This window comes from Atractosteus spatula, chromosome 12 (genome assembly GCF_055471065.1).
Source record: "Atractosteus spatula isolate fAtrSpa1 chromosome 12, fAtrSpa1.hap1, whole genome shotgun sequence".
Classification (NCBI taxonomy): Eukaryota; Metazoa; Chordata; class Actinopteri; order Semionotiformes; family Lepisosteidae; genus Atractosteus; species Atractosteus spatula.
In genome coordinates, this window is record NC_142717.1 from 44,467,377 (window position 1) to 44,610,687 (window position 143,311).

General features: G+C 37.7%; 1 protein-coding gene across 1 annotated transcript; it reads right to left on the reverse strand.

The window, feature by feature from the left end:
* Nucleotides 1–5,056: 5,056 nt before the first annotated feature.
* dgkb (diacylglycerol kinase, beta) lies at nt 5,057–105,061 on the reverse strand. The gene is made up of 24 exons (XM_088929133.1): nt 104,992–105,061; nt 98,193–98,269; nt 96,975–96,995; nt 96,443–96,596; nt 94,717–94,860; nt 89,223–89,272; nt 87,598–87,672; nt 86,704–86,823; nt 81,271–81,388; nt 79,570–79,658; nt 79,234–79,350; nt 76,606–76,704; nt 73,485–73,598; nt 70,360–70,433; nt 68,358–68,432; nt 64,625–64,710; nt 63,051–63,140; nt 61,264–61,424; nt 52,647–52,711; nt 31,041–31,131; nt 27,214–27,409; nt 17,039–17,159; nt 15,745–15,805; nt 5,057–8,896 (listed from the first exon to the last, which is right to left on the reverse strand). Exons 1-24 carry the CDS (start codon nt 105,059–105,061, stop codon nt 8,783–8,785), a joined length of 2,382 nt encoding a protein of 793 aa, XP_088785259.1. The 3' UTR covers nt 5,057–8,782.
* Between the last annotated feature and the right edge of the window lie 38,250 nt (nt 105,062–143,311).

Here is a 143,311-nt window from a genome sequence, read left to right on the forward strand (position 1 = left end):
CAAATTCTATGTTTACATTAACAGCTCCATAATATCACTTTGCAAACTGCTTTTTAGCATCCCTGTTTTGTATCCTTGTTATTTTTTGCTTGTGTATTTTTTTTATTTCTAGTGTAAACACCTTTTTGTGTTTTCGTGTAACAGGCAAAGCTTTTGAACATACGCGACTTTTAAAACAAAACACGAAGAACTGGATAGCTACAATGACTTTTCTTTAAATAGACAGGACAAAGCGAACAAAGTCCTAGTGTTGGAACTACAGTACCATAAAGTCATTGCAACATAATAATCATGTTTACGAAATAAATCAACCAAGCAGTGCAGTTCGCCCTGCAGAAACTGGATAAATAACTTTGACGCAGAGATGATTCTTATATTTTTTCACACCAAGTTGACTATAATGTAATCGGTGCAACAGTTTGCAAAGTTAGACACCCTGATCCAAACTGGAAAAGTCTGCAACCATAGTAACAGGGGTGTGTTTTGGGGCTGATCCAGTCAGAGTTGCGGGACACCATGTACTTCAGCCAATGGACTGTATGGGTTTCATCGTGATTGATGTACATAGACACAACAGGCTCGATTTGCCTGCAATTTGGACGAGGACCAACCATTTTCATTTAAAAAAAAAGAGAGGAAAAGTCAGGGATGGTCACACGGGATGCCACGAACGGGAAAAGAGTGAAAGCAAAAATGTGTGACTGAATGGCAAGGTGTTGCACAACAGCGCATTTCACTGAATTCTGTAAATTCATGTACGATGTGTCTTTGCCCTTTTGACAGACTCCATTGCCCAAGAGCCAACAAAGCCCGGTTTGACAAAATAGCAAAGCGCGGTTTATCTGGTAAAAACACTATGAGGCAGTAGCGAAATAACGTTGATACACAAGTTTCTCGGGGCTATGTACTGTATTACTGTATACTGTATACTGTATACTGCAGACATTTTCAATGACTATTGTGAATGATGTAATTTTGTGTTTGTGTAGCGTACAAAATAGTTTCTTTTTTCTTTGGATTATATTACAAACTTCGGAAATTGAGTGTGTTGTAGATACTGGTCTTCAAGTTTATTCACTTCGCAAGATTAAGCTGAGTGTTATGCTTTCCTGGAATCTGTGTGGGACCCAAAACTGAGAATTAAACGTATCCAACTCTCTAACTTGCTTTTCTCTGCAGCAGTTTGATTTCTTGTATGTAGGGGAGTGAAGAGGCTTCAATTTTAATACCCGTTAGACTTGGAATATTATCATTTTTTTCTAGCTAAACGATGCTAAAATCAGGACCACCCTGCGTCTTTCTTAATTATTTTAAAGATGACAAAAATCAAGGAATCATTTTGCCTATCAAAAATAAAATACTGAGATTTAAAAGAAGTGCTTTCGCTTTCACACAAATGACGCGACGTGTCACTGCCTTCAGGATTTCTTTATACATTCCTTACATGAATGTGTGTATGGGTATATCCATATGAGCTCATAAATTAAATTTATCTTCACGGCATTTCTAACGGACAAAATCAAATTCAAGACGTGTTATACAACAATAATTCTGAGTTAACCCCATACCCATCAACAGACGAAAAAAAACGGAACAATGAGATAATTTAGTGCTTCAGTATTACAATTAAGGGCTGTTAAAATTCTGTTAGACTGGTAAACTACAATTCATACCGTACATGGACTGGTATTCAAGAGTAATCTAGAGTTATTATATATATTATGTTTACTTTACTGTATGTCTATGTATATTTACCTGAATATTTACCAAATTAACTTACCAATTGCTAATTATTTACATTAAATAATTTATTTCCATAAATGAAAGATTAAATTACCACTGTAAACACTGCAGAAATGATTTCACAGCTATGTGAAAACAGTAGTACGTTGGTAACAGTATATTGTGGGCTTGTGGTATTTGTTATCTAAGGTGATCAGTGAAGTGTTTGTCAAGGATTAAGTTAATAAATATTCATATGGTCAGACAGGAGAGACTGTAATAAAAAAAAAACAACTATCTTGCTGTTGTTGAATTTATGACACTGGAGCACAAAGGAAATTTACAAGTGCATGTTAAACATGCTTGATAAAAATGTTTCATTATGATGACATGAGTTAGGCTGTAGGCAGTCCCTGTGGAAGAAAGGCAGAATGAGTCTTGAAGGTGACCTCAGAGCAGAGTGGCCTACAACTGTGGTGAAAGAGGAAAGCACCAGGGCACTTCTAGGCATCACTTTTGGAAAAACGCCATGATATTATTACACTGTGACAGCAATCCTGTGTGATCATATTGGGAACACATAAGGTGACTGAATGCTTTGTTCACAGAACGCTTTTCAGACAACGTGTAATTACACATGAAGAATCTCAGCGAAGGGAAGAGATGAGCTTAAGACTTGATTCATTAGTGCTGATATTAGACTGCAATTTACTATACAGTAACATCCCCCCAAATCAAGGCAGTTTTATTTGTGCAGTGGGAACATTTAAATTCACCAGCAACAGAAATTCAAATCAGACTTTTTTAACAGGAAAGATCATGTGCAGCATTTGGATCTGGATGTTAAATGTTTAGAGCACACCTTGCGCCACACAGAGAGGTAATCACTGGCCGGAGATATGCACTTTCTCCTTTGCTTGCAAATCAAAGAGGGAGACAGTTCAAAAAATGTTTTTTTTTGGTATTTATATAAAAATTACATTCTGAAGATTTACAGTCATAAATTCACAAAATAAATAAATAAATTCACTTAACACACTTTAACCATCACCTTTGCACTTATTATAGTGAATAAGGGCCAATCCTTTTTTTCTGCTAAGCTGTCTTTTTGATTCAGCCAAGCAAAGTACTGTATGCCCCTATATGCACACTGTGAATTTTGTAGAGCCTAATTTTATACTCACTTTTACAAATTGTTTTTTGTTCATTTGAGAAAAGAAAGAGAAATCTTTCAATACATTTCTTGAAAAAAATTCCTTTTATCTTTAAGACAGATTGAAAAACGCGATTCACTTTAAGGAGAAAAAGTCAAATCCTTTTATCTACTGTCCACAGCACTTCAGCCAGAGTTAAGAGATGAGCCGAGCTTATTCTAGCAGACAGGGGGCACAAGGTGCGACTATGCACCAGACAGTAGGGGGTGCTCACGTACAGATCCCAATTAATCTAGCCAGTGTGTCCAGAGCACATAGAGAAAACTGACACAAACACAGTGAGAGCACATAGACACAAAACAAAAGGTGCCCCAGTCCAGAATCATAAGAAAATAAGAACATAAGAAAGTTTACAAGTGAGAGCAGCCACTCAGCCCTTGGAACCCATTAGGTAGTTAGCAGGCAATTGATCCCAAGATCTCATGTCATCCATCCAAGGTATCAGCTTCAACAACATTGTTGGGTAACTTATTCCCTACTCCAGCAGCCTCTTGTTCTCGGTTCTAAATTCTCTTCTTCTGGTTTGTGCTCTGTCAGTTATGAAGAAATACAGTATTCCCGGGTTTATTTTGTCCATACCTTTGAGGATTTCTTCTTTGTTGAAGACTAAAAAGGTTCAGTTTCTCCAGCCTGTCAAAGTTGGAATGAAACCCAGGACCCAAGAGCTTGACAGCATTTCAGTATCCTTTCTGGTTATTTAAAAATGATTTGAGTTCATGGAAGAGCCTTTCTTATCTGAATTAAACAGTACAGTATGTGTAAAGAAAATCATTTTGTAGAAAATCTGTAGCTAGAATATTTAGAAGACGAAGTGCACTTAACCAGTAAAGTGAGAAGTACTTCCCTTATTTTGGATGAAGTAACTCCTCTCGGATGGGGAATTTAGGGCCTGCAAATGCCCTTGAAGAGGGATTGTGTGTCAGTGACCAGATAAGGATGCATTTTATCCAAATGTTTTTTCTAGCAGCAGTATGGGGTTGAAGGAAGTGCATAGCCCTGCTGAAACTGTGTTGTTTTATAGGCACAACCCACATTCTTTTGTGCATTCTATAATGCTATCTACTAAAATATGGAGGTCTAAATTATGTGTAGTGTCCTCTTTGTCTGCAAGTGAAAAAAAAACATTTACTCATTTAATAGATAGACACACCACAAGTCAAATCACATGCAAACAAGGTATTTTATTTAAAAGTCCTCAACAGCAAGTGAGATTATATCCTAGCAGAATGTGACAGGGCTACCTTATTTAGAAACAAATTATTTAGTGGAAAAGAAGGCTTGCTAACACAAGGATGATGGATGGGGGAGGGCAAGCTGTAGCATGAGGCATTACAAGTGCTAATCACATCCTTTAACTCCTTCCATTGGCCTAGCAATTTCCATACTGTACTGTCATCCTAAAAAGAGCTTTTATCTATACAATAATAATAATGGTAATAATAATAATAATAATGAAGATGGTGATGATGTACTTGAACATAAAGGTCTGGACAGAAGTCATGTATGGTCTTGTGCATGCCCGTTTACATCAGCATACAGACAGAACAATCTCCACTCTAGATGTTTATTAGGATGGTGTTTTTCTATTCTTGTTCAAAGCACGCGTCCCACTTTTTCGAGAGTCTGGAACAAGCTGCCCAGCCGTATCATTAAAACTGGCACCCAGGCTTCTCTCAAGGAACAGCTGGATGGGAATCTTGCATAAATAAACTACTAACTACCTAATGGGCAAGATGGCCCAAACTGTTTCTCTTGCTTGTTTCTTTTGTTCTAAACTTTAAAAGGTGGAGAAACAGCAGCCACTTCTTCAATATTACAACTGCTTGCTGTAGCACTGCAGTATGTGACACACCATACCAGCTCCACAATGTTGCAGCTGCAGTACAACAACATCAACCAGTCTTATGTACAATAACAGTGTCCTGTATGGATTAAGAATTAACCAATTGCATGTATTATGTCAACATTCTGCGTCCATTGGCTCATAAAATATCAACATTTACTGTATAACTCTATTTCAATCATTCAAACTTAGCATTTGTTGTTAATGTTAGAGCTCTGAGGTTGATCTTGCTCTTTCTGTTTATAATAATAGGTTGAACAGGTATCAAAAGAAGCTCTTTTCTCTTTTTTCAGTACCATACTTTATTAAAGTTGGCAAGCTTACCCAAACAGCCATAGCATTGCAACAATTTGCACAACAATGTGACGCCTCATACAGAATATCAGTGTCATTTACAAAAATACAGTTACATGTTAACACAAAAGCAATTTTCAGGTTTCTGACTGTGAAAGTTGAAACTCCAGTATCTCCATCCACAACAGTTTGTTTCTTTATTGAAAAAAGGCATATTTCTTAAAAGACAATTAAAATCAATGTGCAAGAACAACATTCACTTTTTTGTCCCAAAAGTTGCCTTGTCATTAACAAAAACATATAAATATATTTCTTTTAGAAAATTTAATAAAACTCAAATTTTATTGGAAAATAAAGGGATGATTCCCATGAGTCAAGTTCAAAACCGTGGCTCAAAATATATTACTCTGTAGTCAGTTTTGCCCCTGTTGATCTATGTTGTTTCATATATACAGGGATTTTTGTTTAATTTAGCTATTAGGGAATTTAAAACTAATTAAGTTATGCAGTATAAGTAACTGAATCCCTTTTATTCAATTAGAAATTATGAACTTACTGACTTTTATTGGGGCTATTTTGTGAAAAGAGAGGCCGAGACTTTATGAAACCGATAGCTTTATGAGCAAGACAGTGCATCTGAGACTTTACACATGATGTATTATAATAATTTTATTCAGTAGTAACCTATAAATTAATCTACTGTAGTTATCAAAAGAAGCTTTGAAATATCAAAAAATAAAAATAAAGATTATTTTGTTTCCTTACTGGAAAAAGACACAAACGTTCCCAACTCCATTAATATCTAACAAAGTAAAGAAATACTGTAAATACTTGAATTTTTGTTATATTTCAAACTACATTCTTAAGTATGACATCAAACAAATTATAACCTACAGTATTGTATTTCCATCAAAAGGAAAACGTGCAATATGTTATCCCCATAGAAGGTTGGATGTCAAAATAGGGTTTCCTATAATAAATCAAGTTTACAAAAAACAGTTTTCCATCTAATAATTGTATTCTACCATAAGAAAGCAAAAAATGTAGTATCAATCATGCATATTGGATATGGTAGTTTAAAAAATAAACATGCTAGTTCAGTGTAAATTAACTATATTAAGATAATGCATAGTTTCAGATCTTAGAACTAACAAAAATGTGCAGAAAACACCATTCATTGTAAGATTTCACAGTAACCCGCTTTAGAATATAATGCAGATAGGGGAAGTGTAAATAATTAGGTCAATTTCTTTGATAATGTTAACAACTGTTATTTTATTAAATACAATTAATTCTTAATAACTCAGAGCTTTGAAGCATTTTAAAACAAACTGGGGATATTACATCATTATTGTCTAAAGCTATTTCTGAGGCATCAACAAGTCAAGCTATGATCAGAAGTTTCTTATAAGCTCAATCCAAAATATACATGCAAGTGCATAAATACAAGTAAAAAATACACAAGTATATTTATAGATATAAATCTTTAAATGGTTAAAAATGTAGAAAGCCTGAATGTGAAGTTAGTAGTTTAATTAAATAATAAAATAAAGGCTCATAATGCAGCAGAAATTCGTGATCTTAATATCTCAGAGGACTAAGAAACATAGCGTAACAATTTGGCACGTGCTTTTCTGTGGCACAAACAAATGTGTTTCTTTGTGTCGCCTTCTGCTGTTCATAGGAATACATATGACAGTGTATGATTCCACAGTTAAGGAGATGGAAAATAGGGCTTCTAAATGAAGCTGTCTGTTTGTGACAGCTTCAAAGGGAAATCCACAGAACGAGAAGAGTGCTCCTGTGAGCAGACGCCAAAGCAGATGCTGTAAAACAACAGGGGACAGGCCTGGTACTTCGAGGGAGCGAAAGGTAGCTTGATAAACAGCCGGTCATGTGCCTGGAAAGCCCCATCCATCAGAACTTATCAGGACAAATTAATGGTGACATGCCCTGATTAAACTTGCTGTGCTCTGTAATGTTAGGCATTTTATACAGAGCTACTCGCTCACAAGAGGAAACAAATCACGGGATTTGTAAAAACTTGTGTTTGGGCTTTTTTTTTGGAATGACACGCTGGCATGTTTTTTTCTATGACATTTTCATTTTGTCATCCGTGTTTTGTGTTCTTCAAAAGAAGAGAAAATGAATTATTACATCATGTAAAACACAATGTTTTGGTCTTTTGACAATCTGACTATAAATATAAATATATAAAGGTGATACAAATATACATATCTATACTTTATCTTTTGAGCTGGAAGTATTGAAATCACAATTAAGTTAGGCCCTTCCTTAGCTAAGATGAGTATTAAATACTCACTAGCAACACTTTTAATTCAGGTTATTTTTTATCATATGCAAAATAAACTGCTTGCATTTTTTTTCCCGTTAAAGCATCATTAACATTCTCACTCAGGTGTGGCAAAAGCCAGACAGGCTTTTCTCTCTTTTTTTCTCTCATTCTGGCAACTCAAACGCTGTAGCTGGAAACATGGGGTAAAGAGGAAATCGCAATAATAATGCTGACAGCAACATGCTGTTTTAACAAACAGGGAGCCAAGCATTTGTGAAATAATATCTCGGAATTACACGGGAATACACTTTGATTTTTTTCTTACAAAATGTGATAATAAAATGTTATCACTTATTATTAATTCTGAACAGCACTAACACCTTGTAACTGTATTTGACCAGACAATATACAACATGTGTTAATGGGTAAGAGAAGAGTTCCATTTATTTGTCTCCCTTTTTGTATTCTTCAGTATTTTGTATGATCTCTTCGAGAAACCATACTTCTTTCTTTGATACTAACATTAATCTGGGATCAATTATAAACGAGCATATAAACTTAGTCCACAAATGCTGAATTTAATTGGATAGACCTGCCTCTACTGTTCAGGACTGTGCTAGCAGATCCAAAGTAACTGTATGAAAATAAACCAACCAGTGCTGGAGAAATGCAACATACTTAACCGGAAGTGCAGTACAACCGGTACTGTGCGCCAGGAGCTACACGCAAGAGAGCACGTGACATTACTCACTGGCCCATGAATGACCATAGTGTGTGAGTGGATTTGTTGACCTCTATTATTTCACGTAAAGCAGTGCCTGCAATTTAGATGTGCAACACGTTAGTGAAGTTGCAATTAAAAAACATAATTTTTGCACTTTTACTCACTGGTAAAGAAGGCGTGTGGTTTCAAAGGCTGAAAGTACTTACTGTATGTCCTGCACAAAGCCCTGCCTGAACAAATGTTTTGAAGTCAAAGCAATATTTTCACAAAGGATCATTTTGCTAAAGTAGAAGCAGAGCACTTTAGCTAGCATTGCTTAATTCACTATGATTAACCACCGGTGGCACTGTCCCAAGAACGCTAACATAGAAATCGTTTCCTCTCCACTCCCATGGTTTGGAACAGTTCACTCCATGACACAGACGTTTTTCCCCTGTCCTTCATGTTGTGAAAGAATGCAAACAGCAGTTTTAAGCACAAATAAATACATAAATAAACAGATAAATACATACACAGATTGATTCTGTGATGTGAATATTTTTAATTGGACAAAAACATTTAAAATATCACACACGCTCACTGACATTCCACGCGGAAATCAAAAACGGAGAAGTAGAAAAGACAGGACACGGGCGGAGTGCACAGATGCCTGCGCTGCCGGCTGTTAGGTACTGTAGGATCGAACGGATCTACTCCTTGCTCTGGCTCCGGCTCCGCGTTTTCCGCATGATGGAGGAAAAGAACCCAGTCCCTGGGGGAGGGCCCATCAGCACTGGAGCTTGGTTCTTGTGTGTTATTTTAATCTAGGAGGAGAAGAAAACATGGTCAGAAAAGTTATTCTTGTTTATAGTGCACAATAAATAAACACTTAAAATAATTTGTATAACATGACATTTTTACCTTCTCTATTTTGAAGCTGGCAGCAGTGCAAATTGTCTGGCAATTTATTATCATTCATAAACAGCCTGTCTACAGGCTGAAAGTGGTTTGCTGACCAACAAAAACACATTCTGTGTGCAGCGCAACTCATAAATAAAACTATAAATAGTATTGCAAAAATTAAAGGCTTCAGTTGCGTTCTGAGGCATGAGGCTCCAGGCCTTCCACCATCATTGAACCTGTTTCTAACAGCAAATCATAACAGGAGCATGATGTTGCCCAAAGAATGTTGTAACCCCAATCAGAATTACTAAGTTTTACATTAACAGTGTCTGCTGTGGTGCAGTCAATTGAAAAATTTCCATAGCATACAAAGATTCTAGATTAACATCTAGTCCCTGCGGTTCTCAAAATGCCCTACACTTTATATCAGATGATGAACTGCTAGTTTACAGTATGATAAAAATGATAGTTAATGTTCGAATGTGCAAAAAAAGAACAAAATAAAGACTCCTTACAAAGTTAGTCTATGGAAGAGCACAAAAAAAGGCTATAAGCATATTTGTTTAATAGTCTGCATATAGTCTGCATAACTACAGTATGTTATATGTAACAGGTCCTAGTAAAGATCCTTGTGGTACTCCACTAATTATATCACCCCAATCTGACCATTCACCCTTTATCTGTACTCTCTTTTTATCATCCATTAACTAGTTCTCAATACAAACACACACATTTCACTTAATGCCTTCCACCTGCAATTAATCTTTTAGGAGAATTTATCAAAAGCCTTCTGGAAATCTAAACACGCCAGGTCAGATACTGTGCGTACCCATTATGGTTGCTGCTTGCTCAAAGAACTCTTACAACTTTGTTAGGCAAGAACTACCTTTTCTAGATCCATATTGACTACTTAATAATTGTATAATTTGGATATTATTTCCAAAAATAGATAAACAGATGGTGATCCTCTAGTTTAGTTCTTATTATTTAGTTCCATCGTATTAAACATAACAGAAATCAGATGTATTGCTCTCCAGGTCCCTGGGTACTACCCCTGTCTTAAATGACTGTTGGAAGAGTTGCGTCAATGCCTTCTGTAAAACATCTCTTGTTTCCTTCTTTACAATTATAGGATATTATGAGATAGGGCTTTGTAGATTTTCTAATCTTCAGTGCTTTTTGTACCTGGAACAATTCTGCCTCTTCTAAGCTATTACTATATAATACTTAAAAATAACCTTGTTCTTCTGCTGTTTGGGCCATGTCTGTGTGGTGAGCACGAGTCAATGTGCACCATGCATACTGTTAACAGGGCTCAGGCCGTGAAGGAGCTCCTATGGGTATTTTTTACTTTGGTGCTGCACCATTGGCATCAATACAAGTGGAAAATTACATTATTAAAAATGTGTCACTAATATACTGTAAAAACCACAGTTATACTGTGCATATGCTATGTTTTTCATTTTCATGAAGTCACGAGGAAAGGTCACAAATGAAAGGCCATCTAGCTCATCATGCCGACAGGGTTGGTTGTAGGCTGCTCTTCTAATTATTTCATCCAAACGTTTTTGAAGGATCTCAAGCAATAAGTACAGTATACCCTCTCTTTACCTGACTAATGGAGGGGTAGGAGTGTCCGGTAAAGAGAGGGCATACTGTTAAATTACAGAGCCTAAAAACACACTCATAAATGAGAATTATGCTTTCTGAATATGTATATCCATGACTGTGCTATATATAAAAACAATATATTATTGTGAATTACATTTGTAATTCTAAAAATAATACATTGTATTGATGAGAGACCAGTCTCGTCTGTATTGTACATTTGGGATAATATGATGCCTTCAGCTTGTATTAATTAATTAATTTTCTTAAGGAACAGTTCTATCTCTTCAGTGGTGCCCTCAAAGCTTCACTATAAGTTTTGTTCTTTTTTTATTTTGGGATAATTTAAATACAGACGGATGTCTGATGATGAATTGCTCAAATAAGATTTTGTCCATTAAATCTAAAGTCCATTAAAGTGCAGTCTATTAAAGATACAGTAGGGTTTACTGTATCATTGTTGCTGATACTGTATCATTGACTGGGGAGCTTATAAATTGTATTAATTTAATCAAAATATGTTGGGTTTATAATTCTTTAATTCTCTGTTTCTCACTTTTATAGTTAGATTATCTGGAGTATTCAAAATACTGAGTTAATTGTTTTAAATACTGGACTAATTTATATACAGTACTGTACATATAATGTTTTATGCATGTGTGATTGAGAGGTCAACAAAGTATTGGGCATATGGTATATGCATAAGAAATATTCATTATCTTATAAAAGTACATAATAGTTAAATATGTTAAAATTAAATGACCATATTCTGGAAGAGTTAAAATGTCAGAAATGGTGAGATTAAATTGCCATATCTCCTAATAGTAACATTCCTAAGACGAACACATCTAGAATATTCTGTAAAATTAAACAAGACATTTAATGAGAGCTTTGTCAGCTCCCAGCTAATTGAAACCAATTATCAAGGTGGCATTTTGATGCCAACTTTAAGATACATTGTAAGATAATAAATGATACTCATTATGTAATAAAAAGGTCAAATCATGCCTTAGGGGCCAGTGACGTTAACATTTTGCACAGAACACTTTGAGACATTTTCATTAGTGAAAGTAAATCCAAAGAGAGATCAATCAGCTATTAAATATCAGTTGTCGGCTACTTTCAAACTATTGTTGACTAGAAAAAAGGTATTTAGTTTATAAAACATCCTTTGCATTTTACAGACATTTTTAACATGATCAAAAACATCTAATCTAACATCCAATAACCTTTAAGATCAACATCTAAGAAACAATTAAGGAAACATAATAAATTGAAAATAACATGAAGGGTACTATATGTTTAATAACAGTGTTATATTTAAAACATAGCAGTTAAGATTACTACAGTATATGCACATCGTTGATATGCCTCTGTCAAATTGCTTGATATTCCTGTCCTCTGCTGTCCACATCCATCTCCCTGCAGGAATCCCCTGTTTAATTTAAATGCAAGCCATGTTGGGTCTCGGACATGGGGTACCACAAGTATGAGCCTTATCAGTGACTTCTGATCCCTGTTTTATTGTCTTCCCGGTACTGTCGTTTGTGATGACACAGTAATTCGAAGTCTGTGACTCCACAAGAAAAAGTGTGCAATTCACTGTGGCCAAAAGCACACCTTTTCCACATGCCGCTCCCTCTGTGCTTTACAGTGGGAACAGCATGGGTGTGTTTGTGTAGTTCTCCCTTCTGCTGCCACAGGGCAGTTTTCCCATTTCAGTCTCAGCAGACTGCAGCACACAATCTCATCGGGTGTTCTTGGTGGTTCTGTTGTAACAAGAGATGTTTGCTGACAGAGTTGTTCAGAATGCAAGAAGGCCTATTGCATTAATGACAATTTAGCCAGGTAATAATAGTTACCTAAAAAGACCTCATTAGGTTTCACATAAAAACACTTCACATTACCATGACTCTATTAGTGTCCGAAGTTTTGTTTTTTAAGACGAGAACTGCTCCCAACACAATTTGCTCATACAAATGAGAGGACATGACAAGAGGAAGTGTGGTACAAAGCAAGTTTTGTAATATGGTTGGAAATGAGCAAACATTTATATAGCGACAGTAGTTTCAGAAAAAAATACAATGTGAAGTCGGTTAATTACATGACATGATTACAACTTCTTGAATTTCTTACATCGCCAATCATTCTAGAATTTGCCAGCTACTTTTTTCTTTTATATCTACTGCATCACTTAGCTAACTTCCTGGAGCACAAATCTTTCATTTCTAAACCTTAAATACTGAGTATAACAACAGGACTGGTCTCCTTGTTCTGTACCCCCTTGTTGAGATACTCATATCAACCACTGACAATGAGTGATAATTGGAATAGGGACAAGTGTCCACATCTCTAGGTTTGGACTTATTTGAAGCTGGCCTCTAGCATCCCTGACCATCAGTGTATCCACTTCAGTTTTACTCACAAGACATAATTGACTACTCTGAGATGGGCCCTAATAGGTCTCACTGACAGCCCGAAGTCTGCTCTGTGTCCTCAGGGAGTGACAGCGAAGTGGGAATGTTTCTTTGTGGCTGTGTTTCGGGCGCAGGTCTCTTCAAGTTCTGTCTGCTGAGATGAAAGACAATATCCTTTGTTCTCCACTGTTTCAGCCGTTGAATGACAACTCATCGTAAGACTTATCTGTGTAGCAGAGGCCTGTTGGCTGATGCACAGAGGATGGCAGCCTAGAGTTTCACACCTGGCATCAGTAGGTCCTTTGCCCTCTTGCTGGTGTACAGGCGGAGCTTCTCCACTGCTTGGTTCCATGGATACAGGGTGGATACTGTGTGAGGCTGGGGTGAGGCAGTGGACACCACTAAAGGCCGCGACTAAATCCTGCGGTCTGATGGGGATTCTTTGGCTCCTCTGTGGCTGGGAAGCAAGAGGGTGCCCACCCAGGCAGAGAAGATGGGATTGGGGTATTGGGCATGGTTTACCACTGGGTGAGGTTTTTGGGGATGGGGGGGAGATAAATAGGATTGTCCTTTTGCTTCTTTTTTTTTCAGGCTGTATTGTACACCCTCCCTTGAAAAAAAAAAGATCTGATTCCACGAGAAATTGTTTGGCCAATGATCTGTAAAAATGGTAGGTATTATTTAACTTTCTTTAGTTTGCTCACAGTGCACTCATACTGCTAAGGTAAATATACAGGGACGTGACTGGAAGCCTTTAATACTGCTTGATGTATTCTGGTACTGGATATTGTTACTGCAGCCACTGCCATTTTTATATTTCTTTCTGGGTCAAACACTGCCTGGGAGATAATTTTCTGCTGGAAAACTTTGAAACATTCTTTAGCTGAGTAACCTTTAATTATTTTATTTCCATTTTATTTTTTCATATAGTAAATAAGTAATTAATAAGTAAATATAGTAACAGCCAAATATGCCAATTAAATACTGAATATTTGTCACCATGGGGAACTTCAAGATCCTTCGACAGTCTGATTTAATCTATTTTTGAAAAACCACAGTATGTATTTACTAGTCTTATAACACAGTACTTCAATATGGTGTTTCTGTAAACTGTTAAACACAGGTAAAATCTGTGGGGTATTGTCATTACATGTGAACCCACTGTGAAAGTGATGCATATACAGTTTTAAAATATTGTAAATGATTGATTGTTTACCAAGTTTTCACTAATAGGTCTAACAGAGTCTTTAAATTAATAGAGCTGTCATGCTTTATATTGTTAGAGAACCAGTGAATAACCAAAATGGAAATTGTACTGCTTTTCAAATGTGATGCTTTCAGAAAATTTACATTTAATTGGCATTAACAAAAAACTTTTAATGATCACAAATTAAATGCAAATTTATCAAAAGTTATAGCACAGTGAAACAGAAAAAATGTTGTTTTGCATGTTAATACACTCTTCTGAAGTGTGTAAAAGCACACAAGCAGTAAATTAAATGTCAGTTTTTCTCCAGATTTTGAACTAAAAGTGACGGTAGATTATGTATTGGTAAACAAACATAATTAACCAGATTAAGACATGTGAGAATAGAATGATAAAGAGAGAACATTACTGGCTGTTTCTAAGCAGACATAACCAAGCAAACCTGTTATACACAGACCACACAACACAAAATACCAATGAATGAATAGCATAATAGGAAAAATATGTATTATACTGTATATGTATAAAGATAGAGCATATTTTACATAAATACTGGTAAATTCATTTAATTTCATGGTTTAAAAATCCTGATATAAGACATGAATAGTTATAGAGAACTGTATTTTACAAATAATGCCAGTTTTCTAAAACAATTCTGTGTGTTTTTTTCTTCTAGAAAAGCCTCTGTAATACTATGTTCTGTAAGTAATCATTTTGTTTGATTTTACTGTGTATCACTTTTGGTGAAGGTGCGTTTCTGCCAAGCCAAGTCACACACCATTTAAAGCAATTTAGAAAGAAGATGTTGGTATCTGGTGACAGCAGGACCATTCCTCACATTACATCCCCCTGTCCCACACAGAGAAAGCTCTTTCTAACGCCTGGAAAGAAATGCACCAAAGAGTACAAAATCTGGGATCCCCTTGTGACCGACTCAATCAAAGACTTCATATGTCTTCTTCACTGGCTAACAGAACAGTAATATCATTGCAATTAATATTTCTCCTGACAATGATCAAATTATCCAATACAGTAAGTCTCAGTCATTTTGCTTCAGGAATTCAAGACAAATCGAGTGGTACCTTAAACAGATGAATGGTACATGAAGAAACAAGAAGAAACAAGTAGAATGGTACATGAAGAAACAAGAAGAAACAACTCTTTCTCGGAAAGAGTAGGGGTGAGCAAGATCAAGAACTGAATGTTTTCTGAGCACGTCTGCAGGCAGGTGGCTCAGCAGGAGGTGAAAAGTGGGAGACCAGGAGAGATGTTTGTAAGACAGAGCTAAGTGACTGGCTGCCAAAATGGTATCACCCATCATACACTGATTAGCATGCACAGCAATCTGGAAAGTAATTATTAAATGTGTTAGTTTTATTTGCTTATCGCTTCTGATTTTTTTACCGATGATTAACCTATCTTTCAGAGCTGCTGCCTCTGGCCTAAAATTCAACAGCCGTCACAATAAATGAAGTTCTGGTTAAAAGAATCAGAATGTATATTCATGATAACTGAATATGATTGAATTTTTACTTACAGTGCAAGGGGTCTGCATCCAGGGTTCTCCATCAATTTGCATTGGAAGAAATTTGCTGGTCCTACAATAAAGGAAGGAAATCATATACCTTTTGCAAAGCACTGTGAGATAAATCACCCTGCAACTCACAACTGGCAGCCTACCGAGGCTCAGCAGGTGTGAGTCTGACCAGTACCTGGATGGGAGACTTCCTGGGAAGGCAAAGCGTGCTGCTGAAAGAGGTGTTAGTGGGGCCAGTAGGGGGCGCTCACCCTGCAGTCCGTGTGGTCCTAATGCCCAGGTATAGTGATGGGGATGCTATACTAAGGTGCCATTTTTTAGATAACATGTAAAACCAATGTTCCGTTTCTCCATGGTCATTAAAAATCTCAGGGCGTTTCTCGGAAAGAGTAGGGGTGCTAAGTCCCATGTCCTGGTCAAACGTGCCCCTGTCCTTTACCAATCATGGCCTCCAAGTAATCCCATCTATGAACTGGCTTCATTACTCTGTTCTCTTCCCCACAGAGAGCTGGTGTGTAGTGAGCGTACTGGAGCCCTTTTGCTGCTGCCAAAGCAGGGTGGGTACTACATCATCCAGGTGGGGCTGCACATCGGTGGTGGTGGAGGGGATCCCCATTACCTGTAAAGCGCTTTGAGTGGTGTGTCCAGAAAAGTGCTATATAATTGTAAGGTTTATGATTATTATTGTTGTTATTTTCAATAGTATATTGAAGTCTTGAGAGTAAGAATGACGGAAGAAAATCTGAAATCTGTGTTCCCATTAAAACAGCTTATTCAGTTAAGAATCAAGCCTCCATTTGTGTAGCAGAATGGATACTTAGTGCACCATGTATAACATACAGTAGCAGCCTACAGTCAATTTAAATGGTTAAATGATAAATGTGTGAAGAATTTCAAGTGACTGGTGTTTCATAGATGAAAGTGCTGTCACTGCTGTGCTGTTGGCAATCTGAGTTGCCAGTACTGGGACAGGAGAACTCTAAGGAAAAACAGATTATTTTCACAAGTGAACCAGTAAGAGGGGCTCTTTCCACCTGGACCAGAAGGAACACTGCGTCATAAGATGAGCCGTTCTTTGGAAAGAACGTTAAATGGAGGTCCTAACTTCTTGGTCATTAAAATTCCCAGCACTCTTTGTCAAGAGCAGGAATGAAGCAATTTCTGATGTGTTGTGGGGCACTTCAATGGGTGGTGTATAACGTTTTTCCCTTTCTATATTTCTAAAGCTTTGAGATCCTTCAAGATCAAGGGCTTTTATTGATTATTATTATGTAGGAACACCTGTATATCTCACCTTATGGTAGCAGAAGAACACTGGGCAAGTCTTCTCCCTGCACTTTTCAAACCTGTGTATATCTGCCCCATCTCCATAGCTCCTTCTAGTCCAACTACTTCGAAAAGCTGATCAGATGGATCTATAAACAGAAGGGAAGAAGACTCTAACATTTAATTTGAAATGAAAATAATTCAAATTGAACTTGTATTATTTGTTTATAACTAAATTTAAAAATGTGCTCAAAGCAAAACCATAAGATCATGTTGGTATTAATGCATGTTTTGGTTTTGGACTAACTAGTGAAAAATAAATACCAAATAATTAGACAGGGGATTCTCTGAGCATAATAACAGTGTGAAGTGAAAGGTTGGTGCTGTTTGTGTTTTTTTAGTGTTTTTGAAGTTATGAACATTGATTTTTCCTCTGTTGGAAGCACAGTGTCTTACTGAGGCCATCTGTTCCTCAGTGCTTCAGTGTTAGGGGTACTTCTTCTCATTGTGTGCATCTGAATGTACTGCTCATAGTCACTGTAATTAACTGAACTATGTTACATGCTGTAAATAAAACCACTGGAGCTCAAGAAAGGATGTCTGGTTTGATGTTTCACCATTAGAAAACTAAAGGTTTTCAGTAACACAGAGTAGAGGTGATGTTTTCTCAGAAAAAGAAAAGCATAGTGATTATTCTTTTATTTTAATGTAGTTGTAAATATTCTTTCACATGACACATGGTGAACATGAGTGGTGAGAGAGAACAGGGCAAACATACTGCTCATTACTAGTCCTATTCCCACAGTGAGCTTTAAAATGCTAACATGGCAGTACAGTTTACAGAGAATTTCTAAAAACTGGTGCCTGAACATTGCTGATTTTTCTAAGAACTTCTAATACAAGGAAGCAAGAATTATTTATCATGAAATTCAAAGCCTTGATGGCACCTTTATTCTCTCAAAAGATGCACTTTCATATGTTTTTCATGTTCTCTTTAACACCACTACCTATATAGTAGGTAAGTCTTTTCAAAACAAGCATTGATTCAGTGAACAGGAGCAATCCTGTAGCTTTCAAAACTTACAGTAGATTAACATAAGCATTCACTCTGAAGATGCTGTATTTATGTACAGTACAATAAAACCCTGGATTAAATTTATTTGGTGTAATCCAGATATAAATGCATGGTCATAAATGTATTAATAATTTCAGTAACATATTGATCAGTACAGATCACATGTTTCTTTAAGCTTTTAGTCATCTTTTGTTGTAGATACAGTAGGTTCTGGGTGGATTTTGACAAACATAAAGAATCAATACTACTGATGAATTGACTTTCTTTTTCACACTTTTAGAATATTATAGACATGTCTGAAACAGATATGAATGGTAGAACTAAAATTTTAATTATGGATCAAATCTGATGAAAATTTTGGTATTCAGAGGAAAAATAAAAACACTCATACTGTAAATGTCGAACAGGCTAAACTGAATATTTTGCAACATGTCTGCCCTCACAACTGTGGATTGGTAATTAACGTAAAACATACAGTACTATTATTAATAATATATGTGATCTCACTTTGTTCATTATTTTCTTCATAAATGCTAAGTGTCATTTTGTAAAAAGGATTATCACATTATCTTGGCTGATGCGATTGGTCTTTGTGGTTTGGCGTAAATAGAAAGGCATTGAAAATTAATTTGTATGAGCCATAGACAGGCTTGCTGAAACATGGACAATGTAATAATTTAATTAAAACCCATTCATTTATATCGAGTGTTTTTTGCAGTCAATGCACTCAAGCACAGAACAAAAGTTATTCTAGAAATATGGGTGAAAAGCCTTCGGAGTACCGGCACGTTCAAATTTAGACAATTTTTCTAGTGTGCTTATTTTGGGTGATATTTTCATAATGTTAAGTGATGTACTGTATCCTAGTTTTGTGCAACACAGTAGCAGTTGCATCGAATAACCGTGAGCCTGGTAAGTCTTCAGTGATAATGCCTGATCCCTGTCAATGAGAAACAGATCTCTCTCATTCTAGAAATCCATGAAGCCCTAGAATAACTCCACTCTCTCTTTTAAAGCAGGGATAAAAGTACTATACTTCTCTGCTGTAAAACGGTTTGAGCATAAACCCAATAATGCTGAAATCCTCAACCAGTGCTGATAAAAAGTGTGCTCTAACTTTGAACATTTTGATGCTTTCAGTAGTAATTTTCCCAAATTAATTGGATTATAAAATTAATTGGATTATTTTTAACACCAGATTTACTGTACTTAGACTGATATCTATGTTGCCAAACCACATTATTAGAAATTTTCAAAACTTATTTTGTCTGAAACATTAAGCCAGCAGACATTATTTTTTATTGTCATAATTACATAAGAACAGAAGAATGACAGGAGACCATTTGGCCTGTCTGGCTTGTTCATTTTTTTATTAGCTAATTGATCTGGGGATCTCATCCAGCTGTTTCTTGAAAGATGCCAAGGTGCAGTATAAACATTAACAACTTAGCTGAGTAGGTTCTTTCAGGTTCCCACAACAATATGTGTAAAGAAGTGACTTGTATTCTCAATTTTATATATTTTTACATGGTTTGGTAAAAAAAGTATGAATAACATCTTTTTGAGGTTTATAATGCTGCTGCTATTTTATATGTAAAAGCTCCCTTTACCTTCATTTTCTAGAAAATTCTAGAAAAAAATACAACAATATTTTCTTATGTACAGTATGTTGTAATATTTGTGTAAAAAAAACTCACAAACCTGTTGGGGTGCTGGTTTAACAAGATATAAAGACAGACTAAAAGTGTACGAGCAGTTCACCTTTACGTATTAAAAACTACTGCAGTAACATTGTTTCACTTTTTCAGAATTTAAGGAAAAAAAACAAACAAACATTAAACAAACGTGCTGGCTGCTCACCCTACGGAAGTGTTTATACTGGTTAATCCCTAAGCATCATGGAATTGTGTTGAAAACTGAGAACAGGAAGCACTCCTTTACCCGAGTGGTTGTGGGAGGGCGGCACAAGCTGTACGGTCGTGCTGTTGAACCCGATACCTGGGTTTCTTTCAGGACATGGGTCCTGGATCAGTTAGCTACTACCAAACGGGTCTGGTGGGCCGAACGGCTTCCTCTTAAAACCGCCTACAACCTGTTTGTAACATTGTCAAAGGTTTACTATGCTTGTTTGAGAACAATAACAGTCTGACGGTAATTCCTCAGGTAAAACAATTTGTCCCGCGCAGGATCCGTACATGGATATTTCTAAGGAGGAAATGCTTCGGTTATGTACAGAGAGCCTCCCCTTGTTATTCTGTCTGTGAATGAGCTGCTGCTAGCCTGTGTGGGAACGTATGCACAGCTCTCTGACTCCCATGCCCTTTTTTATAAACCCAGCTGCTTCACGTGTCTCCTCACATTAGCACTGTCAGTAAACAACGGCCAGGATGATGAACGGTTGCTGATGTCAGCTCTTTGTGAATGGTATGCAGCAAAAGGCTGACCTTTCACACATACATGTTGTGGTGACATCCTCGGTCAACAGCTTCTCTCGTTACAAAACTTATATAACAAGCTTATACAATATATAAGCTTAATGATATAATAAGCTTATATATAAGAGTAATGTTATCCAGTTATGGATATATTCAGGTAGGGGCCCATAGAATCTTAAAAGAGCCCCATTAATCAGAAGTTAAGAAATCACTTATCAATTATAAGGGGAACACGACACACATCTTCTCTCTTTTTACTACATAACAGTATGCTGTATGTTCTTATTTTTATCAGGGGAAATTTAAGCAACTGCTGTGCAAATTAAAAAAACTTTTTGAATATAGATTTTGCAAATCAAGAATGATAATAAAAATGAAATAAGAATGAACTGGATTTAGGGTACACAGCACTTTCATTCCAAAGGATCCCAAAGTGCTTTGCACACAGGAGTGGACCCACTTCATGCACCACTGAAGAGCAGCAGCCATTCTGCACCCAGGTAGTGAAGGGCAAAATCACTTCACCAGTTGACTTAAGAGAGGCCTTCCAGTAGGCTAGATTGCAAAAGACCAGAGGAAAATTGAACTGAGACCAGTGTACACCCCTTCTTTTACAAACTGTGCCATGGGGTCTTTTAAGACCCAAAGGACACCACCTGCTACAGCACAGTGTCCCTTCGGTTACCATACCGGAGCAATGGATTGGAGATCCTGGTCTAAAGTGAAGACTGCCACCTACTGGTCCCCACTATAATGTTCAAAATAAACTCAAAGCACGAGTATTCTGCGGACAAGAATCATAAATTGAATTTCAGATTGATACAGACCTTGGTGGTTAAGCCGTAACTTATTTTTTAAAAATACAGTTCATTATTAATAAACCCTTCTTTGAAAAATCATTAATTTGTGTTAATGTCTGTGGGGAACAGGACTTCATAATTCCGCAACCATACATATTAATCTGGCTTTGAAAGCAAGAGATCTCAGTTGATTTATGAACAAAATGTCCTACATTATATCTTACAGTTGAAATGTAATCTTTTTTTCCCCATATAATACCTTCTACTGTACTTCTAACGAAATCAATGCTCTGTATTCTTCTGTAAAATAAGTTCAAATTTACTCACATCAATTAATGGGAAAGTTAAAATTAAGCAATGGGGAGAGAATAACTAGATGAGTTGAATTAATTTTCAACTTTCTGAAATGCCACAGTCTTTCATTTAGTAATTCTTGTATTGACTATAAAAATGGAAATAAATATAAAATATAGAATTGTGCTTCTAGTATACAGTAAAACAACATTTAATACATGTTTCTGAAGGCCTTGCATGTACAGTAAAATAGTCAAATGACATGCTCATTCTGAGCCCTCTTTTCCTTTTAAGGGAATGCGAAATCATCCACATGCTTTTGAATATGTGTTGCATTTAACCGCAAAATTAAATCCATATCTACATGTGACATTTCTGGGCCTCTAATATTTGGTAATAATTTATCAAAAGCCACATGTTGTATATACTGTAAATAGTGCTAGCATGACAAGTCAAAACAGAAAAAAGGAATTTGCCTCTCTGTCACAACAACAATAATAATAATAAACCATTTGCTCTCTGAAGCTCTATTGGCAGTCTAAAGCTTCCTTCACTGGGTCATATCTTTGTGCTCCACAGAAATCACTCTTTATCGCAGCAGCTGCATCCTGCCTCATCTTTCCTCTCTTTTAGACAGTGTCTGGCCTTGTGCCAGGACTCCATTAGAACTTGTCTTTACCAATTCTGTTCCCACAAGCACTCAGAGAAACACAAAACTGTTATCAGGTAATTGAATGTAATTCCTGATAATCAAAAAACTTCAGGTCAATGCAAGCATGTTGCCAGTTACAACACAAGGAGCTCCGCACACGATTTTGTTAGATTTTGACCGTCGTATTTAAATTAATTGCCTATGCATAATATTTTTATTGGTGTAAAATTGTTTGTTGCCACCAACAATAGACCATAATAGAGGAGTAAATACAAATTATAAAAATAAATTATACTATATTGTTATTCTAAGGCATGAATTATACTAAAAATAAATATTCCAAAAAATAAGAACCAATGCAATAGTTATAGTTATCTGTACTATATAAATCATATGATAAACTACAAAAGGTCATTAACTGAAGTGAAACAGAAGGTGAAAATAGAAAACCCAGAAATTTATGCTTAAAAGTCTTGAAATTCCCAATAGCCAATCATAAAATAAAATTGCACTTCACCATTTGAAAGGATCCCAGTGCTTAGATTTGCATGGGGGTTGTCTTGCACTACTACAATAGTAAATTAATAATTTACTCTGACGTGCTGTTCACGCCAGGATTCCCAGAGTGCTTTGCAATGAAAACAGTTAGAGAAGCCATTAGCTCAACACACAATCCAAGTGCAGAACAAGCTGAAGCATAATGTAAACATGTTGTGATTTAAAAGATTGTTTTTGTCTTAATTAAGGCCAGGGGTTTTAATTTAGAGTGGAATGGAAGTCCAAGGCAAAGCTAACAGTTCCCCCTGATATTAATCAAGGTTTATGAGCCAGTGTTCATTGTCTACTCATCTCACAGGCAAGGGAATATGGAGCCTGTACTGTACATCCTGCCAGTATAGATCCAGTCTATGCAGGACCTGGTTTAAATCAATTTTCCCTTATGTGTTTTAATATGCATTATTTTCTTTGCAGTTTCTGTTTACGATTTTTTAAGATTTGGCACATAAACAGAAACTGTATTGAGATACAACGCTCTTCTACTGATGAAACTGATTTGCAAAGCCATGATCCCCATCAACCAAATTGACTGAGCAGTATTCTGAACATGTGCTTTTCTGTTAAGTGATCCCTTGTTTTTTTATGTATGTAAAAAAGCGCTTGTGAAATAAATGTCCATATAAGGGTCTATTTTTGTAAGCAAAGCACAGAATGGAACGAAGAGATCAGGAACTCTGCAGCTGTGGCATTTGTAACGGATAAAACAGTTCGGTGTTTCTAAACAATAAACAAGATTCTCGTGCCAAGGAATGAGAACAAGGTAAATTTTCTTGTCAGTCCCATGACACATGAGAACAAAGTAGGGAAACAGAGCAGTTTTATCTTGGCCAAATGGCAGAACATTGCCAAGAAAGGCATTCTTGCACTCCAGCCCCTAAGAGCCAGATCTGGCCTGTAGGGTAGATGCTGGAGTTTCTAGAAGCCACATTTACGACTAAAGTCCTGCTTTACAACAATCATTTTGAACCAGGCAACTGCCACCTCTCTGCCAATATAACTTCGGAAACTCTGCACAGTGTTATTGGCAAAACACAATCGTCGTAAATTCGCTTTTCAATGCATTCTGTAGCTTGAGAGAATCATTTTAACTTTCTCATGCTTTAAATTAGTTTCAATTTCTAATTTATTCGTAACAAGTTACTGTATCCAGTATCATAAATTACAGCAATACTGTATAAAATTACTGTAAATGCGATATCAGAACAACCATGCATCTGCTCTTCTTCATACGTAGTTTACATGTGTGTCCCCCAACAGTGAAACACGAACCAGAGGGCACAAGAGGAAGCTACGTGTTAGAGCATTTAAAACTGCAAACAAGAAACTAGTACACAGACATACGTGAAGGACATTGAATAAAAGATGTCTATCTAAGATACGTTTGGAACTGGAAATTTTTGAAAAACATCTATTTATCAAGTACGTGCTGTGGCCCCTGGATACACTAAGAAAGAGTGATATTGCTATTGTTCAAATATACCATTGCTATTATTATTGCACTGCAAATACCACTACTGCTCCCACTAATATGACTACCATTACAGCCAATTCTACCACTGCTACTATAGCTGCTACTAATACTTCTACTGTTGTCCACAAGACATTTCCTTTAATATTGGTGCTTCACTTGGTCCACTTGCATTGGGGTGTAAATTATATTTAATATGATATCATTCCCATTTTAGAAATGTAGCGACAAGAAATCACTATTCAGTTTGCATGTTGCACCTATTACCCTTTCCAGAGGTCTTCTCTTGGTGCATTTCTTCTTTCATTTCCAGAGTGTTTTTGAGTTTCGTGGCCAATGCCTTTCACCAGGTATGCCCTTTAAACTTTGTTCATATACAGTAAGCTGACAAACTCTGCTGCATTAGAATGGGACATGCACTGAACATTCACTTGGCATGGTTCCTAGGCAGATGTCACAGAACATTACTTCTTCTCACACCATACAAGTACTTAATAATTTACTTTCAACAAACTCTATCGGGAATATTTTTATTCTACCTGAAGTGTTTGTCTCCTAGTGTCACCTGGAAAAAAATGTAACAGCTTTGGAAAGGTGGCAGATGTTATAAGGTTGTTCCATGCTCTGTTCTTGGACTAGAGGGCTAATGCACTTTTTCGTTTATGCACTCTTTATTTCAGTTCCTACCTTCTAACGTGACATAGGCTATAACCTTGAGACAGGATCTGTGCAACAACAAGGACAGGATTCTCTAAGTGCCTTTTTCGGTTCAGTAAGAGAATTTTGCACAAACCAATTGATTTTCTTAGATTTATGGATGAGGCAGGAGAAACACTACTTCAGCTATAAATTAATTGATCACCCACCCTCTGTTCTTATAATATACAATCTTTAAAGCAACTGCAGTCTCTCCTCCTTTTTGAGTTATTTGGCGTCTCCAGATCTAGGTAGAACAGATGCTAAAATGGATGATTTTGGGGGATATAAAAGAGGACATGCATGCTACAAATAGCTGCATTTATCAGTGCTGTACAAGTATTGACTAAAATTAAAGACCAAGAAATCTTCCGCAATCCTCAGTTATAAGTACACAAAATAAGATAATGGAAATTCTTGTTTTGATCAAAGAGGCTATATCAAATAAGTAATTATAGACTATAATAACGTACATTAGATACAGTAATAATAATCAAGTAATAAATAAAAAGTAACAGGTGAAGTCACAGAATATTAAAATGCTATAATTTCCAACACATCATTTGTTATATGTACAATACACCCTTTGAAATTACTGGAACAATTTATGTTGCAGCCTGGAATTAAACATGTTTTACACAAAAGATGCACTTTGAACAGACTGAAGTGTAGCTGGTTGGGTGGGAGGTTTTTTAAACAGGAAAAAAAAGAATGTCCAAAAAGCATTTAAAAGAACCCTTTTAAAAAATGTCTGTAGCTCGATGACTGAATAGTCTAAAGAACACAATACCAAATAGCCATTATTTCTCTGAGAAGAATCATAGGAGAGTTAAGATATGCTTCAATCTAAAACTCATTCCTGGCATCGCCTCAAAAGCATAGTGAAAAAAAGCAAGTGTTTCTACCATGATTTCCCACCAGAACTGTGAAACCTCATCAGGGATCCATCATTTGTAGATCTCCCTTTGACTTGTCATGTTCAAAACCCGTCAGATGCTTGTGAAAATTAAGGCTCTGGAGTCTATTTGATTTTCTTTGCCTCTTTTTTGGACATTGCTGCTGTATTTTAAGGAATCCTTCAGTTATCTTGGAGAAGTCCTAGTGGTTACCACTTGAGATTCTGCTTGAAACAAGAGCACTGAAAGAGAGTGACCGCTGATTGTTGCCGTTAAAACAAAAGGAATTCTTGTTTACATTGTGACTGATTACTTACTGAACCTACTAATACTTGACAAGAAATAGTTACATCTGGAGCAAAATCCATTTGCGTTTAGGCACTGGATAAGTATTAATTCAAAGAAACAGAGGTTTCACTATCAATAAAAAGTGCATTGAAAAGTTATAATACATTAGCTTTAACTTTTTCAGTTTTATCTTACCAACTTTCATCTTACCAAGGTGGATGCTGCACATTGGTGGTGGTGGAGAGGAGTCCCCATTACTTGTAAAGCGCTTTGAGTGGGGTGTTCAGAAAAACGCTATATACAGTAAGTGTAAGCAATTATTATTATTAATTATTATAATTATTATTAACTACACCAGTGTTAAAAATAATTTATCTAATAAATGAATTTAAAATAGCGCACATGATGAAAAAGCCTAATAAGAACATTTTAAGATACTTCAGAGTATTTGTAATGTACTGTAAATGTATTCAGGATTCCTTCTTTGCCATATAACAGCTAACCAAATTTGATCTGCTCAATCTGTTCCTATTAGAGAGTCCTGTCCACTGGCACTTACAGAAACCATTAGCAGTAGTATGACATTGTGAAACACTGACAGAAAACAGGGTTACAGTGTGCCCCAATACAATCTTCTGCTAGTGATTAAACCTGGCATTAGTGAATTATTAAAACTTGACCACAGAGTATGAGAAAAGTTTTCTTCCATCCACCTTCTTAATTAAATAAAAAAACAACGTTTCTCAATATTAGGTGTAGGCAAGATCTAATGTTATGAATTAAATGCAAATTCCTCTGGAAAATAGCTGTGCAAATAACTTATAAAGGGTGACATCGGCTTACGTTTTGCCATGATATTGAAAAGTCACCAACATTAGGTCCATAATCGTGGGAGGTATCTTTATTGTCTTTAGTTTTTACAACATGAGAAGGCTCGGCCTTGCTCTTTAGCGGTTAGAGCTTACCTGCCTATCTCAGTGATGATTCTAAAACATTCTGAAACCAGGCGATGACGGACCCGGCCGCCTCTTTGTACTGTACCTTGAACTGCGAACATGAGCTCTTTCGGATCCACTATGGGGACGCGCTTTTCGGGGCTCCTCTTGCCAGCTCGCCTGTGGCTGCGCCTCTTCTTCGACTCCCCCCAGAGGTTTGAGCCCCCATGCATGCTTGGGATGTTGAGAACTGCGATCCCTTCCAGAGAGATGTTGCTGAAATCGAGCTGGATCCCATCACACTGCGATGCGGATTCAGGGAAATAACAAAGAGTAGAAAAACACACTGGACAGTTTAGATGGCACTCGGAAGGAGTTTATCCATCATTACTGCATAGTAATTGTATGAGACACACTACTGTTTGAAGACACTGCCTTTTTGAAGCTTTACAAATTTAGAATGCAGAAACCACGTCTGGTGTGGCATTTTCGTTCAGCGCTTCATTCGCCCAACCGTCAACGTTTCTCTTTTCTTTCTCTCTATTTGCACAGTATATATAATTTGTAAGCTATAGTTTAGCATTATCCTGAGAAGAGTTGTTATTTCATTGCTTTTGATGCACCTCTCAGAGTGAAAAAGATGAGGGCCTCCACACGCCAAGCAACTAAATGACTTCAGACAGTAATTGTGACACACTGAGCCAATATGTGGCAGATCTTTGTGGAAGAACCGGCATGTCTATTGACACTTTTTGACTAACTTTGTGTCTTCTCTAATGGAAGCATTCACATTTGCCAGGTCATTTATATTACCGCAGTGTTATTTGTGAGTTTCAACATATGTTCTGAGAACGCGTCAAACAAAAAAAGAAAATTAATTTCATAATTAAAAATAATCTTATGTAAATAACACTGCAGGTCTCAATGAATCAAACACTCCCTGGATGTCAGGGCCCCCCGCTGTCCTCAAGTGGAATCTATTGTTTGTGTAATTAGCCGATACATATTTTTAAACTTATTTGCATATGCATTATATCTCTTGTAGACTGACAAGCAGCAGTCACAAAAAAAGTCAAATCCCCTCAGGGAATTCCTACAAAGAAGCATTTACTCCATATAATTTGCAGCCTAAATTAAAATAATTTGATCTTTGACAAGCTAGAAATGTCAAACAGAAGGGGGTCTTCTGCAAGCCATGACCTGTAGCTTCTGAAATATGCCTCATTTAAGTCAGCCACATCTTGATTCATATTTAAGCATGTTACTGTTTAAATAAATGATACGCATTCAATCTAATACCTTTGGTATACCCCTGCTGTTAATTAATGGGGGCCTCAGTCCTTGACACTAACTGGAGTTCCTTAAACAGGGGTGTATTGTGAAGAGAGATTGGACGGGACTGGGTTCCATTATCACCCAATATTAAACACAGCAGGTAGTTCAATGAGCTAATTATCTGAATCTCCTTTCATACCCGAGGTAAACTACAGGGTCTAAAATACTGCAGAAGCTGGGCCCTCTGTATTTAATTGTATAAGACATCGTCCTATGTTATCACTGAATTACCATGAAAAGGCTAGCAGTGAAAATTAAGCATTCAGCTACAGTATGATCACACATCATGTGAACATTAAAATAATCAACCACATGTTGAACGACAAATTTCTGCCAAAATCATACGAAAACAAAATGCAATGGAGGGTGGATACATTTGGCTGGCAATATACTGCTATCTTTTGTTGCCTGTACCATTCAGACCTACTAGTCTCTCACAGATAACTAGATTAATAGATGATTTAATACATGATTAATAGATAAGAACAGATGAAAAACAGTCCCAATATCCTTTTTTTCTCTTTGCAGATGAGTTCTTTCAAATGTGTTACAAAGAGGTTAATCTTATTGATTTTAAAATTCCTGATTTAGGTTTAGTCCAGTTGCACGCTTTGTGTTGCAATATTTCCGAAAAACAAACCCTTCACCTACTGATGCCCCTGTTGAGGATATTTAATGTTGAAGAACAACATTACACTTTGCACCAACAAGAGTAAATTCAGATGACTCATACCTTGAGATCCTCTCTGCCCTGTTTCTCTACTCACATATAATTTTCTTCTTGGATATGACAAGTTCAAATGTAACTCCACAGTGAATGATGAAGAAGGATAAATGGGCCACAATTTGATAATAAAGTAATTGAGGCATTTAATATACTGCATGTCGGAGTTCATACTGAAAGTCTGTAGGAGGATGTAGTTTAAGAGTCAGCAGACATATCACCCTGCAACTCACAACTGGCAACCCACTGAAGCTCAGCAGGTGTGACCCTGGTCAGCACCTGGATTGGAGACTCCAGGGAAAAACTAAGGTTGCTGCTGGAAGCGGTATTTAAGGGGCCAGTAGGGGGCACTCACACTGTAGTCTGAGTGGGTCCTAATGCCCCAGTATAGTGACAGGGACATTTTATTGTAAAAAGGCGCCGTCATTCGGATGAGACGTAAAAGTTAGGTCCTGACTCTCTGTGGTCATTAAAGAAATCCCAGGGCGTTTCTCGAAAAGAGTAGGGGTGTTACCCCGGCATCCAGGCCAAATCTCCCATTAGCCTTTCCCAATCATGGCCTCCTAATAATCCCCGTCTTTGAATGGTCTGCGGTCTGTGTGGGTCTTAATGGAACAGTATAGTGATGGGGATGCTGTACAAAATGTGCCGATGATTTACCAATCATGGTCTCCCAATAATCTGTATCTTTTTACTGCCTTCATTGCCTTCACTCTTTTCTCCTCCCCACTGAGAGCTGATGTGTGGTGAGCACACTGGGGCGCTTTGGCTGCCGTCGCATCATCCAGGTAGGGCTGCACATTGCTGGTGGTGGAGGGGAGTCCCCATCACCTTTAAAGGGCTTTGAGCGGAGTGTCCAGAAAAGCAGTCTATACTTCAAGTGTAGGGAATTAGTATTAAGGATACTTAACCAATTCAAGCCAAACCAACACCAGATGTTTGCCTGTTGAATAATGACTCCCAGAGCTAACAAGACTATTGGACTTACCCTTCATTCTGAGTACTGTCTGGACTATTGAGCTGCCTTATCTTTGCTGTGTGGACTATAGGGCTCTCCTGGCATCCTGAGCACTGTCTACACTATGTCTGCATTCTAGATAATGTCTAGACTATAGAGATCCCCATGCATTCTCTGTGCTGTCCGGACTAGCGCTCAGGTTGTATTCGGAGTGCTGTCTAGACTACAGGACTCACACAGCACTCTGAGTGCTGTCTGGACGATTAGGGATCTCCTTGCTTTCTTGTTGCTGTATAGACTATAGGCCTCACCCTGTATTCAGAGTGCTGTCTGGACTATAGAGTTCAATTTATATTCTGTCCTGTCTGGACTATAGGGCTCACCTTTCATTTGAAGTGCTTTCTGCCCACGTAGACTGCCTATAATATCTATGCTATCTGTACTATAGGACTCTCACTGCATTCTGAGTTTTATCTGGACTATAGGCCACTTCCTGCTTTGTTGGTGTAGTCTGGACTATAGGGCTCACTGTGAATTCTGATTGCTATGTGCACTGTACTGTAGGACTCACACTTCATTCTGAGTGCTGTAGGTAATATAGGACTCTCCCAGCATTCTATGTGCTCTCCAGACTATAGGACTTTCCCTGCATTCAGAGTGCTGTCTGGCCTATAGGACTCACCCTGTATTTTGAGTGCTGTCTGGACTATAGTATACTTACTGTATTATCTGTACTGACTGGACCTTAGAGATCACCCTGTAATTTGAGTTTTTAAACCAGCCATTTAAACTTGTAATACCTGTGTTTTAGTGCCCATCCACGGGACCTATAATGTCTCATTATTTGCATTTTTACTTTTTGCAGCAGACAAAATCTATGTTGTTGCCCCATATATAGTACAACTTTTGCACTTACTTCAACTTCCAAAAATTCATGAAGCTTCTTACAGGTGGCAGAAAAGGTTTCAGAAGTGCCAAATTCAAAGTACCAAAACTTGTTCTTCATTCTGAAATAAAAGAAAATGCGATTAGAAAGAGAATATAAATGCTCCACTCCCAAACTTTTCTAGAAGGATCAGACAAGTATGAAAAAAGCATCGTATTGAATTGGTAACCAGATGCAAATATGTTAATTAATTAAACAAATGTAGTGTCCTGTGAATGTTTCCATCTATCTTTTTAATGCTATAGTACCGTTGTTGTTTTTGTGCAATTTTCTGTTAAATATTAGGGATACCATGACATATAGTACAGTAGCTACATAAATCACTCATTCCAGTATGTATTGAGGCCACCTTAATATCAGGATAAAAATATTTTAATACAATAATGTGATAAGAAAGATTTAATTCCACATTTATTTTGAAAGGGGAATCGTACTATAGTACAGTATGTTTAGTATGAGTAGTCTCTTTCGTTACATATTTCCAGTGCCTACTAAAAGGAGGATTAAAATTATTGAAAGTTAAAAATGTTTTATGACTCATAAATTGCCTAAAAACATAAAACATGAATGTGCATCTTATTTTTGTAACATTTGAATTTAATCCAGATAATTACAATAAAAGAAGAAGTGAAGCACTGTTTGAATAATTGTTGTAGACAGTGGAGATCAGAAATTACTGTGTCATTTCACAGCATCCTCTGTGTAATCTTGTTTATATATAGCTCACAATTATATATTTGAAAATAGCCCACAAAATAGTAAAAAGTGGCATTGAAAAAAGTCAATTTACAGTGAATTGTTGTATGTGGAGCTCAAACACAAATGCTCAAAAATATGGAAAAACCAGTTTGTTTCACGAAACGTCGATTGTGAGAGGGAGAGAGAGGTTTAAAAGAGCACTTCAGCTTTTCTCTGCCATTAAGGCCTAAATGGCCTAGAAAGTAAATCAATATTTCCAGGCAGCTTTCTGGCTACTATTTAGGCAGCGAAGATGACTTCTCTTTGACTTACTGCACTCCTCTGGGAGTTAGTCAGCCTTGAAGAGTTAATAATAAGTTACTTACTCTGGTGATCTCTTTCAAGTGTAAACAGACAATATACAGTGTGTCACACTCTGTCAGGGCTCCAGGGCTGTTTTACCCTAACGAGTATTTATGGGTGTTGCATGGGCATACAAATTATCCAAAGGTAACACAAGTGCAGCGTAGGGGCAAATGCATTTTGACAAACTGTTTAATACAATACAGAATGCACTGTACAACGAAGGCTTCCACAGATCTTTTTGGCGACCTCCAAGGGGTTTTAAGAATGGAAATCATTGGTAAAAACAACTGGTAAGAGTTGCCTGTTTTCCTTTCCCAGAAGAATGTTTTTTCTAAGACAGCTTTCATTAAAATATTTTAAAGCATAAAGTATTTCACAGCCTTTGGAAATACTGAATATGATTATGTTCTTTTGACTTTGCTAAGACTCATACTGTACCTCAACTGTTTATTTCCCAACCACAATAAAATACAAAACAAAATACAATTATATTCTCCACCCCATACAAATCCTCCAAAAAAGCTCCAGTAAGAGAAGCCTGCAGATCAGATGCTTAAGCAAAACACATTCATAAACCTACAGTATAGTATATGGTGGATACCAAATTCATAAAGTTTCTAACTCAGTGCTCAAACTCAGTCCTTGATTACTTGTTACTCAATTAACCATTTGATTCTAATTATTCCCTTAATTGTGTTAATACAAGAGGGGTCTGCAAACTATATCACGTACACTGATTACTCATTGTTTTTTTCTACTTCATACCCCATTGCATCTCAAAAAAGTGAATTGATAAATATAAACCATTTTGGTTATTTCAGAAAAGACCAGTTTCAATTTAACAAGGGTGTCGTGGTAAAAAAAAACTGTACATCGCATGATTATATCGGGGATTTCCAAACATTTTCTCAGGAATAATCTCACAACCATCAAAAACTGGTCTGAGATCTCTAGCTGCACTGCCCTGATGCATAGAAGACAATAAATAGTCTTAATAAGACAATAGTCTTATTGTCACATAACAGTGAAACCTTTGCTGAGTGCTGTTTTGAATAACTGTAGGACATGTATTTAACATAGAAACATATAAAAATAAAAATCAGTTTTAGCATACAAATACATTTGCATGTCATCAGCCCAGCAGTGATAGCAAATGTCATGATGAATAATTATTTGACCCAGAGGTGGCATTAGATCTAAAATAGGATAAGTGCCGAAACAGATCCCTGAGGAATGCCTGGGATAACACCGCTGACTTCAGAACTAATCCCGCCCAAGGTAACAAATTGTTTTCTGTTAGACAACTAAGAAGCAAACCACTTTAGAAAAGCACCACCAGAGACCTGCAAAAGTTCTGTAATCGATGTCGCAGCATATCACTGCCGCCAGTGTCAACGGCAGCACTAACGTCCAACAGAATGAGCAGAAATGGTGAGTGTGAGTCAGCGGTCATCACTAGAGCTCTCACCACCCGAATCAAGGTGGTGCAGATCTGAGACCGGAGGGAAAGTTCCAAAGAGACCAACAGTCCCCGAAAAGGACCGGAGCCGAGATGCAATGATTCATTTTATTGTTTTAGCCCAAACTCTTTTACAATTCCCTCAAAGCAGGAGGAGTTTGCCTTTGGCTAGAAACTGGTGCTCTATGGGCCTGAACCGAGCAACTGTGATCCAACCCCGGAAGGGAAGGGCAGAGCGCAACTGCACCTGTTACCCAAGCCACAGCCACCACACTAAAGTCTGTAAACTGCCCTTTTGCACTAGGATACAGGCCTCTTCTAGGACCCACACAACAAACGAACCTTAAGAAAGCAAGAGATCCTCTCTCTGAACAATTTCATGGACTAAAACACAGAGCTGTGGGGACAGATATTCTGGCCTTGTTACCCAACAGGCACTCTGAATCCAGAGACCAGAGCGATGTTATATATGTACTATACAGTATGTCTGACCAGAAAAAAACAGCAAAGAAAAGAACAGCCTAAAACTGATAAGCACCTGCTTTTAAAAGATAAAACTCAAAACACATCCCAGCCTTTCTGTGTTTATGACTTGTGGAATTTTTATGTAGTATCCCTGTGAATGTCAAAAGTTACACTGATGTGCAAAAGGCTCAGAGATTTCAATTACGTACTGTAACCAACACCATTATATCAGCCTGCAACTCACCACTGGCAGCCCACGGAAGCTCAGCAGGTGTAAGTCTGGTCAGTACCTGGATGGGAGACTCCTGGGAAAGCTGTTGCTGCTGGAAGAGGTGTTAGTGGGGCCAGTAAGGGGTGCTCACCCTGTGGCCCCTGTATAGTGGTGGGGTATACTATGCTGTAAAAAAAGGCACCGTTTTTCAGATAAGACAAAACACCAAGGTCCCGACTCTTCGTGGTCATTAAAAATCCTAGGGTGTTTCTCAAAAAAGAAAGTAGGGGTGTTAACCCCAGTGTCCTGACAAAATTTGCCCCTGGCCTTACCAATCATGGCCTCCTAATAATCCCCATCTATGAACTGGCTTCATCACTCTGTCCTCCTCCCCACTGAGAGCTGGAGTGTGGTGAACATACTGGCACACTATGGCTGCACACTGGTAGTGGAGGAGGTGATCCCCATTTCCTGTAGAGTACTTTAATTTATTATTGTTTCAATTATTCTGCTCTTCACTTAGTGCTTTTCATTCATTGTGCAAGAGGAAACATAGTTCTATGGCTATCTTGTACTGATGATTTAACCATTTTGTTTTAAACTACCAGTTAATCCTGATATAATGGATTTTTTGTGTTTCTGCCTTTTCTGCATTTCTTGCAAAATACTTCCCTTTAAAAAGCAATTAACAATGTGGCTTCACTGGATACCCATTTAGCAAAACATTTTCAATGCTTTCTATATATAGGATGGCACTTTTATCTTAGTTGAACAATTCATTGAAATATTTAAAATATTTTGTGATTATATGTTATCCCTCCACCCTGCTCGTCTTGTTCAACAACCTGCTTATAATAACACAAAAATCCCTCAGTAAAGTACAGTACATCCCTGTAGTTCAAGGGGCTATGGGATTAGTGATCAGTGTTACCTGTGCTCTGCTTTGCAGGATTGATGAGGCAGTAACACACAGTGGCCGAGATGTATCTGAAAAGCACCTCATCTTGTTCTATAATTAGCAGTTTATTAGCATTCTTAACTCAAAAAGGAACTGACCAAAGGCCACTTAACGGGACATCATAAGCCAAAAAATAAAATTGTGAGCACGTGCAATTGTGAACTTTGTAGAACCACCTTAACCTTTGAGCTTCACGAGGAACAAATTATTTTAATGATGAAGAAAGTCTGACAATGAGTCCATTAGATTTGATTAGTAAAGTTGATGGATTAGCTACTACGTCTCTTCATATTGACTGCTCATGAACAGTTTACTTTGAGTTGTTAAGCTCACGTCTTTGAAGGCTGTAATCAATGTGAATTAAAGATTGCTGAATGACAAGCTTGATTTCTTCTCTCTCAGTCTAAAATGTAAGATCAACAATCAAAGTTCTTATTATAGAAGAAAACAGTGTTGGAGGCTTTGAGGAAATTATTGATACTCAAATTTTTTTAACTCTTGTTTGTATCTAAATTGTCAAATAATTTTGCATAGAAGTGTGTATAAACTTTAATATATAGAGCTGTTTACACGATGTGAAATAAAAATATTTTCATATTTCATTATATACTGTACAGTGTATAGTTTTATAGTATTCATAATACAGTACTGTATATGAATGTAAAATGTGCCTTGGGGAATTAGGAATATAATTGTGTTAAGTATGTTATGCATTAAGATCTGTGGTTGGATGGACAGAGTGAAATAATAAAAGTGGACTTGCATTCTCCCATAACACAGAAGCCTCCAAAAATCTGTTCCTCGTGCATATAGAATTTGCATACACTTTGCTGTTTAATTTTATTGCAAAAAAACCAAAACAAAACTGATATAAAAGTCAACTGTGATTATTTTTTATCTTGTGCAAATAAAGAAGAAACAAACAAAAATTGTTCCATTTAAATATGCTGACTGGACATGTAAAGCAAAGCAAGGCTGGAGCGGTATCAAAAGAAATGACCTTTCCTGCTCTTGAATTAAAATGAACTACAAGGATATATTAGTATAACCAGACCAACAATCACTGGATTATTGATTTGCTCATTATACTTTTGTCAGGACCATTTAGTGATTTTAAAAATGAGCTTTCATTAGCCACTTACAGCAGAAAAATAGTCTGTTTGATTTATAACGTGCAACGTGGTCAATAGATACAAAGTGTAGAGCTTAGAGGGGAGAAAAGGGAACCATTGGTTGACGAGGCTACTCACTATGATACTCTCCCACATGAACCAAAATCTCAGCTCTGATTAGTGCAACTGGGATTTAGTTCACAAAAGCATCTGAAAAACTTTTACTCATTTTCCAGATGACTGCTATATACGCAAAGCCTGGCCTTTGTTTTTTAACATAAAAAAAATGTCTGGGCTCCTGTCATACCCAGGATTCCAACAGGCTTTTACAGACATGGTTACTTGAAGTGTTCCTATTCAGTTTATTTATTTATTTGCTGAGCAACAAGGAACCCAGGCCACTAGTGAAGAGCATTGGCTGTTGTAATAGATAAGATACACAAACAATTGAGAGTGTGTTAACATTCTCCAGCCTTTATCCCAGCACTACACTCCACACATGAGCTGAGGAGACAGAATCTAGATGACTACAGTGTATTCCAGAATTCCACTGTAGATTCCTGAATGACACGAAGTCAGAGAAGAGCAGCTGACCTACTGTAGCTGAGACTGGTTCTCATTCGTGCCTCGATTTTAATCTTCACCATGCTTTAATCTTTATCTCTACACAGTCGATAAATCATGAATCATAAAACATACTTCCATAACTAAATAAATATTGAACGTGTAATAATCCAGTTACAGCGTTCTTTATTAAACCTCTCTCCTCCACATTTGCAGATATAGAAAAACTATCGTACTGTACGTTGTCGCCTTAAGTTCACAATGTTAAATAAAACAGAAACTTGTTCATGGTTAACCTTTAGGTTAACATTGATAGCTGATGCTCACAAATCAGAAAGCTGCAATGAAAATTCACAATTGGTTATCTTGCCTTGCTTCACTCAAACATAAACTCTCTGATGACATTATAAAAAGAAAAATGTGCATTTTTGTAATTAAAGTAATTTCTCAAAGGTAATTTCTAGCCTTCAAAATACCGTGCAGGCTAGAACTTTCTTGCTGCTTTGCTTGCGTGGTCTCCTGGGGTTTCTGATCATGTTGCTAACTGGAAAATCTTCCCAAAGAGACACCATTTAGATGACAGTGATGATGTCAACAGTGTGTTCAGGCACGTTTCCGTAGCAATGCTCGTTATTAATGAAGGTCTGTCTTTGCATTACAAGGAGTCACTCCACAGGGGCTCTGGTACATTAGTCCCACTAGTAATGTAATTGTCACTAGAGATTCCTTTTGTTATTTCATTCTCAAATTTTAACAAGGCAATATATACTACAGTACATCCATTTTAAAACGGATAAAAGTGTAAAAAAATACAAGAGTGAGTTATTTGAATGAGAGATCTTATTTCAAGTAACCGTACAGGAAGTAGACAATAAAAGAATATACGGCAGTTTATAGCTCTTTGTAATGATTTTGAACTATTTGCTTCATTAGTTTACAATTTGTGCTCCACTGTGAGATTCTGAGTTTTTATCATTGCTTGCTAAAAGCAATGGGAGCATGGAAGTAATTGAAAGATAAACAGTACAGTAGATGTAGATATTGTTTATACCATACTACTATGCTATACTGTACAATTCCTCATCATCACTAAATAATTAGATATACAGTACTCCAATGCCCTACATGGAAATAATAGTAAAGCATTTATAAAGCAAAATGTAAAACCTCTAAACATTTGTCACAGGCTGTAACTAATTCACCCTCTCATACCTCAGACTTGATGACCATACAGAGATCATATCGAACTATTATATCAAACTGGCAGCAATGATTGCGTTGATCTCTCACTCGTTGTTGCCAGCTGTTCCACACCATACAGGGTGACAGAGAGAGTAATACAATACAAGCAGAAATAACACTAATAAACAGAAATAACAGAAATAAACTGTTCAAAGTGACCAAGATAACTTTAAGCCAGTCTAATACATTGTCATGATTGAAATCCAGTTGTCTTGGTTTCCTCTCTAAGGCTGTCTGTGTTCCTCGCATGAATTACTGGTAACTGCTTCTTGAATTTGAAGACATCCTGCATGTGTGACAGGGAAGCCCTTACAACTCAGAAAGACATATTCTTTGCTGTTTTTATGTTTACAGTCAATAACTCACAGCTGCTCGATGATGACAGCTTTGTGCCATTTCAGCTCTACTTTGCCATTAACACGCATCCTAAGCAATTTGAATCTGCCACATTAAACTATTTGAATATGTCCTGTGTTAGTAAAATTAAAGGTAAAAATGAATGAACAATGTTGGATTGATGTACGGCAATGCTTTTTCTCCAAGTGATCTCAAGATGGCTTGCCAAGACGTCCCACTGCCAAAGACAGCAGCCTTGAAATGTGGCTTCTGTTGGGGCGTTCTGCACCCACACACCCACCCTAATGAAGAACAGGGGCTGTCTAACAAGGGGATTGACGGAAATGCCAAGATAAGGGCAGCTTCAGCCAAACGCTAATGACCTGCATTGAATTTTGGGCACAATCACGGGGCCAACGCAGCCTCCTGGGTGCATATGGGCCGTGAAATTACAGCGTGTGAAGACAAACCCGAGACTCCCAACACTGGAGCTCAGCTTGGGTCCATGCATTCTCCAGTGCGGCATTTTCTTCAAAGAACTTGTACCCCCAATTGGTGCAATATTTTCGGGTTACCAAGTCTGGCGTTCTAAATTCTGGCTAATTTAATATTCCCTTCACTCTGTCCGTACCCCTAGCTAAAGTACATCTCTCACACACCACACAGCAGGAAGTCCCCGGTCTGAGGGTGCTGTAGATCAAAATTTGCCTTTACTATGCCTCTGTTTTTTAAACCCCAACCCATAACGCTCTTACTACAATGTATTACACAAAAGTTTGACAACTTCTTTATCAAGAGAGCTTTTTGGGGTCAGTTTTCATGGTTTAGTGTCCATTCTGGGATTTTTGTCCTGTATTTAATTTTAATCTCCTATCATGTCATATTCTAAACAAGATGTTGCTATTCACTCTTATGTGTACAGAGTTCATGGAAAATTGAAATCAACAGTGAGTGCCCATTAGGAAAACAATGAATTTTCGACTTTCATATAATCAGTTTGTCTTCCCTTTAGTTTGTTTTCCATTTACATCCTCAGCAACTTTTGTTGCTGTAGCTACCGGTAATCTCATACCTGATGACTGAAGGTTTTATTCAGCAAATCATTGACGTTTCTTGTAATTTCCCTCACAGAACACCCTTGTTTGTGGAGAGTAGTTAGAGATATAGTACATGATTATCATATTCTGTCACCTTCCTTGGAGCTATGGTAACCCAACTCCTAAACACTCCCGGGAAGTGTCTGCAGATGATAAAACGTAGAGGTGGTAAATGAAGGTTTGGAGTTGTTTTGTCAGTACACAAAAAAAGAGATGCAGGTGAAAATACAAAGTGTAAGTGGGGCTGTCTGCTGGCTCCTAATCAATGACTTTGATTCACAAAAGTTATTTCATTGTGCCCATATATTTAAAGATTCTAGCCTGTTAAAACAGGCAGAGTAAAATACTTTGTCAATCAAAGCTTCCACCAATTACTGTAGATGGTCTGAACAGCCTTACTAACTTCCTGTGAATGACCGCTCAGTCCAATACAGGTTATCAGTATTATCAGTCATCAGTATTCCAGATCTCAGCAGCCAGTGGGCTTATGACTGGATACAGTCTGGGCTGAATGCCCTTTGATTGCTGGGTACACACATGTACATGTACAGTACACACAGGCAGCAATAATAAACATCATGGCACATAAAAATAATAAATTAAATAACAAAATAAACTTTACTGTAGTAATAATTAAGTCACCCATTCCTTCAACAAACAATGAATCAGATTACACATGAAATTGTTTCCATTTGGAGCAGGTAAAAAGACGATCATGTCTTCTGTCTGGTAGTATTCCAGGGACAGTTTTATGCTGATTTTTAGCAAACTAAAATCTCCAAAGACCTCACAAGGAAAATCTTGCTCACTTCCACAAACTGTGAACTTTAATAAAAGAGACAACTTAAATTTCAATTCTACTGACAGACCTTCCAGACTGCACCTGCCTAATGCACTGTAATATAATTAATCCACCCTCTCCCTCTGAATTTACCAAGACATGTTTCTGTATTCTGCATTTCAACAAATTCTGATCCATGATCACTTCAAATAAAACCTTTCTGAGGCACATAAAAGGCACATTTTGTAGCTCATAAACCAGACGTTTTCCAAAGGCAAGATAAATCGAACTGCTTGCTGTATAAAACAGTCAATGCCTTTGCAGTTAGAACAGTGTCGGATCATCATATAATACAGTGTTAAGAGGGCAGGTTACACTCAAGTGCTGTTATCCTGAGGCTAGAGTATTTCTGCACTCTCATACACAGCCGTGAAAAAAAGGTGTTCTACCATTGATTTTTCCCTTGACACTTAATATAACCTGGTATGATCTATGACCTTATTTTCACACTAATTTCTTCTTTATCTAAGGTGATAAATAGCACATTGACATTACTAGTTTTTGTGCATTTCATCAACGTAAGTTGTTGTGTATAACATGACATCTCCCAGCTCTGTAGAAAAAGACTGCCTTGTATTCACAGTTTTAAAGAGACAGAAAGTTGATTCGTTTTCTAGAACATGAGAACGTAGGAGATGGTTACCAATGAGAGGAAGACATTGGGCCATCAAGCCTGTCTGGTAGTCAGTAGTTAATTGATCCAAGGATCTCCATATTGTCTCTAAAAGATGTGAAAGATGTCAACATAAACCCTAAGTAGCCTCTAATAGGTTAGCATTTCACATTTTGTATTTAGAATTTATATTTTAACAACATGCATGCATTACCCTGCACTTGTCTGTATCCAGCAGTGAATGTTATCTAAATCTTTTTTAATGTCATCCGATGGCTATACAGTGTTTGCTAATCCTCTTAATCTGGTATTGTCTACAAACTCGAATAGTTTACTTACTATTTAGGAGTCTAGATCGTTGATACTGTATAAATTAAGAAGATCAGATAAGATTACTTTTAATTGCCATATACAATTCCCTGTAATAGGAATTTGTCTTTTCGCATACCCCAACTTGCTCTCCATGAGATCTACAGAGAAGCTTGGGGTCAGATATTTATACAGCGCCCCTGGAGCAGCTGGGGTAAAGGTCCTTGCTCAGGGGCCCAACAGAGAAGGATTCCTCTGCCGGCCGCGGGATACAAACCGGCAACCTTCCAGCCTCAGCCTTAGTCACAGAGCCACCGGCCCTACCACAGATCCCTGCGGCACTCCACTTATTCTGTCACCCCAATTTGCCTGACTGCCCACCATCTGCAATTTAAGAATGAACCTTTTATAGGGATTTGATCAAAGGAATTCTTAAAATCTATCTACACCATTTTGTATGCCCTATGTATCCATCACTGATGTTTATTCAAAGAACTCTATCAAGTTAGTTAGGCAAGACCCACCTTTTCTGAATTCCATATATGTGATTGTATAGTTTACTGTAGTTCTTATAATCATTTCCATTACTTTACAATAGAAGTCAGGCTTATAGGTCTGTAATTACTTGGCTCAGTTTTCTCACTCTTTTTATAAATGGGTACTGCATTAGCAGTTCTTCAGGCCATGGGTATTACTTCAGTCTTAAGTGACTGTTGGGAGAGTTGAAGCAATGGTTTCTGAGTAACATCTCTCATTTCCTTGAGTACAATTGGTAAGATACCATCATGCTCCAGGGATTTATTAATCTCGAGTGCTTCTAGCATCTGAAACTCTTCTCCCTCTTCTGTACTAGTAGCATCCAATACAGAACCTTGTACTTCTGCTGCCTGAGGCATGCTGGTGACTTCTTTCATGGTGAATACTGTATCTGACTGAAATGCTCTTTTAGTACATCAGACATTTTCCATTTATTGTGTAAAAGATTATCGTTTTTTGTCCCAGACATATTTTATCTGCTTTTTTTTGTTGTGCTGAAACAACTCTTTTTTATTTTAGCCTCCATTGCAATATTCCTTTAACTTTCTATTTTGTCCTTTCTAATATCATTTCTTACCAGTGCTTCCACTACATTCAACTCTTTATTAACTGGATCCTCATGTTTCTTAATGATTTTATAAAACACTCCTTTTTTCTTTATGGTTTTCCTAATTGTATTGTTTTTGGTATTGTTACTGGTATTGTTTGTTAGCTTTTAATTTACACACGTTTGGGCTAAATATGTTCCATGCTTTAAGCAGAATCTGTTTAAACCTTTGCCATCTGCTTTCCACTGATTTCCAATCTGTCCTATCTCATTGTACTTCTCTTAAACTGTGTTTCATCCCTTCAAAATCTGTTTTCCAGAATTGTAAACTGTTGCTTTGGACTCAGCCTGAACAGTTTCAAAATGTACTTCAAAGCACATAATTCTACGATCACAGTTCCTTAATGTTTCTCCCACAGTTCCCTAATGGTTCAACAAAACAATTACTTTATGAAGAATGATTCAATAATTACCATCACCAAGAAACAGAAGGAATGGCATTCCGCAATCCAAAAAGGTTATCTTGAGCATATTCTCTGCGGAAAACTGTGGAGTTCAAAGATTACTTCAATTCAACTGGACAGAACTCCCCAGAGAGGATTACTAGTATACCTGCTGCTTTTCTGAACCCCCTTCCCATTTGGTGACTTTTAATTTTTAAGTAGATATTTTATCGTTTAAAGATGTCAAAGTTGCCATTTTGAAGATCAAATTGATTTCAAGCAAAGCCTTTACATCAGAAATTTGCCAAATGCCACAGCACTATGGAAATTAAAATGGGATCTTCACCATTATTACTGTATTACTGGTGAGACTGTTAAGGCCCTATCCTCACTTCATGTCCAAGAGTCTGAAAGAATAGAAAGTAGCTTGTTTTGACTTGAGACAATGAAAAGGAGAGACAATGAAAAGAAGTGGGTTTTGAAGAAGTCGGATGCCCATGCTTTCTATTGTTAGAGCCGTAATGAAAGATTCAATTTATCAAATATCCATATCTTTATCCTTAGTCCAACAACGAGTCAAACATTTTATGATTTCTGTAATTTGAATGGGTGGCCAAGAAAACTTCGCCACAGTAAGTTTTTCACTGCTTCAAAGTGAGGTGAATGAGGTATTACGTGGACACCTTTAGAGCTGAACATATCGCCGAATGCACTACAGCTTGATCAAAATGTTAAAAAAAAAACATTAAATTGGGAGCCTTCATTTCAATATTGACTCCAGAGGCTAAGAAAGACTTCAGCATGTTCAACAAGCAAAACACTCAAATGTGAGCAGTACCTATAACACCCTTGTCAATTAATCTCTGTTTTTAGTGATGTGCAAAGTGAGCTATTCTCAGATTTATTGTGGTTATAATTACATTTTAAATTATAATTTTATATTTCCTTGCATATGCAGTATAGTGCTTTTCATAGAAAATGATACCAAAGGAGTTTAATTCACCAATGCAGTATAGCCCCAGGGCACTGGGGTTAACATCCCTACTTTTACAAACAGTGCCCTTGGACAGTTAATAATCAAGTGATCAGGGACCCAGTTTAACTTCTTATCTGAAGGATGTCACCTCCTACAGCACAGTGCCCCATGTCTCCTCACATGGGCTTTGGTTTGAAATCTTAAACAGAGGAATGAATACCACCTACTGACCTGGTACACCAAGATCACTTACAGTACAGCAGCAACCTGGGTTTGATTACAGGTCTCCCATCCCAGTATTGACCAGGCCCAGCCTGGCTTTGCTTCTGAGTTTACAAAGATGGCGGTATTATGGATTAATGCCTTTATCCTAAAGAAAGCAAAATATGAAAAAGTGAAGTGTGGTGGTAATGATTAATTGTTTCTGATTTACTGCTATGAAACCAGACAGCAGTGTGTCTTCCTACTCTTTTCTTCACAGATGAAAGCATTGTTGGTGATACAGCCTGGGATGAAAACAAAAGCCCTTAGCTGTTTAGGTCTTAAGGCTTCAAACCTTGCAGCACTGTCCGCAGCATGGAGACACAATGGGTGTCAACAGCAGAACAGCCAGCTTCCAAGCTGAGTAACAAAGTCATTCAGCAGTTAGCTGCTGTCTTACGACTTGCTAAAGGGCTCCAACCACCTTCAGCGAAGTTGCTACCAAAGGTCAGTACCAAAGGCCTTAGTGCTGAAACACTGCATTGTACTAAAGTCCATCAAATGTTTCTAATAGTTTTAGTCTATAGCACAGTATTTAGACTTTTCAGGTTTAGTATACTGTATATCACTATTCCCAACAGCAGAAAAATACACGTTTTACAGTGACATCTAGTGGCACCCAATTTGACAAAACATCTTTTTATGAAAAGGTTTAACTGGGATCTTTGTGATATACAGTACATCCACAAGACTAAAAAACCGACATGTGCATGAAATGACAATGACATTTTCTTACTGTTCAATCTGTGAAAATGAACATATCTAACTACATCTTTCTTTTTTTGTGTGATTGTGTTTTTAAGGCAGTGCTGCTGTTCATTCTCTTCAAACCTTGTGTTCAAAAACAGCCTGACAGAAACATTGCGTAAAAATATCTCTGGTATAGAAATACTGCATTATTTTTAATTGCACGTTAAGGGCTTCGGTCTTATCATGTTTTTAAATAAAAATGAATAAGGAGGGGCATGAAAGAAATATATGAACAGATTGCTGCTCATCAGGAAACAATCTCAGCTGACTGACAACACTGCAGACCTTGTGGTGATTCCTCCATGTCTAGTAGGAATAAACACAGAGACATGTCCAAAATACAAAAATATTCATGAATTATTACTTTCATGAATTACAATAGAAAGGTACTACCTAGAAGATTTTAGACTAGAAAATACTACTACAATACAACTGCCACATCTTTTATTACTGTTGTTGCTACTCCTGCTACTGTAAGCTACTAATGCTATTACTTCTGCGGATACTACTACTGCTGTTACTACTACTATAATAACATTCATAAGATAACAAGCTGTTGTATAACTAAAAGAAAATAAAGCTAAACTACTGTCAGCTCAAAACTAAAGAAACATGTTTTGAAATGTATCGAGAGTTTCACAGCACAAGAAAGGATTTTATTGCCAAGAGCAGGGGTTTAAAGAAACAGCTATTCTGTCCCCCCCCCCGATATGTTTTAGTTCCCTGAAGAAAAGAAAATCAATTACAAAAAGACAAATATTTAAGAGACTGAATCCAAGGTCAAACAAAAGTTGGATGTAAATTTGTGGTTGAGAAGTGGTATTGTGAACAAGCCATCAATTTGCAAAGTCTCATTTGTGTATGGAAATAATGTACATACACTAAGTTAAGAATAGCAAAGAATGCACCCTAGAGTAATGGTCTGACTAGGACATTTGACCTACAATTGTTGTACTGTTGTAAGAAGAATGTAAACACAGGGTAAATAGGCCACAGGGACAGAATTATTTACACGATTAGCCTTTATATTATGCATTGCAACTCTTGAGTCACCCTTACTATTTGATTTCAACAAATATACACATTCTCAAAAAAATAACCCATTTCAAAACAGTCCATACTTTTACCATTCAACGCCAACTTTTGCAAAAGGCTCGTTGTTACTGGAGCATCATCTTAAAATGATATGAATGCCAAATACATACAGTATTATGCATGGACGCAACTAAAATTCTGAAGTGTGGTTTCATAATGTCGTTGTTCTGCCATGCTATAGGCCCCTGATTTTGGCAGTGCAGCAGATATCTTTGAGAGCCATGACCATCTTCCAGGTGACGTACTGTATACTGCTCTTTCTACTCCTTCCTTCACAAACCCACGATTCGAAAAGAAGCAACCGTTCCATCAGGCACAATCCCCAGAGGAGACCTAGATCTCTTTGTAGCAGCTCCTGTTTGAGTTACACGTCTTTTCAAAATCATTTCTTTCTATTCATCATAATTATTAAAGAAAATAAACACTGTGGGTTTTTTTTAAATCAGTGGGAGAAAAAAAACAACTTTTCAGGAGGTTCCTACTGTGAGACAGACAGGGCCACAGGTGAGATCTCAATAAATTACACTCATAAGTGGTCATTAATTATAGATGACAGCCTGGTTAGACAAATTATTTTATCTCAAATTAGGTGCAAGCAATTAGGCAGCCAGAGGCCTTGGCTCCTCTAGCAAGTATGCAGGCACCGGCAGCTGGCTGGGCTGGGTCACGCAATTCCTTCTTTGAAGAAACCAATAATTAAGCTAAGTATCGCAGAATGTTTTGGCTTCCCTCTGCCTTTTGGAAAGGTTAACACAGGAATATTTTAAAGCGTAAGTACGTAAATGCTAAAGGGCTGAGTAAGCTGGTTTGAAAGGGTGATAACCCCTTGTTATCCAGTTGCTCCCTGTTCTTTGTTTTAAAATTTCACTGAGGTGTTCCTTTTCCCTCCTTGCTTCTTAATTTTTCAGACTTTTCAGTTTCGAAAAGCCAGTACGCAGTAATGAAAATGAATAAAAATAATGCTCATTGTGGGAAAAGAGCTACAGGTTACTCAGTTTAATAAGGGACAAAATTATTATTAATGGAATGTTTCAGTCAGGAAGGTAGGTGTATGTAGTTCATATTTATCTGATAATTTCCATATGTGGACTCTCAGGTATGCCTTTGAATGCTTAACATTGAAGGTGTTATAAAATAAAGCTGTAGCTGTTGCTTTCTTTGAATTTAATTAAAAAACAGGTAGAGTGTGAAGCTATTCACCCTCCCAAGAACTGATACCTATTCTCTGAAATGTGGATTCCATTTAGTCAACAGCAAAGCAGCAACAGGAAATTGCATCTAATTAGAGAAAAGCAGCAAGCCTTACTATGTTTTATTGTTTTTGCAAGAATACAACTCCTGTTGACAAACCAGCAATCATTAATGTTAAACATGATGGTGTCAGGCCTTGCAATCATTTTCATTAAGATCTTGATTTACTACCACTTTATAGGAAAGATACTGTTGCTCTGTAATCAGTCTATAGAAGAGATACAATGATGAATTCCTGGGTTTAAAGGGAATGTCCTACACTGACAGAATGAATGAAGTTACAGTAACCTTCTTAGTCTTGAAAAGAGAAGATTATAATGGGACCTATTCAAAAGCCTCAAAGGCACTGACAACGTCAACCCAGTGGATTGTTTCAGAAAGAACAGTTAAATATGAACCAGTGAACATAAATGGAAACCACCTGGCATTTAAGTCTGCATTACCTACATTTAACACTGAGAACAGGAAGCACATCTTTAAGCATTGTGGGAGTGTGGATCGAGCTGCAGTACCCAGCCAAGTTGTTGAAGCTCATATCCTGTCCTCTTTGAAGAAAAGAATGGATCAGATCCTTGGAACAATTATTGTAGCTACTCACTACCAAATGAGCAAGGCAGGCCAAGAGGCCTCTTCTCATTTGTAATGTGTCTTATGTTCTTAGTGTATGCAGTATAGTGAAACACTCTTTGCCCAGGCCAATGAATTGTGTGTGGACACAAGTAGGTTAATCTGTTTAACTGCTCCCTGTCCAGAAACTTAAAAACATATATATATATTTCTGTACAGACGCCCCCTGCAGCAGCAATATAAAAATTCTATTTAAAAATGTATAAATAAAACACCAATTAAATTCAATTAAAAAGAAAAAACACTTTTCTTATTCAGCCCTTTATTTACCAGAAGGAATTTTGAGACGTCCAGCCCTGTAATAACTGTGATGGAAACTTCACAGATGCTTGGACCTTAAAATCTCAAGAGATGAGACATAAGAACAAAAACATACTGTTCTGAATATTTGTTCTTAAAAAAAAGAAAATGATAGAGGCAACTCAGTGAAGCACTACATGTAGCTCTTGATAACTGTTTAGCCACCTAAATTCTTTGCCCCACATGCGAAAAATTAAAACGGAATCACGTTTCCAGACAGCAGATTAAAAAACAGAAAGAGGCTGCATGAGGCAAGCCAGAAACTGAGCTTCTGTAGGACAGACAAACTGGTTGTAAACTGCTGACAGGACCTTGGTTACGGTCGTTTTCTCCGTAGTATTTTTTCAAAACTTTTGCCATTTCCAGACTTTTCCTCTTTTTATAATAAAAAAACCCACACATCTAATAGGAAAAGGGCTAAATGAGAATAAGCACAATCATAACAAAGGTCTGCATTTAGCTCCCTATCTTTTCTGAATTAATATAATAATAATATAATAATAACGTTAGTCCCCCCTTTTCTTAACTCACACACAGCAGAGCATAACACATCTGTCCATTTTGTCCTTTTTCTCTATACACCCATTGTCCATGAAAAGTGCACACCTCCCATCAGATGTGCACATTTCCTCATGCTGTCTAAGCAGTAGAGTTCCTCACCTCTTCCACAAAAGCTCTTACACCCACACTGCAAAGTACAAATGCCAACTTTCTGAACTGCACAAAAGCTGTTAAAAACCAAACAAAATAATCACAAATGTATTAAATCGATTGGTTTCGGAAAACAAATCACACTGTATGCCATTGATTGGTACGCACAATGAAGAGAGAGATACTGTATAGCATCCCCTTAATTCACAAATTGCAGCGCTATCTGTTTAAATTGTATGTTGAAAATCCTCCTTGGCTTTCCGTTATGTCTGATAGGTGCTTCGTATAAAAAACGATGCACATCTGCAGACCCTGGCTTTGGTTTTTCAGTAAGCTCCTGGCAATCTGGTGCCATAGAGAATCACTCGATAAACACAAAAAATAAAATGATGCAATATTCCAGTTTAAAACATTTAGAAATAATAGAGTGGGACATCACTCCAAATTTCTTCAAAAAGTCTTTGTAAGCCTCAGACAAAAGCCAAGGTATAATTACTGTGACATCGACACCAATTCTAATAAAATTCATGACATTTGGTCAAAATATTTCATACCCTATTCAGGATTCATGTGTAGAGATCTGAAAACCTTTCTTTTAAGCAGAGATTAGCATATAATTACATTTGAGATAACTGACATAAAGAACAATATATTTTAACAAGCCTCTGTGTCAGTGGCCTGATTGCCTTACTTTAATCCACAGACCTAATTATCACCTTCTTATGGACTGGCTTTAGAAGTAAATTAATCTATTTGCAAAGTGTCAAATTTTGTCACCTTTTTTTTCATAATCACCTTAGGTGCAAATAAAAAGACGGAGTACTGTGTATTCATCAACAAGATCATTTCTTTAATAATTAAAAAAGAACATGTCATTATTTTGTTGTTAATTAAAACTGATCAAATATTTATGCCTTGTTTAAGGTCAGATCTATGACAAATATAACATTCTGTACTTTAAATACCAGAACTCAATTAAAATAACAGACTTCACAAAATCTGTGGCACTGCTTTGGCCTAGCTGATTATGGACCTATATTTATCTGATGTAAAACTACTACATACAGTGCTTTATAAGTATGACTGACATTTTTCTTTAAAAATTTTGTTTGTTTTCTAAATCAAATTTTCAGGGATGGATACAGTCGTATTCAACTGGGGTCGGTTTATTCTCACATTTTGTGAGATGGTTATGTGTGGATTCGTTACTGACCAGCTCTAACATGTACACTGAATCATTTACAGTACAAAGCCAATGGAGAATAGGCACTTTTTGCTACAATGTGTGCTGTGTTGCACTGTTACTGGGACTCTGCATGACAATAGCTGGAGGTTTAGAGTTCTAGATGGCTGATATATTTGGATTTTCTAGGAGGGAGGCCTGCCTTCTATATCAATGTCTGTCCTTCCACAGAAGGCAGGATTTTAAATGTGAGGTATTGTCTCCAAAATACAGTATCACTAACATATAAAATACCAAGAAAATCAGGTTATCAGAACCTGAACCACTTTGAGCTTCATGTGTGTTGAGATTGCAAACCATTAATACTATTCTAGGGCTGCAGAAACTACTGATTATTTGCTGCTGTTCCAGAGGCAAAGTGTGATTTCACAAAGCATGGATTCCTTTTAAAATATGCTGATTCTAAGCACAGTTTCAGGTTAAATATTCTTTATTCATACTGTCTATGAATATTTTTTATGTGGATAAGATAATGAAAATTAAAACTGTTTCTATGTATTTTCCCCCTTTGGTTACTGATTTTGCCAGTAAATTTAAGCCTATGATCCCTTCAAGACACAACATCTTTGAGAACCTGTAGAATGGCTTATATTTAATATATTGAACTGGAAACATTTTAAAACGTATTGAACAAGAGTCCTATATTTTGTTTAAGTGGGCTGAAGATACAATACCTTGAAAAAGTATAATCATGCATTATTAAAATAAAAAGGATAGTGTATAATAGAAAGATCCTAAACCCATTCCTTTCTATAAAATATTCATAGAATTCAAATAACAGATGATATAATTTTCTTAAAATATCTCAATCATTTTTCAAAATGGTATAAAACAATATCTATATACACAGGCTCAGAATTTCTAAGCATTTTGCCTCACTGAGGAAATTCACGATGTTCAGCTGTAGGATTCATTACACTGCAGCCAGAAAGAGAACTGAGTAAACAAATGTAAAGATACAATCTACAAGAATCTCAAATTTTTATATGCGGTGATCTGTTTTTCAGATGTGAAGATTAAAGAAGTACCATATAGATCTGAGCTATTTTAAAAGGGACTACACAAAAATACTGTACAGTAGACAACAAATTACTTTGTCAAATAACTCCTTTCTACTGTACATTGTTTCCTGGAAGGAAACAGAAACGTAGACGTGTGATTGGAAGAAAAGGGAGAGTATGAGCATGTTTTGCAATAGATGTCATTCTGGGAGGCACACTCTCCAGACCAAAAGGTTAAAAAAAAATATCTGCAAATAGTTTGCTCCTCGACAATTTTTTTTTGTATTGCTGGATCTCTTTCTTATACTTTACTACAGTGACCTCTGGGTGGCTAGACGTCACCCACAGACTACTTTTTATGAATTTCTTCACAGCATAAAAAAATACAGCTGGAAAATGTGGTTTACTAGGCAAATCATCCCACTATAAACCATTCATGTGGAAATGTGATTATTTTCCTGTCTATTAAGAGTCTCTGCAAAAGGTCTTACGTCTTCATTCAGACCCATAAATGATTTAAATCTACCCAAGCAAATTCAATTACACAACCAATTATTTCCCATTGTGACGAATGATTTATTGGTATTTTAATTATTGATATAGATGTAGATGCTCCATTTATGCATTTTTCGGCAAGAAGGAAAACACTTTTTGGGTTAGAACTAACAGGTGTATTATACTCACTCTATACAGTTCATAAACCGATTTCAGTTCTAGACCCTCAATTTGTTTTGTAAACCAATTTTTAATCATTTAAAAAATGTAAAGCCAGAACAAATGAAAAACATATTATACTTGCTATATACTGTATATACAGAAAGCAACAGATAACAATACTCTTAGCAAATCAAGATTTAAAGTATTTTAACAAATAAATAATACATCCTTTAAAAATAAATCCCATAAATGCCAGGCAGTAATAATTCATATAGTTAATAAAAATACACACATTATATAGACTGAAATGTTTTCTTAATTTTACTGCTATAAATATATAGCATTCTTCTGTGTGCATGTTGTTTAAAAACACACTGTTTTTTCCCCTCTGTATTTGTGTTTTTATCTAGGAAGAAACATCTTTCTTTCTGGATGGGTAAGCCATACACTCAGTTTTCCAACAACTGAGATAACTGTTTATCAAGCAGCATTAAAAATTAAAAATCCCCCAAAAATCTCTTGCGGAGCAGAAAAATATGTTGCATTGTAAACATAACCTCGTGCACGGTACATTGCACATAAACCTCCATAAAAAAAGATCTATCCACATTACTTCACACATCTTAAATCTAAACAAATGAAATAACAGCATTTCAACAGCCATATTGTAATTAAAGAAACTGTTGTAAACTTACCAGGTTTTGCTACTGTTTAAATGTAATGTTTGAAGTACCTGTTGAGTTTCAGGTATTATATTACTGTACCTGTGTTATTGGAACAAAAATGATTTTGAGGTGGACGCAACGATTTTCCTTTAGTATAGTATTTTAATCTGCATTTTTAAAATGTATTTTTGTGCAAAACATGCATGACAAATGCGACATACTGTATATAAGCTGCAAACAATGTTCAATGTTAAACAATATAAGCTGTTTAATTATCTGTTAAATCAGGGGAAAAAAGCTGTAAATGAAATCCAAACTTACCTACTGTTGAACTTCTCAGGGTGCTTCTCCCGCATGATATGAAATCTGTGTGCAATGGAAGCATCCTTAAGGAAAGAGAAAAAAAACCTTCTAGTGAAACAGAAGTTAGAATGTAGCAGAATGAGCTTTTCTTCCTTCTCTCCCAATGTTTACTGCATCAAGCTGAGAGACACACTATTCCCCTGCTTTGTGCTCGCGACATTCAACAGATGACATAAATTGTAAGAATTTGAAGAATTAATCATTTGTTTTGTTTAATAGACCATAAACGCATATGTCATGTCATGTAGTATCAGAAAATTCATAAACCTGCTATTCCAGATGAATGGTACTGTAAATAAACATTACAGAATTCTTACAGAATTAACCTAGATTACTGCTATGATATTGCTCTGACTAATTCAATGACACTTTTTCATCCATTATTTTATTTACGCACAATACCAAAATATACAACTCTAGATTAATGGTAGAATAAATGCATTCCAGCAGTTTAAATATTTTTATACTTCTATGCATGCTTTGATAATGACAACAGCACCAAATTTCTAAATGTCTGTGATTTTAAAATCTCCCTAAAAATGTAGTTTTTGTTGTGTTGTGGGTTGGTTTCTGTAAACTGATGGTGCAACATGTTTACATCTAAAAAGTTGAATGATACCAATATACTATATGGAACCAGAAAACATATTTTTGCTTCATCAAGATACAGGTGTACTAAAAGAAAACCACTCCATTTAGATATATATCATATTTAAGCGTGACCGTTTCATTACATAAATGCTGAAAATGCATAATTATTGATACAAATACATTTAATTCTTTTGAGCTTTGGAAAAAATGAGCTCCTTGGTAACTCAAGGCTGTGTTTTCACACAGATATCACTTTATTGACAAAAAACTCCCCTGCCATCTCAAACACCACAGGGTCTCTACAAAGTCTAATTAATTAAACACACATATTGAATAATAAGAGCTGAAACCATATAGGATGTTTTATTTTCCCTTGGCAACTATGTTGTGTTTCTTTTCCCGTTCCTGGCAACATGAGGGCTTGTTTTATTTGTATGTTATCTATTTGTTGCCATAGAAAGAATCATGTTTGGAGAAAACTCTGTGACATTGCATCAGTTTATACATCCGACAATTGATATTTAAGAAGTCTAAAGCACAACCTCTAATCAAATCTGGCAAAAAGGAAATGTTTATTGAAGTAGTAGCTCATTTATGTAGCATTTGCACTTTACAATTTATTTCTTTACCAGTTTCACTTTCTATATAGTGCAATGTTTCATATGCTTTGGTTTCATTTGAAATGTTCGACCACAATGTCAGAAACACAACACCTGCAGATACAGATACAGAATCAACAGGCAAGGAGAATCTTGTGCACAACATTCCAACTGCAGGTAACACTACTTGGAAGACTTTACGAATAGCTCAGAGAACACTGATAAATGATGTTTCCTATGCCATTTTGAAAAACATGACAATTCCCTTTAAGATTTAAAAAAACACTGAGTTAAAGAGCCTTTGCTATCTATTTTGACTGAGTAAAGGAGATCTTTTTTTTCCATCTAAAAAGCAATCTGTTACTTGGATCCAGTTATTGTGTCTGTAACCACAGGAGATACCCCCTGATGTCTCACAGCATGAAATTGAGAACCCTAAAAAGCTGAATTTTTTTCCAGTGATGTCTTTTGTAGGTGATGTTAGACGGAGACCAAAGTGATGTTTGTTTTTAAACTCCCCAAAGATAACACTCTGCACGCAAGAAAGAACTGGAGTGCTGATGGAAACATCTTAAACAGTGTTACTTGACTTCTTACAAGCTATATGGCAATCACAAAATAAGAAAGAAAAAGTTCAAAAGCAATATCTTAAAGGCATGGTAGCACTAACATTGATCAAAGCCCTGAGATCGCAGAGGCAGATCCCGCTGGGTGAGTGAAACTCTTGAGATTTACCAACAAACTGCTCAAAGCAGAATAAAGCAGTATTACTAGACTTCAATGTACTGTAGAAAAGCCATTCATTTGTATACACTGAACCCATCTCCAAGTTATCTGCATAAACAGGAATACAATAGATGTGCAGCTCACCAAAAAACCCTGATTTGAAGCCAATGTACAATAAAGTGTGGGTATGCATGGATCTCAGAAGTGACACAGTTGGTATTTCTGTGCTCTTCTTAAATATTTCTCAGTTGCAGTCGGATGTTCACTGAGCCAGGACTAGCAGTGCAGGGAACTTGCCTGCAGTCCCTCATTCAACAAAGTGGTTTCAGTAGATAGCTGTGAATTGTGAGTAGCAGTTCGGGAAAGGGTAGTCAAACAGGCACCCAGTGGCTCAGTTATGAACTCTGCTCTCATGACGTACCAGCACATTCTTTAGGCTTTCAGCGTAATGAAACAATGTTTAAATTTACATAATACATATTGTAAATGCATTCTGTAACACTGTACTGAACTGCTGTACACTGTACTTTTATATTTCTATACTTTTGCAGTAAATGTCATCCTGTTGAATTTCAGGAGGGCTGTGGAGTTGAAAGTGTCCTCTTTTTTTTCAACTATTCTTTTTCTCAGAAAAATAAACATCAATGCAAATGTATCTACTATAGCAACTCTAGAGCAATTTAAAACTCAATCAAACATTTAATATTATACTGTATATACAAGAGAATAAATTGGCAATAAAAAATCACAGTGTTTAGTGAAATATACAGTATATTAACCACTAGCAGATATACTTTTTTCACGCATCTTCATATAGTTGTTTATAAACAGTAATTAACCTAATTTGGTATCTAACAAATAGACTAAAACATCCATCTAAAGGTAAAGAAAAACATTTATTTTTCAAATGCTTCATGTTTCAAGGACCTAGTATGGAAAGTTTTATTATTTTGTAAAAATGCTTTAACTTCAGTTCAGAATGAATTCAGAGAGTTGCATGCATGTTGCTCTAAAGCATTACCGAGACCAGCAACACTGAGTATTGTATCACACAGCACACTTTTCTTTTTATATTTAATGCAGTGTTACAGAGAAATAGAACCAATATTCTAGAAGTCCCTTATACAGTATACAGTATACACACATTTTTGGATTGGATATTTTTTTACAAATAAAAGGGTTAAAAAAGACATCAGCTTGGGGAAACACAACTGATACTGTAAAGAGCACTTCAGCACCAATAAAGCATTGTTTCTGTTTCTGACCCATTCAACTGCAGCACTGTTTTTCAATTAAAACAACAACATTTTCACTTAGCTAAATTTAATTTTTAATAAAGGCAAAATATTTATTATACATGTCTGCTATAATACACACATTTTTGTAAGAATATTCTGCTACTGTTAGCATATTTAGCAGCATGTTTAGTGACTGTTTTATATTATTTTTGTTATTGGGAACACTTCATTATATAAAGGAATAGTAAAACATCCAAAATATATTCATACAAAGTGTATATTAGAAAATATGTTAACAGTTGTATACTAATAAGTTATATACTTAAATTAAATTTAAAAAACACTTTTTAACTTTTCATAGCAGGGTTGCAAACGTGCACAACACCTTTACCTGCAATGTTCTAGAACTACTAATTAAAAACATCTGTAAGTTATTATAATCATTTAAAGGGCCTTAGATGAATGTGTTATGAACTCTGCTTCTTAACCTTGAGTTCACAACAAGTTATTTGAAGGCAGCAGATCTGAGGAAGCTCGCCATAACTGTTCTTTGGGCTGCTCAAATAATTACTTTTGTAGAATACAGCTCCAAAATTAATAAAGGACATGCATAATGCCTTCTCATAGCTCAGCTTTTAGTCCAATTATCAGTGCCCAAGCCCAGATGATATCTCCTCACAGTGAGAATAATGACTTTGGCAGGAGCACAGGGTCATTAGTAGCCTAACTACATCAGGTTCAGGCGACTTGCGTGATTAGCTTCAAGTGTTATACTTATTTCACTGGGTCATTACCTCCTGCAAGATTATTCCACTAGTTAGCACAAAGGATAAGAAAGGATCAATATGAAAATGGCATCTACTTTCAAAGGAGTCTGAGAATCTCGATAGAGACTTGTGCAGACTCTAATTGCAAAATCCAATGTATCATTAACATGGTGAGGAAGGTAATCTGCCCTTCTTGATTGAAATCCCACCTGGGGTGTTTAAGGCTTTCTGTATATATGGACTGTATAAATCCCACTTTGAGTACTGTGACAAAAAATTGTGTTGATACATTTTTAACAAGATAAAAATTCGCAGTCGCTTTTAAGCAATGTTTTATATTATTATGTTACTTGAAAAAGAGTTAGAGAAGAGAGAGGACTGTGGGCAGAACTGATGCTACAGTCCAAAAGTAAAACATGACCCAAAGAGCACAAGTGGAAACTACTTGGAAGTCCATTTAAAACTGAGAACAGGAGGCACATCTTTATCCGTAGGGTAGTGGGAGTCTGGAAAAAGCTACCCAGCCATATTGTTGAAGACATTATCCCAGCTACTAACTACTAAATACACTAGATGGGCAGAATGGTATCCTCATGCTTTTAGTGTTTTCCCTTGTGTAATTATCATGACATTATATATATACACATACAGTACTATGATTTTATTACTTTTTTTGTCATTTTCCTAAACAGGACCACCATCTTTTTATTTCTTTGTTCCATTGCAGTTATTGAAAATGTAACACTGACAAATGGTATAAATTGGGAATAACAATTCACCACAACATATTCAAATACATCTACTTCAACAAGATTAAAGAATTACTTCCATTAATGTGATCTTAGAAAATACAATCCGATAGTGCTCACTGAAGAACAATTTGGTGCTCCATTCCAGGATGAATCACACAGCAAATCTATTCATGTCTATATCTTCCCTACATGAACTGACACAGCAGGATTGCACAGTCTGGTAGACATTTTAAGCCAAACCTGACCTTAAATCATGACATTGGATCAGCCTATTGACTTCTTTAATTAAAGTACTGCTGCTGGCATGTTATCCGTCAACTGCAAAACTGACTTAAAAAAAGCAGCAAAAAGTGCAAGAAAGATCCATAGCTGGAATATGCAGAGAGCAGTCCAGAAATATTCAAACACACATTTCAACGTGAAAGGAAACAGTGACTTTAAAATAGGAATCCTTGATTGGAAAGTCCAGAATCTTTCAGCATAATCTGAAATTTACAATATGAAGCATCTGGTATGATTTTTTCAAGGATACAAGAAAAAAACAGTCTTTTTAATTTAAAGTGAAGTTGATTATCTGACTTTTATAAAGCAAAGTTTACCAGGCATGCTCCCATCCATTAACTTACATTCTGTTAATATATTATATTATTATATTTTCTCCGTAGAGACATTCAGATGTGCAGTGTAGAATGCATACATGCACAAACACAATATCTGACAGGTGTAATCCTGTTTTGATTCTTAGTCAGCTTTTGTCCTGAGCCATGTGGTCTTTCTGTACCTCTGCACTTTGGTTGTTAACATATTCATGCTTTTTCTTCATTTAGATTTGGTTTCATATGCATTTATATCTATTCTCCAAGTAAATATGGCTCGGCACAGCACTAAACTTCCTCATGTTAATTTTTTAAACAACATATGACAACTGACAGTATGGGTCTTACTGTCAAGTTGGATATAAAATATCATGTTTAATGTCACTGTGATTTCAGAACATTAAACATACAGTACAGCCTCTAGTGCTCAAATCAACAGCTTTATTCTTTTATATAAACTCTAGCTCGCCCCTTGCAGTACATCACATGTCACAGAGCAGACCAATTAAGCACACTGAGCCTTGCCCCTTAAATAAGACTTAACCCTTACCCCTGGCTACAAGGGCCAAAGTCCTTGACTTTAAGGCAGAGGCTGCAGGAGCTGAATATACCATCGCCTTTTCATGCTTCGAGTGAATCACTTGCTGAGTCAATAAATCCAACAATACAACAATGAAGTAAAATGTGCATTTCAATTTAAAATGAAAACAATCAAATTTTTTAATACAACAACAATAATAACAACCTCTGTGTTTTATTTTTTCAGAAATATATCACAGCACTTCTTTGCTAATAAGGTCCAGACAGAAACTCAAAAATGAAAATACAGTGCTGAATTTCAAACTGGGAAAAGACTGAACTTAAGCGACCTCAGGGGTTTTTCTCAGTTTTTCTGACTTTCCAACAAGCATCTGGTTTTCTTCTGAATAGGAAAAAAGGTATATTAAGCTATGATGAACCACCATATTTCTAATATAAGTTAAAATGTGGGCACAAATTCATGCTTAGGCTAGGATAGTTATTTGTCCTGCTCTACAGTTCCCTGAAAACTGGACCATAAATGGTACTTTTCAATTCTGGATTATTAGACATGCATGATGTCATGATGTGATGCTTCTTGAAGTCTGCTGCTAAAAAAAATCACATTTCTGCTCTCCTGGGTGGCGAACAGCAGGAATGTCATGTAAAAGCAGTTGATCAGTTCATTTCCAAACTGGTTTCTATCCAACACCTTGAGAATAATGAAGGAAATGGTTTTTCAAAAGTCACTCAGTTTTAGACCCTGGATTAAATTACTTAAACTGTAAAGTACATATTCTATATAAATGCAGTAATTAAAAAACTCATTCATCTTTTTAAAGCCAGGACAATATTCTAAATGTATTCCAGAATTAGCTTCACTTGAAAAGTCAACATCAGGATGGAACCACTGATCACTGGTAATGTGGAGTTGAAGCTCAATACAGGAGCACCAGTGCATCATTAGGAGAAACTGCACAGTGGCAAATTGCATTCTATACCACCTGATATCAGCAAAACTACTCCACACCAAAGAGAAAGGAGTTCCTGCAATTCATTAAAAGTTAAACTTGTTTATTAGTTGTTCGCTGACTGCTGATATCTTGGTGTGTGCTCATAACATTCGTTCACTAACCTGAGGCCATTGGATTTTCCTTTCAAACACCCTCTCAATACTGCATGAATGAACTTTAATTTTGCAGGAGATTAAAGGGTGATAACTCTCGTAAAAAAAATCAATGAACAAATGAGAGTTAATAGCGGAAAGCCCTGGTTCTGTAGTCCACCTGAGGTCTCAGTTATTTAACTGAACAAATTTGTTTTTAAGATGAACACATACAGTAAATTGTTGGAAGGTTTTATAGAGGTAATAATTTTAAAAATACCTACAAACTCGGTGGGATGGTGTTCCTCTAGGCTGTTAGCGCACTATTCTGTAAATGTCTAAAAAATAATAGTTAGCAGAGATGTCCAGAATTAATGATTTTCATCACTTCTGTTTTGTAAACATAAGGTTTGGTACTCTACAGAAGAGGGCAAAAGTATTGACTCACCTGCTGGAGCAGGGTTTTATTCACAAAATACTGACATATCTAAACAGAGATTAAACTCATAAAAGAATGGTTAATAAATCACTCTACTTTTTAAATCATTTTCTGAGGGGACTGTTTGGCTACAGATTCTTACCATATAATTACAGTAAGTGCTGACACAATAATGCATTAGGCATAATTCAGGATTTTCAATGACTACCTACCCTGTTTGGGCCAGGATGACAGCGGGTCAGGGAAGATAACTACTACATTATTTGAATAACATTTGTGAATGCATGCATCATTATCCCAGCATCACTTTTTAATAGCAGTTGTGAGGATGACAGCGTAGCTTAATCTGCAAATGTCAATTACCATCATTCCACTGGCATTTAGCTATAATGGCTAATATGTAAGACACATAATCTGCATCATTAGGAAAATTTGAAAGAAGTCAGAATCAGAGCATGCCTGCAATACATTGTTACTTGTAAATATGTATAGACAGTAAGCATTTTTCTTCCAGTCGGAAATCAATTAATAAACACTGAAGTATAAGTACGTGTGTCCTGCAAATACCTTCAACATTGTGACAAGCAGGCTGTTTTCTCTTTCTAAAACATACTAAATGTCTACAAAATTTCCACCCCTTTGTTTTTAAAGAAGACTGATGGCTGCTCTCTTTGCAAAGATGAAAAATACATGCTACCCTATTGTGCAAAAAAACAACAATGTGGATCTAAACACCTACGGCATAAGGCTTTAAAGACTTAAACACACTTACAGAGGTGTTAAACTCATTTTATGAAATACACACAAAACATGACAGTAAAAAATATTGCAATGAATAATAAATTAATGAAAATAATAAGCTTTGCTTTAAATCTGTGCACAGCTTCTGTCCTGTACTTTGCAGAAAGTAATGAGAATGTACAGTATATACACACTTTGGTCAATATAGTCATTGATAACTAAAAGGAATAGCACTAGTTCAGTCATCTGATCTGTCACACAGTGCAGAGTTTGCACATGTAAAATATTAAGAATAATATGTTTCCTGTGTCACTGAAGTGAATCTTTTCAGTAAATGCAAAAGTTAAACACAACAGAAATGAAAGAGACTAAATTCTAAATCTAAAACATTATTTAGTAATCACCTAACATCTGCATTTAGCTGGCACAATGTTAAGCAAGGAATGTAATTTCAGCAGCATCCTTTGCAGAATACAGTATGTCCATGCTCACAAAGACTTACCACTCCAATGGAGAAGTAGTTGTTTACTATGCTGTAAGGCACAGGGTCACCCTTTTCATCCTTGTCATTAGGAACGACCTCAATCTTCCACCGGTCAAGCAGGACCTCTGTACTGTTTTCAATATCCTTTAGAAATTTTAGCAGACTCTCTCCTTCATAGCCTATAAAATATGGCAAAATATGCCAGTTCAGAAGACTGTACTTTACTTTGGCTAAGGGCATTTTAGAAGAAGATGAATGATTATGTTACACATGCTATCATTAAATTTATAACTAACATTAACTTCAAACATCAACTCAGAATAAAAATGAAAAGACAACAGCATTGGATATTTTTTCATGAATCAGTGTTCAATGACATCCACTTTAATGAAGTAGTGCACAAACTTTTTGCAACACGCCTGTTGCTAATTTTGACCTACAGTATACATTTTGTAAAAACTTCATCCAATTCAGGGTCACAGGGGAGCCAGAGCCTATCCTGGCAAGCAACAGGCGCAAGGCAGGATACACCCTGGACGGGACGCCAGTCCATTACAGGGCAGACACAGGCCTGCACACACTTACACCTGGGCCAAGTTTCCCAGGAGCCAAATAACCTACAAGTTATGTATTTGGCCAATGTATTTCCAAATCCAATGTATTTGGATTTTGGCACATCCTTCTAAAACAACACATTACCATTCTTCTGTAAGGTGCCATGACTGAAAATGTCGGACAGAAACCAGGTACTGGGGATTGGAAATAATGAAAGGTCACAGGAGTTGTTTGTCTCAGTGTCCACCCAGCATCTTTCTCATCTGTTGTTCTGACACTATTGGGACACCTTCCGTTAAAGACCTGTGTAACCAGTTTGATTTGTCCAGATCCACAGTTGACACCATCATCAGAACTTCCTACCATGACATTTGGTGAAGAACAGACCAGTGACAGGCCAGGCCAGTACGGTATGTCGCATGGTAAGACACAAACATTAGGATTAGGAGCCGCACAACAGAACACATAGTCTGCTAAGGTTGGAAGTCTAGTTTTGGGATCTGAAAGAAGGCCAAAGCCCATAGAGAACAAATGACATGTAAGTTTTATAGTGAAGTAACAGTTCACTGACATAGTCCAGGGTGCAGGAGTCCAACCCAGCAATTAAAGATTAGCAGCAGTATTTTGAGCTTTATTCTGTAATGCACAGGGAGCCAGTTCAAGAAAGCCAAAACAGGAGAAAGATGCTCGTGTATTTTATTTGATGTATTTTAGAGCATCCCCCAGCATGAGCTATATATAATAAAGGCCAGAAATGACTACTGCTTACATCTGCTTCTCTGTATCAGAATAGTAGAGACATGAGCAGTATTACAAAGCCAAAAATGAAGACACCTTCATTACAGCATGAATCGTGATTGTCGACTTCAAGATGCAAACTGCAAGATCAAAGATGAGATCAGGAATTCTGAGCTGGATTGGAACAATTTAGAACAAGCCTGGTAGTATTTGCTTAATCTCAAGAATTTTGGGTTTCATCAGCACAGAAAAGGAAACAGATACCATATCTACACACAATCCGACTGAACGTGATCAGATCCTGAAATGACGCCAGATGTGACCAACTTGTTTAGAGGAATACAGGAAAGCATAAAACACCAGTTAGCAGTCAGTGGTAAACCAGTAATAACCCTGACAATCTGAAATAATACAAAGTGTCTTTCCACACCAGGGTTATTAGCATCATGAGTTTCAGTGTGTTTCTAGGAAGTCAGGCCATGGCTGTACTGTACAGTATGTGTGGATCTTACCTCCTCCCCATCGCAAACATCTTGCCAGATCATTCCCTGTCCCAAGAGGCAGTATACACACTGGAGGATTCTTACTGAGATTTGCTTTATCTGCAAAAGATAAGCAGTTTGAATATCCACAGAATCAAGCTCAAAATAAAGAAATATAGTGGATCATATCATATCATATTGATGAGTTGTCTGTATAATTACAAAACGTGTATAGCTATAATAAGGAAAGCTTGTAAAATGTCTTTTTCACTGTGCCTGATCTATATCGTAATATGTTACATTATGTATTTTTAGTTTTCTTCTTTGTTGTAAATTAAAAAGACTTTCCCAGAATAATAATATACTGTACATGTTAATACATGTTTGTGTTTGTTTGTTTTTTTGCTTTTGAATATGAAGCAAGTTTCAGAAATAAAACTTTGTGGGGAAAAAAGGAAGGCACAATAAAATGTCACCAGCTCCCATTTGGAAGTTTTAATGGAAATTCGAGGATTCTGATATTAATAAAAATAAGCAGCTGCTCAACTGGTTTGAACCTGGAGTTCAGAGAAAAGAGAATTTAGAAGATTTGGGTGAGCTCATCTACTGAGATTCTGCAAAGACAGTTACTTTAATGCCGAGAGAAGAGAGGTGAAAAACAGAAAAAGCAGTTTTGTCATAAACAGCAAAAAAATCCTCAGTAAGCATCTAACATTTAGGACTTTTGCTCATTTACAAATTACAGCTACACGAAGCTCCCACAGAACTGCTAACTGTTAAAAAAGTAGCTGAAGGTGATCAGTAAAATGATTTAACACACTGATCTGTTTTTAAACCTACAAAACAGCTAGGCGGAGTGGATGCTTGCTCAATTAACGTATTTCACAAGTGCATTGTTAAATGTGTAGATAGTAATGACAGGTTTTAATGTTTAATGTTACCTAGCTTTGGGGTGTCACCATGTTTTTTCCTGAACATTATGTTCAATATCGATATTTATTTAGTTAATTTGTTCTGAACGAAATTATTTTTCTGCTCCATTCTAACACTGGAACCATACATACAGTACAGAATACTGACGTCAAACATATAATGTTATTGTTTAAGGTAAAATACATTCCTAGGTGTAACTTTGGTGGTGTTAAGAATAAATTAAGGGCTTACTTTCACCATACAAGTATAAGATCAGTATTTCATGAGATCTCCAGAGACTTGCAAAAAAATAATCCTTGGCTAAAAAACAGACATGAAAACTTCACCTCACGCTTTCTCAAGCTCATGTTGTGTTTAATTAAGAAGAAACACAGACAAGTTGAAAAGTTCTACATAATTCTTTGAGTATGCTAATTTAATCTGTAATATAATACATTAAAACACTTATACCTGTATTTGATGTTGTAAAATTAGTTTTGTCTTTTTTTTCCATTTTAACACAGGAGTAGGAAAATTACACAAATTAAAAGTTTCATGAACACAGCCCTATGCCCTGTTCAATTTAAAGAGTTACAGACTTATGATGAGAAAACACAATAACACGGACGTGTACAGTAAGTACAGTACATTGTAGGGTACACTATAATTCTCAAAATACAAAAGCTTCTCACCTATGAAATCCAGAATCCAGCCAACAGTTCCATCTCCCCCACACGCAAGCACTCGGAAATCTGGAACGTCTCGGAAGAAATTCAATCTGTGAAACAGAAGACATTCCTCATTCAGATTTACATATTAGTCATTCCATGTTAAATCAAGCAAAATTCTGGGGTTTATAACGTGCCCCCCTGCATCACAATCAGTTGAAAAATGCAAAAGAGCTCTAGAGCACACAGTCAGACTGCAAATCTCTTTTCTGGGCTCTGTCTTTAACCACTCCAGCATAACAGCAGAAGAAGAATCACGACAGACTGGTGCCATAAATACACATTTCAACATTATTGCCCAAAAAAGAAAATATAAAAAAAAGGTTCTAGACTTTTCAATTGAACTTTTTGTGTACTAATTAGATGCTTAGTGACTCAATTACAATGCAATTATTAAAACATTTTATGCATTTATGTTCTCTTTCTCTTTTTATATTTCTTTCTTTCGCTCATTCTGAAGGATCCTAAGTGCTTCACACACGCATAGAAGGAATTACACACATTTCATCCACCAGGGAGCTGCACAGTACTAGTGCTGGTCACACTGAAGGACTTATAGACCTCTGAAATGTAAAATAGGTGAAATGAAGGCCCTTTGGTTTGTATCGCCTTTTCACTTAGTACAAAAAGATTCAGCTAAAGTTGCACAAAGTTGGACAGAAATGCAAATTCCCATTGTGTCATGAATTCAGGCCCCTACTAACCCCTTGTTTGGCAGATGGTAGAACTGTACAATTTCTCGTTATAAATCGAATCTCTCCAACATAATTAGATCACTGTACAATTTCTCGTTCTAAATCGATTCCCTCCAACATAATTAGCTTCATTTTACAATTTACACATCTAAAATATGTTGGATGTTTTCAAAAGGCCCTGCCGTATGTTTGTATTTTGTTCGTAAATTAGTATCAGAGCCTTCAAAGGTTAGCCAGGGAAAGGCAGCTGCATTTGTTGTTCAAATGTTTCTATCATTGTAAAAAGACACAAGAAAAATTGAATTTTTGACAATTATTCATCCATAAAACGAGCATGGTCACAGGATAATTTGATCAGAACAGGAAATGGTCAACCAAAGTTCTTCCGTTCCCCTGCAGTAATAGCCCCGTAACCTAATGAGGAAGCCTCTGGCAGGCATGCGGTAAGTAAATGAGCTGCACAAGTTTTCTCCTTTGGGAATTCGCAGCCGTCATAAGATTTAACAGGCATAACCCCAGAATACTGTGAACTAAAAGGGAAATGCGGAGAAATCTGTACTTCAAAAAACACATTTAATTTACTGTTGCGATTCTAACTCAGTCCTTAATTAACATTAAAGAGAACGGATTATGTCAGTATGCGATTTTAACAAGTCCCCTAACAGTAGCGCTAATTTAAACTTTGCTATATACTGTACACTTAAAGAATATTGATACAATAGTGTGTCCAGTCAGCTGACCAGGAGCACTGCCTATTATGCAACAAGTAGCCAGCTTGACCTTTATTTACTGTGACACGTGTCAGTTGGGACAGAAAATGCAGTTGCTTCCAGAGCCTCAACATTATGAAGTATAATAACATCATCTTAGTAAGAAAATATACTGATACACAATGAAAACACAGAATCAGGTTCTACGTCAATATCTCGTGGGGAACATACAGTACATATTACCGTTATTTACTATTTAAATAGGGAGCTTATACAGTACATTTGTTGATAGTTTGACCAGTACTCTTGTTTGGGATAACAAAATACTGAGCTCAAGTCACGTGATTTCGTAGAAATGCCTGTCCTCCAGTTATTGCAGGCTTGAGTCTGGGTCACGTCACTGTCTGACTGTGACCGCAATTCTCAAATTTACAGAGCTCCACTGAGGGTATGGCAGGGTTAGTCGCCCCGCACTCAGCCTGCAGCTTCCTGAGCACCGTGGAGTGTTTCAGTCAATAACCAATGCTACTTTGCCTTCGACAGGTGCAAGCCAACCAGCAAGGTGGTGGAAGTAAGATAATGTGGGGCGGAATCTCTTTTAACAAATAAGCATATGGGTACGATAAGATTGAGGCCAGCCTTACTGCTCAAGTTCTTGAGCCAACGGTTTTTCCTATTCCTACCATCCACACTGGAAGTGTAGATTTTCCAGCCTTGTCTACACAAGATCACATAGTGTGACATCAACTGCATGACTGTGAAAAAACAATGTCGAGGTCCGCAAAAGCCAAATTTTCCTACTGACCTGAGCCCAACAGAATGTCTGTGGGTCAACCTCGCTGATGCGATCTACTGTAACCAGCCGTCTTTCCTAGCTGGAAGGAATATCCTTATCCCACAGCAGCCTGTACGGAGGCTGATCAGGTCTGTGCGCCAGAGCTGCCAGCATTGTGTTAGTAGTTGGAAATGTCATAGCATATTACAGTTAGCAATTAGTCTCATTTCAACAATGAGTCACATTTCTTACTGAAACTATATCAGAATTCTTTGATCTTCACTTTTGTGGTTTTTGTTAATTTTTTTTAGTTTAGTTTATTGAATTCATTAGACCTAAGTGTTGTATTTCATTTGTTTTAGTTTATATGATATGGGTTTGTAGTTACTCTAATGGAGCACTCAATCCTACAGGACCAAAAATCTGGAATACTCCAAGATCAGGATTCAGAACTACTGCTCTACTGAATTAAAATCTCTCCAGACTGTATTTTGTAAACATCCATTAAAAGGTAAAGTGTGTATACAATCAATGGAAATACATAGCAGGAAGTTGTTCATTTGTCCTATTTAATGTGCAATGTGGCTTTTCTGCACAGATGGTTTAGTTATTTTTATCCCATTAGTCCCTTCACTGAATCTGACCATTTGCTTAAATCATCATATTTTATTATAATTTGCAAAAGTTGTGCAAATTATAAGAGTTTTTACATTAGCTGAAAGGTGATCTCATTATAATTGTGCAGTACCATTTTTGGGTCTCTGATTTTTGTAATCTGCGTATTTAAATATTAAAAATTCAAAATACTTAAAGTGACTGATTTCTATGGCCATGAGTTACATAGCATTTCAAGTGGTCAATACTTTCCATTTAGTGATTAACACAAGTTAATTGTCTATTTAACAATACTGTTGTGAAATGCCTTATGATGTTTATTACCAAATTTTATCTGCACATACCTTCAAGGCCAGCATTTGTGTTTCTACACTTTCTTGAAAAATGCTCCCAAAAATACAAAACAATTTGTTTTCCCCACGCATAAATGAATTGTTCATCTTCCACCTCACAGTTATTCATGCATGCCACAGATGAGCACTTCTATATCGGCACATCAGTAGGAATATTTTGCTGTCATTTGTATGCGCCATCACACATGAAGCTGAGCTGATATTGCTCAGCTTGCCCTATCATTTATATTTCTTGCTTACTCCACCTGCCAGACTCACATGCCCTTCCCTGTAGACCAAAAAGGCTTTTTCTCACTTGAGATGTTCATATTAAGATTTCTGTAATACATCTATCATCCTCTAGCACACGAAAAGTTTGACTCTCCTACTAAGGCAAACTCTTGGACATAAGGATTCTCTAAATGATTTTTCTCAACATGAGAATCTAAGCGAGAGAAGCATTTACTCTGTTTAAGGGGGACAGTCCTCCTACAAAGAAGCATACTGCAGCAACAAAACGTTGCTTTTTTAAAGGAAACAGCAGTATTTCTCATTTGTTTTTAAACTTACCCTGGCATAGGCCCAGTTTTAGCAAGATTGTAGACTTGGCGAGGGTTGAGGAGATACTGAAACTTTCTGTAGATCCTGAAAAAATAATGGCATAAAAAACAAATGTATTAAATTCACTGTATATCATTTACTATCGCAATCTATTAAGGTGCTTTATCTCATCTTTAATGTGGTCGGTGTCAAGACAGTTCTGATTGACTGACATGTGGGCTACTAGAATCCATTTAATCCTGCAATAAATAACCACTTAAAAGCCCAGACCAGGAAAAGTAAAGCTACTACTGTAACCTCCATAAAATACACACAAAAAAGAAATATGTTCAGAAAACAGTACTGATATCTAATATTTAAAAACATATCTAGGAATTAAACAGCAATGAAATTGTTTACCGAAAAACTGCAAAGATGATACAATGCGTTTTCAATTTCAGTGTTTAACCTCAACAAGTAATTTTTTTATTTTTAATTAGACCCATTGACAGTCACATAAGCAATGATCATCTATATCTATCAGACTTACTTTGCAACTGTAAGAACATTCCATGGCTTTAAAAAGACCACCTTTATTAAGAACACGATCTTTTAAAGATTATTTAATTTAAAACAGAAAGAACAGAAAGAGTACGTTTGTAATTTAAAAAAAAATCATGGTATAAAGTTCAATTAATAATGTAAATATCACACAGATATAAAAGGTACAAAACAGCAGAAACAGAGGCAGCCCAAGAAACAGAACAAAATTAATTAGAACTATGATCCAACAGTGACCTTGGCAACAAGGTAAAAAGACTGATATAATGATTGCGGTCAGAAACCATGTAGACAGTCTTAATAAAACAGTAGCCATACCTTTTAACAAACCAACAAGCAAAACATCCTACATAACTTTCTCTGGATATGGTACAGTAGATATGGAGAACATACTGTGTCAAATTGGAATAATTGTTCGAGATATTTGAATTATTTTATGATGTCACCTCTAAATGTGTTTTTTAGAAGAAAAAAATAATTTAGTATATGTTGAATATTGAATATAACTAATTGGGATATGTTGAAATGTTTCTGTGCTATTTTAAATCTAATGGAATGATACAATCGTGACCTGTATTTTCCTTAATTTCCACAGTTAATTAGGGTACTACATAAACAATCTATAATCTAGACCTTTCTTTTATCCATATATGCTTAGCAACAATTTGTAGGGAAGATTCGGACAAAATGCGGACAAACTTTACATCCAGATTTAATTTGTTGTCAGCACATTTGTCCTGTGAGGCTACTTTACAAAGCTAAAAGGATATCTAGAAAGGAGGCATTTATTTAAAGTAATTCCTGAAGAAATCTTCAGCTTTAAAAACAGCATTCAGGGGTGCATTATTCAGCTTCCTTCAAAGTTTAATACAAGTGTGTTAAACTATGGTTCTCTTCAATGCTGTGATGTAGCTTTTGGAAAGCAGCAGAAAAGCACTTTGCACAAAGACACGCTAAGCACACACCAGCTTTAACACAGTGGTTAGGTCATCAGGAGAATGCCCTGAGGATAAGTCATTAGTAAGACTAATTCATTCTAATTTCTATTTCATTATAACAACTGGGCCAAGTCATATTTTGATCACATAATTTTAAAAAATGAAACCGGAGTAATAAAGGGGGAAAATGAATATTCCTAAGTAATAACCCTATTAGTTCAAGGAGTAGAAACAGGTCTGAATTCACAGAGCAGCAGAGGGATGACATCAACAAGGATGTGTCAAGAGGCAGTGGTCTATCGTAACATTGCTGCTGTCCTGTTCTTCCAGGCAAACTTATCGATTAAAGATATTTGATGCAAGGATGCATGTCTTCCACATATTCTACATTCATCTGCAAGGACAAATAATAGGCTCTGTGCTGTTCTTCAAAAGTTAACAAACCACCGCAGAAATAATCAGAGAAAAAGTATCTCAACTTTAGTTAATATGCTTACTGTAATACAGGCTCATTTTAAGAGCAGTTGGATTACCTTTCTCCTTGCTTTCCTCCACTCTTAGGATTCACAAAGACAAGGAGAGGATGGGTTCCAGCTATTGTAGTGATCTAAAAAAAACCAGCAATACAGTACGAATACAATGCAATTACAATCGAAAAATAAATATAAATAAAACTCTTCCAATCTCTTTTTTTTTATCAGTATATTTGTTCTGAAAAGTTTGATGACCTCTTTTCAAGCAATGAAAAAAGCTGTTTTACAGAAAATGCCTTGGTTAAGAAAATGATTGTTCAAGGTAATAAATACACAGCATTTATCATTAATGATAATGCTGACTGTCCATTATTTAACGCTCAAGTGAACAGCTTCATGGAAAGTAAAAAATAGTAGACATTTGTCTTTCAACATGCAGGTGACATTTACATGTTTAGAAATTGTTCAGAACAGTGCCTCAGAACACAGCGTTTCATAAAAGTGACAAGGAGACACGTAAAACTTTTGGCCAAGTGTGTCACGCGGTCTTTCAGGTAACAAGGAAAAAACTCTGCTTGGATTAATAAGGACATAAATGGAAATGGATAACCTGATCATGTTCAGATTTGATATAGTAGGAAACAGAATCGAATGAAGGTAACTTTCACCAATTAGTGAAAAAAACAGACTAACATGAAGAACAGAATTATATGTATGCCTAACATTTTCATGTAGGGTAAAATTGTCCGTTGAAGGTGACATAGCACTGTAAAGGAAGGTATGAAATGAATAAATTCAAGATGCCTTAAAGAAACAGGTTTGAATTTAAATACTTGTGCTGCCCACAGCCTTAGAGCGACCTTTCTGGAACACACATGGTACTCAGCTGTTAACACTGGAGTGAACTGCTCTTTTTCTGACAAACAGAAGAAGATTGGCATGCAAGGTACATGTCTGCATTGGAGTTTATGCACCCTGTCACCATAACAACTATAATACTTCAGAAACTAATGAAACACAAGTAGCCTTCATTTGTGAAAATGTTTATTCACTTTCTGCTTTCTGTGAGCTCAGTGTGCACTGATGATTCTGCAAATGACAAAGATAAAGCACTTAACTACCTTAGTCCAATGTCCCAGTAGACCTAGGTAAATTAATGAGCCTCATCCAAAGGTTATGAGTGATCTATTACTTCCTCTAATTATAAATAATAATCCTGATTATTATGCTGGTTAGCAAGAAAGAACAGAGATGAATGTTATTAAATATGATTAATCGTCTTCTCTGAGCCATGTGGATCAGTTTTGTCATCAAGTTAGCCTGTTTCAATTCATGTGAACTCCTTATTACTGTAATTGTCATTATGATTATTATCTTCAGTTTTTTCTGATAGTTTTCCATGGTGAATACTGGACAGAATACATATGCCCCTTCCAGGTTTCACATCAATATCTCACATAGCAGCTCGGGTCATTAATATTTTGATTGTGCAGTATGTTGAAAACAATAATGAAAAGCCAAAAAAGGTTTGGATTACCTGAATTTGAGTCTCACAACCCTGTTTAAATGTTTTGATAAAGGAAAGTTTGAATAGTCACTTACTGCACATCTCACATTTAGAAGAAACCACTTGAAACTGAGCCTGAAATAAAGTACCTACTTATTTTAAGACACTTCTTTTGTTTTCTTAATCCGTCTTAGAGATGGCAAAATAAATGATCGATTGATTGGTTCCTAAATAAGGTTCAATTTAGTTTATTCTTTGATTAATCATCTTCAGCGACAAGCAAACAAAACAAAACCACACAGATAGAAACGTTTTGGGATAATTTATTTTCAGCTTTTTTGATCAGTTAACCGGCAAGCTCAGAATTAAAAACACCCATTGTAATATCAATATTGTTTTTATGTACTACATAGATAGTTGCGTACATCAATTGTAATTAGCGAATGCAATGTTCCATTGGACTGTCATAAGCAGAAGCTGTATCCCATAATATTGTCCTATGTTATCACTAACTATGGCTGAAAAGCTGATCAGCACATTTGTGTTTTCCCAAATTGACTACTATAATGCTCTACTCTCTGGGCTATCTAAATCTACATTGGCCCAACTGCGGTATGTCCAAAATTCGGCAGCCAGAATCCTGGCCAGGTCTAGTGCAAGTGATCACATTACTCCTATCCTGGAGTCCTTGCACTGGCTTCCTGTCAAATTCTGTGTTGACTTTAAAATCTTCATGCTCACCTATAAGGCTCTGCATGGCTTGGCACCTCAGTACCCGTCTGAACTATTATCGCCCTACTCCCCACCTCACAACCTTCGCTCTTCTAATTCTGGTCTCCTAACTGTCCCCCAAGCCCGTCTACAGGCCTTCTCCTGTTATGCCCCCAAGCTCTGGAACTCTCTCCCCAAGGATATCAGAGAGTCACCTTCTCTAAACTCCTTCAAATCCAGACTCAAAACCTTTACCTAACTCAGAGCCTTTAGTTAACTGGTTCCATTCTTTACTCCTCTGCTCCTACTTTACTTAGTATCACCATCCACAGTCTCCTCTGTGTATTGTAATTGTGTTTTATCTTGTGTATTCTTTTTATTTATTGTTGTTGTCATTCTGTAAAGCACTTTGAGAAGCCACCTTTAAAGGCACTATATAAAATAAAGTTTATTGTTATTATTATAATTCCTGAAAACTGCAAAGAGACACATGGGACTGGAGCGCATTGCCGAGGAGAACAGAAGACATGGTTAATGTATCAATTCAGATGTCCTCATGGGTGTACAGACAAAGGCTGACAAGTTAAAAAATACCACTATAAATGGGAAGGAGAAATTCCAAGCTTCAGCACAATACTGAACCAAAGAGACAGATGGAAAATTTCACATCTTGTAAGAAGATCACGTCACCACAGACACCTAATGGAATTCTTGCAGCAGAAATCAGTAACTGGATCAACCCGCAGTTAGGGGCTATAATATATATATAACATTTCATTAATAAAAATTAATTAGAATTGTATATAGTGTATATATAGGATGTTTTGAAAGTAAAATAAAAATAATGCAAAGCTGTCACATACCCTGTTTGCAGCACTAGAAATATGTTTTTGTTTTGCTCCTGCTTCTGTCTTAATTTCAATAAGATATTGCAGCTGATGCAAAAACATGAAGCCATGAAACGCACCTGAAGCCCTTGACCGTCCACAGTAACAGAATTGGCTCTTTGCATCTTTGCTCTGTCCCCTGATCTCTTCGTCTGCCCCGAAACACCGTCTCTTTTCAAAGTCGCCTGCCTTTCCTGGAAGAAAGTTATAACACCTTTCAGGCTGACAAGGAGACAAGTTACAAAACGAGGACACTTATTGAAAGCTTTGCTCGGTGGAACTCTTCTGGCAGAGGAGCCCCCTTCACACGGAATGAGCCAGGGAGCTGCTCTAAGAGTGAAGTTGGGGTGCCGGGATGGATGCAAGGGAGGTTCACAAAGGGGTGCTTGAAAGATGAGAAGTAGGAGACATCAGAATTTGACCTCATCCCAAACACAATTTAAATGAAAATACTGTTCATGTTGCTACAGTACTTATATATATATATTTGATATTCATGAATACTATATACAGTATACACTACAATATGTTTCCACTCCAAATCCAAAGCTCTATGTGAAGTTCTCAACAGCAACATTTGTAGTTTTTTTTTTACTTAGGTACAAATACATTTATGTGTGTCATTTAATCATGAAAAACTAAAGTTTGCAATGCATTTTATTTAGTCTGCATATACGGTAGTATCATATAATATCTAGGGTCTCTACTCCACTTATTCATTTAGGAATGTAGTATGAAAATTCTGAGTTTCACACAGAATTTAGAAACACTAAATACTGTATGCAGCCACATACTGTATATTGTGTTAAATGTATGTACAGTACAAAACCAAGATGATATTACAAATAAAATAAAAACAAATTGATGTACAGAACTGGACTTTTCGGGATTAGACATTTTTCTTTGGTTGAGTCATCTTCTAAAGTGATAAGTCTGGTGACATTTTTTGGAATCATGGGATATGTGTAGCACCAGCAACAAAATCAACAACATTTTCCCCTTTGAAAGTATCAGAGCCGCCCATTGTATCTCCTGAGACAGACGCCTACTGTAAATTGCATTGTCGCAAAGATAACTTTGTCTTCTCTGCTGGTTAGTGTTCCAGCTGACAGTATATAACTTTTTTCACACCAGTTGTAAAATATTCTTAGGGCTGTGTTTTATAGGTTACAATGAGTGTTTTAACAGGTACATTTTTTACAAAGATTTAACAGGTTCTGAAAAGATTTTACATATATTATGCAGGGCATCTACCTTACAAGTGAAAAGGTGCCAGCATATATATTCAACTTTTACACCACACATGTCCTTGATGATCTGTAAATTCGCCTTTATAAAGAATGTGCTAATTCACTTCAGCTCACGAGTTCTTAAAATAGCTTGGCCATCATTGTCTGAAAAACCTACCAATATGTCTCTGACCATTGCAGTTTTAGACTTTACTGTATGTATAATATAACCCTACACAAGTATGTTAGAAAGAAACATTAGACATTTATTTTAGAAAGTGGACTCTTATGCTTACTACCCATACATTGCATGAACTTTGGCTTTTGTATACCTTGACAAAGTTGTTTCATGAAGCTTTTTGAAAAGTACTGAATCTAATATGGATAACCAATGATTTTGCAGACAGATATCAGGACCTGTCCAGCAACCTGTATACCGTGTGAAATTCTCAAGAACTCTTCAGTAGCACTTCATTTACATGTTGCTTCATAATGGCTTCATAATCCCTTCATAACTGCTACACAAGATGTTATAATCACATGCAAAATGTACAGCGACATGAGCAAATGACATAACATGTGCAAACCTCATGACACAGAGTGAATGTCACATGCATCGTGCCAAGCACTCAAAATGACCTTGTTGTCATTTGCAGGCGTCCCTGTAAAGTATTATACACGTGTCTTCTATAGCAGTTATGGAGGGATTATGAAGCCATTATGTACCGACATTCAATTACAGCGTGACCTACTCTTCCAGATTGCTTTGCCTAATGCCTTTTTTGCTTTGCATGTAAACCATAATGGATGCAGAAAATCGCAACGACAAGAGATAGAGCACCGATCTGAAATTAATTTTAGAACATACAGGTTGTGAGAGGTCTACTATGTTTATGTGTACTGTGTTTACAGGAAGTCTGTCTGTGTTCGTTATCAAAACCATGAGGACAGAAGAGAAATAAGCATTAGTAAAATATGAACGTTTTTAAACACAAATTTACCTCAGGAGGAACAGCCAACACAACCAACAGAACATACAAAGAACAGAAGTTGATGAATTATTGCTGTTAGTTATTGTGGGGGTTCATAGTAGGTTCAGTATCTGTTACCATTCGCCTAATTTATTTGTTGCTGAGAATGCTCATTTGTCAAGGTTTCACTCATTCATTTGGATTATCCTAATTTAACTTAATCCAAATAATCTTGTTCTTCTTATTATTTGATATACTTTGTCCACTCCGAGCCACATTGTGGGCGAAATAATAGATGAAACCGCACCTCTAATTTTACACTGCATGATAAAAAAAATGTTCACTTTAAAAAATGGATTTTTGAAAGAAATCGAATTGACACAGCCCATTTGTTCTATTCCTTTAATCTAAGACTGATTGTTTTTTTTTTTTTTGGTGTGTTTGCATTTAGCAGTTTGCAAAACTTTCAGCTTCTCTCACATTTTGCTTTGCCAGATAAAAGCACAGGAAGAAACAATTAGAATTAAACCCTGTTTTCTTTGCTTGTCTTCTAACTCTTACCTGTCCATTGCTACAATCTCTCCATAATCGGACAATGGTGGAAAAATAATTAAATGACTGTAAGTCATTTTTGTTACTACTGTATGTTACTATGGGATGAGGCAGAGTTAATTTTCATTGTCCAGATATAAAGGACAAGCGATGCTTGATATAAGAGGTAATTTTATACATTACATATACTGTATTGCATGATTTTGAATTTTTCTCAAAATTAAATACAGTATACTGTACAGTACATACATGGAACATGATGTAATTGAAATATACCATAAACACCAAGATTAATAAAAGAACAAATCAATATCAGCAGCAAAACTGGCAAAATTTTGTTACAGTTTTCATTTCTCTCCAAAAAGCATTAAAACAGTATTTCTTACTACAGTATCTACTACGTTCTCTGTATTAGTTACAGTACAAAAAGCAGAGATAGACAAACTCACTAGCACTACTGGACAGATCGTCGTAGGAGGCAAGATGTGGTCTTTCAGCACCCCACAGTCACATTCAGGTTTCATGTGTGATGCACACTTGTTGTGAAGCTAATACAGTAAATAAGAAACAATTTGATAAATTATAGGTACTGTACATTGTATGCAATATAAATAACATTAAACACAATACCTAGATTAAATCACAGATATGTTGTGATAGCCATCATTAAAACTAATGCTCAAAGATTTGAATTCAAATCTAATTTATTATTTAAAGTGATAACAATTATTGATTATTAATTTTACATATATTACGATTGAACAGAAGCAAATAGGAAATGGTTATAAGCTTTGTTGTGTTTACTACTTTGCTCTTATATTTTCTTCTATTTTAATTTACAATCGCTGGCCATTCAGAGGACTAGTGACTGTTCTGCTAAATTCCATGACAGGGGTTCATTTTTACCATTTACGTAGCTAATTAATTAGTCCTGATTGGTTCCAGTTAGCTAATGAAGGATCCCTGGTCTCAGCATCACATTTCTCTCTGTTCAGAAACTAGGAGAGTAAAATCCTTATCTGATTAGCTTTCTTCATTATTTATCTTGAAGATTTCTTAAAAATGTTTTGGGCTGACAGTCTGCTAACATGGACATTCTAAAAATTAAGCATATGGCACTTAAAATGCAATAATAAACCTCTTTGTTATAGTTCTTAAAAGCAGAAAGCAAATTGTAAATCCTGTCTCTGTTTACTGAGAGAAAGGTGTCTAAGGCATAAAAATTAAAATCTTACAGGGGCTGATTTAGCTGGTATCAAAGCTTAACTGAAGGATAATTTAACAACATGGTAATCTGTCGCGTTCGTCATGCTAATTCTCATCTCCAGCAGTGAGGCTACTTGTACAATAATTAATGCACACCAGGCCACATAACATTAAATAAATGTATCTCAATAAGTGCTTGAAATTCAGTGATAATTAGCAGCACTGCTTCTCTGTGACACGCATGCTTGTCTATGAAAAATTGCTTAATCTTCTTATTAATCTCTGAGGTCTCTTGTCAAACTGAACCAGTTTTTGTGAAGAAGAAGAAAATAAAGTTATTTATTTCTTCAAAAAAATATCTGATAATATTATACTCCTTTTGATTTATACCACATTTACCTGATCTCTAGATATTCTATTGAAGTGTATTTTATATTTAGGTTTTTTCATCAAAACAATCAGAGGTTGCTGAAGAAAAAAAGGTAGCCCTCTAATACAGTTATTATTCCATGTGATTGTATCTCATCAGTTTTAGTGAAACACATTGTGAAACCTATTTCAATAAAGAGTGCAAAAATACAGTCCAGGTGTGAGACCTTTCAAAAAAGCAGTTTTTGCTGATTTTAGTTGGGGAAGGTGGAGAACTAGTTACAGTAATGCTGTCTTGAAGCATTGTTCAAACAGGTTATGCCAGATCAAACAAAACAATTTTGTATGAAATAACAGTTCATCCTACTAAACAGAAGGTGTGAAGGGACACCATTCATTCTACAGGATCAATGGTGCCACACAAACTAGGGAATGCAAATGGCATCTAAGGAAACACAATTAAAACTGACAACAAAAACAACTTCTTTACCCAAAATATCGGTGGGAGTAAGGACAAAGCTGCCATACCCAGCCATGTTGCTGAAAATACTTCAACAAACTGGATGAGATGCTCATACAGTATCCAGCCAGCAACTAACCAAGTAAAAAGCCTCTTTTTGTTTCTAGCCTTTCTTATGTTTTTACATGTCGGGAAAAAAAGTAAGAGAAGCTGCACTGAAAAAAATAATGGAATAAAAATGAAAACAAAAAGCAAAACGAAAATACCTAACTATAAAATATAGCATGTTTTTTCACATTTGAATTATAGTGCAACTTGGAAGCAGGGAGAGTGTTTTTTGGCATATTATTAATTCTTTAAATTCATAAAGTCCACGAATTGTATATTTTTGTATCTCAGGAAGTAGTTGATTATGTTGTGACATCAGTACCAAATGCAACAGTCCACTTAACCGGCATTGCAGTACAGTTCATTGCAAATATATGGGAGGAGAACAATACTGACAATTAGCATTTTAAAATTAGTACTTTGAAAGCTATGCATGAATTGACCAACAGTTTAAATGAAATTCTGTTACAATCATTTCAACCTATCAGAAGACATCTTACTAGCCAAAAAGCTCCTGAACAGGGCTTATATTTTGGGCTTGTCTTGTCTTATATTTTATGCACTTGCAGACACATAATTGCTGTGAGATCTCAAACTGAAAACTGAGGAACTCATGCATTACAGTATTTGAAAGAATAAAGGACATGAAAGTGAAAGTTGTCAGCTGGCTTCCTCTCAATTTTAACCTCTCTTATGTTCTAATAATATGTTCTAATATGTTGCAATAAAAGCAATTAAATGGGTATTTTACTTCTTTCATTATATGAGCGGGACCTGACTGTAAGAGAGTCAATGCATTAATCTCACTTACAATTTGTAACTATTACAATGTGAATTAAATAACATTGTATTCAAAATGTACTCATTAGAATAGTCTTAGTAGGATATTTAAAGAGGCTGAATTCTCCGCTTCATTTCTCTGAGGTTTACTTACGGTAATTTGGCACCAAACACAGTGAAGTCCAGTGAGGCCCTGGTAACATTTGATGTTTTTATGACATTTGTCACATTTTGTTGGGCAATTTCCTTCCACCCAAAAATGATGCATTACCTGTATACAGTCACATATGAGAAAAAAAATATGTTATGCATACCCTTTTCGCAGCCTTGCTGTCTGCTGTTTAAACCTCGCTAATCTTTCAATTAGCTGTGCTAAATATTAACATTTTGCGTTAATTCCATTAGCTGTGAAAGGGGCTTTCAGATAAAGCTCCATGGCACAAGGCTGCTGAGATGCATGCATTTTTCTCAACACTTGAATCTGACTTACTTCAGCGTTCTTTTTGGACTTGACGTAAGTTTTGATACAGGATGGAGGAGCCCTGGCTACACACCGTTCATGAACTGTGTACTTGCAAACTGGAAAACACAAATTGTTTTATGTCATTTATATACTGTAGTAACACAAATTAAATTTGAACACACCTGAGAACATTCCATATCTACTGCTCATTGTCCAAGCTTATATTGGTAATGTACTGTAATAGCAAAAGATAGGGGGGTGGGAATGAGTTAGGAAAGCTCACAATTCTTTACTTCATGAGAATGGTGCTTATAGACAAAGACCGCCCCTAGGTAGGGAATAGACTAACACAGGGGTCCTCTGGAAGATGAAGGGTCAGAGACACATACAGTATATACTGTATAACCGAAATGGAAGAGCTCTTTGATTCCAGCAAAGGTTAAAGAAATCAATTATTAAATGCACTTAATACCAAGCTAAGTAAACACTTGTGAGTGAATATCTGTACATATATTCAATAACCTATAAAAAGTATAATGTGTTTCATTCTCGGTTAAAAGGATATATACACCCTTGATGACTTGAGATCAACTGTGTCACTGTACAGTACGTGATCGCACTGAGTGAATTCTTAATACTGGATGGAGCAGATCAGGGTCTCATTATGTGCTATAAAGTACTCTGCTCGAGGGCTTTTCTGACTCTGCAATCCATACAACATCTGCTTCTTAAAAGTCAAGTTCGCAGGTAAGCCCAGTCTGGCAATTAAAAGCGTCTTCCACTTGCTCATTCAATCAAATACTGAATTCTTCCTAATTTGTGTTTTTTGTCATTTCCTGCTGGTCTCTTGCTGCTGTTGCATTTATAAAACTCTGTATTTCTTTTATAAAATCTTCGACAATGTGATGTTAAGTGTTGCTAAAACAGCTCAGAGAAGTGCTTTTAAATATTCAGAATCTATGTGAGCACTGTTTCAAGATTATAAATTAATGCAGATTTGTTGTGAAAGTAGACAACTATTGTCTCAATGCTTTTGGTCCTGTAGCTCGTAAGAAAAAATATTTTTCCGATAACAGATGAAGAAGCAGCCCAGGGCCTTTTGAAATGTATCACTTGGTATCTCACACCCTGCATCAGTAAAACCTCATTGGAACTTTATGAAACAGCTATCAAATTATCTACACAATATTTGGTAGTTCCTGAGTAAAATTGGCACATGACAGTTTTGCGTAAAAAAATGGTAGACTCTAAACTGATTGGTAGTAAACAAATACAGTAGTGTGCATGAATGTTTATCCATCTGTTATCTGACCACTTCCTCCAATTCAGGGTCACAGGGGAGACAGAGCCTATCCCAGCAAGCAATGGGCACAAGGCAGTGTACACTCTGGACAGGACACCAGTCCATCACAGGGCACAAGGCAGGGTACACCCTGGACAGGACACCAGGTCATCACAGGGCACAAGGCACGGTACACCCTAGACAGGACGCCAGTCCATCACAGGGCAGACACAGAGTGTAGATAAAGCTTGAAAGGTTAATAGATTTATATATACTGTACACATTTAAGAGCCTAGGTGTGGGGAACATGATCAAATCCATGAATTAATATCAGCTGATATAAAATATAATTACTATGAGAAAATATTCCAGGGACTGAGTACATTAATATAAAACACGAGTAATCTGATTTTTTTTTTGTGAGATCTAAGGCATATGATACTTACATGAACAGCAGAGGCCTTGCTTTCCCAGTCCAATCAGCATGTTCAAACACAGGTTGCAGTAGGCAGGCTTATTGAAATGCTTCAGTCTCCAAATGTGTTGCCCATCATCCTTTACGTTCTAAAAGTAAAAGAGTTGTTTTTAATAAGATACACTAATTACATTTTGAATTATACCTGACAGGAAAGTGAAGCATCCTAAAATTTTACATGGGAACATATGGGCAGAGCTATCAAAATTTCCTCATCTCGCTGAGACAGTCAGAGGTGTTCTTATTTTCATAATTTCACAATGGAATGTGCAGCGTTTGCACCGACAAGTTAAACAACTTGCAGGAATGAAGCACCATATTTTTGAGTGTGCTGATGTTTTGATGATAAATCACACATGGGCTGTAATACTCTAGTAATGGAACAGATTGGGAATTGAATTGTACAAATTTATACCCTTCTGCTCATGCTTTGAAAAGTGGCAGATATATCCTTTTCCAGTTATTACAGTATTTCTACATTTAAGTTCCATGTTAAATGGTCTGCCCCCTGTTTTATCACAGCCAAAAAGCTTTTGAGCCACCCACACATGGGCAATTCTTCAGTCAGATTCTTTCACAGTACAGGTGTCATATCCAATTCAGTATCCCCTGGAAATCTGTATCCCCTTCCGAAATGCTCACATGCTGTTAAAATCTTTCCCCCTTACACTCTCGGGGAGGCATGATTTATGTCATCCTCCGAGTATAAAATGATTTATATGTAACACATAAGGACAAAAGGGTGGCAGAGTGGTGCATTGGTCAGCATTGCTGCCTCGCAGCCCTGAGTCCCTGGGTTCAGTTCTGAACCTGAGGTACTATCTGACTGGAGTTTGCCTGTTCTGCCCGTGTTCGTGTGGGTTTCCTCCAGGTGCGCTGCTTTCCCCCCACTGTTCAAAACATACTGGTAGGTCAATTGGCTTCTGGGACAATTGGCTCCCGTGAGAGTGTGTGTACAGAATGTGGTTTGTGTCTGTCTGCACTCTGATGGACTGGTGTCCTGTCCAGGGTGTACCCTGCCTGGTGCCCATTACTTGCCAGGATAGGCTCCAACTTCCTCATGATCCTGAAACGAATAAAGTGGTTAGAAAATGGCAACCTTAAAAACTGATATAAACATCCACGAACAATGGGCTCCTCTTTTGTCCATATCGTAAAAAACAAAGACTGCATCATGAGGCATCCTGGAAAGTGTTGTGGAGTGCATGTGCATTTTGGAGGGTGATGCACATTTCTGAATTGGATACAACACCGGCACAGAACCTTAAACCTCACCTTTTTATTACTTTAAAACTGCTTGCAGTTTGAAAAAAATCCATGATATATGAATGCTGTATATCTGGGATATGTGATCCCTTTTGCCTTAAGTAGTGTGTGTGTGACCGAAAACAGTTATGAATGGAATTAAAGGGTGAACAGTACATACATTTTTATTTGACAGTGTTTATAACACAATCACACTCTTAATTTCGCTATCCTTCACACCTGCAAGCAAATACTAAAAGACAATTCCTAGAGTGACCTCTAGTGGCACAATACTGTATAACTAAACACCAAGCAAGATCGTTTTCTCGAAAATCATAGCGTGAATTAATGTAAAAACTGGTATATTATAAATAAATTTAAATCAAGAAATGTACAAAAATAGTCTAGGAAGGGGAATTTCATTTTTAGCAGCAGGGCACTGGCAGAGAATTTGAGGTAGTGGCGCAGAAACGTCAGAGCTCTGCTGCCCTCTAGTGACAGACTGAGAGATACCTCTACACGTTGTAGGATACTGATTTGTTTTCCTGCGTCATTTAGCAACGGTTGAATAAAGCATTTTAACAAAGCACAACATACAGCAGCTTCTCCTCTTCCCATGCGGTTTTCTTCGGAAAAAGAAACTGTGGATTAGAAGAGTGTCGATTGTATAGAGTAAATAGTTGGGCCAGGCAGAAAGATTTCTCTTGGATTCAGACATCACTCCACACCCCAATATCTTTTCGTTGTTATGCGAGAAATTACAGTATTCTACAGCAAATACCCTACTGCTGGGCCCATCTGCTTCCGAACACTCAGAGACCCCCAAGTATAGTGAGTCAATGGGTGATGGAGGCCTGTGAAGATTTGACATAATGAACCCAGAGAACCTAGGATTAACAAATCCTCTTTAAACGGGAGGACGTTATTATGGTGGGACTTCTGCTGCACTGTTGAATGCTGTTTTCTAAACTCTGTTAGAACTGTTAGAATAACACTGTCAAAACAGAAAACGCACACCGATTATTACCCTTGACACCCAGATTCTAAGAGAAAAACAACATGATCTCAACGAGTAGGCTTCTGTCAAAATTCGAAAACCATTGCTGTGTTTCTGTTCTGTGTTCAAATTGCAGAACTATACTTAATTTAACCATCTCCATGCTGACACGCAAATTAACCCATTTAAATTATACCGTATTCTCACAAGTACTTTCATATGTATCAGAATGGTTCTTATTCCAGGTACAGGTTATCCCGCAGCATCCAGAAGCACGTAGAGCAAGGCAGTACCGCATCCTGGATGGAACGTCAGTCTATCGCAGGGCACCAACACGCACTCAGAGGCAATATGGTGACACCCGTTATCCTAGCTAGCATGTTTTGGGAATGCGGGAATACACAGGAAACACCTGGAAAACCCATGGTTTTCTGGAACACGGAAACAGGAAGAATTCTTGAAGAATTCGGAAACAGGGACCCCACTCAGAGTCCCTGATGGAAGCCAGGACTCGGCAGCTGTGACTCACCTGCATGTCGCCCATGAAAATATTTTTACTAACTTACTGCATGGCTTTTCTGTGTCCCTCTGTGTAGCAAGTACAGAATTGTTAAAATTATATGATACAATATTTTACGTTATCTGTAAAAAAGAGCAACGGTCACCCCTTTGTGGGCACAAGTTAAAACTATATTAGGTGAGAATATATCTAATATATTTTATATTTTATTTATATAGGGGCAGAGGGATGGCTCTGTGGCTAAGGATCTGCTCCTGGAAGGTTGCCGGTTCTAATCCCGCGGCCAGCAGAGGAGTCCTACTCCGTTGGGCCCCTGAGCAAGGCCCTTAACCCCAGCTGCTCCAGGGGCGCTGTACAACGGCTGACCCTTCGCTCTGACCCCAAGCTTCTCTCCCTGCCTGTGTGTCTCATGGAGAGCAAGCTGGGGTATGCGAAAAGACAAATTCCTAATGCAAGAAATTGTATAAGGCCAATAAAGTGATCTTATTATACAAAGGAGGCACCTCTTCACCTAAACAGTTGAAGGGGTATGGAACAAGTACAGAAGACATTTAAAAAAACAACTAGATGAGATCCTTGGATAGACTGGCTACTAACTACTAACTACCAAATGGACTTGGTGGGCTGAATGGCCTCGTCTCGTTTGCAAATGTTCTCCAGTCCTGGACCAGGATGAGGGATCCCTGCTATGGAGTGTGTGAAGCAATATGATAAAAGCTTTGCACATGTTAGTAGTGAAATCACTCCACCTAGTGGCTTAATATGTGCAAGTGATTTGAATAATTCTCCAATATGAACAATGATGTGAAAATCATACCATATGAAAAATATGAACAACATCATCAGGATACATAGAAAGCAATCCTGACAACATGGTTTCTCATTATGAAACATTGTAGAGTCTCTAGTGCCTGAAGGTAATTATCACATGCTTGAAAATGAATATACCGCTAGACTGGTCGGTTTTCCTAACTATGAAAGACTACAGTCCCTTTTAATTTGTAAGCTCAGTGCCTGAAGATTTATTGAAATGATGAAGACTTCAGCTGAAATGTAATTTCAAAAACCCTTCAAGCCCAGTATTTTGAGACGTGTATTTATTAAAACAAATACATTAGGATCCAAAGCACCTGATGGCTGCCTTTGCCAATAATTCTTTCACTTAGACAATATTAAAACATTGATAAGTACATAAATCCCTTTGAAGTGAAGGACCAACATTTCTAATTAATAATTGTCTTTTATATTGTCATTCAAATTGACTTAATATTTCATATATTATATTGTAAATCTCCTGTGTGTGCTTTCTGGTGCACAAAACGTAAAGAATTTTAATGAAATCTGACACATGCTGGTGTGCCATTGAGAACTGCAGACTATAAACTGCCTCACACTGTTTTACTCAGTGAAGATTTTCTGGTGAGTTTCCTGAAACTCCCTTCCTGCCAAAGTCATTACTGACGCGGTTTTCTAATATGGTCTGATTTGTCATTCTTGCATGCAACCTCACACCCAGGGCATCTGGTATTAGGTTCGGAGGGCTGTGATTCTCACCTGAAACAAGCAGCTTTCTGATAATGGAGGGATGGAGGGTTGCCAGTACTGATGATTTAACTGAAGAACATTCTTCTTTTAAATATTAAAAAGTCATCTCCAGTCTAGCAATGGTTGTATCATTTATAAAATAAATTACAATGCTAACAAAATAAAACTTTGCATATTAGATACTACCTGAAGTGCAAAATGTTTTTCTAGAAGTGCAATTGTCAAGTCTAAAAGAGCTATAAAATGTAGACCATAAAATGTTTGTAAGAAAATTGCTCCACCTAGTGGCTTAATATGCATCGTTGATACCAATAATTCTTCACACCAAACGGATAGAAATGTAACTCCGACATATTCAGAAATCAAACCTCAAGAATATGTAGCGCTGTACTTCACGAAACAAAAAGTAAAAATACACCTTTAGGTCTGTCAGTTTCCAATAAAAATCAAAATGGGATAGCCTGACCAGAAGTACTGTATGGCATACAAGTAATGCATACAATACCAGCACTGAGCACTCCTATTTGTCCTTTACTGTGCTTTTTTATGCTGGCTTCACAATTTCTAAACTGTGGCTGCTTATTTATTAGAGCAAGTTTTTCACAAATTTCAGACTTGCTCTGTTTTGTGGTTAACAACTTGTTCTAAAGAAAATGATACCCACTGGAATGGAATGTCTGAGGTCTGAAGTGATGCTTAAAGATTTAGGAATAATAGTAGAGTTTTGAGTTCCAGTATGTGTGTTGGGGGCAAAGTTAAACTATAACTTGAATTTACCCATCTGAATTATTTTGGCTTGTTGGCCCTAGAAACACAGCACTAGGCAGGTGAAACAACACAAGTCAGATGGAATAAATGTCATGCTCATGTTCATGCTAAATCTAATGTCCAGGATCATACACTTGCAGATTTTTATCCATTGGCTGCCACTGTTCTGTACATTAACACAGGCACTTCCTTTTCTAGGATATTTGATTATACATCCTCATGTTTGTAAGCATTACAACAGATGTCTATCAAATAGCTGCGTATATACAATTTCAAAGCTGTATTTTAGTATTTTTAGGCGGAATTATTTAATAAGTATAAAAACTCACTGTTTCGAGCCCAAGAAGCACAAGCAGTGGGATGGTTGTCATTCCTCCTTGTATCCATTCCTTCAGTGACACTGTGCCATCGTGATCATAGTCAATTTCCTCCATCATCTCCTGAAGAATCTACAGCCACACAGCAATCAGACATCAGAGCACCTGCACTTTCAACCATGAACCTCAAATTGGCTTTCAAAACAAGACAGCTTTAACAATATAATCTCTTTATTTCATAGAGTGCTTTTCATGACTCATCATTTCAGACTAGAGAAAAAGAAAAAAAAATTACCTGGACAAAAAATTATAGTAAGGTTGCTAACAGAGCTATAAAATCTAATATGGGCTAGAAGCTGATTCCACCTTCTTGGAGCAACAGAACGCATAGCACAGTCCCCCAGAATGGTACAGACACATACTGTAGTATATGTGATGAAGCTGGGGAGCTGGACTGTTTAAGGCCTTAAGGATAAATCACAGTATGTAATTTTGTACTCTAAAATCCACTGGCAGCCAGTGCAGGGAACCTCAGACTAGAGTAATATGCTCAATTGTTTTCATCCATTTCTTACATTTTGTGCTCTTCCTTTGCATCCTCTCATTCATTTTCTCTTTACTTCATGCATGTTAATCAAAGAGCACTGACCTTAAGCCTTAATTTGTGATGGAGCGAAGCTATAACAGACAGTCTTATGCCAGCACTATAACTCTCCATTGAACACAGTATAATAAAGAAGTTAGAAGGTGGAGTGAATCTGTTAAAGCAGGATGATTAGAGTAACAATGGAAAACAAAGAGCAAAACTAATCTGCATTTACACATCACCTTAAATACCACAGCGCCTACATGATATATTTGATAAAAAATGAAAAACCATTCAGAATGCTGAGTTATGCTACGTACAGGCTTGAGTTCTGTGACATCCCATTCAAGGTACTCTGCTACACGCATCATTTGAGAGATGATATTTTCTAGTTCCTGTGTAAATACAATTCAAAAAGGAAAGATAATAATAAGCGTCCCTTAGACAATGCAGGTAACGAACAATGTAAAAAAATATGCAAAATTAATTTGGGCACGTGTTCTACCAGAAAATAGAGCAAAACTATTATACCCCTGAGTCATGAGAAAATCTAAATGAAAATGACTGATTTTCTAATTTTACTGACGAACTCGAGATAGTAAATTTACATTTGATTAAACAGATTAAATTAAGCAAAATCAGAGTCTTAAATGGCCATTCCTCAGGATTTTGGTGCTGGTCCTATTCGCAAAGCAGCAGGTATTATATACCAGCACAGGAACTGCAGTGCAACAGTCTGCGATTTTATTCCTCCAAGTCAGAAACTCAGTGGGGAGCACTTTGTGTTCCATAAAGATATGGACTAAAAAAGAATTGCTCAATAAATGACGTACAGTATCTCATTTACTAGTCAATGAGTGCATTACTGTGTACTCCTCATTTTGTTCATATTGGTTGAACAGATGAGCTGCCTGCAAATTACAGCCTAAAATATTTGTTTTGCATTTTATTAAAGATAAAAATGACTTCCTGAGAATGAATGCATGTAAGCAAACAAAAAGGGATTCAGCTGCATATTTTATTGCAAACTTAAAGGGTGGTTTTCCTCTTGTTTCACATCTTTATTTCTTTAGGGTTACAATTAAGCCCAAAGCTAAATAAAAAGATGCCATAGGAATTTATTGTTTTAAATGGTGCAGTAAACAGGGGTTTGTGACAGATGAGGCAATCTATTTTAATTCCATCAATAAATAAAAAAAACTCTCTAACATAAGAACAACATGCTTTTCTCAATATCATTGCATAAATGTACATGTTTTTATGAATCCAGCTAATTTCTAAGTTAATGTATAGGGGCATGATATTGCATGTATAATAAAGTAATATTTTACAATATTAATAATAACTTTATAATATTTGAAAATAGTTATTATTACTACTTAGTAATAACTTAATACTTAACAAACCAGTATTTTTCAAAACACAAAAAACGTTATATATTCTGTGACTCTTCATGACTCTGTTTTGTCTGTGAGTTAGAATTTTACAGCCCTTAAGTTCGCAAGCAGGATATCGCTCATTACAGTTATGCCAACCCCATGAGACACAAATTCACGGATGGGCTGAATTTCAACAAAGACTGCTTTCTCTGGATTGTAAGAATTAGGAAAATCACTGCAATGTTGATTGAGCATGTTCTGAAGGAGTTACACTAGATACCAATTAAAAGTGATGTCAGTAATACAAACCCTTACTGCCAAATACTCACTTAATATCTGCTCTGAGCCATTCTTCTCTTGTGGGTGCAATCCAGACACATTGGTTGTGTAAAGTGTACTAGACATAAGACTACAATTGGCAGAACGAGCTACACAAGTATGTGGTTGGTATAAGTAACTACAGAGAGATGATTAATCTCTCTAAAAGCCTTATTCTTACAAATAAAGCAAAGAGATTAAACCTTGCAACCAATGACACTAATGTGCTAAAACTGTAAAATATTTACCGAGCTATCCAGATATCCATTTCCGTCAGTGTCATAGAGATGAAACATGACTGTAAGACAAAGAAAGACAAGCATCTATTAAAACGTGGCATTGATATGAGTTGGGGTTTAGCTTATTTCAAATAAACACTGACAACGTTACAAGCCTTTTTCTATACTACATGATAACTAATAATTGCTGGCATTTCTAGATAGTAAACTATATGCGCACAATACAGTATGCTCTCAATCTCTTCTACATACTGTATGTACTCTTTCTAACCTCCTGAATATCCTATGCAAAATAACTGTAATGCAAAGGAGCCTTCTCATAAATTCAGTACAACAACACACATACAGTACTGTATATAATGCTTTCAAATACATATGATAAGTTTTTTAAATTTAAAACCTTTTTTCTTTTAGAAGAGTTTTTTTTGTACAGACTCAAACTCAAGATGAAAGCTACATGCCAGAATTTCATATTAAAAAGAAGAGGTTTTCCTTGAAGCTATGAATGAGCACCACTACAGATAACCTCGTTAGATCCAACAGCTGGCACTATGTGTGCAGCTCTCTTTACACACTTGTAGTGATTGTTTCTGTGATGTACTGTGAGAGTAAAATTCAGTGTCATACTGAAGCATGTGGAAAATCACTGTTAACTACGACTGTTGTAGTGTGTAGTGCAGCTACTACTTTCATGCATTCCTCTTCTCACACACAACTACATCTTCCCCGTGGACCTAATCACAACAAACAGGAACTGTGACATTTCTAGGAGGATCTACTGGAGACAACCCTTCAAAGCATTTTAAGCTTTGACTTAATCCGGTTATCACTATGTCAGTAGTTACCTTTAAAATTAGGTATATGGCAGGACATGTTTTCTGGTAAACAACCTTGTTTCATTATGAAATGAAAAATTGATGGCAAACTCCATGGAATACTGTAATCACATTTAACAAAATTTCAGACATACTGTTGGAGAATTTGAACTGCACACCTTTTTTTTCTTATGTTTTGCTACAAAGCATACAAAATGATTCATCTGGGTCATCAAAGTACCATTCTGAGACATCTCAGGTTTTAAACTCGCACAGCCTCTGTACGTCGTAGATACAGCCTGTAACAGCGTTACAGCCATCTTGCAGTTCTGCTCTATCGTCATGGAAACCGACTTCTCAACAAGAAGTAAAGTGGTTGGAGAAAATTTGGGAAAACTGGGACCTGATCAAGAAAGACTGCCAGCTCCATGACAGGAAAATGGCCCAGAACCAGAGAAAAATGCATTTAAATGTTATAAACAAGGACACTGCTATACTAATAGAGGTTTTCTATTCAATTTTAACGCACCAGTCTCTGGATTCCATTATGCACTAATATTCAAGCAATGTTATATCTCTCCGTTTTTGCTTCTGTTTAAAATTATTTTACACTAAATTCTCATGTGGCAAAGCCAAGATTTCATATTTGCACCTATAATACAGGTAGCATGTAAACAAAACGTTTTTGTCATTGTTTAAACACAGATTTTATGTCAGGTGTATCTGGTCAACTCTTCAGGCAAATAACAAATGATCATTTACGATACCTTGTTATTCCAAAGGTCACTTGAAGGATGACTCTTTTAGAAGCCAGTTAGGCTACTTGTTCAAATGAGCTCCTTAAAAAAGTCTTTAACCATAAAGACTGTACACATTTAGGCTGGCATAAGGTCCAGGAATAAACCATCCATCATACGTTATTATGAAACTCATAAAGCAATTTGACCAGGGTCTGTCTCTGTGTAAGGCAGAAATGGACAAACAACTGCATGGGTAGTCTTTGGTCATTAATTATTTACTTAAACACGACTCACAAATGTCAAGAAGATAGATGGGCACAAAATGGCAACTCAATTCTAAATTCCATTTCTTTTTAATTTTAAAGCTCTGAACGCTCACTCAAGACACAGGTCCTGGTCTGTGACACAAACAGCTGAAGAAAACATGTAACCCATAAAGATGTTCATATACTGTATTCATCAGCAAGGGAATTACTAACAAAATCCAAAATATTGTGCTTCTCTTACAAGAATAGTACACGTCTTGACTGAGTTTGGTTCTATAAACCATTTGTAAACTGGATTTTACTTTTGAGCCTTTGTGCATGTTTATTATTTTATACCGTGATGGTAGCAGGTTCCTATCCTACTATGTACAGTATTATGCAATAAAACTAAAAAAATGGACTAAATTCTCCATTAGTATTAATAAATGCAAATGACTAAAGTTTTCATATACTTTACATGTAAAGGTAACCCAGGGAGTACCTTCAATGCACAGCACATCATAAAGTCTTAGTAGTCCTAGAGCTGATATTATTTTTGTAGATCAATTTAAAAGTACATATTATTTTATGAATGCATTGTTTTTATACATAAATGTTATGTAAATGATCTTTTCAGAATGCATTTGGTTCTACTGTAAGCACAATACAGTAGCTAACATAAAAATCCAGTGATTAAAAGTAATCTCAAGTGATTACAAGTATATACTGTATAATTTTTGTGTAGCATTCCCAAAGGAGAATCTAGTGTTGTTCAATGTGCTAGTGAAATGAAATTGAAGTAGTACTTTGAGCAAGTAATGTTAAGGTCTTGATTAATTAAAGTGCGTTTCTGTTATGGCGACTCCGGAGTTTCCTATTGAAAAGACAGGCTGGAGCAGGTCAACAGGGCTCACGCAGGGTTATCGCACAGAGCCGTGCTGATCTAGGAGAGGGGAAAAACACTGAAAAGCCAGAGACGGAGACACAATCAACCGCTGGACTCACATGAGGAGAAAGAGGTACAGCAGACCAGAACCTCCCCCTCCTTTTACGGAAGTGTGTGAGTTTAGTGAAGGGGAGAGATCAGGAGCGGACGCTACTGCAGCATGTTCCCCGAGCACCCTGCAGCCAAGAGGAGACATTCATTCCCCACAAGTGCGGCGCCCCCTAGGGTGGGACATGACTCCTCCGCTACTGTACACAGCAAGTACTGTAAATTGCAGGAGCAGACTCTCCATTTAAAATAGGACTTTTGGTGTATTCTGCCCCCCATTTGGTAGAGCTCTGTCACATTCCATTTCAGCAGACAGACTGTTGGTCTAAGTTCATGTTTTGGAGACGCGAACTGCACGTTCTCAATATCCTCAGAAATCCTTGAGCCCATCTTCTCTTAGTGCTCTAATAACCGTTGCCCTATCTTATGCAAGCAGTTTCCCAAACAGTGGGATAATTTTACATGTACTCTTACCCCAGTTTAGCAAGAAGGAAGACTTCCACTAAACAGATATCGGCAGATTTTACATTCAGTACAGTACATGCTATATATTTCGAAAAACGAGGTACTTTTCTCGTAATTACGAGATAAGGGGGCAAACTTTTTTTTTTTTCCCTTGGCAGCAATGCGCTTCTGTAGGTCTGCACCTCATTACCGCAGACTATTCCAATTAAACCAGAAATATTTTTGCACCTGTATCACACCAAATGAGTTCTTTTTAAAACTTTAAAAGTGTGAAACAATATTTAGTTATTGAAGTAAAACGCATGTACAGTGGTACAAGGCATTTAGGCTTGTAGACCCATAGTCAAAAGGGACAACAGTAAAGAGCATTTTATTGCAATCATTGCATGTTCTGCAATAGTAGCAAGCTTATTACGTCATAATTTCATAATATTAAACCTTTTATTTTGTCTTGGCAAAAATAGTTCTGTATCACTGATCATTGCACTGTAATAAAAACGATTAGTGTTTTGTTGTTCGTTTTTGGAACAGCGGAATTCAGAAAAACATGAATGCGGCATTTAGATGGTTCAAGGTCTAGCAGTTAAGCTGAGAGTTCATTTTCATGTGTTCAGGTAAATTTAATGATAAAATATATAAGAAAGCACAACGTGTATACAGCACAGTACGTTTAGAAAACAATTCTTTCTACAAGTGCAGGGCTTCCAGTAGATGGAGCACTCTGTCTAAGAAAGACCTTATGTGGGACTCACCTCCCTGCCAACATGGAGCATTCTGGGTTGAAAATAAGATACTCATTATGAAGAGAAAAACACATTTGCATGGCTATATATGCTTTCATCAAATAGAATTATTTATTTAATCTAGCTTTCTGAACTTTCTATCTAAAAGGCTATTTGCATAATGCTGCCTCTGTGAATGAAGGTCTGGAAATGTATTACAATGGTAACAAAGCAAAAGGGTCAAAGAAAAGAAATACTGAGCTCAACTTTTTTGCTTTACAGAAAGAAACGGTGTCTGCTGGAATAAAAGAAAACGGATTCTAACTGATTTTAAAAAGCAACTCATTTGGGTCTCAGCTCCTGTTAAATCTGCTGTTGAGAGAGAATGGTTCTAGTAACACTGGGTTGTCCCAATCACGCTCTGGAGATTTTCATTCCAACTCAACTCTTAAAAGCCTAAAAGGCTTTGGAATTAACACAACAGGAACAATTTAATAAATTCTCTCAGCTCTGTAGGTATTGCTGCTTTCAAGAGACCAAGAAAACCTACTGGCGCACCAGCCCTGCAGAGTCAGAACTGCCCACCCCAGTAGGAAGAGGTGGGTACGTTTCTTGAAATTATCTGTATAAATTATTTAATACATCCTCCCACAATTCTCTCTTTGAGGGCACTTGAAATTTGTGAATTCTTTAAAATACATACAGTAAAATCCAAGCTGCAAACACATCAAATTGGAAAGAACAAGCTGCTCATTTAAGCCTAGAAAAAGTATTTCCATTTTTCAAAGAGAGTGACCAATTCCTGTTTTTATATTCCTGATTAATCTGCAGGAATCTATTTTTGGCACATGGCAACAGCCCCTGTTTCCTCAGGGAGAGGATGAGGAACGACACAAATGCTCAAGAGATGTTCTTGTGACACTCTGCCAGGCCCACGGCACCCTACAGGAGGGTAGACCCTGATTGAAGGACTGGCACATCCTTCTGAGGTATCACTCTTGCCAAAGGCTGGAAGGACCTTAACTGGCTTTTCCCAGCTGTGCCCCAAGAGGTGACCACTGCTTCGGTAGGACCCATCACATCACCCTGGCCTGAACCCACCATGTGCTGGAGCCCACCCTTCATTCAGGCCTGAACTCGCAGCTCTGCTCACAGCTTCCCTTTTGTCCTTTTTATGAATGTGCAATATACGCTGCCTGTCCCAGCCCTCTGTCTCGTAAAAAAATAAGAAGATTTTCCCTGTTGTAGTGACTCCTGCTCAAATGCCAGGGTTTTCCGAGTAGTGGAAAAAAAATTAATCACTGGATTTATTATTAAGATCTCTTAACAGCAGGAAGCTCCTGCTGAAATATTCAGGGGTTCTTCTTGAGCGAAACCCTACTGGTAGCTGTCAGTGGGTTGGCCTTTGATGAAAGATTGACATGGATTAGAAGGCAACAAGGTGCTCCTCTCCTGTTCAGGCAACTATTCTCTGCGATGAGGCTGCCATGAAAAAATACTGGTTTCAAGAGCAAGTACTTACACTCCAGTTTGTCCTCTGGTCTCCCCCCTTCAAGCAGTGACAGGTAGCAGACAATATCTTTCAGTTGCACAGAAACAGGGGGCTCCATTTTTGGTAGGTAAGGCACCCTTGAGGGGGTTGTATTTCCTTTAATAAGCTTTAGACCTGAAAAAAGAGAAGAGTGTCAGGGGCACTGCTGCTTGGAAACAGACTGGGGCTGAGACAATATGAAACTCTAGGAAGCGGGAGGGAAAAAAAATTCATGTGCTGTTATGTGTTAAGGGCCCTCTCTCGCAGTTTCACGTGAGTTTTATGCAGCTGTGTCAGTGGCATGTTATATTGTATATCACTGACATATCTGGGATGTGGAAAAATAATACACTCATTATTTTTAATAAATAATAATTATTTTTAATTTTAAGAATTCATTATTCTTAAAATGTCACAGAGTGAAAAAGTGGGTGTGCGGTGACAGGTGAGGGGGACTATATTTTAAGTTTGACAGTGTCTTTGTAAGGGTCGGTGCATTTGTCGTTCTTTGTACTCTGAGCTTCCCCTCAGCCAGGGGTCTTTTTGGCGCAGTTCGTTACTCCGCCTTGAGCCTTAGCTCTGCTTTACGCCAAAGACATCACAAGGACACTCCCTTTGAGTCCTGAGCTCTGGCAAGGAAGGGCCTTCATAAGCCCCAGTCAGAAGGTCTGAGAGCAGAACTGACAGAGAAGAATTTGGGGAAACACAGATTGTACCACTGGACACAGGGGAGGACTCCGACAACAGAGGGGGGCTGTAGAGAGAGTAGTAGAGGAAGACCCAGCATCATCTTCCTCCCCACCTAACCAAGTACTATTCTTCCCTGGGCTAAAGGACCACGTTGTTCAGGTTAGCTGGGAATGAAGAGGAGCCCTAAGACCACCGAAAGACTTTCTTCTCTGTGGCAGCAGGAAGCATGCCAGGGTACTAGAAGGAGAGAATCAGGAGAACAGCAATGCTGGACTTCTTTTCTGGGACATTGGGCTACGGGTAACAGGCTTTGGGTAACTGGGGTACACGAGGGTTTGTGTATTTCTGTGTGTATGCGCCTTATGGAAATTCTGTGTCATGTGTTCTGTGTGTCGGGCATGTAGTGAAAGATAGTGTAATGGTTACATTGATAGGCTGTAATAAAAAAAGTACTTGTGTACTTGTGCTGGTCTGTAAGCACACTACTGACTCTAGAGATACAGGTATAAGGAGGCAGGTGGTCAAATCTCAGTTCCCCTCTACTCGTGTAGAAGACTCCAAGGTACTCCACTCCACTCCACTCGGGGCAGCTGTCCTCCCCTCACCTGGAGAAAGCAATATAGCCTTTTCTAGGAGAGAACCATGACCTTAGATTTGGAGGTGCTGACTCTCATCTGAACCGCATCACACTCTGCTGAAAACTTCTCCAGTGCTCGCCTAATGCATGTTTTGTTTTGGTAAACCAGAACTTTTTTCTCTTTAACCTCTCTCTCATACAAATAAAAGAAAACACACAAACTTCCACAACATGACAATTTTCTCTTTTTTTGCGAACTAAACAGTTCTATACACATATAATACCGGTGTGGCTCTGTTACTGATTTTTTTTAATTTATAGTAACAAATCAAGAATGAAGAATTGCAATAATAATGGGAGCTAGGCTATAACGAATAATTTATTGAGGGATAGAACAGCACCAAGATAAAGAGATGTTTCTCTTGTTATTACTAATGAAACTGATCCTACCTGCAACACGAGACTTCTCTGATGTGGAAGGGCTAGGGCTTGGGTGAGAGAATTTGTTACTGAATGACACAAAAAGATGTTGACAAAATTCCTCGGGCAGCTCAGTTTCCAAAAATGTCTTCATGAACAGCTTGAAGCCTTCAAAGTCAATTTCCTAAAGTAGAAAAATGAGCAGTTTAAAACATAAAAAATCAAAGCTTTAAAAGTATTATACGAAAGCAGCTTTAATGGTTTTATTCTTATTTTAGACCTGTTTGTTTTTTGTGTCACTTCCTGTGTCATCCACTCTTCTCCAGGATTGACTTTTCAATTTACTTTTTTAACAATTTCCTTGAGAACACATTAACAAAATAGGAAATTTTGCCTCCAATGTAGATGATTATGTTTTCAGATCAGATTAGGCAGATTGATATGTGCAATTTGTATTATTTATTTGTGATAACAAGAAACCCGAAGTACAGTACAATATTTTTTGCCCAAGTATTAAAGGCAGGAAACTTATATTAATGCTTCTCCATTATGAAATTCTTACCTGATTGAGTATTTCCTGTTTCTATGCAGCATTCCAAAAGATTTTAAAAGAGGTTAATAACTGTCAGTTTCAACAAGCCAGTGTATTTTTTTACAGTCAATATGTAATACAAACACAATTACAATAACAGCTTAATGACATTATACTGTATATTCTAGCAGCATTAGTTCTGTTTTATGTTTAATTTATGCAATCAAAAACCGACACTTTGATTTTATTTCATTGTATTTACCTTGACCTTACTCAAGTTGAAGAGTAAGATTTGGATAGTTGAAGTCTGCACTTATTGTCAGAAGTGAGCTGTTTGGCAGGAGATTAGCAGTCCATAGTGTACTGCGATTGAAGAAGAATGCATCTCCTCCATCGTGCTTTCAATTAAGTCTTTTCACTTGGGTCTAACAACTTTGGCTACTGAACATTCGTGTTCAGGTGACCATATTTTTTTAGTTAGGCTTTTAAAGGGAAGAGTACGTTCAAAACACTTACTGTACATGCCAAAAATCTAGCATCATCTTTGAAACAAAGGGAGACGTTTTGTTGGAAGACTGCTCATTCTTTCACCACAGCCGGGTTTTCAGAGGAACAGAGAAAAATCTAACTACAAGGCTAATTTGACACTATCAGTGTGACTCTGCTTCTTAAAGCATGTGATGAAACCTGTACGGCTTGCTTTGACCTACATAGATACAGAAGGATCACTTTAGCTACTGCAGTGAACAGATTGTTATAAAAAGAGAGATATCTTAGGGGAAAAATCCTTTCATGGCCTAGCTTTGATTTTTCATTACAGCTGTTTTTTTCAGATAACAATCTAGATGTACCAGACCCTCACAGATGCTGATAAGACACTAAGTAATGTTCTTTCAGGATTACGGGTGGTACTGTAGTTAACACACCATACTCAATAAAAAGAAAATACATTTAGAAATCTATAGTATAGCACCATTGCATTGCTGCGTATAGTGTGTAGACAAGCCATGAATAAAATTGCATTATCCATTATAAATTCCTATCGGGAGTTTTATCTGATACCCATAAATGATAAAATAAAAGAACCTCTTATTCTACCCAAGACAGTTGGTTAAAGTTTCCCACTCGATCCACATTTCAAACTGTCTAAGCTCATCCAAGGTAATGCCTATTAAAATCACTCTGAAGGTATTCAAGAAGAGGTAAGGTCTGTTGAAAAAAATAGAAACACTAATGCTGATTTATTACCTCTTCCGGGTTATACTTTGCCAGCACACCGTCTCCATGAAACTCCTGCAGAACATCCTTAAGCTTCTTAGTTGAGTCTGCAAAACAATTCTATTACTTTAATATATTTTATATACAGTATTACTAATATATTTTTAATGTGAGGCAGAAATAATGCATGTTAAAGTACTGGATCTGACAAGGAGAGAGACAGTATTCTCCAGCTAGTATAATGTAGCACTGCACTGTAGTTTTAACTGCAAAAACTGTTTTAGTAGAAAACAACATTATTTTTTTAAGTACAGTCGGTTTTTGCTAACCACCAACATATCTGGCTGTCAACATGTTTTGGTCAACTGTCAACACTTGGACAGTTCACATCAGTTCACCCACAGTTGTTTTTTTGCCATTACAGGATAGCATATGCACTACGGTACTGTACAGTATGTCCCAGGATTCTCTTTCGTTTCCAATTTTGCTAGGACTATTTTTTGAGCACTAATACAAAATTTTTTAAAAATGAAATCCCATTAGTTCCAAGAGACACACCCCAAGAAAATCAAACAGCTGTGTTTAGGGGTTGGGGTAGCCTGCTGGACATATTGAGAACTGTTCAATGTTAAAATGCAACACACAGGGCAATGTGGCTAACTAAAATTAAACCTCTTACCTCCTGAACCCTCTCCACAGTGGACTGACAAACACTGTTATGGTTGAGCCCTCTTACCTATTTGAACCCCCTTCCTACCTGTGCCAGTGTCCTGAAAAGCCTTGCTAGGACATTCCAATCGAAAGGTGGCTTACTGTATGTCTACTGCTGTTTGCGTTCAGCTTTTCCACCTTTTCCATCACTGAAAGCATGTACTGTGTGCCCATATGTAATATACGTTACAGGGAACAAATGCAGATTATCGAAATGAAAGTTAGGATCTGGCTGTATGTAACATTTTTAATTCAATGTAAGGTATGTTGTAATCTTGTTTTTCACTCACTGTTACATCCCCTTACTTTATCTTTTGTTCAACAGAAAGCGATGGCAATTTTAGTTACTACTTCCTGCATCCAGAATGAAGATTTAAAATGATACCTGTCTGTGAAAATCGCCATAAAACAGAGAGACATCTAAAATGCAATTGTACGAAAGGCTTGCCAAGTGCTTTGTTTGGTGATGAAATGAACTGTTGTTCGACTGCAATTTTCAGGCGACACAGCATAGCTGTCACAATATACAAACCAATTAACATGAGGTATGTCAAGACTAAGTTAAACATTTCACCCTTAGGACGTTCATAAACCTTAGGGTATTCATTATTTAGATGTGCATTCTGCACTATGAATAGCTTGCAAAGGAAATCCAAATGTGTATCATTTAAATAGATTACAGAAAGAAATCCTGTTGCAAGCCCTTTTAGTATAGTAATTCAACCTAAAATCAGTTTTTTTTAAAACTGTGTGTTTATTAGATATGTGTGCTCGTCAGTGAGTGCTTGTTGCAGTTGCTGTACTGTATATCACAGCCTTTTTTTGGGATATAAAGTGCTCATAGATTCAGACCAAAACATTCATTTGGAGTGGGTAAACTTAACCATGTCTGAGTAGAGCTAATTGTCTGCATGTGGCATGCATTCCATAGGAAATGAACATTGAGTTTTCCTTATTGTAGACTTCCTTGTAGACTGTCCTTACTTCATATTTTACTGCTCTTGCTTCCTGTGCACTTTGGAAAGGTCACACTTGCAAGCCTACACTGTACAGCTCTGGGAACATGCAGCACAGCTGCATGAATAGGTCTTTATCTTTCAATGGAAAAGCAATTTCTCCTTTAACTTCCAGGATGCAGACAGTACAAAAATAATTTACAATGCAAAAAGACCTCTATAGAAATGCCAAAAGCTCAAAGATTCTGAATTAAGGGACAGTGGTATAATGAAGTTTATGGTATATTGAAGAAAAACCTAAAACAGTGAAAACACATTCCAATCTCCTTTAATGTGGTCTATTAAAATAGGGTGCATTAAGGAGTATAGATAACACAATAAACAATCAGACAAAGCTATTTAAAACAATTCTAGGAGCATTGGAGTAATAAGTGACAATAACTGTAAAAAACAAACGAAGTCCTTGCGGTTTTGTTTTCAATTACACGCTTCAGGACCTGCTGCGGGTCACCCAAGTTCAATGGCTCATGAGGGTATTTTGGAATTTCAAGCCAACTCCAATTAAATGTTTACTGTATGTATTTAGAGGGGAGAGCTGAGTCACTGCGAGAGTTCCAAAGGACAAAGCAGACATTAATTACATGGTGAAAAGAAAAAGGAAGTAAAGACAGTATAAGGGGCGGCTGGATAAACATGATGCTCTCTGGGTGATTTTGAAATGGCCAGAGCAGCCTGTGTTTGCTGCTTGCAGGTGATGCGGCGGCTTCTGTTGCTACTCAGGTTGCCTGAAATGAACGGTGACTAAGGGCATGTAAGGAAACTGAGGAAAAGAAGGTTCTGTAATTTGGATGGCTGGCAGCAGAAGATGCTTGGTTTGCTCTGGAATCCAGATTGCAACAGAAGGGTCATGCTGCAAAATGGAGATATTTTGTTTGATATCCCTGGGAATAGAAACACTGCTAGAGTGGAAGGGCGGATACACCTAGAATGCATTTCTATGAAGCCCAGAGTGGAATTCAGCCAAGCCCCGCACAATCTTATAAAAAGTGCTATGGGATTTTTCATGACCAAGTAGTCAGGAATTTGGTTAGGCCTCTCATCGGCAGTATATCAGTAGCACAGCTACATGTGTCATACTGTATAACCACGGGTCATATCAGGTTACATTCCTTATCGGAAGGCAGATCTGAAGGTGGCACAGACATACAGTAGCTGACTATAAATGAAGGGTGGGGTAGAGACTGAGAACATGTGAGGTGGTGCAAAAGAGTGTGCCAAGGGAAACAATTGTGAAGAGCATAATAGTACAGTATGTATTTAAAATATTATTCTGGGTATCAATGTCCTTTAGACTCTGGACCCTCTGGACCTTTTTCTTGCTCATTACTCCTGCATTTCATTTTAGCAAATGTGGACACAAGTTAAGAGGCGTTGTAGGTTTTAATAAAACCGTGTGCTTTTGAGGCCCCTGGTTCTCTGCAGCTCAGTTTAACTGAAGCCCAAAGCTCAATAATGCATTGCAAGACTTAGCTCTCAGTCACAGACCTTCAGGCCTACAGGCTCCTAACAAGACAAGGATATCGCAACCAAAATGTCCAAAACACCGTAGTGGCACAGACAGAAAAGGACATACTGTAGTCTTGGCTTTAGACTGTGGCTTCTGGTTTGTGGGGATCAACCTGAACTCCAAAGAAGCTTTGTTACTGGCTGAGCTGCTCCAAGAACTTCTTCATGAAAAATTCTCACTTAATCAGTGAGTGGGTCATTCATGAGAAAGTCATTTTAGCTTTTGAACATTTAAAAAAACCAACCAATTCAATATTCTCCATTTGATCTTGATTTTTTCTATTGATCAGTTCAGTAACCCCATGGAGACCGGTGCAATTAACGTTTTCAAAGATGAAGAAGCTAAAACAGTGTAATACAAAGAGAAATTTCCTTTTTAAGGTGAATATTGATTTTCACTTTGATAAACTGTTTTCAGAAAAGATTTACTGCAAGAACACTTTACACCGTAACAGGCACATCTTGGTCATGTCTGTACTACTGTGCCCTTGCTTGAAAACAGACCCATATTAATCAGTTTAAAACAAAGGTTTGAGAGAAGGTCAAACCCTAATCTTGCCCACTTCTGCCAATTGAAGTACTGTATCAACACCTTTCCTCTTCCTAATTACTGGGTTCATTTTCAAATCTCTGCCTGTGGCCCATCTTCACCCTCTCAGCAGCTCCATGGCTCATCCTTGATTGAAGGGGGGGGGGGTTCTTACAGACAGCTGTCATTCTCCCCAGCCAGGCGAGTTACTAATAAACTTTATTATTTCAATCGTTCCTCTTTCTTTAATCATGGTTTGACTGAGCTACTGAAATAAGCACCAGTGTTCATCTTATTATCATGTAAATGTTTACTAATGATAAAGGAACATCTATCATTTTTCAGCAGGGGTTACAGCAGGACACACTGACTATATTTTTCACGCTTGATTAATGTTCATCAATACTGCTTACAGTATGTGCAGTACATGACCAGAATGTTTTGCCTGGTAGAAACAATGAATGGAAAAATCCAACTGGGAACAGAAAAAAAAAAGATAGAAAAGATCAAAATAAGTCAACAAAGGAAGATAACAATTGAAAGAGCTTTAGATTCTGTTGTTAGTGCACTAAAACAAAAAAATCAATACATTGGGCTATGCTGGGATTGGGGCTAATGTTAGGATGGGCATTAGTGTTAAGATTACAGTTTAGGTCATCATGAATACTTACCTGTTTTTTTGTAAAAAGGATATAAGGGATATTTGATTATAAATGTTATTAGACCATGATTATGTAGCTTCTAAGCAGGCTTTGTATGTAGTTATATAAAACATCATGCAAATAAAGAAGTATTGAAAACAAACCTAAGTACAGCCAGCAGAATAGTTGTGGCGTTTTCAAGCTGTAAAAGAGGCTGAATCATCCTTGTCTCTATGCAGTAAATGCCTCCTTTTGTACTAAGGGAGTGTTTATATAATCAACAGCTTTTGAACACCCTGATATAGAGAAAAGCACTCTAAACCTTCCTTAGTTCTTTAGAGGATGTTTCTTTAGGTGCCATTATGAATTTAAAAAAAAAAAAACAGATCCACGTGATCTACAGTACACTCATGTGTCCCAACGTTAGTCCAACGTAGTCCATACCAGAGCCACAGCTGGTCATCCTGGTTCTGTGGTGGTAAGCAGGCTGTAGAGCCTGTGATTCCCCCTCTGCGTGGGACACTGGACCATCGCAGAGATTTACCCCCCAGCAATCCTGGTTCCCACTTACAATTGGGTAGACGGGAGCAATTCTTGTCATGTACTGTACTTCTCTCAAAGGTACAAAAAGCACTGTCTGGGTCTGTGATTTGAACCCACAGCTAGCCAGTCATGTGCCCAAAGGTGTACCCACTGCATTATACAGGTCCCTTTACAGCTAATAACAGAAAATAATTTTCGCCTCACCTTTTTGTCAGCTCCTTTTAGAAATAATGAATTGGTGGTCCAATATAAACGTGAACAGGGTAGAATCTAAGGGTGTACAGATCATTTTAGTCAAATTACAATTCAAACCCAATTAAAGACAAGAGAAAAACCCTGTAATGCTATTCTTTTCCTGTCCTCACAATCAGTCAGAAAATGGGCCATTAACACAAGAGATTGCTTGGGGGGAAACAACAGGGGTCACCTGTACTGTACGTCTTTAAGAAAAAAGATCAATCAGTTGTTTTTGCTATTAATAGATGCTAATAACCAATAGTAAGTGCTTATGCTGAAACAGCTGTGCGATTCTGATGTATTTTACTCAAAGTTGTTATTAAAACCCCTGTAAACACTCTGCGAATTTCACCACAAACCCAAACCAGTTTTTATTCTATCCTAATCCCGGCACTTCTTGCAAACAAATTGTACTTCACATCTTTATCAATATCATGTGATCAGCAACCACTGATTCCAACTTGGGGAACATACTGAAAAACACTGTATGGTAAATAAATTGTATAAACATTTAAATTAGTTTTCATTGCTGGATGCTGGGTGTAAACGGAAATTGTGAAAAAATATATATATCTTGTTTCTTTCTACACGTATTCAGAAATCAGTTTATTTTACACAATTTTATTTCAGATTTTCAATTTAAGGTGACATGGTGGTGCAGTAGTTAGCATTGCTGTCTTGCAGCGCTCAGGCCCTGGGTTCAGACCAGGAGTAATATCTGCTTGGTATTTGTACGTTCTCCCTGTGTTCGCATGGGTTTCCCCCAGGTGCTCCAGTTTCCTCCTGAAGTTCACAGACATACTGGCAGGTTAACTGGCATCTGGAATAACTGGCCCCGGTGTGAGTATTTGCTTGTCTGTGTGTGTGTCTGCCCTGTGATGAACTGGTGTCCCCTCCCTGCCTTGTGTCCATTGCTCGCCTGGATAGGCTGTAGCTCCTGTGCAGCCCTAAACTGGAAGAAGCAGTCAGAAAACAGATACATGGATGGATTTGTAATTTAGTTACATTACACATGCAGAACAGTAATTCTACGAAGTGTTCTTGACAAATGAAGTCTTTTTAGACAGGATGTGAATTATTTTGCTGATGGATAAAAATCCCTTGATCACGGGTGCCTCATTTAGGCATGAAAAACAGCAGACATATGGGCAAATGATGGAAAAGTTGCCCATCTAGTTCATTAATCTATGAAGGAGGCAGATTGCCTAGAGGGAAGCTGAACCTACATTTTGTGTGCTTGAGCCTTCAACATCTTTCAGAACACTTACAGACATGACCTGTGTTTATGTCTTGTACTGATTCATTTGAAGTGTCAGCTTTCAACTTTCGTACTGACTTGTGAAGCATTTCAAAGCCTGTAAGTCAAAAATGCAGATATTTTAACTTGGTTTTGTTTATCATCTGTTTTATACTTTGTGTAACTGATTTCTATTCCATGTTTCTGATGGATACCAAGTTTTGGAAAAGACCTCAGCCTTGATACATTGTTCAGTTTGCATGTATAAAGCAAAGCTGCATTATTCCCTCAATATAATTTCTAAACTGATTTAAGCATTTAGAATGAGCCATCTTCCCATTGCTCTAGTTTTAAAGCTCAGCTAATAAGTGAGGTCAAAAGCACACACAAGATGAGACGATCCACCTACACTGAGCGTACTCCTGAAGCTGGGAAAATTCCGCAGGGCTAAGGGTGACCCACTTCTCCTGGTTCATCATGGCGAAAAAAACGGCACCTCGTCACATTCCAAATATCCGTGTCAGCTCAGCCTTCTGGCAATCAGATAATCACCTGAATGCCTCTATCCTCCAAGGTGGACACACACTTAATTGCATAAATCCACCAAGGCTTGATCCAGCTATAAGTAACGTGTAGAGAGCTTCCAGTCTCTAAAGCTGCAGGGAAATTAGATTTCCTGAGTGTCCATGGAAGCCACTGTTGGAAAAGAAAAACACAGGACAGGTTCAGAAATGTTAATTCGATTTAATACATTAAACTGATAGAAAAATATAAGCATCTAAAGATCTCTTTTTTTAGATGAATCCGTTTCAAAGATGTATTTTTCTGTAATGGCAATTGTTTTAGCTTAAGTATTATAAGTGAAAAATATATTAAAATATACCTCTATGAGGAATCAGTAAAACTGTTTGTTCATTTTTGAAAGGGAAGTTTAATGGAATCTATCTTATGTAAATTGGTCAAAAAAAAGTCCAGGGTTAGTTTGAATTTGGACTGGGTTATGGAAGATAATTAATGAAACAGGTTGTTTTGTTAACTAAACATTGAATTGATTATGCTCAAAAGATGTGTTTATTTTCACAGGATTTCTTACAGTATGTATTCCTTGTTTTTGCTCATGTGAACTCAAATTAAAGTTTTTTTCTGCCATCACAATGATAAAATTGTAAAATGTACCAAATAAGAATATTATTTTATAGGAGGAGCAATTGGTTTTGTAATGCCAAAGGCTACTACAATCCCACTAGCCTCTGTTTTTATTGCATTGTCCCAACAAAGTGTGCCTGACAATAATATGCACTTTGTTAAGTTATTGAATTATGCTGTACTTCCTTCAGTCTATGTTATAAGCAGAGCCTTTATTTCATACTATGTACAAAGATAATATGTCATAACGCATATAATAAGAATATATCCTGTTGTTTCTTTTAAAGTCAAGATAAAAAAATTGTTAGCTAAACTTTTTGTTGACAATACTCTAGGATTCCTTGTTGAATTTCAAGTGTAAGTCTAAACAGTTTAAAAAGGGGATTAATATTTTATGTAAACTATGATTAGCTTAATATAATATCTAATTACATGTGCAAATTACAAAATATTGAAAAACACATCTAGTCATACATATCCCTGAAGCCTATTTTTTGTCCTCAAACACATCTGTCAATTTAAAGACACAGAACTTGACACACCATCTGTTTCCTTTTTGCTAGCACTTAAATAATTCAAACCAATTTGTCTAACACTCAGTTGTGCAAATCCAAACTAATGCTGATGAACTTTTAGATGCTGCTAAGGCTATCCCTACCTACTTTATATTATAATTTTCCACTCTACAGTACTGAACAAGCTTCATGTGCACCAAAAACACAAACTGAAGAGCCTGACAAGGGCTTTGAGAGGCTGGTTATGACCGTATAAAAGGCATTGATACCACACTCAACACATATCGAAAACGAAGGAGAACTAGAAGTGTGTGTCATCTTAAATGGGCTTCAACAAGGTCACATCTAAAAGCCATTTCAAAATAGGAATAACACACAAGGCAAATGTCTTAATTGTTAAAAAAACGTTTCAGGGTCACTTTTACACTGCAAATTGTGTTAATTAACATATTTGTTTTTGTAACACAAAGAGAGATACTGTACTGTATATACTGAGAGACACTGAAAACACTATAAATGCCAAAAAAATACTAATCTTGGGGTTTTTTAATGTCTCATAGTATACATTAAAAATGGAATTGTGGAAAGAGGAACTAAATTGCTAAGACATTAATAGCATGTACTGTACCGCTTTTCATTGTACTGTATCAGAACACTTTATTTAGAGTAGAAACTGGCAATCAATTTTCCATTCAGGCAGTCTGGACCGCCTGAATAAAGGAGACCAGCTCCAAACTCTTTTGTTTTTCACACCATGAGCACCTGCACTGAATTATTGGGTTTCTAGGCGGCCAGGGGCTAGACTGCTTATAAGGTCTGGAGAAATGTCTCTTACAGATGGCAGCAGACAGTCAAAGGTCCAACCAACTCAGTGCCCTCCTCTGAGGCACAATCCTGATCTTCAGTTCTACTGTGATTTTTACATGCAAATTCCTCGGTATATACAATTAAATTATATACACTAGCATCATCGTAACTATGTTTTTTATGGATCAGAACCCTAATTTTAGTTTCCTACAGCAGTCTTCCGTCCAATGGAAATTTTCATCCGACTTGTGCCATGAACCATTTTGCAGTGCTTGTTGCAGATGAAGTGTTCTTTTGCATTCAATAATAGCACGTGCTGGCCCACTTTTTCATTTAAATCCCCAATTTAAGATCAATGAAAAAAAAATACATGTAACCGGGTGGTTACGGAGTGGATATTTGAAATCTGACACTGAAATTGGTACAGTAGCTGTCGCTTTAAGACACACGCACACGTATGAGTGACGTCAGTGCGCCAGTAATTGTGGAAGTGGACATCGTAAAGTTGAGCTTGGTGTGTGGCTCCGTGTGATGTGAATGCAGAGAGCGTGTTAAAGAAGACTGTGATATTCTGTGCGTCTTGGATTAGCCGAGATTCAAGAGGAAATTGCCACTGCCGTATTTTTTCTCTGTTTTTGTTATTTTAGTAGCACTTTGTGCATCCTGGTGTGTGTATATCTCCATGTATATCTATGTGAATCTTTCGGGTTAAAGGTTATACTGCATCCAATCTAAGTTCTGAAACAGAAAATAATACAACCACTCATTTTTATGATTTCATGCAGATCCAGAATAAAAAGAATCCCCATTTAAGTTTATTGTAGTACGGTGTGTTCTTTCCCGGGCTACAATTCTTGGTACCAGAAGTGGGGTATTCTGAGCATTTGGATGCAGTATAAGGTCAAGTAAAAAAAAAAATTACGGTAGTGGTGAAGAGCTGCACTGCGGGTGTCCGGTCTGCACAGAGAGGTGTGGGAAGTACACCAAGGTGAGCATCCTGGACGTCCGGAGCAGGGACCCAGGAGAGGATTGCCGGCAGAACCAGCATCCCGGACTGTTCTAGAGCACGTTGGCAGAGACTTTAGTGCTAGTTATCACTTTCTGTAGCCAGTCACTGAGTTTGAGTTCTACAGGCAAATAGTGCACTATACAATGTCACGAGAGGCAGATGACTGTTCTCTCTCAGAGGAGGAAACTCTGAATGAGACAGATGTGCAAACTCGGCTTAGGGAGTTGAATAGGAAGCATGAAGAAGCGATGGCCAATATTGCTTCTTGGAGTAATGCATCCTCACGATCTTATGTCTATGTCCCTAGGGAACGTCATATTTCTCCATTTAGTGGTGATTATGAAAAAGATGGCAGGTCAGTTGATGACTTCATTGACAAAGTGGAGCGGGTATTGCGTGTTCGTAACCGGTCACCTGTTGATAAGTTTGATTTTGTTATGTCTCTTCTGAGAAGTCCAGCCTTAGAAGAGGTTCGCCTGCGTGGTGTAGATGAAACGGATCAAATCAGTGATATATTTGGCTATCTCAGAGATGCATTCGGAGATAAGCGCAGTACTTCTCAGTTGCTGAATGATTTCTATGGCCGAAAGCAAAAGGAGGGTGAGAGCATTCGTGATTTTTCACATGCTCTGTCTCAAGCTTGGAGTTTGATCTTGAAACAAGCTCCTGGGGTTGTGGCCAAAGAGAGAGAGATGCTTAGAGATCAATTCATAGAGGGAGTCAAAGATCCTGTACTTAGGAGGGAGCTCCGGAAATATGTGAGGGACAAACCAGAATCTACCCTGATAGAAGTGCGTGAGGAAGCATATATGTGGAGTATGGAGGAGAGCTCGGTGAATGTAAAGGCCTCTAAAACTACAAGCAAGGGGCTTGATAAGTTTGCAGAGGGGGCACAATGTACTTTGGTTAACGCTGATGAAACAAAGTCAGTCACGCTGGAGGATGTCCTAAAAATGGTAGCAGAGCAAGGGAAAGCCATTAGAGAGCTATCCCAAGTGGTAAAAGATCTTGTCATTCAAAGAATGAGGCGTAGCGGGGTTAGAGGTAAACAAAGCATTCAGATGAAGTTCACAGATGATGGAAAGCCTATATGTTTTAAGTGTCATATGGAAGGACATGTAGCACGAAATTGTCCAGTGAGGCTGACTGAAAATGGGGAGGGGTCAGCTGCTCCTAGTCAGCAGGGAAACTAGAGCCCTCGGTTGTGGTGAGTTGGACAATCGAGGGGCAAGCAGTAGACTCCAACAGAGTGAAGCGATCTCGAGATCAAGTAATGGAACGTTCTATTGGGGTTTGTCCAGTGGTTGACATAAAGATAGCAGGGGTTTCTACGCCCTGTTTATTGGATACCCGAAGTCAAGTAAGCACTGTAACAGAGGAGTTTTTCAGAAAGCATTTGTGTGGGGAGGATGAGGATATGTTGAAAACTGCTGGCTGGCTTAGGTTAACTGTAGCCAATGGATTAGAAATTCCCTATTTGGGATATTTGGAGTTAGACATGGAAGCATTAGGCCTAACAATCCCTGACTGTGGGTTCTTAGTGGTGAATTATCCCCACAATAATCGGAAGTCTGTTCCAGGAATAATTGGTATGAATATAATAAGTCGGTGTAAACAGTTGGTCCATTCTGAATTTGATACAGTGTTGGGGGGGGAATTGGACTCTGATTGGGGACAGGTATTTCAGAAAATTCAGACAGGTAATGTGGAGAAGAAGGCAGTTGCTAGGGTAGCCGGTAAAGGTACAATACATGTGCCTGCATGGTCGGTGGCCACCCTCATGGTAACAGGTAGTCCAAGACCATCAGAGAAGAACATGCAGATGTTACTTGAGCCATTAAACATACCACTGCCAGGAGGCCTCCTTGTTGTTTCCACTTTGATAGAGGGTCATAAACATATCTCGCCGGTACAGGTAGTTAACCTCAATGCAGAGGATGTGTGGCTTCCTCGTGGAACACGGCTGGGTGTCTTGTCAATAGTGGAGAACGCCAGTAGTGCATCAGATTATGAAGTGAAGTTCCAACGGGTGTCTGCTGATGTAGAACAAGTGACGGTGGATGTGAAAGATGCACAGTATTCTCCCAGTGTGTTGTCAGTGTTAGACCAGTTAGATATTGAAGGCTCTGCAGAACAGCAGGCAGAGTTACGTGCATTACTATATAGGTATGTAGACATCTTTGCCCTGGAGGAGGAAGATTTAGGGTATACGGATAAGGTTAAGCATGAAATCCATCTAGTGGACGATGTTCCAGTGACACAGCCCTATCGTCGTATTCCTCCAACGCAATACAGGGAAGTTAGGGAGCACATCTCGAAGCTCTTGAAAAAAGGGGTCATACAGGAGAGTAGTAGCTCATATGCTTCTCCTGTTGTCATAGTGAAGAAAGCAGATGGTGATATCCGCATGTGTGTAGACTATCGGAAATTAAATCAGAAGACAAGAAGAGACGCGTTTCCTTTACCTCGCATTGATGAAAGTTTTGATGCGTTGCAGGGTGCAAAATATTTCTCGACTATTGATCTGGCCAGTGGTTACCATCAGGTAGCAGTAGATGAGCGAGACTGGCATAAGACGGCCTTTACAACACCTCTTGGGCTATTTGAATACATTAGAATGCCAATGGGAGTCTCTAATGGGCCAGCCACTTTTCAGAGATTAATGCAGGCAACTATGAATGATTTGATTTTTCAGACTGTGTTGGTTTATAAAGACGACCTTCTTGTATATTCTAAGATGTTTGAGGAACATCTGGAGAGGTTGGAAATGGTCTTAAAACGCCTTAAGGAAACGGGTCTTAAAGTGAAATTGGAAAAATGTCATTTCCTGAAGCAAGAAGTTAAAGTTTTAGGACACCAGATTTTGGCTGAGGGGATAGGAACTGATCCTGATAAGATTTCAGCTGTGGAGAAGTGGCCTGTGCCCTCTACCTTGAAGGAACTAAGATCTTTCCTTGGTTTCTGTGGCTATTACAGAAGGTATATAGAGAGGTTTTCCAAGATTGCAGGCCCACTCCATGATTTGGTCAATGGTTGCTTGAAGGTGGGAAGGCCACACAAAGCCAATCAGATGCTTACCTCATGGTGGAATTCAGAGTGTCAGAGTGCATTTGAAACTTTAAAAATAAAGCTTACCAATGCACCAGTACTTGGATTTGCTGATTTCACAAAGCCATTCATTTTAGAAACAGATGCGAGCAGTCATGGTCTAGGAGCTGTCCTCTATCAATATCAAAGTGACAGAAAACGAGTGATTTCTTATGCAAGCAGACGACTTAGAAATGCAGAAAAGAATGACAAGAATTATAGCAGAATGAAACTCGAACTTCTGGCTCTCAAATGGGCAGTGGGTGAAAAATTTCGTGGCTATTTACTAGGTTCCCGGTTTACGGTGGTGACTGATAATAACCCACTATGTCATCTTCAGACTGCGAGGCTTGGGGCCATTGAGCAGAGATGGGTTGCTCAGTTAGCGGCATTCAATTTTGATGTCCAGTATCGCCCCGGTCAGGCGAACACAGCAGCAGATGCCCTGTCTAGGCAGCCGTTAGCAGGGGAGCCAGAAGCAGATCCGGAAGACCTGCGGTTTGATAATTGTGTGGCTATTTGTAATAGGATGTCACGAGGAACAGTCCTTGACACAGATCTCGTGACCGCTGGACTGACCAGTTGTAAGGTTAGACAGATTAGAGCTCTTGACACAGGAACATGTCCAGTGAATTATGGGGGTCAGGGGAATACTCCCAGTCTCCCTGGTTATAGTAAGGATGAGTTGCTGATGTTTCAGAATCAAGACCTGGTGCTGAGTGTGTTTAAAACTTTTTGGGATAGAAAGAGAAAACCAAGCTTTAAAGAACGGAGAATTCTGCCAAAACCAGTCAAGGTATTACTGAAACAGTGGAATAGAGTCAGAGAGAGGGATGGGTTGTTGTATCGAGTGATAGAGGATGCGAGACACGGTGAGTGTTTTCAGTTGCTCTTACCAGCATGTCTGAGAAACCAGGTGCTTGAGTGTGTACATGACAATATGGGACATCAGGGTATAGAGCGTACATTTCAGCTTCTCAGACAGAGGTGTTTTTGGGGAGGCATGTATGATGATGTGGAGTCTTGGGTGAAGAGATGTCAGCGTTGTGTGCTAACTAAGATGCCTCAGCCCAGAATCCAGCCGCCTATGCAGTCTTTCCTTGCCTACAGGCCCCTTGAAGTAGTGGCGGTCGATTTCACACTGCTTGACCCAGCATCAGATGGTCGTGAGAATGTTTTGGTGATCACCGATGTCTTTACCAAGTTCACCCAGGCCTTCCCGACATGTGATCAAAAGGTGGATACTGTAGCGAAGATGCTTTTACGAGAGTGGTTCATGAAGTACGGTGTGCCTGAACGGTTGCATTCAGATCAGGGCCGTAACTTTGAGAGTGAGGTGATTGCGGAGTTGTGTAGATTGTACGGAGTCAAGAAGAGCCGTACGACACCCCATCTTCCTACTGGGAATGCGCAATGTGAGCGGTTTAATTGAACCTTGCATGACCTGTTGCGTACACTTCCGGCTGACAAGAAACGTCGGTGGCCAGAGCATTTACCGGAGTTGGTTTATGTCTATAGGGTGATTTCGCACTCGGAGTCTGACTCCGAAAGTTCAGAGGATGGAACTGAAGGGGTACTGTTGATGGAGGAGATGAATCCGGGCTTAGATCCTGATAGGGAGGTAGACGAGCCAAAGATGAGACCTGATCATAGGGATCTAGTAGAGACTGTTGACGTGGTGCATACTGCAGAAGCTGACGATTCTGTCTGGGAAGCTGCACCAGTGAGCCCGATACCAGCTTTGCGTCGAAGTAAAAGACAGAAAGCAGGGGTACATTCAAACCCACACCATGAGCCGAGGTCAGTCTTGGGATCTATGGAAATGAGTTCAGCAGTTGTTTCGTAAACACAGGCTCAAGGGTGTTTTTAGAGGGTTTGAAGGAGCTTAAAATGATGTATGGCGTCACCGAGGACGTTGACGCATAAGCAGGGGAGAGTGTAACCGGGTGGTTACGGAGTGGATATTTGAAATCTGACACTGAAATTGGTAGCTGTCGCTTTAAGACACGCACACGTATGAGTGACGTCAGTGCGCCGGTAATTGTGGAAGTGGACATCGTAAAGTTGAGCTTGGTGTGTGGCTCCGTGTGATGTGAATGCAGAGAGCGTGTTAAAAGAAGACTGTGATATTCTGTGCGTCTTGGATTAGACGAGATTCAAGAGGAAATTGCCAGTACCATATTTTTTCTCTGTTTTTGTTATTTTAGTAGCACTTTGTGCATCCTGGTGTGTGTATATCTCCATGTATATCTATGTGAATCTTTCGGGTTAAAGGTTATACTGCATCCAATCTAAGTTCTGTAACAGAAAATAATACAACCACTCATTTTTATGATTTCATGCAGATCCAGAATAAAAAGAATCCCCATTTAAGTTTATTGTAGTACGGTGTGTTCTTTCCCGGGCTACATACATTTAGTAATGTCCAAACCCTTCCGTCTGGCAAGTAGAATTATTCTGCTAAGCCAATGATGTTGTTTCACAGTGCTTTTTATAGTCTCACTATACACTAGTCGAATAAAAAAAAATAGTTTTTAATTAAAGATGCATCCCTACATCTAGTTTCCACCATTAGTAACACTAACTATTGAATTCACAGACTAAAATTTTATTAAAAATTATTTTAAAACAAAACATCTTTGTGCAAATACAGTTTATAATGTACAGTCTTACAGTATGTATCACTCCATTTAAATGTGACAAAAACTGAGGTGATGTGCATACATTCCAGCTAAGATACAGTACATCTCATTTCTCTACAACTTGGAAACAGTATCTTCAAATTATGCACAAGTAAAAGCCATCTGTAAAGTCTTACCTTCATCTCAGAAACATTGTCCACATTCGATCTTTTCTTTATTACCCTGCTGTAGAAACCCTGATTCAAGCCTTCATCACATCTTGACTGGATTACTGCAATAACCTTTACAGTGGTCTCCCTACACAGCCTTCAAATGGTTCAAAACTCAGTTGCTCAACTTTTAACATGTTCAAGTCTCCATGACCAACTCATCCCATTTCTGACAAGTCTTCACTGGCTCCCAATTACCCTGTGGATTCAGTTCAAAATTGTATTTTTTAATATTTAAAGCTCTACACACAAAATCCCCACAATGATGAGCATTTCTCTTTACTGCCTGTGTTCCGAGCAGGGCTTTGCACTCTTCAGAGAGAGCTACATATTTTAGTAGTTGAAAGATTTAAATTAGTGTATACCTTTTCTCCCTTTTCCATGTTTTATCTATATATTTCTGTTTAATGCTATTTAGATTTTTTACCCTGGAGAGTGCCCCAAATACTGTTGGTGTACATGGGCATGGAAAATCTTGTAAATCCTTGTAATCCTGTTTCTGTACATAAAATGTTTTGGTCAATAGCATTAAAGCTCATTAACACTGATTAACATGAGTTATTAATTGAAGATTTTATAGGTAACCAGTCAGGTCCATATTTTTAATACCATTCACAAATTTATTATTAATTTTTTGATGCACTATGTAATTCCCATGTCATTACTCAGGGGGAGTACAGATTCCTTACCACAATATATTAATGAGCCCAGGGACACACAATAGTGTCAGTTCATCTATCTAGAATGTTTTTTCAAATTATATTTAAGGTAAACTTAGCTGCTATTTTATGAAGCCTCCTATTAGAGTTGAGGATTTCCAATTTAAAAGTACTGTATTACTTTACCAAAGTAACATTGGGCTGTCAGCTATTATAGTCACTGATGTGCTTCAATGCAGAGCTTCTTATTGAAAGGAAGATCTTATTTTCTGTGTCAATAACTGGTTTTGCTGAAGCACATGGAGGGGCTCTTACATAAATCCATTAAGGCAGCATGCGCATTGGAAATTATAGGGCTGTCTTCAGGGATGGCATGTTGGTGTCATGAAATATTCTGCATCCCCAGGAATCACCAAATCCAGGCACTTTGCCTAAGGTTTCAACAACAGCAACTGTCTTACTTGATATGCAAAAGCAATTTTGATTTAATCCACTATTACTGCGGTTATCAAAATTGTGATCCCTCCCTCAGGAGGACTAGAACATATAAATGCCAGATTCTAGCTCCAATAGACAACATTTTCAGTAGGATGCACTCCTAAAGATTCTACATCCTCCTAGTCAAAATGTCAGAATAAGCAAAAAAAAAACACATTTTTTCTATGCTTTTGTGTACATGCCCTCATGACAAAATAGTAACTGCTATTAGGGACCTCTCTAGGTTAGAAAAAATTGAATCTGAAGAATTCTGTGGTCTATATACTGTACAGTGTACTATGAATTTTTAGCCTTTTACTTAGTTTTAGCTAGTCAACTGAAAATGGTAATGAACTCTTTTTAGATACGACAAGTTATGAAAATCTGCACAGAATTATCACCTATGAGAAAAGCATTTACATTTTTTCCTTGCTAATTAAAAGTTCTGCAGAGCCATATTTTCATCTGTTTTTCATTTCAGTTGAGCTCTGGATAAATTAAGTGGATCAATCAGTTTCTTATTAGGAGATGTTAGCATGCTATCTTAATCTCCACTTAGTGACATTTAAGGTAATCAATATAACCTGCAGGACTAAAGACTGGGATTGGGCATTAAGGTCTAGTTTGCTATAGCCTGTCTGGTACAGCACATGCAACAGAATGGCTTCTCTCACACACAATTGGCTCTTTTAGATGTTCATGTAGCTCAACATGAGGCCTCTTCCCTCTACTGCATACATCATTTACAGTATATTGTAACTTAATACCAAATCAAATAAATCACCTTAAAATTCCTCACATAAAGCTCACAAGAACAGATTTTTTAAATCACAGTGTCACAAAACACCACCTGAAGCAAATCCATTGCTTTCAACTGCTCTCACCTGTGCTGCAGACACTGCAAAAAGCACTTCTGACAACATTTCAGCTTTTGATCATTTGTAACCCAAAGTATTTTAATTAAAGCCTTCTGGAAATGAAGGTTAAATTCACTCATATTTGTTTCTTAAAACCCAGCCATATAAAAACATGCTTTTACTTTTAACACAGCACAGTCTTGACATGCTAAAAATGGCATTAGACAAGATAACCTGCAGAAGTATGTTTCTGTTGTGATGCACAGTTTGAAAGTATAACAATGTAAGAACCTCAGGGCAGTAATAGATATTGTGTAACATTAAAAAAACAAATTTAAAATTAAAAAAAAATACCTTTGTATACTGAAAGTAGCCTAAGGAACAGTCTTCAGACAACCTGATTCATACAAAAATCACAGCTTCTGAACTGGAAATCTCTACAGTCTAGGGATACTACATCTCATTTCTCCATCTGGTTTATACACAGTGCATTCATGTATACAACATTTTAGAAAAAGGTGACCAAAAAGTTGTTCTGTTTTCAAATAATATTGCTCTGGCGCGTCTGTGTGCACTGGACAAATGCTTATCTCAGTGATTTGCTAATCCAGCTCATGTTTTCTAACCTAATTAATGCATAAGAACAAGGCGTAATTTCAGTGGAGTGTTTTTTCTGCTCTAGTTGTGTTACTTAGGTTTTGTGAATAGAAGAAGCCTCTCTGGGTTGTGCTTGTAAGAACATGAAGAAAAGATTTTAAATATATATTTCTACATGCTTTGGAACCAAATTATAAAAGGAAGGACTTTATTAGATGAGAAAAATAATGAAATTAGAGAGCAAACAGCTCATTATCAAAATTTAATGTATGATCTACCTTCCTGTTTCTTCATAGAAAATGTAAAAAAGGAAGATAAATAAATCTACTCTGTTTCACTGACTATATCATTGATTGGTCACTAGTGTTTCTCTCTCTGTACTACTGTATGTACTTTATTGTTGTTTTGGTAAACTGGCACTACGCAAAATCACACAAGTGAATGTGAACTGGGCTCAAGCTTTCAGCATTTTCTTTTGGAAACTTCCATCTCATCCATGCGTTTCACACACAAATACTGTATAATGCTTCACGAGGTGCTTCACTAAGACAACATAAACATTAATGTTTGCTTTTTTACAAAAAAGATGATTATCTTATTTTTTTGGCTAATTATCTTCAGCAATAATTTTACTGCATTTCTTTTATGGTATTAGAAGATACACGCATAATTATAAACACACGCTCACCTCTACAATAACATCCTACTGTATGTAAACTATTGCACTCTAACATACTGCACTGTAGTCACTTAATCTACAGGCTATGTACAGTAATTACACAGCAAAGAGCAGCAGCATTACAGTACACATTTTCCAAACTGAAAATCAATCAAAGGTGAAAGCGATGCATGAAGGAAAAACCTTGCCGATCATGCAGATTGAATGCAATGCACACAGAAAATATGACTGTAAAACACCTCAAAGGCTCCTATCAGATAACCCTAATGCAACTGGCACAACAGAAAAGCAGGATTTCATACTCTTATGTGAACTGAATGAATTCAGCTGCAGTGCATCTTCTCTTCATCCCTCTGGTTACAAAACCAATAAAACACTGGATAAAGCTGTAATGGATCATCATTAAGAAAGTGGGTGTCTCGGACCGAGATGTCACCGAGAAGGAAACAAGTACAAAATGACCAAATGGAAATGCGTCAACACACCCAGATGAAATTCACACAAGAGTATTATGCCAATGCAGCATTCTGTCAAAAGAAAAGCACCAACTTACGTGGCATCGAACAAGGCAAAGCCTGTTGTAAAGGGAGCAATTTTCCAGGTGTTTGCAAATTGTACTCACATCACTTGTCCGTTTAGACTCTGTCCTCCTGATCTCCTCATTAGTAAGCCAGCAGCACGGCCTTTTGCTTCTATTGTCACCAAAGAAAGCAAATGCAGTTGGCTTCTGCAGACAATACAGAGGCAATAAATGTGTGTGCTGTGCTGAAGAAGTGCTCCAGCGCCTCTGTAATTATCATTTCCCACACTACTACTGACGTCACCGTTGGCCTCCAGGAGCTCCTACTTCTTTTATTTGATTGATGTCCTGAGCATGAATACTTTCCAAAAGGAATGGATCCCTTTCTTGTTAACATGCTGCTCAACAGGAGGCAGCTGCTACACATCAAATTAGATTCCACTTAGCTTAATCAAAATTGAACTATGGGAGTGTTCACACATAACTGTGTGATTTATAAACACATTATTCAACAGCAGAGTCCGAAAGAGAGAATTACTAGCTCACACCTACTGGGAAATCATGCAAATACTTATTTTTTAAAAAATCAGTGTTTCTATTTAAAAATATAATTTTTAGAATTAAAATAAATATGAAATGTGCTTCACTTTATTCCATCATATACCTGTGCACAGGTATTCTTTCTAGTGATGGGATAACATGAGGATATACACCTGGGTTTGGAATGTCAAGACATTTGAACAGGAGAGGTTGATTACACCAAACTGAAAGCAGAAAATTAACTGGGGATGATCCCGATATAGTAAGTACAGTACATACATGTAGGACACAGCTACATACAAAATCTGCAAGTCTGTTGCAATTAACCCATAAAGTCTTAAAGGCTTTGTGACAATAGTCATGTTTTTTCGGATGTATTACTTTTGTTAGACTTTATTTTCAGAGGTTATTCCCTATTAAAATAAACCATAATGACCAATATTTTTGTTATCTTTCCGATTGAGTTACCACGGCTGATTGGTACACTTATCTGATCAACTAAAATTCAATGCAGACAGTATACATTGATATATATTTATTTAAACACAAAAACTATAACATGGCAAAAAAAAAACATCTTAACTTTATTATACAGTAACTATATTATCTGCTCTAAAATGAAAATAGGTTCAGAAATAAACACATGAATTATATGTTATTATATTTTTTAGTGCACACTGATGGAATCCAAATTCACTTAATAAAGGTTCAAAACATTTGTTGCTGTCATTTTAGCAAGACTTTCTCACAGTGTCCTTGACTAACTGGGGCTTGGTACAGTAAATGCCCTAAATACCACATCCAAATGACAAAACAGCTGCTGCTTAACAGAAAGGCAGAAGGTTTAAAACTAACAATTGCCAGAAAAAAATCTGTGACAGAATGGTTGACTCATAGCATGTATTTGCAATATTGTCAGTATCTGTGTGTGTAGGGCTGGCCCCCTCTCCTCTTTCGTGCCATTTAACCTTTAATTGCCCACTGAAACCAATTATTTAATTAGACTTGTTCTTTGATAGAGATGCCAACTCTAACCTTTTCAAAGGTCTTGAGCAGACAAAGATTAAAGCAGGTCTTCTCCCCTTTAACTTTTGGTATCCTTCATCCAGCAGGCTATCTAGGTCTGCTTAAATCAGTTAATTGCTTATGGATGGTGCAGTCGCACCTTAACTGGGTTTATTTAATTCTTCTGCTGGATCTAAAGCTGTTTGTAACTTAAAGGGAAACAGAGGGACAGATTTATGACAGAACATTACCAGTATTACAAAACATTGCTGGGTACTGTATGCAATTTGCAATTGTGTTGCAACAATGTATGTTTCTTGTTGCAATGACAGCAGACAAGCTTAGAGGGCAGTTGGGAGGTTTCTTAGAAACCCAATTATTTCCAGGAAGTACTGTATCACAGTCAGTTTGGAGATAGATTTGCCAGTGAAATATAAGTTTGTTATTCCATGTTCTACTGCACGAACAAACTGGAAATGATTAGACTTTGGACAAGCCAAAAATCGTACTTTTAGGGATTTTGTTTGGACTGTGTGTCCATGAGAGCTCCTTGACGCCAGACTCCGCAAGAACCAATGTGGCTTTTTCAAAGGGTGTGGGACGACAGACGCCATCCACGCTGCCCGCTTGCTCTTGGAGAAGCACCTGGAGAAGAACAAGTCCGTCCTCATGGCGTTCCTGGATTTGGAGAAAGCGTTCGATCGGGTCCCACATGAGCTCATCTGGCACGCCTGGCGATCACAAAGTGTCCCCGAGGCCTACATCTAATGGGTCCAGCTGCTTTACCGCAACGTCACCAGCATTGTCCGAGGCCAGGTGGGCACTTCACTGCCTTTCGCCATCAATGTCGGCGTTCACCAAGGATCGGCCCTTTCGGCCCTGCTCTTTGTGCTCTACATGGACATGGCGACGGCCGACCTCCAGGCACCTCACCAGTGATCAATGCTCTACGCCGACGATGTCTTCTTGGCGGATGAAGAATGCCAAGAGCTCCAACACCAAATGCAGAGATCGAAGATCTGACTGGACGAGCATGGAATGCAGCTGAACACCAAGAAGACCGAGTACATGGAGTGCGGCCCTCAAACGGATGGAACTATCAGCATCAGCGGTGAAGATCTCAAGAAAGTGACGCAGTTTAAATACCTCGGCTCCATCAGCAGCAGATACGGCGACACCCTCCCAGACGCCAGGGCCCGAGTGAACGCGGCGTGGATGAAGTGGTGCCAGGTCACCGGCGTTCTCTGCGATCGCCAGATACCAATCCGACTCAAGGCCAAAGTTTACAAGACCGTTGTCCGCCCTGTCGCCCTGTATGGATTGGAATGCTGGCCAGCAACTTCCAGGCACGAGCAGGCCCTTGATGTCATGGAAATGAGGGTGATCCGGTTGTGTCTCGGCCTAACAAGATTTGACCACGTCCTCAACAACAATGTCCGTCGACACATGGGAGTGGCACCAATAACGGAGAAGATGCGAGAAGGAAGACTGCGATGGTATGGACATGTGATGAGAAGTGGCGAGCACACGGTGGCACGGACAGTGATGCGACTGAGCCCGCAGGGTCGACGGCTGCGAGGATGGCCCAAGAAGCGGTGGATGGATCGGATCACTGAAGACATGCGGAAAGTGAACGTCACCCCGGAAGACACCTATGACCGCGCCAAATGGAGACAGGCATGCCGACAAGCGGACCCTGCAGATACGGGATTAACGCTAGGATGAAGAAGTGTACTTGACAATATTAACAATATAGTAAGAACATTTGCGAATAGAGGGGAGGAAGATGTCAGAAGAATCATGCAGTAACTGTGAGCAGGTTCCTGTCACGGTCGACCTCCATCCCCTAAAGGGCGCTCCACTACTCCCGTCATTAATTCTGCGGTATTGCTGGTATGTTCTCCAGGTGTGCCTTGTTTTGTCTAACTCTATTTATTCCCAGCGCCTCCAGTGCTCAGGGCTCAGCATTGGGGTTCGGATGTAGCGAGACCCGCCTGTCACCAGGCTGCTGGATGACCGAGGGCATAGGCCTCATCCCTGACATCGCCTGACCTTCTAAACTCGGGGCCTGGAGGACCTCGCCCTGTGATCCCAGGACTTCTGTGTGCATGTTTTCCCTTTCCCGGGGATTTTAACCTTGTGTTGTCTCAGGATGGATCTCACAGTATCAGACTGTGCCCTGATCCTCCTTTGGACCCGTTCGGATTTGGATGCCTCTCTTCGTTCCACTGTTCACTGGTTCACGAACTGTCACTGTTCTGATGCACTATTAAACCTCTGTGTGTTTTCCCCGAACTACGTCTCCTGTTTCCTCCAGTTCTTACCACTTCACATAGGGTCTAACCTAACACCAGAGACGGACCACAGAGCCAATCCGTAACAGTTCCTTTGAAAAGACTAGACATGCAGAACACATGAGCTCTGAAGAGACAGAAACTAGGGTTCAGGTAAAGGACGGTTGACTTGAATTTATGGAAATATTTATTTCCTGTTTGTAAATTTTGTAATAAATATTTATCTGCTTTATTTATTACAATCAAACTGGACCAGAGAACAAGCAAACCATGTGCCTGCAAATGGTTTCACTTGGTATTGCCTGACAAATGATTGTTTAACTTTTACAAGTTGTTTGCAAGACAAGCTAGTGTCAGGACTTCATTTTCAATTTTTAGTTGTTTTTTTAACTTCTCTGTATTATTTATTCAGACCTTTAACTTATTACTAAAAAAATGTTTATGTTTATTTAATTATTGCAATAAATTTCATATGTTCTCACCATTTTAGAATATTTTTTCTTTGTTGCTGGTATTCAATGATTTGTTTGTTCACCATTGCCCTCAAAAAGTTTTGTGTTCTCAGTGACAGTTTTGATACTGAGACACTTCACATTTTTTTTAAATTTAACTTAAACACTTTCTAAATGTCCTGTTTTTATGATGAGATGTTAAACTGAGGTCCTGACTCTCAGTGGTCATTAAATATCTCCGGGCATTTCTCAATAAAAGTAGGGAGTTATCCTGGTGTCCGGGCCAAATTTCCCCCCCTTTATCGTGGCCTCCAAATTGCCCCCATGTATGACTGGCTTTTACTTGCCCTGCGATAGACTGGTGCCCTGTCCGGGGTGTACCCTGCCTTGCGCTTGTTGCTTGCCAGATAGACTCTGGCTTCCCGCGACACCGTATGAAATAAAGCGGTTTGGCAAATGACATGACATGACTTCTAAATGTCATATTTTATGCAGCTTACACTCCTCTCAGCTCACCTCACACCTACAGGGTGCCAATGGCAATCACTCTGCTTCTGCATCCAGTGGCTGACCTTAAACCTTCAATGGATCTGGATACTTCCTTGTATAACCTTTTCCTTACGTATAAAATCAATCCTCACCCAGTCACTTATTTTAAAATAATCCTATTATCCCTATTATCTACAGTATTTATCTAAGGTCATTCTCGTTTTTCCTGCCTGGTGATACTCTCTTTGTACTTCATTCTGCCCTAAGTTGGTCTGCACGAGACTGTCCTATGGGGCCGTGCTGAACTGCAGATTCAATTGTCTTGCCAGGAGGAAAATATACTCAGATGTGATGACATTTACCTGAGATAATTAGGGACAGCACGTCTGAGCAAAACATGATTGTCATGCTGCTTTGAAAAAATGACAATAAATTAGATAGCTGTGCAGTGAGCTGGAAAACAAGGCAGGAGAGTGTTAAGTGTGCCTTTTACTGTTTAATGGGCACGAATCTTACAGAGCTATTGATTTAGCCTTTGAGCATACCTTCAATGTTCTTTACAAATGAGGGCTTGGAAGCTCTGTGCAAGCTCATTAAGTATATGGATCAACATAAGAAAGGCAGGAAATGTAATTCTAGACTCTGGACTTGAGGGCTGTAGGTTCAATTCCCCAAAGAGGTGCTGCTGTTACAAGTTTGATTAAGGCACTCAAACTGCTTCAATAGACACCCTGCTGTGCAAATGGGTCTCCAGGCCACCAATGCAGAGGAGAATTAATACTCAAGTGACAATTACTTTGTAAAGCAAAGGAGTAAGTAATAATATGGCTATTGTTATAGTGGTAGAGTATGTAAAATTTGAATACTATATTAGATAATTTCTTGAAAAACTGAAAAGGCATTGAATATGTATCAGCTCATGAAACACCTCAACAAACTGAGGTACTCATGTCCTAAATAAATTCAACGCTTTTGAAATATGAATGTTTGGAAACATATTCCCAAGCATACTGTACATTCTAGACGTTTCCAGTCTCCTGCTTTGAAATTGTAGCTTTAAATAATAAATGAAGGTGATCCAGCCCTCTGTCTACCGCAGAAACCGGACACATTTGCATGAGGAGTCAAACACCACGTGGGTCACTTGTCACTTGTCCCAACCACCTGCCTCCAATTGACAGATGTATTATTCGATCAGTCCTGAATATTGAAAAAATTCGATCCACCACTGGTCCAGTGCTCTGTCATTGAGGTACCTTCCACCGAGGTTAGTGCTCATGTAGCGGAGCTCGTTCGGACACGGTGACGTCTCATACCCTCACTGTGCGTAACAGAGACCTCAGCTGCCTGGGCTGGGGGAGGTCCCCTTTAGCTCATGCAGCTGGTTCCCTGTTACGTTACGCCGGAGACCCGGGTTCGTGCCCCGGGTGCTGCGGGACGGAACGGGTGGCGGGGGGGGGCATGACACCGTGCGGAACCATGACAGTCACACTCACAGCACAACAAACCTGATTCCCAGAAGGACGCTCAGCTTGAATTCAGCCCCTGTATTTCTCTATCTCTCTCGAACCCGCTCTGCCTGTCAGCACCCTATCTGTGATTGCCAATCTCCGCCTGCTTTCGCTATCCAACCTGCTTCGGCGATCTCCTTCAGCTCTCGTCACTCTTCGAGCCTTCACTGGGATCAAGCTTTTGGATTCTTTAGCCTGTGAGACGTGGATTGCTCCGTCTGCTCTTTTATATCGTAACATGTATCATATAAAAGGTACTGTATATTGTAGTGCAAGTGTAAAATACACTTAAGATACACCATTCACAGGACATATTATTCAGTCAATAAAATGCAGATAAAAATTATGCCTTTGTTCGGCTTTAAAGTTAAAAAAATAATTTTGCAAATAGGAAAATACTGTATGGCACTTTGCTTCCCGGGCGGCATGGTGGCACAGTGGTTAGCATTGCTGCTGTGCAGTGCAGTGTTGGGTTCAATTCCTGGGCTGTTGCCTGCATGGCATTTGCACATTCTCCCCGTGTTTGCATGGGTTTCCTCCAGGTGCTATGGATTCCTCCCTCAGTCTATGCACATGTATATGTAGGTTAATTGGCTTCTGGGAAAATCTTTCCTGGTGCAAGATGGATATTAATACCTATAAAATTTCAAGAGAAAGCAAAACAGTGTTTATGAGCATGAGTACACTCACCTAGCACCTCAGTCAGGCCCAGTTGTTCTTCCATTATTAAGAAATAGTAATCCAGACCACCAAGGGGGGTTTATAGACACTTCCTCTCATGAATTATTCTGTATAGTTTTAAGTGACTATATTGTTAAATTCAAAGACTTCCTTGTGTAAGATTACATTATTTCACTAGATAAGAGATATAAGACAAATCAGTTGAGTTCATCATCCTGGGTCCAGCTCCCAGGTCAATGAGTCCAGCACTCACACACACATCAGGGTGAGGACAAAGGCAGAGAGGAAATAGACCAGGAGGGTGTGTTGGTACAGAAAAGTGCCAATGTAGTGTAAATGTTAATTAGGAAACATTAAATGTACGGTACTGTATGTTCTCACACGACATCTTTAAAGGATCATCCTTTGTAAGAATGCACCTGTTCAAGAAAAGAAAATACTAAAGAGTTAAGTTGTTAGTCTAGATGGAAAGGCCGAAACTAATGGGACCTTCACACAGGTAAGTCATTCCACTGTTCAGGTAAGTCATTCCACTGTTCATTCCACTGTCCACTGTAAGTCATTCCTCGTGTTTGGGGATTTTAGGAGCAGATGACTTCCTAATACCCAGATAGCCCACTAGAGCCTCACCAGTAATTAAGAGAAATGGACAATGAAGAAATTGCAATGCCATTCTAGCTGTAGCCTTCTGGCAGTGTTAATTGCCCATCCAGGCCCCCCAGAGTTTCTGAAATTTTCAGATAATGACAAAAAAACAGTCGTTCTAAACCTGACGTGGGCCCAAAAATACAGTGCTAAGCAAATAAATTATCTAAGTAGAGTGTAAAAGCTATTCCCAAACCTAGCTGGGGTGTTATCAGAGGAATTGGAGATTTACATCTGAGCCTCTCTGGTCAAAGAATTTTGACATGTTCCCCAAACCAAAAAGAATGATTGGGAAACAAAGAAGACCTCTGATAGAAGCACTTGCATTAAATGACATTCAATAATGCTTGGTAGAACGTTTGATCCATCCGACTCAGTTTTGTGATATAATTGCTGTGCGGGGCACCGAGATATCCAGGCCCCTGGGAATTTCAGAAAAAAAAATTCTGATAGGACCTGACTTGGGACCTAAAATCCGGCTGTGAACTTAAAAATTGTCTAAGTAGTGTGTGAATTGTAACCCAAACCCTACGTGGGGTGTCAACCTCGCATTTCCGCTGTATATCTCAGAACTTCTCTGGGCATAGCATTTGGACATGTTCCCCAAACCAACAAGAATGAATGGGAAAAAATCAGGACCACCAATAGAAACACTTGCATTTAAATGAGCTTCAATCATGCTTGGTTACTCGTATGATCCGACTGACTCAGTTTTGGAATACAACTGCTGCGCAGTGCACCGCGACATCCAGGCCCCCTGGAGTTTCGGAAAAAAAAATTTCAGCTAGGATCATGAAACCACTTTTCTAAAACATGTTTTGGGCCAAAAATCCAACCCTGAAATTAAAAAATCTGTAAGTAGTGTGTAAATGCTGATCCTTACCCTACCTGGGTTGTCCACTGAGCATTTCTGGGGACTCTACTGAAGTTATCTGAGCATAGGATTTTGACATGTTCCCGAAACCAAAAGGAATGAGTGGGAAACAATCAAGACCACGGATAGAAGCACTTGCATTTGAATGAGTTTCAATCATGCTTGGGTACTCATGTGATCCGACTGACTCAGTTTTGGAATACAAGTGCTGCGCGGTGCACTGCGACATCCAGGCCCCCTGGAGTTTCAGAAAAAAAAAATTTCAGGTAGGATCAGGAAACCACTTTTCTTCAACTTGACTTGGGCTAAAAATCCATCCCTGAAAATAAAAATTCTCTAAGTAGTGTGTAAATGCTGATCCTTACCCTACCTGGGGTGTCCACTGAGATTTCCGCGAACTCTATCTGAAGTTCTCTGGGCATAGGATTTTGACGTGTTCCCCAAACCAAAAGGAATGAGTGGGAAACAATCAAGACCAAGGATAGAAGCACTTGCATTTAAATGAGTTTCAATCATGCTTGGTTATTCATATGATCCAACTGACTCAGTTTTGGAATATAACTGCTGCGCGGTGCACCGTGACATCCAGGCTCCCCGGAGTTTCTGAAAAAAAAATTTTCAGCTAGGATCACGAAACCACTTTTCTTAAACTTGATTTGGGCCAAAAATCCAACCCTGAAATTAAAAAATCTGTAAGTAGTGTGTAAATGCTGATCCTTACCCTACCTGGGGTGTCCACTTAGCATTTCTGTGAACTCCATCTGAAGTTCTCTGGGCATAGGATTTTGACATGTTCCCCAAACCAAAAGGAATGAGTGGGAAACAATCAAGACCACAGATACAAGCACTTGCATTTGAATGAGTTTCAATCATGCTTGGGTACTCATGTGATCCGACTGACTCAGTTTTGTGATATAATTGCTGTGCGTTTCACCGAGACCTCCAGGCCCCTGGGAGTTTCTGAAAAAAAAAAATTCTGATAGGATGTAAAAACCACTCATCCTAAACCTGACTTGGGAGCTAAAATCCGGCCCTGAGCTTAAAAATTCTCTAAGTAGTATGTGAATCGTAACCCTAACCCTAGGTGGCGTGTCAGCCTCGCATTTCCGCTGTATATATCAGAACGTCTCTTGGAATAGCATTTGGACATGTTCTCCAAACAAACAAGAATGAGTGGGAAACAATCAGGACCACTGATAGAAGCACTTGCATTTGAATGAGATTCAATAATGCTAGGTTAAAACTTTTGACCCATCCGACTCAGTTTTCGCATAAAATTACTGTGGGGTGCACCTCGTCTTCCAGGCCCCAGAGAGTTTCCGAAAAAAAAAATGTCAGATAGGAGCAAGAAACCACTTGTCCTAAATCTGACTTGGGCCCCTTAATCCAGTGCTGACTTTAAAAATAATCTAAGTAGAGTGTGAATATTAACCTATCCCTAGCCGGATAGTATTGTATTCTATAATGTTTGTTTGCAACTTTTGATCCGAGTGACTCAGTTTTACGATACATGGCACCTCACCATGCAGGCACCCAAAAGTTTCTGACAAAAAAAAATTCAGATAGGAGCAAAAAACGTAGAGCAGGGGCGTAGCCAGGAATTGATTTTTGGGTGGGCCTGTGCAAAAGTGGCCCAGGCTCCAACTGACCATCCTTCAAGCACAGGGGCACCCCTCCAATTTACAATCCAATCCTCAAGCGGTATAATCAAACAGTAGAATTAGCGGAACCTTATATATACTGTATATAAAGACTGTCTTTCTCTCTCACACACACACGGGTTAAGCAACAATTACCCAGGCTGCTGAACGCTACTGTGCCACGGTGGACACACACACAAAAACACAATCAGTGCCTACCTCTGTTGTGAGGTTTTGGCCTGCTAGATCAGACACAGGAATTGAATATGGTGAGAATCGATAGTTGGCAAATTCCTGTTCAAATGACAGTTAGTTTGCAAAGGTATCTCATGGTATATGAGGACTTTGTCTTTAGCTAAAGAAAAGCTGCAAGAGCTCATTTTCACTTGTTGCTTGTAACAGTTCTATGTACTGTATGTCGTATGCCTGCTTTTAGATTGTTCAGTAGTTTTACGAGTTACTTTGAAGTTAATATTTTATTGCAAAACACAATGAACACAATGCAAAACACAAGATTCAAAATCCGTCCTAAATATTGTATTTAAAATACCATGCAGGGTTTACCTTGCCTTTAAATATTCCGCGGACATTAGCATAACATACCAGAAGAACGTGCACGCACGTGTGGGTTTTAGAGGTTGGAGTAAATGCACGGCCCCAAGGGTCGAGTGAGTCACCACGAGAATAAAAACTGCCAAGGTATTAAAATATTAAGTTCTGAAGATCTTGTTTGATCCTTCATGATGTTTTTAAACTTTTATGAAACCCACAAAATTAGTATTCTAGTTTTGATGCCAAAAGACACCTAATTTGGAAATTCGTGACTTACAGTACTTCCGACAAGACTTGACACTGAGTTGGTATAGTCGCATTACAGTGCTCACCAATTCATCGTACCTTTAATTTCAAGAATGGTCTGCTAATAAAAGCGTCAAATACATACTTTGAATGTATTTTAGCTCTGTAAACGTCATTCACTTAAAAATACTGCAAGGCATTTAGAGTTTAGTTTTTTGTCAAATGCACGCTTGCATCTATCCATCAATACTATCTTAATGTTTTTCATGCATTCCAAAACTTGTAATTTGTTTACAGGAGAAATTTCAGAACCTCTTCATGCTTAATTCCTAAAAGTCGAGCATGTATCGAGCTGCTACAAGCAAACGCGTGCACTGCCCCTTGCGTTCTAGAAACACTTGTGTTCGGAAAACCAGGCTGCACTCCTTAAAATCCAAGTTGCCTGTAGCATCTCATGTGTCTTATTTGTTTCGGGGCTGGTCTGGTCATCTACATGCGGCTTTTTGAAAAACATACATACTGTATATGCATTTGCTTTGCCATGTTGGCTAATAAACTAAAAACCTAGTGCTAGATAGCTTTTTTCTTCCTAGTAGTACAATTACATGCGCTGTTCCCATATGTTTCAGGTTACTCCCTGGAAATTAGAAACATGAAGGGCATGGGGAAGACTGGGGGAATTTTTGAGGAAGCTGGAGAGTTCTAAAGGAGATTAACCATTCACTGCGCCACCTGGCGATTTTACAAAATAGTTCAGTCCGACAATGGAATATTTTTAAAAAGTGCGTTACTGTATGTTGCGCTGAGGTACCTGTATGTGCACTGTGAATTGTTGCATTATCCGGTGCACATTCTGTTGGTAGTGCTGTAGCAAAATCGATCCTGGAATCCTTGAAATAGTTCCCCAAAAAATCAATTTCAGCAGTATGTCTGGCATATTGTCCTTTAAAATACAGTGGAAACTGCCTATTTTACTTGTGCTTGTGTGTGTGTATGATGGCGGTGGGGTTCTCCCCTAAAATCTCCTATTCTGATCAACCATATTGAATTCTCTCATACAGTATGTCGTGTAACAGCTGTTCTGATAATATGGCAGAATCAGGATGGTGAAGCATAAAATCGGATTTGTCAAACCTGATGATCCCATCTGCTCTCAGATTCAAATAAAACTTTAAAAGAAGGGGAATGAATCAGTGCAAATATTTCACTTTTCATGAGGAAATTAATGCATTAAGGATACTGCATTTCTGCTGAAGTCCATGAGTCTTATGATGAACAATCATCCCCATCCTTTTTTCACAATCCACAAGTGCTCAACGCATCATACTGTTGTCTCCATAGAATGCTATTCAATAGTGTACACTTGCCACCACGGTAGTAACGAACAAAAGTAATAAGATGATATTCTGTAGGAGCTACACAAACAAACCAACAAACTTAAGCTTCATAAAGAGCAATGCCTTTTTAAGTGTTATCACCTTATAGCACACAGTGACCAAAAAAGAATAGCTTTGGCAGAACAAAAACATCCATCCACTCTAATTGCCTTATCCAGAACAGTCTTGGAAAAAAACACTTAAAGATTATTGAATAATGTAAATTATGGCAGCAGCCTAATACTGTAGTTATGGAGTAATGTCTTGGGCTCCAAACTGGCAATTGGAAAGTTGTGGGTTCTAATACCTTGTGGGACATTGTTGTGTTCTTAACAAATGTACTTCCTTCTGTTTGTTCCCATAAATACCCTGTTGTGTGAATGACTTTCCAGTTCATCACTGTAAATGAAAAGTTGTTTGTGACTTATCTGGCAAAATAAAGGGCTAACAAAACGTGTATGAAAGTGTGACTGCATTTGGAAAATCCCTTTAATATTTTTTGTTATTCTTTTTCATAGGAATGCTACCTATTCATTAAAGATACCTGTTCATCCATCAAGTTTCTCACTTCTTTATCCAATACAGGATCACAGGGGACCAACATCCTTGCAAGCAACAGATGTGAGGCATGATACACCCTGGGTGGCACACCAGTCCATCACAGCACACACACAGACACAGACATGCACTCACTCACACCAGGGCTAGATTTCCCAGAAGCCACTTAACCTCTCTGTGTCTTTGCAATGCTAACCACTGAGCCACCGTTCTGTTCTGTAAAGGTACCTAAAGTATGTTCATTAAAATGGACTAATTTCAAATAACAAGCAAGATTTTTTATTTTTTCAATTTAAAAAGATATTCTTACATTTTTACGGATGTTCAACAAAACTGTCAATACAGGAATAAAATACAGTGTGTCTGTGTAGCAGACCAACATCTATAGAAACATTTTTCTTAAAAGAAATATCTGACTCTGGTACTCATCGGTACAAAGCACACTTCTTAGAACAGCAATTGCAAAAAGCTTAGGATCAAATCAGAAGACACATGGACCTTACATCTTATGCAGTATTAGATACCAGTGCTGTTAGCATTGATAAGTACACCAATGCCTGAGTTTAACAATTACATATTGTGAGGAGATATACTGTAAAGGGAGACTCAAATGCAATTACACAGATTTCAGAGGTAATTATATTCTAAAATAATTTGTTAGAATACAAAGACAAGCCCTGTGCTACCTCATTCTACTTAAAGGGTCTGGTTATAAAACTGTGTGGGTTAATATAAAATCAAACCTTGCCTTAAATTTTGTAATATTAACAGAATTCCAGAGCAGAATATAAAAATTAAGTTCTTCAGTGTCTGAGGAGCCCAGCATTGAGCCTTCATAATTAAAATGTATCAAAGGCTGTGCAGAGGCACATTTTAGATGCCTGCGGTTTCTTCTTAGCTGTAATAGCATTTGGTTATACAAGCACTTGGAGAAAACACCAGTAGGGAAAATAACTCTAGAATGAAGAAATATGAAAAACCTTGGTTATGAACACTGACCTATAATGTCAATTTCACATTTTGCAGACCCAAGTAAAAACCATTGCATAGGCTTTTATTAAATTATTAAATTCAAGCAATTAAGTCAAATTTTAATTCAAGTACATTGGTTATTTAATAGTCTTAATTATTTCAAAGTAAAGATTATGAACTAAGCATTCACTTACCCATTCAGATGTATAATAATTTTAGAGAAAATTCCTAAAAGCATATGAACATACTATAAGAACGGGCTACTCGGTTGTGAGTATATGTGATTGATTGATCTGCCTGAGGAGGATCTCATCCATCTGTTTCCTGAATAAATTCAGTAAAGTCAGGGTATCAGCTTCTACAACAAGGTGTTCATCTGTTTTGAGACTCCCTAGAAGGCCTCCTATTCTCAACATTTCCTGATCCATAATTCCTATAACGGTGAAAAAAAAGAAGCTGTCAGAATAAACTGAAGTTTACTTTTTGTAATGCAGAATCAACAAATGCATACTATAAATAATACATGTATTATTATTATTATTATTATTATTATGCCAACAATGGTGCCTACTTTGTCTGTTTAAAACACTGACGATATTTCTGGTAAATTATCGTGTTGCTCAGTCTGCCGACAGTAATAATTTTCATAGAACACCTAATTTAAGTATGATTTATTAGAAGATAAGGCAAAAAAATAATTCAGTTGAATAGGAGAAAGTGAAAGTCTTTTTGGTAGGTGGGATAAACGTAATTCACAGACTAGGCACTGAGACCACTTGCTGCCCTGAGGCTGGAATGGGTTCAGTGGACCTTGAAGTGTTATTTTTAGAAAGAAAATTGACTGACTATAATGTACAAATTTTCTAGGAGATTAAATAAGTGGTTGTACACCCAGTAAAATTAAATGTAATTTTTCTTTATAAGACAGGAAATAAAATAAACTGTTAACTAATTCCCCATTGCAAACATCAGTTATCAAGCGTATTTTTTTATCTGTTAGGAGCGCTTCTCATAAAGACTTGTGAACATACAGCTGAACTGAACACATTTAAGTTAAGCATACCAATTTAGGTTAGCCTACTGCATTTTATCATTTGAAATAAAATTTAACAAAAATGTTTTATGTAGTAGAATAATTTAAAATAATAAGCCAATCTAAATTCTGCAGGTACTGTACTTAGCTATATAACACAACTGGAGTTTGAGTGATAGTTCAGGAGAAAGAGGGTCCAGTTTCCTACAAAAGTTAAACTGCCGGTCTGCAGTCCAATCTGTCCTGAGTCTTGGAAAAAGCACTCCTCCACCTCCATCTACATGTACCTCTAATACTGTATCCTCTATGTCTAATGAAGGGGGGATTCAGGCTAAAATCACAAGACTTGAAATTGCTAAATATCTGAAATTGTCCTGTGTAAGTATTCTTATTGGATTGATCTGTGCATATTGAGTGTTATTTTTCTCTACTTTGTATACCTTACTGTGGCACATATTGAGACTGTCACCTTGTACAGTATATTAGCTGTGTTATGAGGTCAATCCTTAAGCCAGTTTCATTAGTGAGAACATTAAATAAAAGAATGACATTAAATACAATTGCATTAATTGGTGCACTTTAGAGTGCAGGGTCTCACTCAGACTCATCTCACTGACAGGCTGTTGTTCTTCAAAACCAGTTGGGTTAATATATTAACTTATCAATACTTGTTCTCGCTTCTTGCTGGGGTTTTTTATACAGTATACTTGTATCTAGATTTGTTTGCGAGTTACTGCTAAAGACACAGCAGAATATTGCATATTATTTTCTAATTTCTCAGAGTAAAAAACAGCAGCAGGAGTACAGAATATACTGTACAGTAGCTGCCTCTCACAAAGTTAATGGAAAGGTTGCATAGCCTATTCAGTACTTGCGTATTCATGAGATACAAAATGAATAAATATGGAGAAAAGGGCAGCCAGCCACATATTTCTTTATGCTATCTTTTTGAGATACTCAGAAGAAATATTTCTTCTCAGAATGATTGAACGTGAATATCTTGGAGACAGGTAACAATTCTTCCCTCAGATTCCAGTCTCTCATGTAGAATTAATCTTTTAATTTACTCACATGTAATCATTCTTAACACATCTGAAATATTGGTACATAAAAAATATTATTTCCTATGAATCAACAGTGCTACAAGACATTGGAACAAATTCTTGATGCATGTTAAAGAAATAATTGCATAAACACAAAAAGAATGATTATTTTGTGACTGCTGCATATTCTGTGCATATTCAGAGGTATTTTTGTGATAAATATAGCCCTGTTTATCCTAAACTTTGGTCAGAAAATTATTAATTGGCTCATGAACAATTCTCCCTCATTATAAGCTGGAATACACTGAGTGTGAGTGTCAAATTGATTGTGTGTCTAATGACTTTTGGTTGGTTACATTCCTCAACTGAAAATGTAATCTTTGGTTTTCCACAGTATTTTTAAAAAATGTCTTCAGTGAACGGTTATGCTAGCTATTCACTTCCCATTGTTTTAATTGCATTATCATTAAGGTTATAAATCTGAGTTCAGTGGAGATTGAGTGTTTATCGATATTTGAAAAATATATTTGATTTTGCCATTTTAATATTAGATTCCTTCCCATTTTGGGACATCTGCTTCCTCTCTTTAATAGTCCAATTCACAGTGCAATATATTGTATTGTATATTGTATTGCATATACAATGAACTGAATAACCATATGTCTTTTACCCTCACTGCAGGTACTGTATTTAAAAAAAAAAAATAAAAACAGCTCAGTGTCTTCACTGAGTTCAAGTACAGGAAAATGTTAGAGAAGAAAAAACTTGGCAAAGTGACCTCTGTAATTTCAATCCACGCATAATTCCCAATTATTTGTAATCTTGATAATGTTGCCTATGCTAGTAGTTGTAGCACTGAAGGTAGGGCTGATATATGCCCTATTAACAACCACCCTACAAAGTTTAAAAGCACAACAATCCTTTAAAATCTAAATTACAACAGTTTTTTAATTACATTAATTGTGTGTACTGCAGTTCTCTGACAACTTGCACCTCTTTGCCTTCACAAATGTGACAACCCTCGCAATGTTCATTAGTCTTAAAAATAGATTAGATTTCTTTATGTTGACTTATTTAACTTGTGACATACTGTAAGTGATTTAAATTAATCTAAATATACACAGAAACCCTGGACCAAATGCTTTCAGTTTGGTGGAGCTGGATCCCAGGAATAAAAGTTGTTTACGTTCATGGCAGAAAATATTTATTTAAAATCATCAGGGGCATCAGGGGCACTGTCTGAAAAAGGCATACAAAACTTTCGGTAAACTTTGCTATGTTCTCTGAAATCACCAAAATGCTCATTCTTTAATCCAGAATCAGAAGAGTGCAGCTCAGTTGTTGAGCTTTACTATACAATGATTCCTTAAGACACACTGTGGCTAGATACATTCCTGTATATGTGAACAGGAAATCTCAAAATCCACTTTAATTTCACAAGACACAAGTGCAAAATTGTGGACAAAAAAATGAATACAGAAAAAAATGATAGTCAAAGGAGCCTTAGAAATTAAATCCACATTAAATCATAAATGAATCAACATAAAAAATCACAAATCATTGTAGAAAAAAATCCAAACACCTAACCATAGTATGTATGATTAAATAAAATCTTCAAATTGACTGTGTGCACAGCAGACAGAGATTGATCCAATGAGACTGCAGTTTCTGAGGATAAAAGCTACCATTAATAATTTTTCAGTCCCTGAACAAGGTATCTAATGAACAATTAATACAGAAATTCAATGCTGTGTGAATTCAAGGTGTTCCACTTACATGATATTTAAATTGTATAGATTCCTAAACTGTAAAATTCCTTCCCTTTCCTTATGTCTCAAAGGGACTTGTTTTTGGGTGCTCAGGCTGTAGAACCCCTTGTAGCAGTGGAGAAACAAAGGACATTGTTTATGTACTGTACTGTACAGTATGTGTATCAGCAAAACTGTGACTTTCATAAACGTACAATAAATGGACTATTCAGATTTTCAGAATCATCTTTTTTTGCCTGAGACGGCTAACCTTAGGTCCTCTGATTAATCTTCTTTAAAATGCTGGTATGATCAGACCCCAATAAGCAGGATGCATTGGAATTCGGGAACACACCCTGTCAACATAAAATAAGTCAATTTTGACACCACCAGTGGTGGTGACCTGTCCAAGCCAGCATCTTTTTGTCTACAGTTCTGGACACATCTGGTCTTAGGATGCTGTCTGAAAATCACTATCAATAACCCAGTGACAAGTACAATGCACCAAGAGTAACCTTCTTGGTGGGAATGAACACTACACTTCATGACATTACAACCAATCAAGTGTTAAGTCAAAAAGTACTGCACAGAAATTGGGAATCGCTCAGTTATTTCTGGAGTCCTCTTGACTCCTTGCAACCCTGTAACATTGACTACTGTCGTCTGAACTACCATACATTTTTAACTGCAAAGGAAGGTATCTGAGAGAAAGACTGTACACGAAACAGAAGTCTGTGCAGTTACATTATAAACAGTTTATTTTTCCTTTATCGCTTTGACGCCATCGTTCCTAGCACTCTCACTTAGTAGAAATTGTTTACAATTGACATAATCCTGGGTAAGGCATTCCCATTAGTGGCAGTAAGCGTACTGTATGACTTTGTGAAGACGCAGTCTTATTTGTTGGTTTGGAAACACCAGTATCGTAAATTGTAAAAAAGTTGTAGTGAGGATACAGTAAGCGGCAATTATTATAAGAAATCACTGGGGCAAAGCAAATAAATCTAAATGCTCTCTGCAAGCAGAAGCTTCTAAAGGAAACACGCCTCTGTGTCCCCAGGTGTAATGGAAATAAAGTCAAGAAATCTTTCATCCCCTCTGCAGTATGACTCTCAAACAAATGAAAATAACTATCTTACCTCCTGAAACACTGCTGTACTGAATTATGTGTTGTGAGGTTTGTTTGTTTTTATTGTATTGCTGTGTTGGACCCTGCCATAAAACAAATTTCCCCCAAGAGAAAATTAGAATGAATTCGTATGAATTTTTAATGCATGTAGTATAAAGAGTGTTTTAAAGTGAGTTATTTTGTGTCTAGTCTGGTCCTTTTCCAATCACAGATATATAAGGTAATAACACCATGCTGCACAAAAGAAAGTTATTATAATGCAGTGTTTAAACAGAAACATTAACATCTACAATTAGTGGCGAGATATTACTGCCAGATACATCACTCACCGTTCCCAAGGGTAGGCTCTGCTATAATTGCTTACAACAAAAATCATTTAGTGGACTGTGGGCTATAAATAAGACACATACTGTACATACATTTACATATTGTTATAACATACTGTAATAAAATAAGTAGTAATCATTTTTTAAAAATACTTTTTCCCTTAGGGTCAAAGACCTAAGCTCATCAATAACCACGACTAATAAAATAATAATAATAATAATAATAATAATAATAAAATTAAGATTCCAACAGCAGATTAGATTGCTGAAGACAGACCATTTGCTTATTTAAACAAACTTTTAGAAATTGGGTCAGAAAGGGAAAAAAACCTATTTGAAGAAAACTTCAAGATTCAAAAATAGAAGAGGGGTTGTGGGACATGAGTAGTTCTTTTTTTATCTTGGAGTTTGAATTTAGAAGGCTTTTTTTAATTGACACACGAGAGCTCTGGAAAGGTTTAAGACTGTGTATTTAAAGAACTGAAATAAGCAGGTGTGTCTTAATAATGCCCAGGTTTCATCAATCAAATACTGTCTCTGTTGTGGCAAACTGCCCGGATTCAGAGAATCTGAGTGTGCCACCCCAGTGCCACTATAGAGATGGACACAATCACTTTTCTGTTCAAACACAGTGGTTCACCTGTGCTCACTACTTTCTCCAGTTGTTGTTAATGGTGAATGTTTGCATGGACTTGGGACGTATGCAAGGGTGTGTCGTTGCGCTCACTGTTATTTATTATTTTTGAGAAGTATTAAGTTGTTTTAATAAAGTCAGAAAGTACCCTTGGGTGTTGTTTATAAGCCAAATTATTTGAACACGGAATTAATTTCATAAATCTTATTTATGAAATGAATAATAAGTATCTACAGAAATGTGCATGATAAAGCAAGCTCTAAATTAAACCCTGGTGTACAAATCACTCTGCTTCACTGCTATACTAAAAGAGTGTACTGTATCTATAAAAAGTTCCTAAGTGTGGATTGGAAGTCCTTTCAATGTTTTTAGCTCACACCACATTTTTCTTTTGTTTTCTGGGTCAACAAAACAAATTGATCACCAGAAGTCCTGGCTAAGTTGCTGCTCCTGAGAGGATAACTTCTGCTGGTGTAGCAAGCACAGCCAACAAAGGACACATTATTGATTAAGCGTCTTCTCATACAGTATAATGTATTTCCTTCTCTAGTCATTTCAAATGTCTTTGTTGTGGCACTCAGATTACCTGAGTTATATGTCATTGTTCATTTATTGAACATTGGCTGAAATAACCGTATGCATACGGTATATACTGTATATATGGTTTAAACAAAGAAAGTTTACCAATGAGAGACAACAATTTGGCCCAACTAGCTCATTTGGTTGCTAAAAGCAAATTGTTCCCAGGATCTCATCCAGCCATTCTTGGAAGAAGCCAGGGCACTGGGTTCAACAACATGTCGGGTTTGATTGTTTCTCACTCCCACAATGTCTTAAGTAAAAAAAAAGATCGAATTTAACGATTTATTACTTTTATATCATAAAGACCTCAAAGAGCTTTCCATGTACAGTAGAATGGGACCCACCTCTTCCACCATTGAAGTGCACTCCCCACAGCTACTGAGGCACAGCAGTAATGAGGCACGGGCAGCTGCTCTGCACAGCAGGTCAGGTGGTGAACCGAGGAACTGGCTCACTAACTGAATTAAGGGAACTTTAGGTAGGGCAGATTGTTCAAGCCCTGAGTGGAATTTAACCGCTATCTCATCCCATTTGAAGAATGGCACATGCTGCAGCACAGTGTCCCTGACCACTGCTGGGGCATCGGTTTGGTAGTTCACATTCTGTGGGAAGAACCCCACCTTCTGTTACAGCAGCACCACTAATAGCGGCAACTGGTATTTTCCTAGGAGGTCAACCCCTCCCAGTACAGACCAGTTCGAGCCTTGCTTATATACTGTACAAAGTGGTGTTTCCAATATGTCATGCTGTCTAAAATAGTTTCAAGTTAAATTACATATCAATAATAAACTAGTTTGCTAAGTCCATTCAAATAATGTCTTACAATCTGATGTACACTATTACAGTGGGTAAGAAACATTATGAATATGTTTTTATTTCTCCCAGTGTATTTTACTATTAAGTATCTCTTGTCAGAGATACACTGTAGCTCTTTCCATAGGATGAGTTCCAGAGGCAGTGATACAGTAAATGACATGACTACCCCCACCAGGCTTCACAGATGAAGTGGTGTTCTTTTGATAATCTCCAGTTCTTTTCTTTCTCCACAGTTTAAACTTTACATCGCATTCCCCAAGGTTTTCTAGGTCTCATTTGTCCATAAACCTTCAAAACTAATACACTTCAAAATTAATACGCTGCATCCCCATCTATTGGCAACATCCATAAGCAAGTTGAAGCAAATGTCTGTTAACCATAACATTATAAGATGGTATCACTCATTTTGAACAAACCACACACAGTATATCAGGGCCAATAAAACTCTTTCGGAGTCACGATCCATGAGCACAGGTGCCCCTCGGGGCTGTGTGTGCTCACCGGTTCTGTTCACACTTTATACAAATGATTGTACGAGCTGTAGTCAAAGCAACTTCATTTTCAAATTCTCAGATGATACAGCTCTGCTTGGCTTAATGCATAGAGGAAACAGTTCATCTGTGTACATGTCAGAAATCCAAAGGTTTGTGCAATGGTGTGACAACAATAGCCTAATTTTGAATGTTAATAAAACAAAAGAAATAGTTTTTGATCCCATAGCAGTTGGTAATCACTCACATGTAGCAATCCACAATGAACCTATCACTCAGGTCGATTCATACAGTATAAGTACTTAAGTGTACACAGACAGTAATCTGTGCTGGACTACTCATGTTGAGAGTGTTTGCTCCAAAGTTCAGCTGCACTTATATTTTTTGCAAAGACTGTTTGGGGTTCGACAGGAAATAATGCTACTCTTTTACCATACTGTAATCAAGAGCATTATCAGATATGGTATAACAGTGTGGTTTGGTAATTTATCAGTTCAATTAAGATCGCAAATTACCCGCCTCATCCAAACAGCTTTGAAGGTCATGGGAGTGAAACACACCCCTCCCTGCAGACAATCTTTGAAAAAGCCATAATCAAACAGGCAGAAAAAATTATATCAGATCCTTCCCACATCCTCAATTCTGAATACCAACTTCTTCCTTCTGGCAAACATTTTAGGGTTCCCAAATGTAAGTCAAACAGATACAAACATTCCTTTGTTCCACTATCCATTAAAGCTGTCAATGCAAATGGCAAGGATAAACACAATTCTTGACCTTTACAATCCACTTGTGTGCAATATGTTTTGTAATGTGTTATAAGTGTTATATGTTATACATGTGCAATAGAGTGATGTGCAATGTTTTTTTGGGGGGGTGCATTATATTTAAATGTACAGAAGTGTTGTGTCCCCACAAAAAATTTCCCTTAGGGGACAATAAATCTTATCTTATCTCCTCTCCTGGCTCATCATTGTAATTCTGAGCACCGTGTAGATACAGTAGTGTCATACTGTATCTCAGACATGCTTGGTTGCCTCTGACACTGTCTCATTCATCTTTACTGGAGAAGTATCTGACGACAGCCACGGCAGATGTTTACAAAAACATTTTCAAGAAAATGTTTCCTTACTTAATGGGCCATGCTTCACCATGCAGCATGTCAATGAGACAAAAGGACTTTGTGACGGAGCAAGCTGAGGTCTGTTGCAAAAATGTTTGTGCTTTCAGCAAGTGAGTCTGACAATGCCCTTACTAAATGTAGACTTTGTGTAAGAAGACATTAGAAAATTGTGCCATTGTGCTGGTGTATTGTACAATGGTATAGTACTACTTTAAGTACTCGAGTATCAGGCAGACTAATATCAAAATATCGCTGCACCCAAAGAAATAGCTCTAGTGTAAAGACACAAAAAAATCAGCTACTGTATGTTCACCATGCCTGGTTCTGTTGTTTGAATGTGTAATCGACTGTATGTCATTCTTTGCACTAGAGGACAGTAAAGGCTCAAGAATACCTGTGCTTAAATCCATTTGAATTTTATACAGCACTGTAACACCGGTATCACCAAGTTTATGTACGAACACAGGGTTTCAAAATATACAGTAAATCTTATCGTGCAGGCAAGCTGCTTGGCAAGTTTAATGCCTAGAAAGTGTTTCAACAAAAAGAGGTAGAAGACAGGTAGGTAATGTGGCAGAGAAGGCAGCTTGGTTTCTACAGGAATACCATTTTATAACATTTTTACCTTAATTTGTTTAACAAGCTTTTGATTCCAGAATTCATCACAGCAGAACATGCTCTGCCATATCAGGCTTCCGTTCAATCTGTGCAGTGCTTCCGAACAAGACTTTGAAAGGCCTTTCAAAGAATTGGGTCAGGATCCGCTTAATAGCCAGGGGACCTGCGTTTCTAAAAGAGCTATGTAAACTACTTTTATAACCTTCTTTATATAAAACTAGGTAATTGGGTCAAAGAAAAAAAAATACAGATGTCCTGCAAACAGTGAAGGACATAGAGGTGCTGTCCTTTAAAAATTCCGAATGGGAATCTGAGGAAGTTAATTCCATGCCGGATTGCCATTGGGCAGGAGTGTGTGTGTGTGTGTGGGAGGGTACTTCCTGAGGAATACTTGAAAATCATTGGACAAAAACGGGAGCCTGGCACCTGTCAAAATGTGATGTAACATATATTCTCCTACCACTCTCACCAATGCAGAAAAAGAGTGGTGAAGCTTCAAGCACCAGTCCGGCCAGAGTCTGATCTGGTCTATATTTTGTATACTACCAGGGTTGTGCTGATGTTCAGGAAGGTTGAACTTTGTAATATTTTTTTTCATTTTACACTGTATTATGTTTCACACTGAAAATTTAGAAAGATACTTGGATCCATATTTACACTGTGTTCTCTTTTCTGTGATTTGTTTGATATCTTATATTATGCATAATGATAATTACATATTATATATTATAATTATAATAATGATTGTGACATTGGACTTGAATGTTCCCTTTTTGTAGCAGTATATGTGACAAAACTGCCCCTTTAAATGTTGTGGCGCAATGCAGGGACTGTCTGGCGTGGGGGGGGGCGGAGCCCCTGATTAAGGGAGACGCGTTGCCGTGGAAACCACACCTGACGTGAATGAACGGCAGGTGTAGAAGTGGTTTAAAGGGAAAAAGATGCAACAGAGGGGAAATGCGGAGGCTCTGCTGTGAGAGAGCCGGGCTGAAGCAGGACAGTAGCGGCTGTGAGACGCTGCTAGCCGGGGCGATGTTAGAAGGGCGTGTCGCCATGTACAGTATAAGTGAGCAAAGTCTTGATTAGCCGCTGTAGTAACCCCGTGAGGGGGTAGAGAAGAACGACAATCCCGGAGAGGGTTGTGAGAGGAATAGCCTGCGAGGAAAAGAGTGAAAGCGTCAGTCTGAGGAGACTGACAAGAAACGGAGCATTATGAGCATCAAGAGATTTAAAGGGAAAGCATCGTGCTAGGTGTGAGAGCAGGGCTGTCGTGTCCGCTGTATGAGTGAGTTGTGAGTTAGTGTGTGTGGACCAGAGTGGGTTGTGTGGTAGAGGGACCCTCCCCCTGGCAATACATTGGTATCGGGGAAGTGAGTGGGGTCTGTCTAGCTGCACCGTCTGGGGGATAGTGCAGTGGTGGCTGGGCATGGTGAGGTGCGCTGGCAGCTGTAAGAGTGAGGCGCCAGAAAGGTGTGTGTGTGTGTGTGTGTGTGTGTGTGTGTGTGTGTGTGTTAGAGAGGGACAGTGTGTTGGGTCTCGGCACGGTGTGTAGTGCGGAAGAGACTCGGTGATGTAGGTAGTGTGTGTTTGTGTAACCCAACCTGGTGGCGTCGGGAAGAGGACGTCGGGGCTGGAGGTGGACCCGGGAGTCCGAGGTGCTGGTTGTGTGTGAGACAGTGACCTAATGGAGCAGGAGACTCTGTGTTGGGGTCTGGGAGCAGGAGGTTCCTAACAGTGAGGGCAACATGATGGACTTGAGACTCTGAAGTCAAAGGGCCCCGAAGTAACATGGATACATGGAGTCGTGTATCCTGTTACCCCAACGAGGGGGTCAGTTTGATCACCACTCTCGGAGGAGAGTGTGCAAGATTTAAAAAAAAAAAAAAAAAGGAACCTCAAAGAGCTTATTAAGGGGTGTGACAGGGGAGAATGGGAGCCTGACCATGCCCAACGCAGTGTCAGCTACTCCCATAGTACCACAAGGTTTAGTGTTCCAGGATTTTCTCCAGCAAAAGGAACTGTATGTGTGGCCCTTTAAACAAAAAGACCTATGTAATATTTCCATTTCAAACGGTTTTAGCAATACAAAAAAGTATACTTCACCACAAAAACCCATTTAACGTTACTGATGCTCATTTTTATACAAT

What these genes read in the sequence shown, in the direction of transcription:
- dgkb (XM_088929133.1), bottom strand. Translation starts at nt 105,061, where the DNA reads ATGATGAACCAGGAGAAGTGGGTCACCCTTAGCCCTGCGGAATTTTCC. An exon ending in CTGGATTCTGGATTTCATAG is followed by an intron (nt 63,141 to 64,624) that starts GTGAGAAGCTTT and finishes TATCTTTTGCAG; the next exon opens with ATAAAGCAAATCTCAGTAAG. An exon ending in ACTACTTCTCCATTGGAGTG is followed by an intron (nt 52,712 to 61,263) that starts GTAAGTCTTTGT and finishes TCTTTCCTTAAG; the next exon opens with GATGCTTCCATTGCACACAG.